Genomic DNA, 144,179 nt, shown 5'->3' with positions numbered 1-144,179 from the left:
GTTTCAAACCAAACAAACCATTTGCTCACCCCTAGTTAAAATACAAAAACCTCCCCTTAAGTTTCTGACAATCATAAAAACCTCCTCATTTCATTTTAAGAAATACCTCCCCTTAACCTATTGATCACAAAGACCTCTCTTCCCTCTATCTTCCCAGATCATGCACCAATTTTTTCCAAATACCCATTCTATCTTTCTATAAATTATTTTATATACAAAATTAATTAGATTCTCCAATTTTATTAAATTGTTCGAGTCTATTGCTCACCGGCCCAACAAACCGTTATTACGGCCCACCCATACCTTGTGCAGAAACTTATTTAATTATAATGAGGGTAAGAAGGACCAAACATTATACCACTTGGTCAAAATAACTCTCATACCATCTCAAAAAACCATTCAACTTAAAGGCTTAACCTGTCAGGTGAGATCCTTAAATATATTGATATTCTCTAACAATTTGAACGTCCGAGAAGATAGAAATAATAGATTTGGAAAGAGAACGGTCTTTTTGCCTGGATGTTCTTGGGAGATAGCTGGTGGGCAATGTGCCAATTTTCTTTCCCCACTTCTCTTCTGCTTGGAGGTGAAGAAATTTTGAAACTGATACGTGATGGAGCCCTTTGATTTTCATCATAAGACTTGATCACAAGTCAACTTGCAATGTGAAGATCTGGCGTCTCTACAGAGTATCTAAGAGCAATATTAAACGACTCAACATATATCACCGAAACCTTGTATAACACTCACTACAATATATACTACGATATATGATATGTTTTCCTTTCTTACATTCAATTCGAGCTTCAATTATTAATCCTAAACCTTCTTCAATTCCTATCTATCAGTTCACCCTAGGATATTGCTGCCCCTTATGGCTTCTATGATTCCTGTTGGGTTCCAACCCTCACAGGAGGAGATAGTTTCTTGCGAGCAATCTAGTTTGATAAAGTACTAGAAAAAATCATTGTTTGGACAGCAAATAAAGGTCAATCGGTGCGAGTAGGAATGGCAACGGGGCAGGTTTGGGGTGAGGCATCCTTTTCCCATCCTCGCCCCGTAGTTACTCCGTCTCCAATGGCAGAGCGGGGCATTCACTTCCTGTCGGGTATGAGGAATCTCTGAATTTTTTCACTTCAATGCAATTATTTAAAAATTATCTATTTTATATTTTATGGACAATTTATACATAGGATATAGGAATTTCGGGGTATTTTAGAAATTGAATTATAATATTTTAGGAGTAATTCAAAAATAGAATTATGGGATCCTAGGATTTTAAAAATTTAGGGAAAAACTTAAAGATATTTTAAATATCAATATTAAACCTAGTTTACTAATTTACCTTTGGATTTGGGACGGGTTCGAGAAATTATATACAAAATCTGTCCCTGCTCTATCCCTAGTTCGGGGGAAAAATTTCCTCATCCCTGTTTAGAGTTGGGAAAAACCCGCCTCATTCGAGGTGATGCGGGGCAGGGCCCCGAGATTTTACAAGAGAAATTACCATCCCTAGGTGTGGGGATTAGAATGGGCAAAGCCAAGTAATGGTGCTAATGCTACTTCTACAGTTCTGCTACCATGCTACTTCTACAGTTCTGCTACCATGCTCGACACCGGAAACTTCCTGTTAAGAAACAAATCCGGTATTGTATGGGGAAGATTTGACAATCCAACTGACCCCATTTTGCCTACCCAGGTACAAAGTCTAGGTAGCGTGCTTTCTTCTCGGCTAACTGAGGAAAACAGCTCTTACAAATGGCAACTTAGTTAAATTGAATTCTGTGGTTACGATTTCAACCTAGTTAAATTGAAGTCGTCAAGATTCCAGCGTCGTGTTGTGCGGGTGAAATCCCAACTGCTGTAATGGCGGTTTTTGGGGGCGGTGAGGAGGGAAGAGAAAGAGAAAGATGAAGAGTAAGCTCGAGGGGTTAATTAAAATTGGAGGGTTTTTTTTGAGTCCAGACTGCCGTTAAGTCTGGACTCCCGTTAAATTTGAACTTTAATAAAAAACACGTGGCTTCTTTGCATTCGTAGGGACAAATTTTTCTGTAGCATAAGGACAGAACTCGATAAAAAAGAGGTTTTTATTAAATTAAAATAGGGTTATTTCGATAATTTTATATGTAAAATAGTTATAAAAGGGTAGAATGGGTATTTGAAAAAAATTGATGCATCAGTTTAACATTTTTCATCCAAGAAGGTGATAGAAGGGGGTTTTTGTCAAGATTCTCAAAAGTTCAGTGAGATATTTGTTAAAATGAAACTATAAGGGATGTTTTTATGATTGTCAGAAACTTAAGGGTAGGTTTTGTATTTTACACTTATTAAAACTTGTCCTAAAATTTGTATAAAATACCCCAATCTGCAATCACTTTTTTTTTTTCTTTTGATAAAACAAGAAGAGGGGCTACACAAAACGGAGGGTATCGCATCCCCAAATGTCAACACAAGAAATAGCTTTTACAGAATTGGGAAGAGTAGGAAAAGATACAACAATGGAATGAGCAAGATTCAAAGACCTGCACCCTTTAATGATCATTCTTAGTCTCCATAGAGAGAGAGTCCACTTGTTTCTTCAAACTGTCAATAACCAATTTAAAATCTCCTTCAATGATATGATGGATTTTCCATTGAAGTTGAGGGCAAGATTGTGGGTTTCCCAACAACAAGATTAATAGTTGTACATCCAATTTCATATGTTTTGAAGTCCAAAATCTGACTCAAGTGATTTCTGGCCACACAAGCAATAAAGCATAGGTTGTTAATGCAAGAAGCATCAAAATTTATTTTGATTTCATTCCATTTTGGACTTATCCACTTGATTGGGATACATTGCTTACTACATTCATGCTTTGAAATACTACCAAAACCCGGGTTCTATTAATGATTATGAGAGGAGGCATGGTCTTGTTGAAAACTTTGTTATTTTGATTCTTCCAAATATGCCATAATAATGTAGCAATCTTTTCTTTTAATAGCAGCTCCTTAGCATTTCTAGTATTACGATCCAAAGAAATCCACCAACCAAGAACCGAGTTGTTTGTCTCATTACTAGTTGGAATATAATCTCTCGTGATGAGTCATATTTGTCTAGTAAAATAACACTTTATAAAGATGTGAGCAGCATCCTCCTCTTCACCATAATAACTACAGCTGCCATCAATGTCAAAACCTCTATTCCGAAGGGCCATCTTGGAGGGAAGTTTATTGTTCAGCAAAAGATACAAAAAGATTTTAATCTTGGGAGTAATTTTCAGTCTCCACACATTATTGATATCCTTTGCCACTCTAGTAGGACTCCCATGCATCAAACAGCCTCATTATAGGCGGATTTGATTGAGAAGTTCCCATCTCGGTTAGGCCCCCATATGAGTTTATCATCATGATCCCTAGAAGGAATAAACAAAGTTTTAATTTTCTCCCATGCACTTAGAGGCACTAAATTTTTAATTAAATCCTCCCTCCAAATTATACTATCTTGATTGATGACTTCACTAATTCGGAGGTCTAAATTATTAATTTCTGCATTATCAACCATGTTGATTAAGGGTTCCTCATCTAACCACTTATCAGTCCAAAATTTTGTGTCATTTCCATTGCCAATAATTCCGCCTAGACTTCTCTTAATCAATTCTCGAGAAGCTAGGATGCCTTTTGAGGCCCATGAATGATTCTTTTTTGGCTTTGCATCCCCAAAAATTTCTTTCCACAAATATTTATTATTTATAACTTGAACCCATAAGTTATCTTTTTTCATTCAGTAATTTCCATCCTAACTTTGCTATTCATCACTTTAATTGGCCTATGTTAGGAACTGTTTGTATTTTTATTTGGGAAGGGTTATACGAATAAAAAATGTGAAGGGACATGGGTCCAAATCTTTTTTATTTCAAAAATACCCCTAATAGCTTTCATATTAACCTTTTAGAAACAAAATCCATAGACAAAATCAACATTTTTTTTTATTTTCTTTAAAGTAATTTGGTCAATAAGATTAAAAAATGTCACTTGCTACTCCCTTGTCCCTTGTAAGAAAAAAATTGTAGCAAGATTTTGGATCAAATCCCACTGCCACCAAAATTGAAGGGTTATTGGACAGGAATAATCATTATTAAACTCATTAGCTCAGCTTCATAAGAGATGATGCAGCAAATAGGGGTTTCTGGTAGCAACAATATGATACACATTGTAAGACAAAGGAAAAAAACAAAGAAATACAAAGAAGAAATGAAGAGATGAGGGTTTGTTTCCCAAGGGATCTATTTTATACTTGGCGTGGCTTGGAGCGCTGGCTACATTTTGTCTTTGCGTGACTCATGGAGTTGTTAGTTCACCAAACAAATTTTATGATGATTGATAAGACTGTAGACATTCAAATTGGATGTAAGTGGATCCTGATTTAATTCGCTTATATTTAAACTTAAATTGGATCTTAGAATTTATATCGGATTTGAATCAAATTTGGATTGCAATTAGATATGGAATAGCATAAATAAATTAATAAAACTTGATCATATGACATTGTATTCCATAAACAAAATGAATTGATATATGAAACTTGAGCATATGACAATTTAGTTAATAACACAGCTTGAACTAACTTTACTGATAAATTCAATATAAATTTTAAGTATATGAAAAATGGGGAATGGGCTACCACAGTCGTTTAGCCCCATGAAGCAAAACTCACCACAAAATCCCTTTGGAATTTTCTAAATTTTTGAATTTCTGGAATTTTTAATTCGACCCGATACCCACACTTGATGTAATACCCAAGTGGCAGCCCTTTCTTCTTTACTAGAGTCTCACTCCAACTCTCTCTCTCCCTTTCTCTCTTTCTCTCTCTCTCTCTCATGTTCCGAATCACTTATCCAACCCCCTCCTACAATTTCTCCTAAACTCTCTCTCCCACCTAAAGTTTCTCCTAAAACACCTCTTACATGCCCAAAAAACCATTTAAAAACCAAAATTGTGGTTAAATTAATTAGCTAAATGAATTTGGGTAGTTATATTAATTTATGAAATCTATTTGATATTTTCAATAATTACTGATATTATTGAATATTATTCAGTAAATATCAACACCTAAACTATAATTTTGCATACTTTTGGTAAATTGGAAAATTTAATTACTAAAAATTACTTGCTTAAAATTACCAATTTTGGTAATTTAATTTCAATTTTTTTGAAAATTAATTATTGAAATCAATAATTACTTGATATTTAATAATTAATTAAATATTAATAAATACAAATTTAATAATTAAAATTATTAGTAATTTTTCATTGGAAATTTTATTTCAATAAATAAATTTTTATTTATTTTACATTTTCAGTAACTTTGATATTATCAGTAATTTTTTAGCAATAAGTAATTATTGATATTTTTAGTAATTTTGGTCAATGTATTAGTATTTAAAGATATTATCAGTTAATAATTAAAAATTTTCAGTGGAAAATTAATTTCAGTAAATATAGATTTAATTCTTATATTTTCAATGTTTTTTTATATTTACTATAATTTTTTAGTAATAATTAGTGATTTTGGTAATTTAATTACTAAAAATTACTCATTTTGGTAACTTAATTTAGTGAAAGTTAAATTATAAAACTTCCAATTACTCAAATAAATAATTGGAAAATTTTAATAATTTCCATAAGTATTGGATACTAAATTATTACCATAATTATTGGAACTATATTTATGGGGGTTTGGGGAATGACACCCCCCTAGGTAAGAATGGCAATGGAGGGTCCGGGGTCGGGATCATACTCCCCATCTTGATCCCGAGTATTAAATTAATCCCCATATCTTACCCTGGTCCCTGTTGGGAAAAAATTTAGCTAGCATCCCTAGTCCCCAATAGAGACAGGTTTCCCATTGGGGACCTAAAGGTCCTAAACCCTTGAACTTTTAAATTAAAAGTTTCTTTTCAGCAAGTATTTATTTAAAATAAAGGAAAAGTTAAAATACAAATAATATTTTAATATAAATATAAATTATATTATAATAAAATAAATTATATTATAAATATATATATATACTACTTTAAAAAGCACCAATAGCTAGGGGTGAGCAAAAAAAACTGAAAAACCGAACCGACCAAAACCAAACCAAAAAATCGGTTAATCGAATCGATCGGTTTGGTTTCGGTTCAATGTTTTCAAAAAAATGACAATTTTGGTTCGGTTTTGGTTAACCATTTATAGAATATTATATACTTTTTTAAATCTAATAAAAACGTTCGACAATCTAAGAGTGTTCAGACTGTCGAACTAAGAGTTTGAGACTTTTAGGTTTGCCAATCTGGCTAACTGGCAAACAACATATCTGACAGTCTGAGTCGTTTGACACCCACCATGCAGGGATCCATTTCTTTCCCTCTCTCTCTCTCGAACTCTCACTCCTTCATACTCCCTCTCTCTCTCTCTCAGTCTCTCTTTGAGCTCTCTCTCTCTCTCTCTCGCCTCTCAGCCTCTCTTTGAGCTCTCTCTCTCTTTCCTCTCGGACTCTCTCTCTCTCGCCTCTCGGACTCTCTCTCTGAGCTCTCTCCCTCACCTCTCTCTCTCTCTCTCTCTCTCAAACTCTCACTTTTTCAGACTCCCACTCTCCCAGTTTTGGGTTCTAGCCTTCGGCGCTCTGCCCTCTGACCGATTCACCGACGGACTTTGACACTGGTGATCCCTCCTGCTTGGGCGACACTGGAGGCTTGGCTACAGGTTAGAGGCTCTACTGCATCTCGACGACACTGGCGAAGTGGCGATCCCAGTTCTCTTCGCTTGTGTTTTTCCTTTTTTTTATTTTAAGGGCATAAAAACACCGAAAAACCAAACCGGGGTTAACCGATCAACCGGTTGCATCAGTCCAATTAAATATAAAAACCGGACATATCGGTTCGGTCCAAAAAATTACCCCACGATTCGGTTAACCAAACCGTGACCACCCCTACCAATGGCCTCAAGAATATTTATGGAATTTTCTAAGGACAAAATTTACCCCTCTATATTTAAATTTATTGATAAAAAATAAGGACAAATAAGGCAATTGGTTCTTGATATTAAATGAGTTTAAAAGAGGTAATTTTAAGACATTCAATGCATTCAATTCTTTCTCATCAAATCCAACATTTAAGTTATTAACTTGCATTCATGTTCATTGAATCGTATATTTAAGTCATTCTTGTAATTAAATTCACAATATTAATTTTAGTAGTATAAAAATGAATATTTTGAAAACAAAACCATTTTCTTCCCTCCCAGTGGTGGGAAAGCAATTCGACCACTTGGGGTTAAATGGATTAATAAATAATGCCATAATTAAATAATAAAAATTTAAATTAAATAACTATGAATTGTAAGGAGTATTTTTATTGATAATGAAAATGGAATGATAAATTTAAAATCTACCTAGAAATGAAATGATGTCATAGTCAAATAATAAAATTTTTAATAATAGAAAATACAAAGAATCACAAAAACTAAAAAAAAAAAGATAAAGAAATTTTCAGCACATGTCTAATGTTGTATATTTATAAAAAAATAAAGTATTGGGTAAATTTCTAATATTATGCATTCATTATATTGAAGAAGTTCAATAACTAAGTTTTATACATAAGAAATAATTTTGTCAATGATAGAAATGTAATACAAAATTTAATGTCAACGTAGGAATCAAACTATTTTTCTTTTTATATGGTAGGTTAGTGTACTGAGTCAAATGATACCACAAACAAACAAAAATTAAGTGCAATAAGTAAAAAATATTTTATATAATGTAAATGAAATATATAATTTAAAGGGAAAATTATAGTCAAAGTCAGTTGTACATTTAAAAGTAGGTTGCAGGTTGGTTCAGAAACCAATAGAACTGTAACAACCAATTATACATTTCAAATTATAAAAAACCCCCACCATGTCATTGGAGGCTTATGTGGTGTTGCCAACATGGGACTCTTAGTCCATGTTGGACACAACAAAAAGCTTATACCGAAAATATGTCCAGTTTCTCTCCCACTCTATCTATCTCTTGATCTCCCTCCCTTCTCTCTCACTCTCATACTCATCTTTCGATCTCCAGCTCCCTTTGTCTTTCCAACTCTTTCAACTTTGGTCTGTAGCCAAATCAAAACCTCTCTCTCTTTCTCTCTCTATCGTTCTCCCTAAATCTCTCATTTTCTTCTCCCTCACTCTCTCTCTTGATCAATATATCCTTCTCCCTTAATCTCTATCATTCTTCAATTAGTGTAAATTTCATAACCAAAAGTTTCTTGTGAATTTTTATCAAGTTGGTGTTATGATTTTTGAACCATACGAAGTTGGTCTCGTGTTTTTTTATACAATCCGATTAATACCATATAAGTGTATACCAAAAGTTCAAAAAAAAAGAATAAGAGAGGAAGCGGGAGAGAAACTGAGGGAGAATGATAGAAACTAAGGAAGAAAGAGAGATTGATTGAGAAAGAGAATGAGAGAAATTGAGGAGAACGATAGGTAGAGAGAGAATGAGAGAAATTGATATAAAAAACATAAATACAGAAACCAAAAACATTTTTATTTATTTTCAAATCACATAGTTGTTAAGCAGATAAAGATGACTATAGTGAGAGAGTGAGAGGGAAATTCAGTGAGAGAGAGAGAGAGAGAGTAAAAACCTTTTTCTATTATTTTTCCAATCACCCAACATTAAAGGGCAATTTTGGTATAAGATTTTTGTTGTGTCCAATATGGACTAAAAGTCCCATGTTGACAACAACCACATAAGCCTCCAATGACATGGAAGGGATTTTTATAATTTGAAATGTTGAGCCGGTTGTCAGAGTTTTGTTGGTTTATGAACCAACTTGTAGCCTAATTTAAATGTACAATTGACTCCGATTGTATTTTTCCTTAATTTAAAACTAATTCAAAAGCAAAGTTATTTTCTTATTTAGATGGTGGGTCAAAGATCTAACTTTTCAAAGAAACCCATGATATCATAATTGAATAATAAATATTTCAAAAATGATAAAATACCAAGAATTAAAATATAATAATAATAATAATAATAATAATAATAATTGTTATTTGCTATAAGCATTTAAGTTTATTTTTAATCATATTGTTACTTTTGTTAATTTTCAATTTCCATCTTAACTATGATATATCTAAAATTTAAATAATTAATATGAAGAAAAATTTTCTACATATAATACATGTAATTAATTACTAGTATAAATAAATAAATATATATATTCGGGGTTAGGGCGGAGTGTGGAGTTCGCTCTCCATTCCCATCCCTGCCTGATCGGGGAGGCAGAGTACTCTCGCCATCCCCACCCCCGGGTTAATTTGAGGCCTAAAATTTGATTCCATTGGATTACACTGCTCAAGTCAAAATCTGATTTGTCAAATCATGACTTGTTATAAAATTTCAAACAACTGTAGCTAATTTGTGGTAAACAACTGTAGCTAAATAAACAACTATTGTTGTATTGCTGAGGTTATGAGTGAAAAGAACAGGTAACAGATTGAGTATATTTATTATTCACATGGCCAATATAAGAGAACATGGCCTACTGGAAAAAACTTCTGAGATTTATTTCCTTATCAAGAAATCAATCATTATTTCTTTTCTTCTTGAACAATCAACATATGTTGTGCTGAGCTCATCTCTAAAATATATTCTCCAAAGCTATATTATATCATTCCAATCCGTAAGCCCTTAGCTTATGTTTTAACTTGGGGAAAGTTCCAATCCTTAGGAGGGATACAAGTCTGTTCTGGATTGGTCTGCAGATGGATTAGATCAATTGGATTTACCTATATCCAAATTTTATTTGTTAATATTAGGATTGAAATTGAATCTTATCTATCAAATATATATCATATTCAAATTAAATTTGGATTGCAATCAAATAAAACTAAAACAAAACAAGATATCTATTAGTTGTCCATATCAGCATCCCCTCTCAATTCCTTCTAAGTGTTTTTTTTTTCTATTTTATTATTATTATTATTTTTTTTTTTTGCATTTTGTAATATAATTATCAATCTCACTTCTAATTACCTAAAACGTCTTCTCCTAAACTTTCTCATATTTTCAATTACCTATAACTTCCTCTTACATTTTCAAGACAAATAAAAAATAAAACAAACTTCCTCTTATCTCTCTCTCGTGAAACTTCTCTTAAACCATTTCACATCGGAATCCGAATTTTTTTATGTTGTCATTCATGAAAGATGTTTCTAAGCTGTGATGTGCTGTAAGGTTGGTAAGGAGTTCTTTTGGAGGAGCAAATCCAGTTTCTTCACATTCCCAATGACATGAATTTTTCATAAAATGCTTTATGAGGAATCTCTCTCTCTCCACCTTCCAAATGCATGAATTTAAATTTTCAGAAAGCATATTAGAATATTAATGTTTAAGTTAACATTTAAATATTAAAGTTGAGTAAAAAAAGATATATAAAAAACTAATAAGATAAAAATAAGAGATAATAAAATCAGATAAGTAACAATAAAAATAAGAGATAATAAACAAAATGAATGGAAAATAAGATGTATGAATTTAATAAAAATAGGACATCCAAACTAGTTTTACTAATACACCAACCGAATGGAATCGAATCATCAGAACATATTGGAATATTCACAAGGGTGAATCCATGTCGGATCATATCCAACTATGAACTAATAGAGTTTGGATTACTCTTAATTCGATTAAATTCTAATTTGAACAATATATTAATTGCTTGCAGCTAGCCCTAGGTCTGGACGAGGAAATGTGAATTGACTAATTATTATTATTATTATTATTATTATTATTATTATTATTATTATTTTAATTTTAATTATGACTGTGTGGGGATTGCTATCTGTGGATCCAGAAGTGTATTTTAATGCAATCAATGACAACCCATGGAAAGCTTAGCATGTCAATCAAGTTACATGTATACGTGAAAATTGGGAATTCAAGCACCTCTCCCTCTCCCTCTCCCTCTCACTCACTCTCTTAGTACAAATAGAGATGACATCTTACCATCTTCTTCATCTCCTCTCTTCTAAGAACAATTTCTTCCTATCACATTCACCATTTCCACTCACAGGCATGGCTCTAACTCCAAATAATTTCGGTTTCCCTTTCTTTTTCCCGCCACCCTTCTCTTTTCCATCCCCTCCGCCACATTTGGCACCATCACCACCATCCTCTCCTTCTGCCACGCCACCTCCACCACGCCGTCCTTTCAACCCACCTCCATCTCCGGCAGCAAAACCACCTCCTCCATCTCCAGTAAAGCCACTACCACCTCCTCCTTCTCCAGTAAAGCCACTGCCACCTCCATCTCCAGTAAAGCCACTGCCACCTCCATCTCCGGCAGCAAAACCACCTCCTCCATCTCCAGTAAAGCCACTACCACCTCCTCCATCTCCAGTAAAGCCACTGCCACCTCCATCTCCAGTAAAACCACTGCCACCTCCATCTCCGGCAGCAAAACCACCTCCTCCATCTCCAGTAAAGCCACTACCACCTCCTCCTTCTCCAGTAAAGCCACTGCCACCTCCATCTCCAGTAAAGCCACTGCCACCTCCTCACTCAGTTCCGCCTCCATCACCAATAAGACCACCGCCACCTCATCCCTTAGCACCACCTCCTCCTCATGTTGTTCCGCCGCCACCACCATCAGGACACCATTCCACGGTTATAATTGTCGTGTTTGTCTCTCTCGGTGGTCTCTTCTTCCTTGCATTTCTCTCGGCCGCTCTCTGCTGCTTCCTCAAGAAGAAAAAGAAGAAGGTTCAGGAAACTGAGATCATAAACGTTGATGAACATCTCAAGATTCAGGAGGCCATAGTACCGGGGCCACATGGTACACAAACTGTGCTACTATCCATTGAGGATGATGTGCATATACAAGAAGAAATCAAGAAGAACGAGACGGTCGGAGAAGCTTCTCATGTTAAAACCATGAAGAGTCCTCCTCCTGCTCTTGAGCTTGGAGAAGGATCATCAGCCTACAACCATCACCGTCTTGAGCACAAAGCATGATTGAAATTTGATAAAGCTGGTTTTCAAGGATGAAAAAAGCCATATGTGCTTCTATTTCCATCCACAGTGTGACAGATTCTTAATCACTGTTTGTTTATTTGGAACGATTTTATGGAATAAAGACAAAAATTGTCGTATTAAATTCTTATTGTTAAATCTTCATAGTAATTAATACAAATAAAGACAAAAAAGATAATGTATCTTTTTAAGTATTGATAAGATTTTTATTTATCACAAAGTATTGATGAGATTTATATTGGTTTCATTCATCAGTTTTCAAGGTTTCCCAAATATATCACGGTTCACTCTTCATATCAACTATATGTATTTCTTATATACTTATTATTTATAGTCGTCTGAACCTATGCATTTGTGACATTTATATATATGAGTTTCCTTTGGATATTCATGCATATCCTAACACTTTCTCTGTATCTCTATGTGTTTCCTAAGTTTATTCCAACAAGTATTTTAAAATATCCTTTTAATACTCTTTGATACTGATACTTTGGTCCTTGCTCTTCTACACTTCAAGATAAAGGTAGGTGTTAGGGTTGCACAAAATCCAGCTTTGCAGCTTGACTCAGGTTTATGAACTAGTGCTTGAGCTCTAATATGAGACTGATGTCATGACAGAACAGGAGGAGAGGCTCAGGCTTCTTCTCTATTCAGGTATTTTCCAAGATCGAGCCTTTTTAAGCCCTTAAATCAAGCAAACAATTAATATTTAAAAGAAAATAAATAAAAATAAATCATGAGGTACAGTAATACTAAATGAAATAGAGATTAATTAAGACTAATCCCATGGTACAGAAAGCTGTTTTACATCATGATGTGCAGCATTTAAAATATGGCATCTGAAATAGCTGAGATTAAATTGGGCAGAGCTTGATTGCTGCTTGGTGAGGTTGTAATGTAATCAGTCTTTTCTTTTTCTCTTAATGATTTTAGAATCTAGTTTTAACAAGAAATGATTTTTTCCTTTTATTTCATACAATAAGATTCAGAGTTGGTCCCATTTTTATAAATGTTAAGAAACAGAACTGCCCTTTGCATTCATAAATTCTTCATGTAAACCTTTCTGGTCTGTATGCATCCTGCTTTAGCTTCCTTATTTACTTTGTTTCCATTGGGTTACTTCATTCCACATAGATCCTGATTTTGATTTTTAATTTGTATCCTAAGCAGACTAAACAGAATTTTTATTTTTTTTGGTAAAGTAACTTAATTAACAGAGTTGGAGAGGATTGGCTTCTCTAACATTCGGCACATTTAGTAAGAGTGCTAAAGAAACAGCTACTAGATAGACAGGTAACAATTATTTTTTGGGCATCATAGATTTAGGGGAATTAGGACACTGTTTGAACTGTTTAGTCTATTCTATTTGAGTCTCACCACTGGCTAATCTTGATTTACGGGGTGTTTCCATAACTCAAATTAATTATCGGTACTAAAAATTTTGTTTTTTGTTCTAAAAATCACAAAAAAAAAGAGTGTTTTTAAAACGTGAATTGTTTTTTTGTAACAAACTGACTAGCTTTTGCTTTTCAAAACAAAAACACAGTCCATGAACATGTTTTAAAAACAAATGAAAACAAAAACATTGATGTTGTGAAACACCCCTTAATTAGATGGTGTTTAGTAGGATGAATGGTTTACTCATGATTGCCTCAGGAATCACCAATTTTGAGGTATTTGGGGAATCATCAGTCTCTTAAAAAAATTGTCTAGAAATAACCAAATAATGCGGATATGGTGATTCTTTTTTTTTTTATGAAAAACGCGTCGATGTAATTTGTACGTTATTAGGATGGACATGTCAATACCATTCCAGGTATTACTTCAAAAATCATCCACTACCTATTCCGAAAATCTATCTCCATCAATTTTGGGAATTATCCCTAGACACGAAATTAAAGAGACATTGATCCCTTACTGATTTTTGAGCGAGGAATCAGCTTTAAAAGTTTGATTGTTCAATGGTGGGTTCCTGAATTATTAGATAATGTAGCAAGGTGAGAAACGGAACCATTGAATTGATTCTTCTTACCAAATACCACTTTGTTAATTTAATCTCAAGGTTATATATGATAAAATATAGCAACAATGTGAAAAACAGTATTACAGTCTTAAAATAAATGTCAATCGACCAAATTGTACTGTCGGAGACTAAGGGGAGTCTTTGGTAGCACGGTCATTTGAGGGGAAAAAAATGGTGCTACATTGGTGTCACATAGGTTTTAAGAATTCGGCAGTCAATTTTCTATTTGGTTGGAGAATGTTCTAGATCAAAACATTTATAAAACGCTTTTCAGTGAAATCCATCCCGGGGGCGTGTTTGAAGAAATATCAAATTGAAAGTTTCCTGCTCTGGAAGTTGGAGTTTTAATGCCTTCATCGATGTAGCACTGCTGTGGTGTTGATTCCCCAAATACTTGTGTAAGCGATGTTTCAACTCAAAACAATTCCAGTTGAAAAACCAATGGAAGGGCAAATTTGCAATCACCTCTCCTGTTCAGAAACAGTTGCACCTTGCATGTAGATCCTCTTTTTTAGAATCATCTAACAAGGGGCACGAAAATGTCCAAAATATCTATACAATTACTATTGAGGTTGTGTTTTACATAAAAAACAATACAAACTTTACGAACAATAACAAAAAAGAAGTTTAAAGTTGCAAATTTCCCTTTAAGCAATTCATATGAAGGGACAAACTTGAAAAATAAATCAATTTCAGAAAAGAGATTGGAAGGGTTTGAAATAGCAATTTATACAAAGAAAAAATTGAAAAATAAACAGTTTGGTCAAAAGCAATTGTATAGGTATTTTGGACATTTTCATGCCTCTTGTTAGAGGATTCTAACATAAGAGGTCTACTTGCAACTGTATTAAAAAGTTAATGAAAGATAATTGCAATTAACAAAGTTCAAAGGAGATTTCAACAATGATCAATAACTTCAGGGGAGAGGTTTCAGGAACTTACGTGTCTTTTTATACATGATGATCTGAGATCAAGGATGGATTGAGAAAAGGGAAGGAGACAAGAGGCCTTAACTTCAATCACTTGAGATAATCATCAAATCAAGGCTTAGAGTATTGATACATATTGGGTCAATAAATATCTGTTTTTGGTCTTAGTAGCAAAAGGCATGAGTGGAATAGCCTGATTTTGTTTTCAATCTGGTGCCATCCTACCGATATTACATAGTATCATCAGCCAATATCTACAGATAAAAATAATGGGCATATCCGATATATTCCTCATATTAAGGTATTAATCACCTCCCATTAACTCCTACATCCAAGACATTCAAATTCAAATGGCTTACTCTAATTAATTCACCCTAATTAACACTTTCATTAACTTCTCGTAATGGACTCCTATATTATTAATCAAAAAAAGAGAGAAAAAAAAATCCATCACTACAACATACTTGTTGCAGCATAAGTGCTGGATGTATTGCATGGAGAGTCCTGTTGACAGCCCTGGCTGTCGAACTTGAAAGGCCAAAGTTTTCTCATAAATCACACGTAAGTTTTAAATTTTGACCTTTGAACAATTTTCTCTTCTTATACAGTACCTATCAGCCAAAAATTATTAAAAAACAACTAATTAGTTATCAAAACTTATAATTTTTAAGTATCAATGACATTTATAAAGATTTTCTAATATATGCATATGCATATTTTAATTTTTCTACCATTTAACATGGTTTCTACTTGTATGATGCATCTCCATGGTTCACACTTTGTATAAATTACTAAAAATACACCTTTCTTATCCTCTAGAATTGGATTAGTGTCATTGATGTATTTCTGAGATTTATAAGCATATACCAATTCCCAACATGGACAGCAATCCATGGATCTTGGATTGGTTGACAACTCTCTATTATAGCAAAAGAAAGCTGGACAAATTACTATTTGGAAAAGGGTAAATTTATGGTATCGGAAGAGCTTTGACCAGTCAAAGCACCTCATGAATTATGATGAATACCACCTGATTGGTCGGTCACCTCTTTTATTCTTTTATGATATTGGTTGATTAGCTATTAGTTTTTCCGGTATGCGTCTTTCCATTATCATAGTTGAACCCTTAGGAAAAAGCCTGCTTTGTCATGTGGTACCTATATGGAAAAATAGAAATGAATAAGCTATATAGACCACTAGAGATTATCAATAAAGCATTGCAAAGCCTTGGGGACTATGCGGAGGCACAGGAGAGACTGGGCATATTAAAAAATAAAAATAAACTAATTATTTTGGTGAGTTGGACCCCACCAAAGCCAACGAAATTGAAACTTTGTTGCTTCAAAAACTCAAAGAGGATAGGTGCACCTATGGCTGCATCGCACTAGAAACCACAAGGGAGAGATAGGTATATGATAGGTTTGTCTACCATCACAGCAGGAGAAATGAGAGCCAGGCTGGAAGCCCACAAGTTGCCAAAGAATCAGGAAATGCCAACTATCCTGCTGGTAAAAGTCTCTAACTGATTGTAGTGGAGACCCAGGATCCCATCCCACCTTCACCAAGGTTAGGGCTCTGAGCCTCTGAGGATTTCCGGAGAGGGCTACTCCTTGTTTGTAGCCCCATCCAAACGAAAAAAAAAGGGAAAAAAAAGGAAGAGATGAACTGTGACCTCTCCCGCTGAATTGGCATGTGCCCCACTTTATGACTTCATCTAACCTCAGATATGACACAGTGAGAGGTTGAGGTTTCTCCCTTGTATGAAACATTGTTCATTTTACAGACTACGCTCAATAAAATAAAAACAATATAAGAAGAAAACATGAAATTAGCCTCATTATCCCCGAAAACAGTTACTAATGGAAGTGGAATGATTAAGTTTTGCCCCACACATTGAGGTATGGGGTGTTTAGAGAGAAGGAGAGGATCCATCAACATTGATCTTGATGCATTAACGAGGTAGGTTGTGCTTTGTGGTTTGCCTATCCCTATTCGTTAGATTTCAAGGAAAAACCTGGAATCTACCCTATGGAGGTTGGTTCCAGGCTTTTGGAGCTAAAACCTACCTTGTCAAGATTGGTTTCAAGGTTGGTTTTGGCCTTGGCAGTTCCAAGGTCGGTTTCAAGGTCTTTCATGGAATTTGTTCTTTCAAAAAATAGTAATATACTGTTTTTTATTCTTTTCCTTCCAAAGCTTTGATCTCAGACAATTTTATCATAAACATTTCACATTTCATCATAGTTATTCAATATCGGAGAAACTAAAACATAATTCATAAACAACCTAAATAATATTACATAAACATTACTAACTATAGGGCTGCAAATAAGTCAGATCAGATCCAATATGAATCCAGATCCAAATCCGATACATCCTTTGATCCTAGCAAATTGGACCGGACCAGAAAAATTGATCCGTTTAGTTAAAGATTGAATTCAGATATACCCCGATCCAATCCGCTGCGACCCAACTGATCTGTTAGTTAAGAAATATTATATATTATTTATATAATTATATATTATATATTATAATATATTATGATATTATATAAATAATATAATATATTATTTATATTAATATCATAGAATTTCTTTTATTACAATTCTAATTGAATCGGATATCCAATAAGATAATCAAATTCGAATTCAAATCATACTCTTAAAATCCAATGGACTCTTATCGGATTTGGATCAGTCAAATGTCTTTACCGGATCAGATCGGATATACCTTTTACCGAATCTGATCCGATCCATTTGCAGCCCTACTGACCTATAATCCAATTTCACACACATTTCACAATTAGGTTAAATACAATTTCAATACAAATGAAATATAATCCACAATCTGTCCAGATAAATATAATATAATTAATAAATAATTAATCATTCAAACTCATGCATTAAATCCAAATTATAAAGGCCAAATCAAGACGGGTTCTCTAAGTTGGTTTGGGTAGGATAAGTCCTCAAACCCTGGAACTAAACTGGGTGGGGGTTGATTTTAAAAATTTGGAACCTGACACTATCCAAAAACCAATTGGAACCGGCCTTATCAAGACAAGCTTGAGCTTAATTCTAAATGGTTCCAGGTAGAACTGACCCATTTGCGCATCTCTACCTATCCATAGCCTTGTTTTTTTCTTGCTTTTTTTACATATTCTCTTCCCTATTTTCCCTTTTTCAGCTACAAGAAAAGAAAGAAGGTGAGTCTATTGCAATTAAATTCTCAATAGTAAGAAATAATTTTATTGGCATGCATCTGATTGTTTTTATTTTCCAGACACAACCTTCCATGTTTGTCAAACCAGAATGCCTCTACAGTTCATAAGGCCTTCACTGAAATTTTCACTTTTTAAAGCAAAAACCAAGATCAGAGAAATATAGTAGGTTGGTGCTCAGCACAATATGATTCAATATACTTCTAATTAACATGACTAACATTTATAATTACAGAAGATTGTTTTCTTTCTCAGGGGCTTGACTGAGCAAGAATCCTTTCAAGAAAACACCAAGGGGAACACTGGTAAAGAATAAGTCACTTGCCTTGAAAGATCCTTACTTGAAAATATATAGGCAGTATTTACTGAGTCTGATGTAGGTGTGAATTTGTAAGAACCTGAAAGAGGAAAAATTTAGACATAATTGTTACCAGCTATATTATATGTCTAGGATTTATATTACAAGAGGAATATAGGCCCATCTAAAACATATCACACTAAAACTGCAGGAATGCACAGATACAGGAAATGCAGGAGAAATTGTTAAGTTTATGTATGATTGCTCCCTTGAAAACACATATTTATCTCTAAATAGACGTACCTAGCAAAGATATTAATTGTTCTTTATCCATACGAATAAATATTTATAAAATATCAAAAGAACAGTAACGTTGCAAGCAGCTCATCCTCCAAGAGGAGAGAAGGCAAATCTGCCAATTCTTCTACAAATAACAAGAAAATACTGTGGCTGCTATCCAGGAAATCTGCCTCCAACATAACACGCCAAAGCTTTCTCTAGCTAACCTACCTGTTATTTGCTAACCTTCGGATCCATCTGAACAAGATGTTCACTCTTAAAGGCAAGGGTCTAGACCCTCCCAAAAATATGTCAATCTCATACCATCTAATAGCACAAATGTCTCATCTCTAATCAAGTCTCCTGTCCAAACGGGACCAGAGAAAACCAAAGTAATTCCTCCATCATGTCTTCTGAAAGCTCCACCTATACCCCAAAGCCCAAGCTCCCAAGGAACAACCACCAAAGTTGAGGTTGATTTTTCTACAGGAAGAGAGGGGGGAATCAGATTCCTATACCAATGATTGGGCTACATAAAATCAGCCCCTCGCAACATCACATTAATGGTTAATGATCAGTAGGTATACTTGTTTTCTATATTCAAACAATAAACTGATGCATTTGGTGAAAAGAAATGAAAATAAACCGATGTTTAATAGTCTGGAGGTAGCCTACTTCCATTCCTTTTCCATACCATTCAATGATCTCTAGATGACGGATTGGCAAGAGAAGGGATTTTGAGGAGTGGACACTTTCACGGAATATGACTACCAAGGTATGAAATTTGTGTATATTTTGTATACAGGATTTGAATGAGCCATTAGATTGGCCAGTATTCAAATCCAGATAACATGGTCTTAAAATCAGTCTCAACATGTAAAATCCCATGGTAATTTCTCACAATAACCAATAGGAGGTTTCTGATGCCTAAGCCATTAAACATCCACTAATGAATGAGCCATTAGATTGGCCAATAATCAAATCCAGATAACATATCTTAAAATTAGTCTCATCATGTAAAATCCCATGGTATTTTTACTCACAATAACCAACAGGAGGTTTCTGACGACTAAGCCATTATACATCCACTAACATTAGATTTCTTAACTCTGAAAAAAAGTAAAGACTCACAACTTGTCCATTGTAGAGAGTAGAGCATAGAGAGTAGGAGTCAACAAACATTAACATGTGAATGCTGTGGAATGTTTTGTTATTTTTGGTTGATTGATTTTTATGTGACCCTCACAGGAATATTAAACAAAATATGTAATAATAAGCATTATAGCAATGTTATGTAAATGCAGCAAGCTATTTTGGTTTCTTAGTTTGTGTTTTTGTGTTAGTTGATGTCGTTCGGAATGTGACCAAAATTTCTAACTTAGTTAGTATGCCATTTCAATTTTCAACTACTTTTTTTGGTTTAAAGAATGCCTGATTTGGAAAAAATATTAGCTAAACTACTTCTGGTTGTCTTTTTCTTGGAGGGAAATTCAATTTACATTAAGATCACTTATTTTTCTTTCTTTGGTGTCTTGGGTTGAGCTGTTATTTGAGCTTAGTTGAGTTTGGAGATTTCCCTGAAGCCAACTCTAGCTATTTGTTAGTGGGATTGAGACAGTGGTGTCACCCAAGTGTCACTATCTTCTTGACTACCGTCTTAGTTGATATGAAGTCCAGTGGATTTTCTTGGTTGACATGTAATCATTGATTGGACTTGGATGTCTCATGGTGTTTGTGTCATTGTGTGAATGGATTTGAAGGTCAATGTCTAGAGGAACCAAACAAGTTCTGCCACGTAACAATGCTGCATAAGCACACCATTGAACCATGTTGTTTTGCTCCATTGTATCTTACATTCTTACCTCAAACAGAAATCATAAAAAAAATTACCCTGTTTTCACTTTAGTACCATCATATCCTTCCACATTTTACATACAAATTCTGCATTTGGACTTTGACTTTAATGCACTTGTGAGTTTTCAATTGGGGTCCTGATGGTACTACTTGCATTATGAACATTTGAGAACTACATCTGTTTTAGTAGAACACTGCAAGTTTGAAATGAATTATCTGCATTTACAACATCAAATTCTCAAAATATACGGGTTAAAAACTTAAGTTCTAACAATTTTGTTGATAAATCAAATAACAAATGCTTGAGTAAAAAAATCAACAAAACAAATCGGGAAAGAAAAATCGCAAAAGATGTAAAAATAGATTACAGGTCTCCAAAGAAGAATGGTGAGATGGCCAAATTAAATGTATTATGTACCAAGTATTGAAAGTGAAAGCAAAACCAGTTCTGTTAATTAAGGAATTACCAAAGGAGAACAAAGAAAAAGATTAATAGAGGAATGAATGCATGGGTAGAGGAAGGATATTTATATTTACCATATAAGAAAGTCAAATATCTAGGCTCCACATGGAGAAGTTAAATAGCATATTCTCATTTTGTGGGTGATCCAATGGTCTCAGTGGCTGTGGAATTCCTTGAGAACTTTCCTTCAACTTTCTATTTCTCTTATCAAAACCATAGCCTTTATGTGTATCTGCTACAATTTTACCCAAACATTTTAAAATGGATTCATTATCTGTATCATCACATCAATCTTTAGTGTAAATACCATATCCAACATGTCATGTTCTTGCCCATATCTAGGTAAATGGACATCAGTACATTATATGATTTGAATCCAAGTTCGAGACAATCTGATTGTGCTATTGGTGCAATAATTTGTTATTTTGCAGTATCATTCTTTCAAATTAACTAGTCATCTAACTCCAAATTTGTTAGTGTTGTAACTTCAAATGCCCAATGTGGTTCTTGAGAGCCCATCACAACCTCCTCTGATTCCTTAGACCTTTCTACCACTCCTCTGACATTCATTGATCAAGCTTTTAATGTCATGGACCCCAATCTATAAGACATTTGTTTTTGTCTTATACCAGAGCAGTTGTATTTAAAGAAACTTTACTCACTATTACTTTGGTGTAGGCTTTTGCCAGCCAACCTTGGTTCCCTACACCCACACCCAAAGGTAAGTCCAGGTGCTTGTGAAGGGATGGGAGATTCATCGTATGGACGCCTGAATCTTGTGGAACAGGTTGGGCGAATTTCAAAAATTTCTCCCATCTCCACTGGGAATTGAATTCCCTATTTTAGAAAAATCATATTTTTCAATGATCAATCTTGAACCAAGAACCGAACCAAATCTGAACAGAAGCAGTAGGAAAGGGATATACCTGATACGGAGAAATAATATCTCCCAATGGAGGTGTTCACGCCCAAAAAATGATCCAAAGACTACTCCCACTAAATATGGCACAGTACAGGATGGAGCAGAATCAACAGTATTCTTCCCAAGAACCTAATCCTTCGCAAGAATTAGCAGAACGGCACATGAGCACAGCTTCCAATCAGTCCCTTCACAAAGGACTAATATCAAGATCCGATCTTGATTTCTCCCACTGAAACAGAAGATCGAACTGGCAGGTATGGCGATGGCAGGAAGGAGGCGGCAAGAAAGAATTTCGCAGGGTTGCTGAATTCTTTCTTCTGTGATTTTAGCTCTGAAGAGAATGTGAATACTGTGTCTCTAAAGGTTGCCACCCCCTCCTTTTATAGGCTTAAAGGGATCAGAAGTCCCTTTAAGTGGTAAGGGTAAACCCTTATCTTATCTGCAGATTAGATCAGCATTTTCCTAATCCCATTAGGAAATTTCTAAATCAGCTAATCTAATCTCAGAATTTGCCCCTCTTTTAACTGATCAAATCAGCCTAGTTCGAAATAGGCTTTAAGCCCATTAAGGACATGTGCTCACTTAGCCTTCCAAACTACTGCCCAGTTAGGCTTCCTTGTATGGCGTGGGACCCAAACATTGATCTACACATTAGCCACATGGATTCAGCCCAGCCTTTGTTACAAGGCCTGGCCGAATACACTGTTGTAAACAGTACACCCCCTGAAGCCCATCATATGGGCTCCTAGTGGGCCCAACACTTACCCTAAGTGATCATTGGGCTAAACCACCTTGTAACACCTAGGGACTGTGGACATATGCAAGATTAGCCCATCAGGTATTACCCTTAATGGTCTTACACTTAACCTCTCAGCTTATAATGATCAAACACTGCCCGACAAGAGAGGACCTCTCCCTCGGCTGCAAGGAACAGTGTTGCACTCTTTACTCACATGGATCCCGGGAATTAAAACCCTTTTGCAAACATTTAGAAACCGTAATATATATATATATATATATATATATATATGTATATCAGTATATAAATATATTTTGCAAAACAAAATTTCAACGATCGAAATCAGTTGCCGGCAGTCTTGGTTTCCATCAGAGAGAGTGCATCCCCGATCATTACCTTTATCCGACAAAGGGGTTGATCCTGTCACTATGATCACTCACTCAGATGAATTCTCGGACTGTCCCAACATACCCAGGTTTTGACCCCCGCTAAGGATCTCACTGATTGGCATATCAAAGACAGTCCAATCCGACACCTAGTACAGTATCATAATCGAGTCTAGGGGTCAGGTGTAACTTTCCAGTTTTGTCCATCAATCTCCAAGGTCCAGGGCAATACTAGAAATCTGGTTCAGTTCAAAGATTCAATTAATGCTACACTGCATGTGCCTTGGGTCTCACCCTGGCGGCTTAGACAGACCACCCCAACATTTGGCAGCACACCAATGTCAGCCTTGACAGGAAAAATCTCACTAGACTTACCCAACGGCTGTGAGCGTTCTAAACTAACACGAGTCTCATAAGTGTCCAGTTTAAGGATATTACACAGAAACACACCACAGGAACATTAATCAAATATGTACTTTATTCATTTACAATAAATTCATAATGTACATCATTCTGATTGGAGCTAAGGGCATACAACTGTCTAATAACTTGTTCATGCAACTGAAAATATGAGGCATGCCTAACACAGTTAATAGCTATCCACAATGAAAGGGCAACATCATTGTCCTAATTATCCTTTCTAATGTTTCACATGTGATTTTCACCCATCTATGTGAAAGATCACCTTGGTAGAACCTGCGGACTCTACCTTCAATTGTAACCCAGCTGCACCCAGGTGATTTTGTCAAACCTAGTTCTCTCATCCTTGATCTAATTTTTAGAACATCATCCAGACGGCCAACAGAGTCATAGATACTGCACAATGCAATATAATTACTAGGATTCCTGGTCTCCAATTCAAATAGCTGGTAAGCTGCAATTTCACCAATCTCCACATTCTTATGCATCCTGCAAGCACCAAGAAGAGCACCCCAAGTGCTCCCTGATGCAGCTTCAGGCATCCTTTTTATCAAGTCTAGTGCTTCCTTGAGATACCCAAGACGGCCTAAAAGGTCCACCATGCAAGCATAATGCTCTACTGTGGGTTCAACCCCATAATCTGAACCCATTGAATAAAAAATCCTCCAGCCTTCACTAACAAGACCGGAGTGGCTACAACTAGCTAAAAGTGCAGTAAATGTGACACCGTTAGGTTCAAATCCATTAAGCAACATCTTCTCAAAAAGATCCAAAGAGTCTTCACCTTTCCCGTGAAGCCCATAAGAAGATATCATTGTTGTCCAGGTCACCAGATTCAAATTACGCATGCTCCTGAAAACCTTTAGTGAACCATCTAAACACCCACACTTTGCATACATGTCAATCAAAGAATTTCCAATTGCAATGTCTTCACTAAAAATCGGATTCTTAACAACTTGCGCATGGATTTCTTTCCCCTTCATTAGATTACCTTCCTTTCCATAGACATTTAAAATGCTAGGTACTGTCCTTGAATCCATCTTCACTCCTTTCGTCTGCATCTCCCTAAAATAGTTCAACGCTTCCACAAAAAGCCCAGCCCTTCCAAACCCTGAAATCATGCAATTCCAAACAACCACATCCCTTTGACACATATTCACAAACAATCTCTGTGCATCCATTAGATTCCCACATTTTACATACAAGTCCAATATTGAACTCCTTACAATAACATGATCTTCAAGCCCAACTCTGATTACCAACGCATGAAGTTTCCTTCCTGAATAGAAATCCCCAGTTCCTGCACACGCTTTAAAAGCAGACGGAAACGTGAAGTGATCTGGACGAAGACCCATCTTCAGAAACCCTTTAAAAATACTTAGAGCTTCATTGTAGAGACTGTTTTGAACATACGAAGAGATCAAAATGTTCCACGAATACATATTTCTTTCGACCATTCCATCGAAGATACATCGGGCATCTTCAAGGCGGCCAGACTTTGAGTAGACTAACAAGAGATCGGTTTGAAGAGTGACGTTGGGAAGGAAGCCATGGACAAGGACTTGGGCATGCGCTTGCTTAGCTTGGCGAATGACAGAGGGAGAAGCACAGTTCCTCAGAAGGGAAGACAAGCTACCGACATTGACTCGTAACATTAAAGAAGAATGGAAAAAAAGAAGACGACGAAAATAACCCGCAAAACGGTTGAAATAAAGAGATGGCGGGAATCTCTCTTTCTGTTTCCCCTTTTGTCAGCAGTTTTCTATTTCCTCCTGCCCCTTGATTCCCGAACTAATGTGCACACCACCAACGTCTCCGGTTTCAGGTTTCTGTAAAATCAGATGATCAACTCATCAAAGTGACAAAGTCGCCTATATTTTCTTCTTCAACGAGATCTACACCATCGCCGCTGGAGCGTCGTTTGAAAAACTATTACCTGTTTCAGCGTCTATTTGCTCCCTCTGTTTGCCTATGTGGCAGCATCAATGCCGAACATTAAGAGAAGAGCCATTTTCTCAGAATTTCTCAGAAAACGGTACTTTCTCAAAAAATGGCATCGATGCCAAACATCAGCCCAAAGCAGGCCAAGAGCTGCATATTTATTAATCATTGTATGTGTTCGGTTTCGTTTACTAATCGAAAAAGGTAATAATTATTACAATCATTTGTGATAATTAGGTGTCAATAAACATTACATCGACATAACCGTAAAAACATCTAACCATTGAAGGAAGTTTTAAAAATAATTTTAACGCGTTTGTTATTTAAACACTCACTATTCCAAACACTCTCATTATCTTTTCTACTTTATATAGGTTTAAGGCTTTATTAAGTGAAAAATAAATAATAATATATAATTATTTTATATTTATTTTTGAATAAAATTTAAAAACCTCCCAAGGGTTTTTGACAATTATAAAAACTTTTCCTAGCAAAAATTTCTCTTCAACTTTTAAAAAATTCAACAAAAACCTCCCATCAATCACTACATCCAATCGTAAACATATGAAGTTACAAAAATGCCTCTAATTAAGCCTCAAGGCGTCATTAAAAATACTTTAAAATGCCAAGAACAAGAGAGGGCTTCCGTCGAACCGAGGAGTCCACGTGCTTGATTGTTCAGGGGCATCTCATTATTCATCTTCATCCTCACAACCTACCCTGCAACAGCGGAAAGCAGATCCCACGCATTTTCTTTCCCATTCAATGGCATGAACGGTGGTGAAGAAACCTGTGAAAGGCCGTTGGGACTTTGACGGCTGGAACCTCCACTGTGACCCGACCAGCTTCCAACTACGCACAACATTGATTGTGGGGAACCAGTCATAGCCCACGTCGTATGTGATGAAGGAAGATTTGGCCTGACCTCGTAATCATTCAACACATGGCAAGGGCAACAGCTCGGCAAAACAGCGTGCCCAAAGCGCGAGCACCGAAGGGAGGAACCAGCAGCCCGAACTCCCTACAAGGGGTCCGAACTCCCTACAAGGGGCCCGAACTCCCGACGAGGGGCCCGAACTTCCTACAAAGAGCCCAAACTCCCTACAAGGAGCCCGAGCTCCTTACAAAGAGCCCGAACTCCCTACAAGGAGCCCGAACTCTCCCTTAGGCCCCAAGCCTCATACGAAGCAATGACCCGAACTGGCCCGCCCAATGGCAGTTCGGGACATGCCCCTATCCGAACTCAAGACTTCACCTCGCTCACCACAACAGCACTTCGCCTCTAGGATGCTAGACTGGACAAACGTACCATACCTGACACTGAGGATGTCCGTATCCGAGGGCGGTGCACCCGACTGACTTGGGATCTGACGCTTGACAGCCGCACTTCAACGGCCACCTGCCGCCGCCACCTACCACTGTCGTCACCAGCCACAGAGACGGCTCCGACAAAGAGAGCAGTGGCGGTTCTACCCAGCCAGAGGGGATCACATCCAAACTGGCAGGAGCTTAGGAATAATCATACCCGACCTGACAGAAGCTTAGAAGTGAGTGCGCGAGGTGATTATAAAAGGCTCCCTACCTCCCAAGAACAAGGTATGCGAACTTTGTGCCATGTGGTTTTATCTTGCCTTTGAAGAATTCTAACTTGAGCTTCGGAGCATCCATACCGGGTTCCCCCCGGAGCTTCCTCATCTTCTCCGTTTCAGGTTCCCTGTAGTTCCGTTCAGAGGCAAGGTCGTTGACAAGAAGGACCAGCCGGATTGCGCTCCATCAATTGGCGCCGTCTGTGGGAACGCTTCTAAAAGCCTCCCTCTAAAAAACTCTCACAACCTCTTCTTCCAAAAATCCCAACACTCATGGCTTCTTCCAGCAATCCTGGACGTGGCACAAAGACGAACACCACCGGGGAACAACTCCAAGCCCCCGTGGTATGCATCGGACAGTTCACCATCCCCCTTCCGGTGGATGGGATCCCCAGCTTGAATGTGCCTCAAACGGTGGCGCCCGTAAGCCTTCCTGCCATGAACATCCCTCTTCCACTCCCTATCGAAACAACTTTTGCTGAACCAACTGCTGCCCCCCTGGCGGCCCGCCAGAGCCAGTTTGACGACCTGATGCAATGCATGCGGGCAATGCAAGCCCAAATGCAACAATTCCAGCAGCATCAACTCCAGCAGCACCAAGTACTACACCACCTCTCTCAACAGCACTACCAGCAGTAGTTCCCCCAACTACCCCTGAACCAATCACTGCTTCCACCTCGGCACCCTGCTCCGAAGCCGGTTAAGGCCTCCCCTTAGGGTGGACGCCCCCACCAGGGAGAAGCCTCCCAGCCCCAGAACCCCACTAATAGCTAGGCCTCATCCCCAGGCCGAAGGGAAAGAAAAATCACCCCCACCTCGCAGCTTGTAGGCGGGTCAGGAACCTCGCCCGCAAGGTCAACACCTCAGTGCTCCAGGCCCGAGTTCCCGCTCACAGAGAACCGATTCAGCGCCCTGGCAGCAGACTACCAACATTCCGGGCCCATCGAGCTCAGCAACACAGAGGCCAGCAGCGCCAGTACCAGGCCCACTCAACAACGAAGGCACCAGCGAAGTCGCCAAACTACCACCCGTGTCCTACCCGAGCTCAGAGGTAAGGAAGAGACGAGCTCGGACGAGGTAAAAGCTGCCCCGATTCTCTCAGTTCCTTCCCCCCTCGTGTCAAAACTCCTAGCAGTCCCCATGCCCAGAGACTTCAAGCTTCCACCTTTGGACAAGTACGATGGGTCCTTTGACCCCAACGACCACGTCGATGCTTTCCAATCCCAAATGCACCTCGCTAGGGCCAGTGAATCATGCATGTACGTGGCCTTCACCACCACCTTCAGGGGGTGGCCCGCACCTGGTACAGGAACCTAGCCCCAGGGTCAATAAGAAGCTGAACCCAGTTCGTGCAGGTCTTCACAGCACACTTTGCTACCAGCAAGCGATGCCCCAGAACTGAGGAAAACATCTTCGGAGTAGTCCAGAGAGAAGGAGAATCCATCCGGAGCTACATCAAGCGGTTCAATGAAGCGTGCTTGCAGATACCGCGATTAGACCCCGCGGTACAACTCGCGGCGGCCAAGAGAGGAGTAACGCACAAGGAGTTTAAATGGCACATGGTAGCCAACCAGCCCGCGACCGTGGCCGAATTCCTCAAACTCGCGGACAAGTTCATGAGAACAGAGGAAGAGATAAACCAAAGGACCGAAGGCAGGGTAGAGAAAAGGAAAAGAGAAGGTGAGCCCTCCAACCTAGGTGACAGAAGAAACCTGGCCCGGGAGGCGAAGCCGAGCCAGCCGTCCTGAGCTCCCTTAGTAGTTTGGACGGATTACACGCCGTTAAACACGAGGTGGACCGAGATCTTGATGACGATCAAAGACGCCCCATACGTGAAGTGGCCACCTCGCCTGAAGGGGAATCCAAGCAAGAGAAATAAAAATATGTACTGTAGTTTTCATAGAGATCACGGTCATAGTACCGAGCAGTGTAATAATCTCCGGGACGAGATAGAGGGACTCATCCGTCACGGATACTTGAGAAATTTTGTACAGCATAATAATAATAATAACGATAAGGCTGGTCGGCAAGGGGAGCACAGAAAGGATGCCCCCAAGTCCAGTAGCAGACCGGCCGAAGCGTTGCAACAACAGCTTCCGAAAGAGAGGCCAATTCGGGGAACCATCCATGTAATAGTGGTAGGTTCAGTGGTAGCAGGGTGTGCTTCGGTAGCAGGGTGTACTTCGGCAGTAGCCCGGACGTCAGTTCGTGAGGCAGCCCGAGAAGGACAGAACCCTCCAAAGAGGCCGAAGACAAAAGAACCAATCTTCTTCACGGAAGACGATGCGTGAGGGGTCCACTACCCCCACAATGACGCGTCATAAAACTAAGGATCAGCGACTTCGAAGTCAGGCGCGTACTTGTGGATTCAAGTAGTTCGGCAGACATCCTCTTCAAGTCGGCATTTGACCAGCTACAGCTGCAGAGAAGCGAGCTGAAGCCCTCAAACACTCCCCTGGTAGGCTTCACCAGAGAGGAAGTTAGGCCCCTCGGAAAGATAACAGTACCTGTGGAAGTCGGCACATGGCCTTGTGCGGTCAGACTCAACCACGATTTCTTGGTGGTCGCGACCCCCTCCCAATATAATGCCAATAGGATGGCCATTTACACATATTCTGCGGGCAGTGGTCTCCACCTACTATCTGGCAATGAAGTTCCCTACAGACTTCGGTGTGGAGGTAGCGTGGGGCGACCAGCTTGAGTCCCACAAGTGTTATGTTGCCGCCCTAAAGGGAAAAACCAAGGCGACCAACGACCTCGAGCTGGAGCGGCCAACGGAGCAGGGCGAGGAACGAGCTTCACCCATAGAGGAAACAGTCGCAATTCCGACTTCGGCTACGGATCCAGCTCGGACAATACAGATCGGTGCTTCCGTCAAGGAGCCTCTACGAGCCGAACTGGTGAGTTTCTTACTTCAAAATTTAGATATTTTTGCATGGTCCGCGGCCGATATGCCCGCTATTGACCCTGGCCTTATAACTCACAAACTTAACACTAACCCTATAGTCAGACCCATTAGACAGAAGAAACGCAACTTAGCCCCAGAGCGCTGGAGGGCGATCGACGAGGAGGTCAAAAAGCTCCTCGCAGCAGATTTCATAAGGGAAGTTCATTACACGAGCGGGGTGGCCAACCCAGTGCTGGTGAAAAAGGCAAACGGCAAGTGGCGCATGTGCGTCGACTATACTGACCTGAACCGAGCTTGCCCAAAAGACTGCTTCCCCCTCCCCAGAATTGACCGCCTAGTGGACGCGACCTCGGGACATGAGCTGCTAAGCTTCTTGGACGCCTACTCAGGTTACAACCAAATCAGGATGGACCAGTCCGATGAGGAAAAAACCAGCTTCATAACCGAGTTTGGCCTGTACTGTTACAAGGTCATGCCCTTCGGACTGAAGAATGCTGAGGCGACCTTCCAAAGACTTGTAAATAAGCTATTTCGGCCCTTAATTGGCACGAAAATAGAGTGTTATGTAAACGACATGATCGTCAAGACGCAATTCTCACAGGAGTTAATACAAGACTTAGATTCCGTTTTCCAAATTCTACGTCGATTTAGCATGAAACTAAACCCTAACAAATGTGTCTTCGGTGTCACCTCGGGTAAGTTCCTAGGGTACATTGTCAACCGGCGCAGTATTGAGGCCAACCCGGACAAGATAAAGGCCATCCTAGATATGAGACCACCCCGAAATGTGAAAGAAGTTCAGTGGCTAAACGGCCGCATAGCCGCTCTGAGCCGCTTCATGTCCAAATCGGCAGACCGCTGTCTGCCTTTCTTTAAGGCAATCAAAGGCAAAGGGTTCGAATGGACCCGAGACTACCAGCTCGCGCTCGACGAACTAAAAGGCTACCTCGCTACCGTGCCAACCTTAGCCAGGCCTGAGGAAGGCGAGGTCTTAGAACTGTACCTCTCGGCAAGTGACGAGGTGGTCAGTTCGGTACTAATAAAAGAAGCAGATCGGGTCCAACGGCCCGTCTACTATGTTAGTAAAATTCTACAGGGAGCAGGGACGAGATACCCGCAGATAGAAAAGCTAGCGTATGCACTAGTAATTGCAGCTCGGAAACTCCGCCCGTATTTCCAGGCTCACACTGTCGTGGTCTTGACCAACAAACCTCTGATGCAAATCTTACTTAAGCCCAAAGTTTTCGGTCGGCTAACAAAGTGGGCCATTGAACTCAGCGAGTACGACCTCCAGTATAGGCCACGAACTGCTATTATGGCCCAAGCCTTAGCAGATTTTATCGCCGAGTGCATGTTCAGCCTCGAAGCCCCTGGGCGGGTTGAGCCCGAGATCCCCAGTTCAGGCGAGCCCAGAGCTCCCAAGCCAATAGAGTCTAAACCCCGTGAAGTAGCAGCCAGTGTGGCATCTCTCCTGGTTAGGCCAAACGCGAACTAGGATGAGGAGCCCTGGATCCTTCACGTAGATGGCTCCTCGAATCAGTAGGGCAGCGGGGCTGGAATAGTCCTATGTGGCCCGGGTGGCACGAAGTTGAAATACGCACTACGCTTTGAGTTCGTGGCATCCAACAACGAGGCGGAGTACGAGGCACTGATAGCCAGGCTGAACCTAAAGCAAAAGGTAAGAGCAAAGCACATAGTTATCTGCAGTGATTCTCAGCTCGTGGTCAACCAGATTACGGGCGAATACGAAGCACGCGAGCTCACTATGATCGCATACTTGGCCAAAGTAAAGGAGGTTCTGCTCAACTTTCAGTTACACTTCATCAAGCAAATCCCGAGGTCAAAGAACACTGAGGCCGACGCCCTGTCTCGGTTAGCCAGCACGAGTCACAACACCATGAGAACCATGTACATAGAGGACTTACCTCGGCCTAGCATTCTCGGTGGGGCAGAGGAGGTCGCTCCCGTCCTTGAAGCAGTGCCGAGCTGGATTGACCCACTCGCGAGCTTCTTGCTAGATGGATCCCTCCATGCGGACCACAATGCAGCCAAGAGGGTGCAATGCCAGGCAGCAAAATACGTCATAATAGATGAACGGTTGTACCGACGATCTTACACGCTCCCCTACCTGCGTTGCTTGCTACCTGCCAAAGCCGAACTTGTACTACGCGACACCCATGAAGGTCTGTGCAGCGGACACCTGGGGGGCAGAGCCCTCGCCCAAAAGGCACTTCGACAAGGATACTACTGGTCAACGATGAAGGCAGAGACGGTCGAGCTCGATAGGAAATGCGACAAGTGTCAGAAGCACGCCAATATCCACCATCAGCCTGCTGCCGACCTCAGGTACCTCACCAGTCCATGGCCCTTTGCGCAATGGGGCATCGACCTCCTGGGGCCTTTCTCGCCAGCAACAGGTGGGAGAGAGTTCCTAGTGGTGGTAGTAGATTACTTCACAAAGTGGATAGAGGCTGAACCTCTGGCAACGGTCACAGCCCGAAACATACAGAACTTCTTTTGGAGGAACATAGTATGTCGCTTCAGGCTACCTCGGATACTAATCTCCGACAACGGCAAACAGTTCGAGGATATCAAGTTCCAAGAATGGTGCCAAGATATGGAAATTCGTCAGAACTTCACATCGGTCGCACACCCGCAAGCAAACGGTCAGACAGAAGTAATGAACAGAGTCATCCTCCGCGAACTGAAAGCACGACTAGACCGAGCGAAAGGATTATGGGCGGACGAGCTACCAAGTGTTCTATGGGCTCACCGAACTACGGAAAAAACCGCCACGGGAGAGACCCCCTTTAACCTCACCTACGGCACCGAAGCGGTAATCCCAGCGGAAAACGAAATACCTATACTACGACTAGAAGCATATGATGATCAGACAAACGGAGACGAGTTACGCACCAACCTCGACCTACTAGATGAGGTAAGAGATCTCACGCACATCCGGACAGCGGCCTACCAGCAAAAAGTAGCTCGGTACTACAACGCCAAAGTAAAGAAGCGGAGCTTCCGCGTTGGCGACCTGGTTCTCCGTAAGATCATGGTACCCGAACCCGGCGTGGGCAAACTTGAAGCAAATTGGGAAGGGCCCTATAGAGTAAAGAAAGCACTCGGGGGGGCATACGAGCTCAAAACCTTAGAGGGTAAGCAAGTACCCCGAGCATGGAATATCGTCAACTTAAGGCGATACTACCTATAGACCACCAAGCGAAGTGGATAAAATCGCCACCAAAGCCTAAGGGCTAGGATGCCGAGCTAACGAAGGTACCTCGGCATAGGCAAGCAAAGAAAAGTCAGCCAAAAGCGAAGCGGAGACAACGAGCTAATAGGGACATCGGCATCTCAGAGTATTAAACACCAAAATAGGCCGCACGAGTGCGGTAACCCGGGCAGGAAACAGACCAGACGTATGGTCAGTTCAGCAAATACGTTCAGTTCGGGAGAAAGAACAATCAACACTTAACCAAAAGAAAAGTCATTCCATTTCAAAATAAGGGAGTACATTTCGAACAAAAAAAAATTACAGGCCCGGAGCTACTTCTTCATTATCGGAAGGCACTTCAACGATACCCAAAGGCCCTGCCTCGCCCTCGGAATCTGGCTCACCATCAGCAGCATTGGACATCTCCTGAGTTATGCGCGAGGTGCATATGGTACTGATGTCGAGCTCGGGGTACGTATTCTGGATCATCCACCGGCTTAGTTTAAAACCCCTTCTGTACGAGTCCACCATCAGGTCATCAAAGCGCGGCGAGGCGATGTACTCATCGACGGCCTTCTTCTTGGCATCTTCAATGCCTTGAGAAAAGATCTGTGTCCTCTCCCTAATGTCCTCCTGAAGGTACTCAACCTGATGTTGCAGATCCAGCCTCAGGTCTGCCATGTGCTTCACCACTACTCCCATGGCCTCGGCATCTCTCTGAGACATCGCCTGCCTGATCTGTGCAACGCGAGCAGCCTCCTCGGCAGCACGAGCAGTCGCTTCAGTAACTCGGGAAGCCGCCTCGGCAGCACGAGCAACCGCTTCAGTAGCTCGGGAAGCCGTCTCGGCAGCACGAAGAGCCTCTTCGGCAGCTTGCGCCTACCTCGAGCTCCTTTCCACCTGGGCCGCCAAGGCATGGATAGAAGAGTTCACCTACCAAAAAGAAAGAACAAGTGATCAGAAGAACCAATAGTTAGAAGAATAAAAGCAAAAGAACTCGATAAAAAAGTCTTGACTTACCACCATGGCATGAGTAACAGCACGACAGGCCACCTGGTGCAGAGGGAGATCAGTCCACGTCGCGACCTCCTCAGGGAAAATGGCATCCTTACTCTTCTGAAGAGCGTGGGTCGGCGACAGCACACTACTAAAATCCCCTGGGACCCCCGAGCCTGAGAGCCCAGCTCGTGTATGAGCAGACCCAGAGTAAGCAGGAGCACCAGAGTAGGTGGGAGCCCCCGTGTAAGTAGTCTCAGCATAAGGGCCCCCTGCCGCTTCTTGCATGGGAGGAGCCATCTCGGGCTCCCTAGGCAGATCCTCTGACGGGTAGTCCGGTACCTCGGGCTCCGCATCCCAGGGCAGCTCGGCGCGAGTTCGTTTGGCGACCCGCTTCCTCCTCTTCATGCCTTGAAACAAGTGCCCACCACGAGTCCTTTCTGAGTCCATCACACCAGCAAAAAAGAGTTCGGCATCAGAAAAAAGCAAGAGACAGCAAAACAGAACCTCCAAGTGAGGAACCTACCCGAACTCAGGCCGACCGCAATGAGCTTGGCCTCTGTTAGATACTGTTGGCACTTTATCCCAAGCCGCACCCATTGCCAGAGGCCCTTCACCGTCTCTTTGTCAAGCGTAACACCGGAGTCAGGGGCAGTCATCCCCCACCCGGTCTGAAATGGCCACCCCAGTACACTTCGCACCCCGAAGTAGTCCCGCTTCCACGTCGGGACCATGTTGGGAAGTTCATGTAAAAGCTTAAAACCCAGGCGAGGAGACAGGTAATACGCCCGCCTACGCCCGGGAAGGGGACCTGCTTGCTTCTTAAGCATTAAGATGGAAGAGAAAATCTCCAAGTCTAAAGGGAAGCCCTGTTCGCAAAATAAGGAGATTGTCCCCACCAAATTTCGAATGGAGTTCGGGTGAAGCTGGCCGACCGTCACGCCGAAGTGGTTCAAGGCTTCGACAAGGAGGGGATGGAAAGGCAGTCGCAGCCCCGCAGCGAGCTGCTCCTGGAATATCACGATCTCATCAAGACCATGTTCCCAAGGAAAGCTACCTGAAGGTATGAAATAAGCGTACTCCCCAGGCAAGTTATAATAGGTAATAAGGGATTGGAGCCCCTCAGGCGTCATGGTCGAGGGGCCAAACTTGTCTAACGTCCGACCCTGACGAGAGGTGGACGCCAAACTACCTGAGGCGACTCGGCCTACGGGTTCGAACTCCTCCTCGAGCTCTACCTCCGGCTCGCTAGAACTATCAGGGGATGCAACTCGGTTCATGGAACCTGCATCTGACCCACTTGAAGAACCGTCTGAGCTATCCGAGCTAGACATCGAGGAGAAAGGTGGGTTCTAGGAAGGTACTCACCAAGAAAAAGGCTAGAATAGACTATAGGAACTTGGACGAGCAAAAACCTTGAACGCGAACTGAAAGCCTGGACGCGAGCTGAACCTTGGACGCGAGCTCGAAAAGCAAAGCATGGAAGTGACAGCGACTGGGGTCCCCCACTATTTATACCCACAGTGACCAAAAAGCAACGGCTCAGATTAAAACCAATCCGACGGCCCGCAGTCGCGCTGACCACACGTCCACAAAGACCAAGACGTGATTGGCGCACGTCTTTCTGAAACTGACAGAACGTTGGCGCACGTCTTTCTGAAACTGACAGAACCAGCGCACGTCCCCTCGCATTAAAAGCGATAGTGGCACGTTTTTTAAAATTTGAAAAGACCCGCTGTCACGTCTCCCAGCGGTGCGCTTTTTTTTTAATTTGAGCTAAGCGCGCGCCGCCACGTCTGTTAGCATTTTTTAGATAGATTGGCGCGTTTTCCGTCTCTTTGGGCGCTCGAGAAAACTTGGGCAACTCCAGACGAACACCTCGTGCTATCAGTCAACTAGTTCAAAGTACGGGACAAATCCACCTGCCACCTCGCGAACTCCTCACGCCAAGGCAAGCCCCGTGGCAAGGGCAACTGCGTGCCCAAAGTGCGAGCACCGAAGGGAGGAACCAGCAGCCCGAACTCTCTACAAGGGGCCCGAACTCCCTACGAGGGGCCCGAACTCCCTACAAAGAGCCTGAACTCCCTACAAGGAGCCCGAGCTCCCTACAAAGAACCCGAACTTCCTACAAGGAGCCCGAACTCTCCCTTAGGCCCCAAGCCTCACACGAAGCAATGACCCGAACTGGCCCGCCCCATGGCAGTTCGGGACACTCCCCTATCCGAACTCAAGACTTCACCTCGCTCACCACTCTAGCACTTCGCCTCCAGGACGCTAGATTGGACAAACGTATCATACCTGACACCGAGGATGTCCGAATCCGAGGGCGGTGCACCCGACTGACTTGGGATCTTACGCTTGACAGCCGCACTTCAACGGCCACCTGCCGCCGCCACCCGCCACTGTCGTCACCAGCCGCAGAGACGGCTCCGACAAAGAGAGCAGTGGCGGTTCTGCCCAACCAGAGGGGATCACATCCGAACTGGCAGGAGCTTAGGAATAATCATACCCGACCTGACAAAAGCTTAGAAGTGAGTGCGCGAGGTGATTATAAAAGGCTCCCTACCTCCCAAGAACAAGTTATGCGAACTTTGCGCCATCTGGTTTTATCTTGCCTTTGAAGAATTTTAACTTGAGTTTCGGAGCATCCATACCGGGTTCCCCCCGGAGCTTCCTCATCTTCTCCGTTTCGGGTTTCCTGTAGTTCCGTTCAGAGGCAAGGTCGTTAACATCTAAGACCAGCCGGATTGCGCTCCATCAATATGGTTGTCGATAGCAAAAGTAGGGGCAGCAAATTTATCATCATCTCGCAACATGGAATGAGCCATCTGTCTAATTAACCCAGCCAAGTAGCCATCCTCATCACTCTCGATCTCAGTGGAACCCACGACCGACTCAACTGGGGAGCTGAGAGCCGAAGGAGATCCATAACATGCAAAGGCGTGGAGGAACTCGAAAGGAAAGAAAGGCCCAGCTTGGTCTCAAAGGCAAAGCCCCTATTACCGTTATTGTAGTTGATCTTCTCCATGAGTATGTCATCATCAATGAGAAGCTAAGAAGGAAGCTAGAACTCGCCGTCGTCCATGGTGTCTACCATTACAGAAGGCTCAAAAGGGAGAAGATAAAAGCTGAAAATCACAAAAAAGTCGGGATAGGTTTTGAAGGCATAAGTGACGGTGGTTGCTGCGTCGTGAAGATTTAATAATAACCCAGTGAAACAGGATTCAGTTAGAGCAAATTCTATTTGAAAAATCATCATAACCTTGCATTGGGAATATCTCCCTATAAAATAAAGTATAGAAGTATAGAGATATTTTTAATGTAAGGCTATAAAAGCTGTGTTCGAACGGATTTTGCTCTTGACTGGCCCCGCTTCAAATGAGAGGGAAAATACAAATAAAAGGAAAAAACAAGAGAGAGAGAGGAGGGGAGGGGAGGGGGGAAGAGTAGGCCAAGCCACCACACTCACCGGAGACTGGAGCGGATAGTTTGGAGTTTGGGTTTCAAAAAAAAGTTGAGACTTGAAAGAGAGGGGAGGACATGGAGTTAATTATGTTTTAACTGAGGTTTTCGCTTTTCCTTTACAGGTGCTTTAGTTTAAAACAATTTAGCTCTAAAACTAATCGTGGCATTTTAAAATATTTTTAAGGGTAAAATACAAAGACCCCTGTACTATGGGGTAAAATACAAAGACCCCCTTGGCTGTTAAATCAGATGATGGAAAGTGTTAAATTATCAAAATATTCCACTAAACTTTTTCTATTTTCTTTTTCTTGCCCTTTTTCTCTTAAAATCTATTTAATCTAAGAAATGAATATCTGGTCCTGCAGAAGAAATTGCTTCTAAAAAAACAGAAGTGCATTGCAAAGATAATTATAGAAGAAAATGGATCTATAGTATAGAAAAATAATAAAACAGTAAGGTAAGTCGTTTTGCCCAGCCTTTTTGAAGAAATTGTTCAGTTCATCCCATCTAGACATGGGTAGTGTGAAGCCAAACAGCTCGGAACTGTTCTTAACGAATTGAGTGCAGGGTTGTGGAGGGCTTCCTGTGTCATATATGACCTTATCTTGCAAGGTGCCTCCTAACCTAAGCTTCAAAGGTGAAAAGGCTGCAGAAAGATTGGAAGAGTTCTATATTTCAGATTTTCATAAAGAACGAGGAACAAAATTAATAAATTCAATCATCAGAAAGTGTTTCTTAAGTACTATCAGGATTCTGTACCTTTCACTGCATTTAACAAAACAGTGTTGTTAAGATCCTGTAAAGAGCAGAAGAAATATGCAGATTTCATAAAACCATCAAACTCGGAATTCATTTAATAACTTATATCAACTTTTTTTCTTACTTTCACAAAAGGAAAAAGAGAAAACCAAACCCAAGTCAAATATTATGTATTCTGTGACATCCTGATCCATAATATCCCCTCAAACAGAAAAATGAGGTAGAAAAGAACAATCTTAGCAGGAATAAAAACCAAAGAGGGAAGAGAAAAACGGATTGAGAAACCCATATGGGATTTGATAACAGGAACTATAGATTAATAAAATTTCTAGCCCATTTCCAGTTAAACGATATCATAATGTGTACTTAAATTTACATGGAAAATGAAATCGATAGCCAGTAGATAGAACTTACCAGGTTGAGCATAGAAGCATGACCCCAACTGCAAGTCCCGTAGTCACATTTCTCTGGTGGCCACCAATCCATAGTACAGGGGTCTTTCTAATTTACCCTATTTTTAATGATGTCCTAAGAGTTAATTAGAGTAATTTTGTAATTTTATAAGTTTACCTGTTTGGGTAAGTAACAGAAGGGAGGTTTTCATTGAATTCTTTAAATTTTTAGGGGAGATTTTTGCTAAAATGAAACTAAAGGGGAAGTTTTTATTTGTCAGAAACTTTAGGGGTGGATTTTGTATTTTACCCTTTATTTTTTATATAATTAGATAATTGGAAAAATTCTCATTAGTATCATGTACTTTGGGTTTAATACCACTTTAATCCCTGAACTTTCAAAACATGTCAATTTGCATCTGCGTTAATCTAACCTGCGATCAGTTATATGTATCACATGACATCATTTGCAACTTAAAATTTTTAAAAATGTCAAAATTACCCTTACAAAAAAACATTGTTCTATCATCTTCCTTGAGAAGATGAAACAAAGGTGTAATTCCATCTAATTTCTTTGTTGAAAAATCCCAAGGACAACTTTCATTCACCTATAAAATTTTGGTTTACAGTGAAACTCTGGAAGATAAATCAGAATTAAGCAGAAGAGAAATATGACAGGGAGTGTCACCCACCCAAAAGTAATGACCATTAACATCAATTTTAGTAAATTTATGAGCAACACGGTTGAAATTGCTCTTGACATAATAAACCAAGACTGAATCAAAACAGAGGAGAAGCCGCCTGTAGTCCATAATATGAGTGTGTATGTACCAAGGTGTGAGAGCGGGAAGATTCCTCCAAAGAAATACAAGCCGTTAGGCTAGCCAGCCATATGATTACCAAAGGAATCATGGCAAACAACACCAATTCCAGAGGAAAAATGAGGAATTACAGCATCCACATTCACTTTCACCACACTATGAAGGGAGGTTCCCAGAATCTGATATCAATAGAGGAGGTGGAGGTCAAATGGATCGAATTTGGGATAAACTCCCTATACTCTTTAATTTCAACATAGACATGGCTGCAGAAATTATTGGCGTGAGCTGTCAAAGTAGGAGGATATTCCTTAATTCAAGGGACAACTCCTATCCGGAGTCAGTGATCACTAATCCTTATCATAGGAGTAGTTTGTATTGGACAAAGAAAGATGGAAAAAAGGCCTATATCTATATATGTTCATTCCCTGTAAAGGAAAAATGGACGGGAACCAAAGAATAATATCTTTCGTTCTTCACGAATTGTCATGGTATTAGAGCATCGATCCTACAGGGAGGGCATTCGAGCAGTGATCCTACAGTGATTGGGCACCCGTGTCGAGCCCAGAACGGTCGGCGAGCCCAACCTTACCTCCTCCTCTGTTAGTGGTAGCAGCATTGATCTTGGCGGCAATCTCCTTGGCCGCATGCTTCTTAGGCTTCGTCCTTCCAGTCATGGTTGGTTCTCTCTCCGCCTGATGATCAACGACAAATCACCTGAAAACTAGGAGAGATAAATAGAAGTTCGGAGCAGCGATAAAGTCATCGGAAGTCGGACACAGCCGGATAGGCGATCACCTCTTCCTCCGCCCTGCGAACGCAGCCGGATCGTGTCGTCTATCTCTGACGTCGGAAGTCGGACGCAGCCGGATAGGCGATCACATCTTCTTCTGCTCTACAGATGCAGCTGGATAGGCGATCTCCAAAGGACCTCTACACGTTCGATCTGCTGGGAAAATTTATCGGTTATGTGGAGCATCTACGGAGATCAGCATCAAGACCACGTTCTTGAGGTAATTCGTCATCGTACTAGAATATTACTATTTTTTAGAGCTTTGGTTTTTTATCTCGGAGATCTGCGAAGTGCAAACGGTGTTTTCGACCAACAAGAGGAGCTTGGATTCCTTCGTCGAGATTGCAAACTCGGTGTTTGATTTCCGAGATTTCTCACTTCTTCCTCCGCCCTGTGGCACTAAGCTCTTCTGCTCCGAGACGCCATTAGCAGGGACACCCTTCAGGAGATACAACCATGTCTGATTCAGAAACCTCAGATCCGGTTGGGGAACAATGATCCGATCCTACCCTCACCGAATTGACCACCAGAATGGCTGAAATCCTGCACAGACCAACCTCGACTACAGAGACTCATGTTACACAGATTGGCATCAAGTTGGATGGCACCAACTATGCTCTTTGGTCCCAAGTTGTTGAGATGTATATCTCCGGCAAAGACAAATTGGGATATATTAATGGCGAGCTTCCTCAGCCTCCTCAGACTGACCCAACATTTCGAAGGTGGCGCACGGACAACGCTATTGTCAAGGGCTGGTTAATTAACTCCATGGACGTATCCTTGATCGGTAACTTTATTCGATTCCCTACGGCAAAGATGTTGTGGGATTTTGTTGCTACTACCTACTTTGATGGCAGTGATACCTCGCAAGTATATGATCTCCGACGCCGTGTGACCCGCTTGCACCAGTCTGGAGGATCTCTTGAAAAATATTAAAATGATCTCCAAGGTTTGTGGCGTGAAATTGATTTTCGCCGTCCAAATCCAATGGAGTGTGCTGCAGATATTCAACGGTATAATAATCTTCTTCAAGAAGAGAGAGTGTATATTTTCTTAGATGGCCCTGACGACAAACTTGACAAGATTCGAGCAGATGTACTCCAAATGCACCCGTTTCCCACTATTTAACAGGCATACGCACATGTTCGTAGGGAAGTTATCCGGCAAAAGGTCATGATCACCAGTAACAATATTGAAACTCCAGGAGCTGTTTTGGCCTCCAAAAGTGTTAAAACGGAACAACATACTTCATCCTCAACAGGCTCTCTTTCTTTGAGCAATGGAAAAGCTGGTATGTCCTCTAAATCTCGAACATCTTTTGATAAAACTAAGTGTTCTCATTGTGATAACTCGAAGCATACCCGGGAGAATTGCTTCAAACTACATGGCTACCCCGACTGGTGGCATGAACTCCAAGCCCGAAAACGTCAAGACAAGGCTGAAACTGGTGGTAAGGCTGCAATGGTTACAACAGAACCCCAACTGTCATTCACACCGCCTGTTGAACTACCACAAGGAGACGTACACCTCTCAGATTCAAGTAACAATCTTCCCCACAACATTGCTGATAGCAATGCATGGATACTTGACTCAGGGGCTACCAACCACATGACCTATGATGCCACTGATTTTTCAAAAACTTCACCACCAAGACGAACTACAATTGCTAATGCCAGTGGGGCTATATCTCCAGTCATAGGAGCAAGCACTGTGACCTTGCCACCTACAATATCCTTAAAGAACACTTTGCTTGTTCCCTCTCTCTCCCATAAATTACTATCTATTAGCCAAATTTCCATTGATCTAAATTGTGTTGTGTTCATCTATCCTATTTTTTGTCTTCTTCAGGATATTCTCACCAAGGAGATAATTGGGCGTGGTACTAGGAGGGGGGGCTCTACTACATGGATGATCTTAGTATGGGTCGAGCACATCATGCACACCATCAAAGTAATACCAAAGAACAACAGATTTGGATCTGGCTTCGCCGGTTGGGACATCCATCATTTGGTTACATGAAGCATTTATTTTTGGATTTATTTACAGATATGCAGCATCGTGATTTTCAATGTGAAACTTGCATCTTAGCTGAGTCATAGAACTATCTATCCTTTAAGTATGAATAAAAGTAAAGTTCCATTTGCTTTAATTCATCTTATGTGTGGGGGCCATCCCCTGTAACTACAGTGCTTGGGTTTCGCTGGTTTGTAATATTTGTTGATGATTGCACTCGCATGACATGGTTATATCTGATGAAACATAAAGATGAAGTGTTGACTGTATTTCAATCCTTTCATATGATGGTGAAGACTTAGTTCTCAACTAAAATTCAAGTTCTCAGGTCTGATAATGGCGGGGAATACATAAATCAACGGTTCCAAGATTATTTCCGGATTCATGGACTACTTCATGAGACTTCATGTCCACAGACTCCGTAGAAAAATGGCATTGCTGAGAGAAAGAATCGGCACATACTCGAAACTGCTCGTGCTTTGCTACTTGGAGCACATGTACCTAACCGACATTGGGTTGATGTTGTTGCTACTGTTGTACACCTCCTTAATCAAATGCTATCACGCGTCTTACATTTTAAGACACCATTACAAGATCTTTCATCACATGTCTCTCTGCCATCCGTGTTGATGATTCCACCTCGAGTTTTTTGCTGTGTGGCATTCGTACATCTGCATAAAAATCAACGCACAAAACTTGATCCACGAGCCACTCAGTGCATATTTTTGTGGTATGTGTTACATCAGAAGGGATACCAATGTTACTTTTTTGGAATCTGAAACATTCTACTCTCCTTCCAAAACCAATTCTTCTCTTCAGGGGGAGAGTCAGAGTGCAGAACAGAACTGATTTCTACCCGATTGGCTGAATAATAGTGATTCAACAGAAAAGATGGTCAATGAAGAACCTTCTACAACTGGTGTAGTTTAAAGAGAGACATCTACAACACCGGAAACGTCTACATCGCCATCGCCACTTCTAGCAGAAGAAATAGAGACCCCAACCTCCACAGTACCTGAAGACCCATCTCTTGAGAATATTCCTAAAGCGAATGACCCTGAGGTAAACTCTCCAACTACACCTTCAAGCTCTAATGATATGAATACTTCTGCTAGTTACACTTTACCTTTCAGGCAAAATCGTGGCAAACCGCCAAATAGATATTCTCCAGATATTGAGGACCGGAGGTCAAATTATCTAATTGCCAATTATGTATCAACAAAGAGACTCTCCAAACCTCTCAAAACATTTGTGCAAGAATTGTCCTCACATCATATTCCCACTAGTGTTCAAGAAGCTTTGACAAACTCAAAATGGACACAGGCCATACAAGAAGAAATGGAGGCACTATTGAAGAACAAAACCTGGACTCTTGTTACCTTGCCCGAAGGGAAGAAACCTGTAGGGTGTAAGTGGGTATTTTCCATTAAATACAAAGCAGATGGGTTGATCGAGAGATACAAAGCGAGGCTGGTCGCGAAAGGTTATACTCAGATACATGGCATTGATTATCAAGAGACCTTCTCACCAGTGGAAAAATTGAATACGGTTAGAGTTTTATTATCTCTTGCAGCAAACCTTGATTGGCTGCTACACCAGTTCGACGTAAAGAACACTTTCCTCCATGGTGACCTTGAAGAGGAGGTGTACATGGACATCCCACTTGGTTATACAGCAAATTCCAAGACCAAAGTTGTGTGTAAACTACAATGAGCACTATATGGACTGAAACAATCACCGCGGGCATGGTTTGGGCGGTTTAGTCTTGCGATGAAGAAATATGGCTTTCAACAAAGCAATTCAGACCATACACTATTTCTAAAGCACCAACGAGGGAAGGTAATAGCCTTAATAATATATGTAGATGACATGATTATCACCGGAAATGATTCAGGAGAAATAGCAACTCTTCAAAAGCAATTGGCAACTGAGTTCGAAATGAAGAACTTGGGAGGGCTCAAATATTTTCTAGGAATTGAAGTTGCTAGATCAAGGAGAGGTATATTTCTGTCTCAACAGAAATACACTTTAGATTTACTATCTGAAGTAGGACAGTTGGAGTGCAAGCCGGCAGACACACCAATCATTCAAAACCATAAACTTGGAGAATACCCAGACCAAGTACCTACCAATAAGGAGAGATATCAAAGGCTGGTTGGTAAACTTATTTACCTCTCACATACTTGTCCAGACATCACTTACGCTGTCAGCGTGGTGAGTCAATTCATGCATTGTCCAAGCGAAGATCACATGAATGCTATAATGTGAATTCTTCGATACTTGAAGTCCTCACCCGGAAGAGGACTTATGTTCTCAAAGAATAATCATCTAAAGATTGAAGGCTATACTGACGCAAATTGGGCTGGAAATATCTCGGACAGAAGATCCACCTCGGGGTACTTTACATTTGTCGGTGGAAATCTTGTCACATGGAAGAGTAAAAAACAAAAGGTGGTGGCATTATCAAGTGCTGAAGTTGAGCTTCGGGGAATGGCTAAAGGGCTTTGCGAGCTTCTCAGGCTTAGAAGATTAATGACTGAAATCGGTTTCTCTCCAACCTCTGAGATGGACCTATTCTGTGATAACAAGGCTGCCATAGATATCTCTCAGAATCCCGTTCAACATGATCGAACAAAGCACGTGGAGGTGGACCGGCATTTCATCAAACAAAATATCGAAGACAAAATCATCTGATTTCCTTTTGTCAAGTCTGAAGACCAGTTGGCGGATATACTTACAAAAGTTGTATCCAGTAAAAACTTCTACAACTCACTTGGCAAATTGGGCATCCAAGATTTGTACGCACCAACGTGAGGGGGAGTATTGGCGTGAGCTGTCAAAGTAAGAGGATATTCCTTAATTCAAGGGACAACTCCTATCCGGAGTCAATGATCACTAATCCTTATCATAGGAGTAGTTTGTATTGGACAAGGAAAGATGGAAGAAGGCCTGTATCTGTATATATTCATTCCCTGTAAAGGAAAAATGGACGGGAACCAAAGAATAATATCTTTCGTTCTTCACGAATTCGTTTTACACGAATTGTCAGAAATAATAGAGGAGGGGTGTTGTTCATAGTGAACAAATTTCGACTGCCTTGATCTGAGCGACTCTATTTCCTGATGATGGTATCGGGCCTGAAATTGCTGATTCCGTAAAGAATGTCAGTTTGGTGAACTCCTGGATCATACTTCATTGATTGCCTGCTGACTTTTCTTTTTTTATGAAGCATGTGTTCCGATGCTATGAACTAAAATGAAATGATTTCATGAGTTCCCTGTAAAATCTACCTACACGAGGATAAATCCTGATTAAATTTATTTCTAGGAGTATTTTTTTCTTGATCAATAATAATTTCATTAATTCACCAAAGAGGTTATATAAGGAAGACAAATGCACTTATCTTCCAAGTACAATCAAGAAAACAAAAGAATAGGTAGAGAGAAAAAAATACAACTTAGCCCAAAACATTGAATTCCTTTCTGCCCCTTGTTTAGCTAAACCATCAACTAGAGAATTGACTGATCTTTTGACCCAGCAAATTTTAACTTCCATCTCCCGCACCAGCCACTTAAATTTCCTCCTCTGACTACTATACCTTCATAAACCATTGTTGTCTGCACTTAGCCACTCTATCACCACCTCCGAATCCCCTTCAATTAAAAGTTTTCTGATATTCATCTCCTTTCTGACCTCCTTCCATAACTGTAAAGATCTCAGCTCTAAGAGAGCCACCCACTCCAATTGGTCTTGAACAAAGCAAAAATGACTCCATTCTCATCCCTAAAGAATGACCAACTGCAATGAAGTGAGATTGAGACGCTAACTTCTATACAATGTATATGATTCTCTTCACTTAATTGATCTCTTTGTTCCTTATGGTTTAATTTGGAACCAGGAATTTGCCATGGAATAAGGAATTGAACTGGGTAAAAATAGAGAGAGAGCACTGCTGAATTCTGAAACACAATGCTCTATAATCTATTATTGTTATTGCCAACAACTGTATTATGGTTATTCTCGAGCAGCATATGCTTGCTCTCCGGACATCTCTTACCGGTTTTTATTCATCTCCATCACTTATTCTTTTTGCTTTTATACTTTTTTTATCTCTATGACAGAATACTCTATTAAGTTTGATGTCAAAGATGGTTGATAAAGAAAATTAGATGACATTCATAGGACATTTGTGTCTTTTCAAATGCCACTTAACGGCAAGTACTGAATTGGCATGTTTTGAAAGTTTAGGTACTAAGCCTGCGTTTGGAAACAATGCAAATAAGTGTGAATGTAAATATGTAGTGTGTAAAACAGTTCACATAAATTAAGTTGGGTTAGTTTTGCACTAACGAATTTACCTTCTTACCAAACAGACTTTTAGTTGTAATGGATGCATGCAAACATGAATTTTAATAAAGCAAATGCTTTATTTATCAAAAGCCCACTTTAATGTAAATTTACTTCTTTTTTATTGATGTACTTTACATCTTGTTATCAATATAAATATGCATTGGTTGTCATTTGTCAATGTATAAATGTAATATTGCCAAGCACAAACAAAAGTGAACCAGAGAGCAAATTTACCCTGAACCGGGATTTACACTCCATTTGCATCGTTTCCAAACATAGTCTAAATTGCCACATTTAAAAGTTATGGGACGAAAGTGGCACTAGACCCAAAGTACAAGGTACTAACATTACATATAGATATAGATTTATGTATATAATTTTTTAAAACGTAAAGTTGGAAATTCCCATATTTCTCATTCCAAAATATTTTATATCATAAATTTATTTTTTTAATAATGCCACTATAATTTTATAAATTTAAATTTAATTTTTTAAGTTTAAATTTTTTGAACTGATTGACCCAAACCAATATAACCCGAGTAGGCCAGTTTTCACTAATGGTCAATCACTTCGGGTGACAAACTCCCCAACTTGACCATGTTGATTTGATTGGTCAAACAGATTGCAATTGAACCGAACCAACCCGTAAATAATCCTAATTTCAGCTAAATTAATAGTTAATCTCAAATAAATAACAATATTTTAATCTCCAATAATTATTAAAATTTAAAGCAAAAACACAATTATTAAAAATAAATTTATAATGAAAAAACAATAAATAACTAATAGAAATACAATAATTACATAAATGTAATAAATACTAAAATAAATATTAATCAATAAATTATAACAAAAATACATAATTACTAATAGTAAATTTATGGAAAATACAATAAGTATAATAAATGAAATTTAAAAAGTTAACTAATAGTATCTCAATCTCTAATAATTATTGAAAATGTTTTGTTAAATAACAAAAAAAAATAGATTTATACATAATTATTGAAAATATATTTATCACACAAACACAAGAATTACTGAAAATACAATAAATATTAATTTCAGTATATATAAATATATAATAAATATTGACTAAATGATTTTAAATTATTATTAATAAATATTATTTTTTTGAAAGTAATTTTCCAGAATTATTAATTGTTATAAGTGAAAAGTGTTATTTACAATATTATTTAGTTATTTAAACAATATCTTTATTTAAATTTTAATAATTATTTGTTGAATTCAATAATCCATAAAATTATAATTTACACTATTATTACATGATTTCATTATTAATTTTTTAAATATTAAATTATTATTTTCTTGAATTTTATAGAATAAATTATAATTATTTTTCTACTTTTAGGATTTTTAAAATTTATTACATAATTTGGTTATCTTAACTATTTAAAATTTAATTATGTTAAATATTTTGTTATTTAAAATATTTATTTGTTTAAATATTTATATAATTTTAAAGTTATTACATAATATTAAATGTTTTGTTGTATAACTATTTAGCTATTTTTAATATTTGTTATTTAAGATATTTAGTTAGTGAAATATTTAAATAATATTTTGTGTTTAATGTTAAATTTTTATTATTTTAATAACATCTAAATTGAATAATCCTTAAAATTAAATTTTATATTGTTAGTACAAAATTTAGTGATGAATTTGTAAAAATATAAAATTATTAATAATATGTTATTATATAATTTTGTTATAATATTTAAATAATTCATAATTTTTTAATTTAAACTTTCTTTAAATAGATATAGATAAAAAAAAAATTAGGGGAGAGGATGAATAAGAATTAGAGATAATTTAGGAGATAAATATGAATTAGAGATAATTTAGGAGATAAATATGAATTAGAGATAATTTAGGAGAAAAGCAAATCCCTCTTTCTTTATCTATTGGTTGTTAGAGATAATTTAGCCTATGTTGTTCCCTTATTGGTTCAATGGGCAACTATGTGTAATTAAAAAATAAAAGAAAACAGAAAATTAGGAAGAGGGGTTTGGAGAAATGAGAGGCATGGTGAGGTAAACACCCTTGCTTTATATATATAGAACAGATTTAATAATATAATTTTTTAGACACAAAAGACATGTTCATTCTAAGATCTGATCCGCTCCTCACAGAGTGTACCTCACACTGACCTCACAGCACGTGTTGGCCATACATCTGGAACATCTTCGTGCTTTTAAATATTTATTCATAGAGAGATGTTCCATATACATGACTGAAACATGTTTTGAGGTCGGTGTGAGTTGCGCTCTATGAGGAGTAGATCTGAATTCATTCATTCTACCCAACTGCTCAATATACAATTAAAATCAATGTTTTAAAAAATGACCCAGAACTAGAATCGTTCTGGTCACCGGTTTCCGGGTTGATGATTCGATCGTCCAGTATGAACAGATAACCCATTTTGACAAAAAAACTAAAAATAAAAAATAATTAAAATAAAAAACAACAAAAAACCGTTGAATGGGTTAACAGTTCAACTACCCAAATCAACGAATCATTAACAGATTCAACAGTTTTTGGCAAGGGAACAAGTTTAGATAAAACGAACCAGTTGCCTGAACAATTCCTGGGATAAACGATCCGACCATCCGGATCAACGACAGTTCGAAAACGTTGACCAAAATTCTAAGCATGCACAAAAATGACTTACGTGTTTGACATTCATTATCCCATCTCAACTAATTATGAAATGAAGGATCACTATTCATCTATTTTTTCCTTTTTTTTTTTCAAATAGACAACTATGAGTTTTGAGTGGCATACTTTTATGTTATAGGCCCAAAGTCTGTCCCGGCCCAACCCATAATCACCCTTACCCCTAAACCAGAACTTTACGCCTACCATATTTATGAAAATGGACATTCAAGATTCAATTGACTGAGAGGAAGGCTATCAAAATGATAAAAATGGGCATTTAATCTGTAAAGCATTATATCTCCTTTAGGCTTAGATTAATTACTATGTTTCTAAACCCTTGACAATGTATTTTATTTCATTTTTTAATATAAAAAAAAGCACTGTCAAAGTTGAATCCGCGTTCTGTGAACCCGTGGATTTACCGGACGTGTGAACCCGCCAATGAAAGACAACCACGGGCAGGCAGACATTAATTGGGCTAACATTAACGGGAAGGCAGTCGTTAATTGGAGTGTGCAGTTGAACCGGCACAAAACAATAAAATCTAAATTGAAACCCCTCTTCAGTCTCAATTCAAACTTCAAACCTTGCCTCCATCGGCAGCGACACTTCAGCACCTGTACGTTGCCTGGCCTCCTCCTCCTCCTCTTCTTCTTCTTCTTCTTAAAGAGGTGTTCATCGAAGATGACCCAAACCTTATCTCACACTGGTGGCCATTCTTCAGGCGAATGAAGGTGAGTGAACCCGTCTCATTTTTGTAGTTTCTTCAGGCCATTCTCCAGTCCTCTGCTCCCAAACTTCCAGATAACTGGGACGAGCATTGCATAAGGGTGCTATCATATGTTGTTAATCTAGAGTTGGGCAGTGCAATTAGAAAATCACATAAGTCAATAGCTATGATGGTGCGTGATCTGGTAGCTCTCACTTGGCAGGTGATTCGGATCTCGAGTTGGAGGTTTTCCTTGTCAATGGCCAAGCTAAGTTTGGTCGAACTAAGTCTGGCCGAACGGAGTAATTCTACAAGAGAATAATGTTAAGAGTGCCCGGGTTGCTTTTATCTGAGGTGGGCACTCCGATGCTTAAGCTAGCGAAGAATTCTTTAGAATCCTATGAAGTTTAGAGAATGCGAGAGCTTAGTCGTGCGTACCTTCTTTGAGGAGAATGGTGCCTTTATATAGATGTAAGGGATAGGACCTTCTATAGCAGGTCCTAGATTCCCAAATAGTCGTTTCCGCTAAGTTGGGAGTGAGTATCTCCGTTGGTTATATAATCTGTGTAAAAAGCTGAGGCCTGTTCGATCGATTCTGGTGCGGGTGGTGTGGGTAGGCCGGCCTAACTGTCAAGCATTATCACTCCGAAGAACTCAGTCTGGTAACGAATCCATGTAATAGGTTAATGAGCACACCTTGTAGGTCACCACTTATACCCTACTTAGCTCAGCCTGTCTTTGAGGAAGGTCGCTCCTTGCACGGGAGTCCTTTGGGTCGGCCTTAGGTGAAGTGCTACTAGCCGACCTACCGAGGTGGTCTACTCACTTAGCACTGAGGTATCACTTGGATGCCATGTGTAGTGATGTTACTTAGAGGGACAAATTACTCCTCATCAAGTTACACAAACAATCTAGGAAATCAAAAGACTGATATCAATTTATCTTCTTTCTCATAATTTCTGTATTATATCATAAAAATTCAAGTAACCTTAACATTGAATCTGTAACAACATCAATAGTTTCCCAGTAATTTCTAGTAAATATCTAAATCTCACAGAGTGGCCTCTAAATATTTTTCCTCTTCATTTTGATAATAAATTGAATCCAAGAACCAATAGGAACTCCTTTATATTTATAGAAACTTTAGCAAGTCCACAATTTTCTGAACTGTATATAGTTTATGTTAGAGAATAAAACTTATTCAAGGACCTCCCTTAATAGTTTAAACTTTTAGGTTGAATGATTCTATGAGATGGTAGCAGAGTCACTTTAACCAAGTGATCTAGTGTTCAATTCTTGTCACCCCTATTATAATTAATTAAATTTTAGCACAAGATATGGGTGAGCCTGTGCTGTCCACACTGCAAGCCCAACAGGCTTTCATGTAAGGGGGCATGTTAGAGAACACCTTTATAAGAAGAAGAAGAAGAAGAAGAGAGGAGAAAGAGGATGCTAAACAAAGTAGAGGTGCCAAAGTCTCACCGCCGATGAATGATGGCCGGTGTGATGTGCTCGCCGATGTATTGGAATAGGAGGGTTCGGCGGAGGAGAAAAGAGAAAATGAGAGGCATGATCAAAGTTCATACTAAGACTGGGAGGGGTTTCAATTTAGATTTTGTCATTTTGTGTCAGTTCAACCGCACACTCCAATTAACGGCCTCCTGCCAGTTAACATTAGCCCGTTTTTGCACAGACGACGTGGTCGTTTCTCATTGGCGGGTTTACGCGTTCCGTGAATAAACCGATGGATTCACAGAACGCGAACTCATCAAAGCCAGGGTAGTGCCACCCCAAAGATTTTCTGGTGTTCGCCTATTTATTGCGTTCAAATGCATGGGGAGAGATGTCGTCCATCCAACACATAGCCAATATCAGCCAACTAATCCACAATTGCTTACCTGTCAGTGTATTTGACATGTATTTTATTTCTTCTTTGGGAAGGATTTGGAAGCATAAGGAGTTATGCATTTAGAAGGATTATTTTTGTCCTTTTTATAGTTTTTTTTTTCTTTCAGTGTACCAAATCTCAAATGAGTAATTTAGTAATTTTATCTTTACTATCAACCCATTGATGGAGTCGGGGGCCAAGTGTTAAAATCCATAGTTTAGACTCAGTTTGGAAAGAGTACAAATAAATAGAAAACAATATGGAATGCAAGGCTTTTCATTCTAGTTATTAGGGCTGTTCACGGGTCGGGTTGGGTCAGTTTACTGGCGTTTTTCCAACTGATCTGACCTGGTCGGTTTATCTAGAAATGAAACCGAAACCGATTCAGTACTAAGTAAAACCGACCTGGTCGGTTTGAATCAGTTTGGGTCGGTTTGGGTCAGTTTTGTGAATGATTATCTCGGTGTGAGCGATAAAGGATTCAAGTTTAACAAAGCAAAGGTTGGATGCCTGAAAATTAAAAATGATTTGATAGATTAAAACTAACATTTTATATATCAGAAATTTTATATATAATATGTATATTTCTGAAATAAAGTTGAAATATATATATTTTCACAAATATATATCTAAAATATATATTAAAACTGAAATATATCAGATATATATATATATATATCTAAGTTGGTTCGGGTCAGTTCGGTTTCGATTTTCATACATGAAAACTGAAACCGAATCGAACTATCGATTTATGTTTTTTGTAACCCGAAACCGACCGATACTAAAGAAAAACCAACCAACTCGGATTGGAACAGACCTGGTTGGTCAGTTTAGGTCTTGTTATGAACAGCCCTACTACTTATTTCTACTCCTTCCAAATTGAGCCTTCAATTTTACCTTGCCAAACAAAAGTTTTAGGGCTAAGTGTCACTACCCAAGTTTTAGGGCTAAGTGTCACTCCTTCCAAAGCAGCAATGTGTTATTTACCCTTTCTTTTATACCAACGTTGTTTTCTCCTAAACTGCCCCAACCATGGTGAAGGTGGGATTTAAACTAAGTCTCTACTACAACCAAGCAAAGGCTTTATCAACAACATGATATACATTTGATATAGGGCATATCATATTTGTATCTAAAAGGACCAATAAGAGACACAAGTGTAGTAGATAGTGCCTTGGCAACACAAGACTGGTTGAAGCTCTTTCCTAACACTATCTTACACAATTTACCCATGATCCAATTCAATGGTCCAATAAAATTATACATATATATATGTATTGGTATCACCCAATACATGTGTATGTATTGGATATATTGGTCAGTATTTGATTTACAAAAGCCAATTTTTTTCAAATCCAAATTCAAATATCCATTAGTTACACCATTAATTATGTCATTATAGTGTTACTTGTGGTTTCTTAAAATTTCAAATATCAAATAAAGCCCGTTAATTACCATCATTAATGTCATCAATGCCTCAATGGTTTTCAAATAAATAAGTACAAATAACATATACTTTTCCAACTTGAGGGCTACATGTAATCCAAATAAACAATATTATATATGAATGTTCAACTGAAAAAAAATAAAAAGAGTAGTTATTGAAGTCAATATTTTATAATTTTTAATTAAATGAATGATATATCAAAATACTAAAAACATAATAATTATTTTAGAAATTAAAACTATGAATTTGCATATGATATGTATATTATAAATTCTAATGGATCTATAAATTAATAATTAATTTTTTAATTTACAATAAATTTACTATTTATAAAAATAAAAATATTATTTAAAACATATTTAAGATTAAGTTGACTTTTTTGTTAATATACAGAAGTAAAAATAATAAGGAATTGATTTGGTAATGAAGATATGTGATAATTGCATATGATTTGTCTTGGAACTGTATTCTCATAAATATAATATGTATTTAGATTAATTATATATTTATATAATTATTAATTCAACTTATATAAATAATAAAATAAGTAATTTATCTATAAGTACAAATAAGGTCTAAGATTTCTGGAATTTTTTTGGACTACAATACCCCTTTTTTTGAAATAGGGTCCTTATCTATTATGAGAGCAGAAAATGTATTTTGAATACTATTATTCATTGCATTCAATTATCTCTCATTAAATTCCATTCAAGGTATTAACTCTCATTCACCCTCATTTAACCATACATTTAAGGCATTTTTGTTTCTTTTAATTACTAAATATCACTAATTAAATTCATACATAAACAATTCTAATAACATAAAAACTTGTACTTTTGAAATTGACTTTGAAAAGCAGTATTTTTATGTAGTGGTATGAAATTTAAGAGATTGGGGTCAAATAGGTCAACCTATGTTGCATTGTTGCCACAATTAAATAATAAAAATTAAAAACTTGATAAAATGCAAAAATATAGAAATGGAAATGGAATATAAAATCTAAAACCAATTGGAAATAAAATCATTTTCCTATTCTCTCTCATTAAGTCTCATATCTAAGGTATATATTCTCTCATTAAATCTTGTATTCAAGATATATTTTTCTCATCATTAAATTCTATTAATTAAATCCACAAAATTAATTTTAATAGTATAAAAATAAATATTTTAAAAAATAATTTGAAGATAAAACCATTTTCTTCCCTCTTGGTGGTGGGTAAGCAATTCAACCATTTGGGTCAAATGGGTTAACTAATAATGTCATAATCAAATAATAAAAATCAAAATAAATAATATATAGAAATACAAAAAAGGAATTGAGCATATCTCTAATATTATATATTCATTATACTAAATAAAATTAAGTATGGAATGTAAGAAATATTTTTATTAACGATGAAAATGGAATTACAAATCTAAAATAAACCTTGAAATTAAATCAAATGATATCATAGTCAAATAATAAAAATTTTAAAATAAAAAAAATCACAAAATAAAGAAAAAGTTAGAGAACAATTTGGGCACATATTTGATGTTATATATTTATAAATAAAATAAAATATTGGGACCATCTATAATATTATGCTTTCATTATATTGAACAAAAATAAGTATTATACATAATTTTATCAATAATGGAAATGCAATAATAATTGGTTTGGGAGGTGGCCTAGTGGTTTGGGTCAAATGAATTAACTAATGATGTTATATTAAAATAATAATTTTTTAAAAAATAAAAAAGGTACAAAGAATCAAAAATATAAAAATTATAAAAAATTTGGACGCGTATCTAATATTATATATTAATTATATCAAATAAAAATTAAGTATGAAAACAAACATTATTTATATAATGTAGATGAAATATATAATTTAAAATCGATCTGAAAGCAAGACTATTTTCCTATCTAAATGGTGGATCAATGATCAAACTTTTCAAATAAACTCATGGTGATGTCATAATTGAATAATAAATATTTAAAAAAGATAGAACACAAAAAAGAAAAGTATACAATTTTGTCGAAAACATTTGGAGATATTTCTAATGTTATATATTCATCATATTAAATAAAAAAGTGTTAAAATAAAAATTATTTTATTTATGATGAAAATGGAATACAAAATTATTATTTAAAATAATAATAATAATAATAATAATTGTCATTGTAATTTAAAATTTCAACGTGCAATGCAGATATACTCGATCAAGTATTTCAAAAGATTATTCTGAGACCCATGAAATGCTATCAAGTATCGAATGGTAGGTTTATCTAAGAACTGGCAAAACCATTACCATGAAACTTTTTGAATGCGACCCATAGCTGAGGCTACTGAACAATAAATCAATGGATCAATAAACAGACGAACTCTATATTGCAATTTCTAAATATCCATGTCAAGTAGTATTTCTTTTGTTTTCGCAAACATTTACAGAATTACATAATGATTCACATTAGCATAAAAACCACGAGAACTGATCTCATGCAGATTAAGCTATGGAATATGAATTAACACAAAAAATACATTGTTGAAAGCTACAGTACAACTAATCAATTGCCATGGGAGTGATACGCCTTTTTGCAGGCTTATTTGATGCAGATATACTCGTAGAGTTTGGTGAGGCTTGTTTTCCAGCATTTTCTTCTGTATCTGTTTTTCTTCCAACTGTGGCCACAAAATCATGGGCTGTTGTGGTGTTCATGGTATTCTCTAACTTCTGAGCCATGGGTTTCTTGTTTTCTTCTATGTCATTCTTAGCTTCAGGGATAGATTTGGAGACACTGTTGTTCAAAGAATCTGTAGAATTAAATTGTAAGAAAAATGTGAGTTGGATAAAAAGGATAATACATAATATCATTTAATTAACTTTATAACATAGTCTGAACTTTGAGCATAGAAAGTGCAAAAATTTATGCACAAATAGAGAAGGTAATGTTACAATTAAACTATAAAGCAACTATTTCAAAAATGCCAGTTCAAGATCTAGAGTTCTAATTTACAGAGACTATGAAAAAAGAAGACGAGTTCTAATTTCAGGGTTCAGTACGGGAGAACAGGCTGGTATGGCAATAGTCGTATCCTCAAAAGACGACGTGGAAAAGGAAGGTTTCCCACCTTTGGACCGGAACGAGGCAATGCTGATACCTGAACCGCTTGCAGTTGAAGAGAATGAAATTTCCAATTGGGTTCTTTCCAATTTTTGAGATTTGAGGAATTTTTGGGGGTGTAGGAAGCGAAAGCACTTCTAGTTGCAATTGAAAACAGGTTCCTAGTGGAAAAAGGAAATAAGAATAGGAGACAGACAAAGGAATTGCTGAGGCTGGCCTGGGGATTAAACGATAGTGCAGGGAGTGCAAGAAGAAACAACAAAAACTCAAAAAATTAATAAATGGAAAGGATCAGAGTTTTATCTTGGAATGTTAGAGGTCTCTGCTCCGGCAGAAGAAGACTGGTAATCGGTGGTTTCTTAAAAGACAAAAAACCTGATTTTCTATTAAAACAAGAGACTAAACTGCAAAAATTGACTGCTAGAGTGGTGAGAAGAATTTGGGGTTTTGAATGCTTTCATTGGCTTGAAATTCCAGCGGTAAATACTGCTGGAGGTGTAGCCCTATTGTGGAATAATGAGGTCTTTAAGCTCTTAGATAAGAGGATTGGAATGTTTTCTATCTCAGCAAAGTTTTTGTAAGAAGAAAACAACCAACAGATAGTGGTAACTGGAGTGTATGGGCCAGTGGACTCGAGCCTGAAAGATGTTTTTCGGGAAGAATTAAATTGTGTTAGAAGAGATTGGATAGGACCCTGGGTGATTGGGGGGGACTTCAACGCCATTATCAATCCAGAAGACAAGAAAGGATGTACAAGGGTTAATAGAGGCATGAAGGTGTTTAAGGAGTTTATCCAAAGGTAGGATTTAATTAATCTGCCACTGTCCGGAGCAAAATAAACTTGGACCAATAATCAAGAAATTCCCTCTCTTGTAAGGTTAGATAGGTTCTTGATTTCTCCGGAGTGGGAAGACACTTTCCCCAACTCAAAAGCAGGAAGCTCTTCCAAGGGCTGTCTTGGATCATATTCCAATTCTGTTAGAAACAAGTGGTTTAAGGAAAACCCCGTCTCCTTTCAGGCTTGAACATTGTTGGCTGGACTCAGAGGAAATGCGGTCAAATATTCATCAGTGGTGGACTGAAGCCTCCTTTGAAGGCACAGCCAGTCATGTTTCTTCAAAAAACTGCAATGGCTGAAGGCCAAATTAAAACTCTGGCAGAAGGAAAGATAAAAGTTGGATGAGGAAAAAAGGAAAAAAATATTTGGAATTGATTGCAGATCTAGAGGTCCAGGAGGAAGCAGGTCCTCTGGACAAAGCTAATAGGAGGAAAAGGGCAGGGGCAAAAAAAGAATGACTCCTTAACCTACCAAAATGAAATCAAATGGAGGCAAAGGGCAAGGGCATTGTAGCTTAAGTGTTCATGTCAGCCATGAATTGGATCCCAAATTCCATTGATTTATTGAGGAAATCTTCTATATAATTTCTTGCCAACTTGACATAAGTAAATGGCAATGTATATGATGAATACAATTTTACTATAGAACATAAGTAAACAATGAAGATAAACTTTTAGACCTTGTTCTGTAGGAATAACATGACAGCATTCAAAATATAAAATGGCTTAATAATATACTTTTCCTAGACATCCTCAAGTTCATGCCTTTTCATCTTGATCCAAGTACCAAACACATCAGACTGATTTCCCATATTGATGGCATACAGGTAGGGATGGCAAATTTATCCACAAAACCGGGTCCCCAATCCAACCCGCCCCAAACGGGGCAGATTTTCCCCGATCATACATGGGGACGGGTCGGGTTCGGGGATTTTTTTTGCCCCGGACTGGGGACAGGGCGGGGATGGGGTCTGCATATAAATCCCCGACCCCAGTTGTAAATTACAGATATACCTTTATATATATACCCTATAAGGTACTACGTAGGTTATTAGGTTAGGAGTCTAAGAGTCTCGAATACAAAGTTGCTGCCTGTTTCCCTATTCCCTAAGCCCTACTGTTTTGTCTTCTTCAACCTTCGCACATACAGAGATTCAGACTGAGTCTTCATTCAACCTTCTCACTTTCTCTCATTCTCTGTTTCTCAGTCTGGCACTGGCAGTCTTTCTCTCATTCTCTGTTTCTTCCTTTCTTGCTCTCCGTTCGTCCGCCGACCACTGGGTGCCACCACCACTGTAGCAGCAGACTTCCCAGTCTTCCGTCATTCTTTATTGTGTTTCTCAATACTCTCTAACCTGAAGTGCAGGAATATCAGGAGCCGATAGTGTGAGCTCCACATCCGATGTCATTTTCTGGCATTTTTGGGCATTTGGCATCAGAAGCACCAGGATAACCAATCAAACGCATCACCCAAAATGGATCTCCAGCTTTATCACCCTCAAATTCATTTGCTGATCCACCTAATGCTAGGGCTATTCCTCACATTCATTCACAGGGCGGGTACATGTCAGGGATTCCCCATCCCTGATGGGGACGGGGATGGGGATTGAATCTTTACCCCGATACTAGGGACAGGGCGGGGACGGGTGCGGGGATTTTAGCCACGGGGCGGGGATGGAGAGGGGGTTCCCCGCCCCATACCCGCCCCGTTGCCATCCCTACATACAGACTGCACGTAGCACTTTCTATGTTCTGCTCCTATGCTATGGGTAGCCTAGTCAGGAATCGTCTGGTTAAGCTGGATTTTCACAAGGCCCCATAGCTGTCCATGTAGTAGGTTTTACTTTCCTATTTTTGATGTGTAGGCTTTGGGTTCATGTTGTCTTTTGTCTTGTATTTCTTTTCCTAAAGCTTCCGGTTCAAATTGAACTTGAAGACTAAAAGCTGGAATTTTTCAAAAATTAAACAAGGAGAAGTTGATGGGGATGATTTTTTTTATCCAACCTTTTGAAAAGGACTAACAAGGGTCTTGTCAGGTAAACTAGAATTAGTGCAAGTGGATAAAAATCAAAGAGGCTTGTTTTAGGCAGAAAGAATAATCTGGCATCAGGAACTAATTATTAGATTGAATTAGGATAAGGAACTATGCATAATGGAAAGATGGAAAGGACTTGCCTCTCAACAGATTGTTGCGTTTCCCTATTTTATGAAGGCACATTATCAATGAACGAATAAATACTTCAAGACAATGACATGAAAGCTAAGTGCAAGTTATTCAGGCATATTTTCCTTTAATAAAACTCAAGAAAAGTGAAGACAAAGCATTATAGGATTATATTACATGGCTATGATCAGGGATGATGCAGAGTCAAATCAGATAGATGGTATTTGGAGAAATCCAGTTCCCCAAGGGTTGAAGCATTTGCTTGGCTTGTGGCAATGGACAGTATTTTGACTGTGGATCATCTGAAATCCAGAGGAATCAGCAATCAGCATGGCTAACATGTGCTTTCTTTGCAAAGAAAAGGAAGAAACTGTTGTTCACCTTCCCCTCTCATGCAAGGTTGCTGGATTTCTGTGGAAGACTTTCACCTCTCTATTTGGATTCCCAAATTTTCAGCCTGCATCCACTGCAGAAATTTTTTCTTCCTGCCAGCTAAGAGGAAGTAAGAAAGCAAGGTTGTTGTGGAGTTGTATTCTGTTTCAAAATTTGCTGGAGTATTTGGACCGAAAGGAAAAGAAGAATTTTTGAGAACAAATATTGGAACCTAGATAAGATTGTGGCATCTGTCAGCAACTCGGTTGCAGACTGAGCTTTAGTCTCTCCAGAATTTAAACAAGTTTCTAGAGAAGATCTGGGTGATAATCTAGAAAATACTTTGGGGATGCAATTATGTAATTTGGATGATTCTTTGAGTAGTGTTCCCTAGAAGGTTGTTTTGGTCTTTGTATGCGGGTGATGCCTTATTACCTTCTACTTTGTAATCTTTTTTCTTTTCTTTTAATGAAATTTCATTTTTATCTTAAAAAAAAAGGTGCAGAAACTTCTATTATTCTAGTCCTTCCCTTATCAAACTCAAATTCACAGGTGTTAGTCTTCTTAAACAAACCTATATAACATAATGCTAGAGAGCAACAAACAAAACAAGTCTTAAGAAAAATGATTGCATTCATGAACCTATCTAAGCAGGATATATTCTCTTAGAAATCCATATTGCAGGTGGATTGTGGACCAAACATCCAAAGAGCAGCCTGTAGCCTTGTGGACCCATGCACTGGATTAAGACCCAGCTGGAACCATACATAAATAGCTATTAGATTATATTATACAACCAGTTAAAAATCTGAACTTGTGTATAATTCTGTGTTTTTTCCGGTAAGAAATTTAGACTGAATTTTATTTTTTGCATTTCTCATCTCCTAATCTGATTCACAAATACAAATAGAAACCAAAGTTTGTTGCCAGATATGTACAGTTGGACCTTACATTGGTTATGCAAAACAAGAACAAAACGAACCTGGTAGAACTGGAATTCCCAATTCATCGTTTTCAAATTCTATAAGGGTACAATAACCATCTTGAGAGGACAATGCTAGATATTTGGCATTAGAAGACCTTGCAACAGCAGATAAAGATATCCAATCAGAACTAAGAAGGAAAATGTCGTAAAAAGGAAGGTGTGCGTTAGAAGCAAGCAGTGGAAACTTCAATTTGACCTTACCATGCAATATCTGTTATGGCTGCATAGTGAAGGCCAGCCAATATTGCTATTGGAGGAACACTCTCTGTATCATAGATGTATAGAGAGTTTAAAGTGGCCACCGCAAAAATCAATCGATATGGAAGCTTGAAGAACCCAGCTGCTCGAGTAACCAGATTGTTTAATAACAAAGTAAATCATGGAGCAATTACAATGATGGAGGAATGGAGTTCAGACAGCAAAGCTACCTGAGTTGGACCCCCGCAGGCGAAAAACAACAGGGCAAAATCTTACTGCCACAATAGGTTTGCTGGCACCAGGGAGTTGTAGAGCAGGCCTGCACAAGGGAGAGATGTGAAAGCATTTAATTAATAGGATACAAAGAACTTAATCCTGGCTTTACATATTCTCTTCCCTGTTTTCCTTTTTCCAGCTACAAGAAAGGAAACAAGATGAATCTATTGCAATTAAATTCTCAATGGTTAGGAAATAATTTTATTGGTATGCACTGATTGTTTTTATTTTCCAGACACAACCTGTCATGTTTATCAAACCAGAATGCCTCTAAGTTCATAAGGCCTTCACTAAAATCTTCACTTTTTTAAGCAAAAACCAAGGTCAGAGATATATAGTAGGTTGGCATTCAGCACAACATGATTCAATATACCTCTAATTAACATAACAAACATTTATGCTTATAGTGGATTGTTTTCTTTCTCAGGGGTTTGACTGAGCAAGGATCCTTTCAAGAAAACATCAAGGGGCAACACTAGTAAAGGATATGTCACTTGCCTTGAAAGATCCTTCCTTGAAAATATATAGGCAGTATTTACCGAGTCTGATGTAGGTGTGAATTTGTAAGATCCTGAAAGAGGAAATATGTAGACATAATTGTTACCAGCTACATTATATGTCTAGGATTTATATTACAAGAGGAATATAGGCCCATCTAAAACATAGCACACTAAAACTGCAGGAATGCACAGATAGAGGAAATACAGGAGAAATCGTTAAGTTTACGTATGATTGCTCCCTTGAGAAACACATATTTATCTCTAAATAGACATACCTAGCAAAGATATTAATTGGTTTTAATCCATATGAATAAATATTTATAAAATATCAAAGGAACAGTAACCATGCAAGCAGCTCATCCTCCAAAAGGATAGAAGCAAAGCTGTCAATTATTCTACAAATAACAAGAAAAAAAATACTGTGGCTGCTATCCAGGAAATCTGCCTCCAACATAACATGCTCAAACCTACTCTAGCTACTGATCCATCTGAACAAGATGTTCACTCTTAAAGGCAAGGATCTAAAGCCTCCGAAAAATATATCAATCGCATACCATCTAATAGCACAAATATCTCTTCTCTAATCAAGATCCCTGTCTGAACAGGAACAGAGAAAACCAAAGTAGTTCCTCCATCATCTCCTCTGAAAGCTCCATGTATATCCCAAGGAACAGCCACCAAAATTGAGGTTGATTTTTCCACAGGAAGAGAGGGGGAATCAGATTCCTAAAACAATGATTGGGCTACATAAAAGCAGCTTCTCACAACATCACATTAGTAGTTAATGGTTAGCAGGTAATTGTCAGTTTACTTTTTTTTAATTCAAACGATAAACTGATGTGTTTGGTAAAAAGAAATGATAAATAAACTGATGTTTAACAGTCTGGACATAGCCTAATTCCATTGCTTTTCCATATCACTCAATGATCTCTAGATGATGGATTGGCAATGGCAGGGATTTTGAGTGGACACTTTCAAGGAACATGACTACCAAGGTATGAAATTTTTGTATATTTTATATACAGGATCTGAATGAGCCATTATATTGGCCAATATTGGAATCCAGATAACATGTCTTAAAACCAGTCTCAACATGTAAAATCCCATGGTATTTTTACTCACAATGACCAACAGGAGGTTTCTGAGCCTAAGCCATTAAACATCCACCAACATTAGATTCTTAACTCTGAAACAAGTAAAGACTCACAACTTGTCCATCATGAATTATATCATTGCAACCAACAAATACCCATTGTCTAAGAGAATGGTCAAGGAAAATCAACATATTAATACATGAACATAAGAGAAAACTACTGATCAATAAAAACATAAGACAAAACAGAAAATGCTGTAAAACATTATCATGAAGCAGGCAAAGAAGAAAACACAAATCCAACTCAAGGGGCCATCGCTTGGTGCTATGGTAAAATACAGGCTGCAAACATGAGAACACCAATCAGAGTCTGAGAGTGGCCACTACATGCAAGAAATTTCAGAAAGTAAGGTCCATATCCAGTCCACCCCCCTCTAGACACTTGATAGCAAGGACTAAATTGGGCAATGGCCCTTTTTTCTTATATATTTCACCTCAGGAAACTATAGAGCTTATACTTAAAAATTCTGAATATCTATATTTATATACAGTAAAGAACAATAGCTACGTAGTTAAGTCCACACCTGCTGGTACCAGTAGAAAAGATCCATCAGGCGACCAGGCCAATCGTCGGAAGAAAGATGGTAATGTCTCATCATGAAATAGATGGTTTTTGGTCAACTGTATCTCAAGACAAATGTAGATTTTATTATTTCAAAGATCTATTTTTATTGTATGCAATTCAAAGATTATAAAACAATTTTCTAACCTTGGAATCATCTGGAAGTTGCTGTTCTGCTTTGGCAATTACATGCTGACAAACGAAATTCATCTTGTCAAAGGCTTTTGTTTTATTCTGAGGCTTATTCATATAAATCCGACAGGTTCTGTCTGAACTAAGTGAAGCAGCATAGTGGCCCAATGGATCCCAAGCAACACCTTGAACATAATGCAAATGAGCATCCAAAATTTGATGAACAGAACCTGGAATTTAGAAAAATAACACAAAACTGTATAAATATTTAACTTTTACTGAATAAAAGGTTACAGCCACGTATTTTCTACCTTTATTTGTATCCCATATGATGCAGGAATTATCAACAGACCCAGAAATTAGGAATGCACCATCAGTAGACCACTGCAGGTCCAGGACATCCTTGCGGTGAAATCTGACCCAAAAAATTCCAATAAAGCATAAGAACTAGTCCAGGATAAAATTTGAAGCTTAATGAGAATCCAGATGGAACTCTTACGATAAAGTCTTGTACATTTTCCATGTTTGACCAGCTTCAGTGGAGTGTAATTTCCATATCATCAACTCACCTCCTACAATTAGGGAAACCCATTAGCAACAGCTAAAACATATTAACAAAAAATTTCTGCTCAAGTCATGCATTTAATAATAATGGCAACTATTTGAGAGGGATAACACTTAAATTGGGAAAAACACTTGGTGTTCTCTTGCATGAAGGAGGAAAGAATCATACCATCAGACCCAGATGCAAGTTGTTCTCCTGCATAACGTGAAGGATAGAAATGATTCAGTGCCAAAAAATTAGAATACGAAATAGAAATCATCTGAGTATCAAAATAATCTTCAAATCTGCCCTTTCAATTGTTACCAGACAACAAACTAATGAAAGTAAACAGCCTGATCTTAAGCCCAAGATCCAATGTGCATTGCATATTAATTATCAAACCCTGAGGCAAGCATAATAATCCAAATCCCTGTGAGCATTTAAGCATTATGTCCATGCTAAAGCCCAATAACCCTATTGATATTGTTAATTTAGCATAAAACGTTGATAACTGCTGTACTTTGTTTTCTTTGTTTGAGGCTAAGCTGGAATAGCAGCATGATCACTCTACATAGTACAGAAAAAAATTCTGTATACATTACAAAAAACATTTCACAGCCACCAGGGGTTTTCTTCCAATCAATTAAAAGTTAAAATTAAAAAGAAGAATGCTAACATCTTGCCAAATTAAAGCACACATTTTCTGTAAACAGTGCCACTGGATCAGCTAGCTGCACCCAATAGCCTTCAGCCATGTAATTTTCTCTTTCAGAATTTTGTTAGAGTCCATCAAAATACCAAGACAAATAAACAATACAAGTTCTATACATAATGTCAGTGACTCGGTGACAGTGACCAAAGCACGTCCATGCAATCACTGGCATAAGAATGATGAAGAGCAACACCTGACAACTTCATCAGGTGAGAAGAATCATGCAGCAAAAAGTTGTAGGTATAAGATGTGATCTCTGAAAGTAAAATTGGAAAATATTGGATTTGGGCTAGAATGCGCAGTCACCATTGTGGTGCCTTGGGTTGCTTTTTGCATGAACCCAAGAATGAAACAAAATCTAATGAGATGGACAAGCAATGATGGTAAGACATTGGAAGAAGGGTGGACAGTGGACTGGAGATGGAAATTGAACAAAAAAAAGACAGATAAAAAAGGGGAAAAGGATAGATCAGAATTCCTATTCTGTCCATTATGTATTTCTTGTGAGCATGTATAAGGCCTGACTTGTTCTTAGTCCATTATCCATTTATAGTTTGTGTTCAGAATATCCCCTTGATTTTTTATGTATATTCTTGCTTCTATTGAATTTTGGTGATTACTTAGCAAAAAGGAAAAAAAGATGAAAAACATTATGCAATTAATCCAAGGGCAAACAGAAACAAAGGGTAGGAAAATTTTGAATCATTACATGATTTCATGATTTAATAGCAGATGCTTACAAAACTCATTATATATAAGGGCACAGATATGTCTTTTTGTCTTAATAGTGCTTCCACACTAAGAGCATAGTTTTCAAGGTGTCAAGGCAAGGCCAGGCAATAGGAGGTGCCTTGTCACTTAGTTTCCTAGGAAAGTGCCAAGGTGTCACCTAGGTGATGAGAATTTTTTGAATAAAAACCATGTACCCTAGAGTAATTCCCTAAGGTTCCATAACAAGCAACAACCATCTTTCACCATTAATTGCCCATAATCTTCAGAAAAAATGTATAAACTTCATTCAAAACATAGAAGATCAACATATTCATGAAAAAATGGAAGAAAGAAAAGAAATTTCAGAAAATCAATATGTGTTGATTGGACAAAATATCGAGTTCTTCCAATGCCTATTAGTTCAGGTTTTGATTCAACCCTAACAAATAAGAAAAATAATAAAAAGAAAGCAGTATTTTAACTCAAACTGAATAATCTAGTTTAATAATGTCTGTTTTATTTATTATAATCACAGAAAATTAATAATATGAGTATCCAAAAGCACTGTATAAAAAATATCTTGGTAGCAAGTCAACCACCTATCAAAAAAAATAAGCAAGTCAACCCTCTATGAACACCTCACCTAGGTGTAATTCTACATGTTAAGCTACTTTGGTATTACCTGATTGTCATAGTTAGGTGGTATATCCTAGAGGTAGCCTCTATTTTATATAATAGTAGGTTGTTCTTGTATTATTTGGTGTAGCAATAGCAGACATGTCTTCATTGGGTAATTTGGCATTTCATTGATGGAGAGCAGAATGCTTGTGTCTTATTGGATGGTTGCAAGAAATTGTTGCGGCTATGTGAACTTGTGAATACCAAATAACCCAGGCATGCCTCACTGAGTGATTTGGTTTATCCTTTGACCTATAGCATGCCTGGGTTTTTTAGAGGCCACAAGAAAGTTTTATAATTATGTGAACTCATCACTCTACATATTAGGCTACCTTCACATTTCTTGATAGTCCTAGCAAGCTAGTGGATCCTAGAGATCTAGAGGTAATCTCTATTTTAATCACATGAAAGTGAGTAGTTCATGTATCTCTTAGGATAGCATTAACATGCATGCACTCACTGGGTAATTTTGTCTTTCATTTAGTTGATAAAATGGCTATATTTTATTGGAGGATAGCAAAAGAGAGTTGTAACCATATTGACTAATCGAAACCAAATCACCTAGGTATGCACTTACAAGGTGATTTGGTTTTAAATTTGATGATAAGCATGTTCATGACTTGTTAGACAGTCACAAGAAAGTATTATGACCACATGAACTCATCGAAATCAAATCACCTAGACATGCACTCACTGGGTGATTTGGTTTTTCTTTTGATTGATAGCATCTTAATGTTTTATTAGAAAGTCACAAGAAAGTATTGTGACCATGTGGACACATCACAACACATATTAGACTACATCGGCATTTCTTGATTGTCACAGTAAGGTAGTAGACCTTAGAGGTAGTCTCTATTTTTTCATATGTTAGTGGGTTATTTTTTGTACCATTTGGGGTAGGAAAAAGGCATGCACTCATTCAGTGATTTGGTTTTTCATTTTATTGATAACATGCTTGTGTCATTGGAGGGTCGCATGAAAGTGTTGTGGTTGTGTGAACTCGTTGTTCAACATGTTAGGTTGAGTATCTCAAACTTTTTCATGATTTGATAAAATTATCATTTATCAAAAAACATGTTAGGTTAATAGCATGTCGTGTTTTATTGGAGGATCAAAAGAAAGCGTTGTGACCATGCTAACTTATTGCTCCACATGTAAAGCTATCGTTGTTTCTGATTATCAAAGTAAGGAGTGGACCCTAGAGGCATAGTTTTCAAGGCATCGAGGCGAGGCTTGTTGATGGGTTTTGTTTGAATAAAACCCCTTTCACTATTAATTGTCGCCTAGTCACCTAGGTGATGGGTTTTTTGAATAAAAGCCATGAATCCTAGGGTAATTCCTTAGGTTCTATAGCAAGCAGCAATCATCTTTCACTACTAATTGTCTATCTTCATAAAAAAGTAAAAGCTTCATTTGAAACATAGGAAATCAGTATATTCATGAAAAAAAAAATGAAAGAAAGAAAGAAATTCAGAAAATAGAGGGGCCGAGCCTCTATTTTGTCCTAGGAAAAGAAGATAAAAAAAAGAAATGTGAGAAAAGAAGAAGAAGAAGAAGAAGAAGAAGAAGAAGAAGAATTAATGTGTATTTTTTTTAATAATTAATGTGTTGATTGGATAAAATTTCGAGTTCTTCCATGCTTATCAGTTCATGTTTTGAAGTCTTCGTGGATTCAAGACAATATACATATTGATTGAACCATAACTATTGAGAAAAATAATGAAAAGAAACTAATATTTTAACTTAAACTGAATAATTTAGTTTAACAATATCTACTTTATTATTATAGTTTCAAAAAGTTAAGAACATAAAAGTATCCAAATCCAAGAGCACCATGTAAAAAATATCTTGGCAATTAGTGAGGCAACCCTCCATGAGGGCCTTATCGCCTAGGCATCACCTTGACAACCATGACTAAGAGGATGATATCATGAATTTAAATTTTAAAATAAAAAGCACTGTAGACTTCTTTTTGATAAGAAAAGAAAACACACACAGATTTGTCTCTCTATCTTAGACTCTTATTGCCCTAATCCATGTAAACAGTGTAGTGCTCCAAACTAGGAGTATAATACCTTGAACTTGAAATAAGAATGCTTCAGCTAACTATCTAGCTGTTGTAAATCTGTGATGCCTAAAACTAGGGTGCACAATTTAATATGATTTCCTTAAAAAAAGCACACCCTACATGGCTTTACTTTAACTGTGTTAGCTAAGTCCCCATCATGATTCCTCCCCCAAGATTTAGGTTTCATAATTTCTAAACTATCTAAAACTCAATAATTTATCCACTAATGTTTCACTTATAAATAATTTCTTAAATATGCATCCCATAATCCACCAAAAATTTCCCTACTATTAATTACTTAACTTAAATCTCTTTCAATAAAAGATATTTTTTAGCTATCATTTTACAACTTAGTTTCACTATGTATTATTTATTTAAATCTATAAGTACATACTCAAATAAATACATATAGCTCTAGCACAAACAAATAAACAACAGACATCCACACTGTGCCTCCAAAGTTTTATGTTTGACAGTCTGGCGTTTCTTCTCTTGATCTCGCTCAGTGATCAGGTAGCAAGTAGCATTTACTCAATAGGATCCCATAGACATGACAAAAATGCATGTAAGATAATATTCATAAAACTAACCCTCTAGTGCAATTATGGTTAAAGATACAAGAAACCTTCCTTCTGTTTGTTCCTTAATTATTACATTAAACCAATCAGATGGAGACACATTCCAAACTTCCCATGAAAACAAAAAAAGAAGTAAAACTACAGAACTTGAAAATAATTGTTATGATGCATGCTTGATAAAAGATGCACAAAAAGAGAATATGAGGAGCATTAAGTATGTGTACACCAGATGCAGTATGGCATATCAATTTTAAGTTAATAAAATGTTCCTAACAAGAACAACTCTTTTCAAGGGACATAAACACGTCCTTACCAGATGGAGAGAATCGGAGAACATTTACAGCTGAGGTATGGTAAGAAAGGCTATTTTGATAGGAAGCTGTTGGAGCTTTCTTCTGTTCCTGCTCTGAAGTCACTTGCCAAAGCTGAAGGATTATATGTAAAATGCGTTTATAGTTAGTTCAGGAAACTACTTTTAAGTGCTATGGGAAACAAAAATTGGCTGACATTTCCAGTTCAGTAGAAACATAGTGAAGCACCAAAATACCAATTTCAATTTCCGACAAACAATACCGTGAATTTAAAGAAAAAGAAAGAGAAGTGCATCATAGAAAGTCGCATGGATACTATAACCAAGATCCTTGTTCATTTTGTAAAGAACAGATGTCTATTGTCCAGGAAGCACATTGCATAAAAAGCATGGCACCAGTATCCATTCACCGAAACACCAATCAGAGCCCCATTCCGAAAACAAAATGAAAACTTTAGCGGAAATTATTGGAAAGACCTACTTGAAAGTTGCAATGAACAATGCAACTAAGAAATAATCACAGAACAAATTATAATTTGATTGAATCTCTTCTTCCAGAAACCAAGCAGAACCCATTGTGGTGCTGCAGACCACCCATTACCCGAAATAGATCAAACTAAGCTTCACCAAAGAAGGAAAAGAAAATGAACAGAGAATGATTCAGCAAACAATCGATAATACCTTGATATCATAGTCAGCGCCTCCGGTTGCGAGAATTCCGGACTGGGGATGGAAATCTAGGGTTAGAACAGGTTTGGTATCATGCCAATTAATCTGAACGGTCCCTCCCTTCATCTCTGTAGGATTTGCAGATCAAAGAAATTAGGGTTTCCGAGGAAAAAGAAGGACCGGAGGGAGGAGAACAAAGGAGGAGGATTTTGGCGCCCTGATCTTGGCGGGAAAAGAAATGCCCAGATGCCAAATTGTTGATTTGTTAACTGTCAGTATATATGAGTGTAAAAAAATGTAATTATAAATGCCACCTCACTGTGAAGCAAAGCCCCCAAAGGAGGTTCTATTCGAACGATCATGCATAGCGCGTCAATCCAACGCGCGCTAAACGACAAGAATATTTGAGACATCCTCCCTTTAGAGGTATAAATCGGGCCGGGCCATGGCCCGGCATGGCATGAAGGCTCATAGGGTGTGTCAAGCCCAGCACGAAGGTCCGTGTCATGCTAGGCCAGGGGTTTGAGGTCCATGGGCCAGTATACCTCCCCCCAACAGTATAAACAGGCATATTAGGGGGTATTGTGTATTTTGCTTATGGGGGTTGAGAAAATAACATAAATGCCCCCCTATAGCTATATAAAAACTAGTTTATGGGTTTTTGGGTAAAGTTGTAAATAACTTTACAATGACCAAAATACCCCTTCCAACAACTAAAAAATAGTTAGTTTTTAGGGTATTTTGGGCAATTGAATTATTTTCAATTCCTATAAATAGCCTTATCCTCCATTCTTCTCATTACACCAATTCAACAATTATCTTAATCTCTTCAATCTTCCCTCTCTCAGTCTCTCAGTCTCCCTCAATCTCTCATACATGTAATTTGACTATCTGAGTGAACTCTGATAGTCTCATAGTCTAATTGGCTGATTATTTGATTCTCCAAGTTAACAAATTGGGAGGTAGAGGCTTGGAGCCTTGGACATTGTTATGTTGAAAGGTTTTAACCGTTGAAATCAAGTTGGGATTCTGAACCAACAATCTGGGACCAGGGTAAGTCCAATTAAATTAATTTTATTTATTTTTAATTTGAAAAAAAAATGGCAAACTCTACCCAAAACCCCAAGTTTAGTAGTCCAATTTAAAAAAAATATTTAAAATAAAAGATGTAGAGGGAAAGGGAAAAATAGCAGTTTGTCAAAAATGTAAAAAAGACTTTAGCTATTGTAGTTAATATGGTATTGGTCATTTGACCAGACATTTTCTCATACATGAGAAGGAAGAAGAAATAATTCACAATTTAAATGAATTATTGAAATAATGGAAAATAAATTTTAAAAATATTAGAAGAAATCGGAGAACATTTATCACCGCCAATCCCACAATGTCACATAATCCGTGATCTACTAACCCCTCCGATGTCTACAGGCTACAATTCCATTGGAGTTTTGTTTAGTTATTTTAGTGCAAGACCTATAGGTACCATTGTACCAGGGTTGGCTAGATGCAGTCATGAATCATGATGTAGAATATAGATTACAACTTTATAATTACAAGATAAAGGAGGGCATGATACTACTACATACACCGGATATTTCATTTTCAACTAAAGCAAATGATGAAAGCATGTGTGAATGCTTTCATCATAATGTATATATAAATTTTGTTTAAATTGTAAATTTTAACAAATAACCCATAATTTTTTATTTTTTTCAAATTATTGTAAAATTTGTTTTAATTTTATTTAATTTATTTGCTATTAATATAATTTTGTATTTTCAGTTTATAATTATATTGTATTTTTTATATTTTATTAATTTATTCCAATTTCATATTTCATTCATCCGAGTATGAAGTATGAAATATCCAACCATTGTATATTTCATAATTTCAATATTTGTATCATTATTCATTCAAATTTAAATAAAATAAAATTCCTATTTAAATTGTTTTATACTTTTATTTATTTATTTTTTGAATAATCGATAATAATAAATTCGTTATTCGTATATTGATATGAGATATCCATTCAGTCTAGCCCGGTTCAGCCCAAACCCAAGGCCCGCCCTGTGGCCCAACCTGGCACAGCCTGCAGCCTGGCTCGGCCCAAGGCCACAGCACGACACGGCACGGACCTGAGCCGTAGGTCATGCTGTGTCGACCCAAAATTTTCACTGGAGAGGGAGGCATGGCTTGTGACGGCCCGCACTTTGCACGGGTTGGCACGGCTCACTTTACACCTCTACTCCTCTTGCTCTGCACCTTCTTCCCTGTGTCAACTTGATCGGATATATGAGCTCCGGCGTCAGCTTGAACGCGTTGTGATTTGTGATATGAATCGGGATAATCTGCAGCGGCCCTCCCATTCAATGATGCGGTGTGAGTATACTTGTCCGTGTATATTGCCGTTGCCGAAGGGATGAGTGGAGGACCCTCTTCTGTGCTGGGCTAGAGCCTACAAGAAGGAAGAAATTAAACGAGACCATGCCATTTTTTTTTTTCTAAAATTTTAAACAGTAACAAACACACTACTGATTACTAGGCGTTCATTCCCTATTATTTGTAAGCGTATCGAATAATTAGTGCGATATAAAGTAATTAGAGAAGAAAGTTGGATCTGTTGATGCTTAACAAATACAGTTGAACTGGTAGAAATTACGATCAGATTAAATCGATTTGCATGAAGAAATAAGATGTTGTTGGGGTAAAGATAAAAGTTTGATACTCGGGATGGCCTGCGTTTGGTTGCATTGCAAATCTTGACGGGATGAAAAATTTTGTACCCAGTTTAATTGTCTTCATTTGTCTGTAATTATGATTTGCATTTTTACTTGACACAAAATTAACGAGCCTCCAATCTTTTTACTGAGGGGTAGCTCAGTTGGATGATTTGTCCGAGTGAAGATGCAATTTGGAGTCTCGCTATTGTCTTTGAAATAAAAGAATGATGCGTAAACTCGTGAAGTGAGAATATCTCCATTCTTACATTGTGTGCTTTGATGCCCTTGCTTTCAACATGTGTATGGACTATGGAGTCGTTTATTTAAGGGGATCTCGACTCAAAATTTGTACTTTGTCTCTTACAAGCAATTACAAATTTTTTGACAACCCAAAATTTAACACGAAATTTGCACCTCAATTCATTCGATATAAAGCAGTTCATGACAGAATTGAATGGCTAGATGATTTCCTCCAAAATAATTGAATAGTAAAATATTTAAAATAATAATAATCAATCCAGTTTCTAACTTAATTCAGCCAGAGCAGAGCACATAGCCATGAATAACTTATCTATTATAATTTATTTATGATCGATCATTTGGGGCTTTCAATTCAGTATTATTAACATGTTTATATAATTCACATGGATTTTCGTAATAGACCGAAAAAAAAAACTTCCTTTGTAGATATGGAGATGGGTTCTCCATTCAACCATATATCTGTTTAATGATACAACCGTGAGCTTGTTCTAACTTCTAATTTCCAACAGCATTGCTTGCTATAGCATTCCACGCATTTTATTAGTTTACATTACCTCTTCCCAAACAGGAAGTCTTGTACAGTTTGTACTAAACAAGATGCTTTATATGTTTCAACTGCCAAACGCCATAAAACTGCTATACTCCATTAACTCTGAAATCAAAACCAAACCAAGACTAATGGTACACAACTGCTGCTTAGGAAACCAGGTTTTCTAGAGAATGCAAGTCTGAAACCTCGTTTGGCCTGGTTCTATGCGCCCATGCGAATGATGCATCGAAGGCTATCTCCTTGTAGCATGTACTCAAAGGCCTTGTTGATCTCTGCAAATGGGACTTCGTGAGTTATGAACTTCTCCAACTCAAGTTCCTGCAAAGCAAGAAAAAAAGGTTAAATATTAACTAAAAACAAAGTTTTCCAATCACTGTTTGATCTGAAATGAAAATGACTACTCACCTTGTTCATGTATTTTTCGACAACTGAGGGTATGTCAGAACGGGGCTTGTAGTTGCCAAAGAAGGTTCCTTTGAGAGTTCTCTCATTCAAAATGTTCATGGGGTGGGTCTTGAATTGGTCATCTCTGCTCGGAACGCCTACCAGTACTGCAACACCCCAACCCTGCAAGCAAACAACCCCAAAATTCAGTTCCTCTCTCTCACTGTTCTAGTAATATAGATCAGAGGGGATTCACGATTTGGTAAGAATATAAATTACGTCGTGAACACATTCGAATGCAGATATCATGGCATTGATGTTGCCGGTACACTCGATACTTCTGTCTACTCCTCCGTTTGTCATCCCCGCAATCACCTAGTGAATCAAATTCAGAATGAAAAAATTAGTCTATCAAATTGAAACTAAGAACTTCGTTATGTTCAAATGCTTAGGAACTAACCTCTTGAATTGGTTTGTCATAGTCCTTCGGGTTCAAAAACTCCGTCACTCCAAACTTCTTGGCTGTAAGCAACAATCAATCAGTTTTGATAATAACCCTGCAACTACACTATTAGAGAGTACTAATTGTACAAATGGGAACTCAATAGAAGTACCTTCATTGAATCTCCTGGGGTTCAAGTCAACACCTATGATTCTTGAAGCCCCTGCAATTCTTGCCCCTTCGGCAGCCTAATCATGCAAAACAAAGCTTTCAGTAAGAAGAGAGAGCAGAACCCAGAAGAGTTTAGAATGAGAAACTCACAGCAAGACCGACAGCCCCTAATCCAAAAACAGCAACTGTTGAACCCCTTTTGGGTTTTGCAACATTCAAGGCAGCACCAAGACCTTAAAATCCGAACAACCGATCAATATATGAAAGAGGAAACTAGCAACATACAGAGGGAATTGAAAACTGATTTAATTTTTCACCCAACCTGTAGAGATCCCACAACTAAGGAGGCAGACTTTATCAAGGGGAGCAGAAGGGTTGATCTTGGCGAGGCAGCCAACATGGATCACTGTATACTCGCTGAAGGTGGAGGTGCCAACGAAGTGGTATATAGGTTTCCCCTTGATAGAGAACCTCGACTTTCCATCACTGAGCATTACACCTCTCTCAGTGTTGATCCTGAGGAGATCACACATGTTACTCTCCTCTGATTTGCAATGGGCACACTCCTTGCACTCCCCAGTGAATATAGGGAGGACATGGTCTCCTGGTTTGAGATCCGTCACCCCTTCTCCTACGCTCTCCACGATTCTAAATTTTCAGAAAATATACAGTAAGAATGCAGATTCTTGGGTATTTCTTTAACTTCTTTTCACTTAATTTGAAAATATACATACCCTCCTGCCTCGTGGCCAAATATTCGAGGAAAGACGGGTGTTTGTCCCTGAGAAGTCAGAAACCAATCTCAGTCTCAAGCTAAAAGATGAGAAAGATAAGAATAACCGACAAACAAATCTGTTTCTCATTCATTTGTGTTATTCACTACTGTGCCCTTGTGCAGAGAAAATTAAGTTTCCTCCGGAAATAATTACCTTGGCCTCCCAGAAATAAACGTCAGTGTGGCAGAGGGAAGTGAAGAGGATCTTCACTCGGACCTCCTTTGCCTGTGGTGGAGCCACCTCGACTTCTTCGATCACCACTGGCTTCCCTGCTTCCCAAGCCACCGCAGCTACATACCCATACACAACAGAGGACTAGTTAAGTAAAGTTGATCGAGAAGTTATATGCATCCAATTAAAATACCCATCAGACACTTCATGCATTACTAAACTATTTATTTTCTTGCACTAATCTTAGATCAACCGTCAGAAATCAACCAAACACCATACTCCATACAAATAGCCAATTTCACAAAAATATCAGATAGAAGCTAGAGTTGGCAGAAACCATCAAAAGCAAACAGAACGATGGCCAATGAAACCCTGAAATCCTAATTGACACAATCTAATAGAAAATTAAATGGGCTGATCTTCTAAAAGTATTGGGAAATGCGATCGGCACTAGTGGTCGAGCATCGATCACAAACGAAACAACCCATTTATCAAACAAAACCCAACTCATAAACAAAAAAATGATCACTCCAAAGAGGTACTGTAGGAACCCCACTAACAAGAAATCAACAGGTTGGTGTTGTGAAAATTTCTCTCTAAAAATCTAAAATCGAAGAAGAAAAAACAGAGCAAAAACCCACCAAGAAACTGAACCAAAGAACCGAAATATAAGACCAAAACAAACGAAGAAAAAAAAAACCTCCAAATGCCGCAGCAAATAAGAAAAGGAAAACATCAACGGGCAGTACCTTTGCATCGTATGACCTGACCAGATGTGCTCGACATCTCTTTTCTGTTTTCTTCCTTCACGAAATCCTTCTTGTGTTGTACTAAAGAACTTGTAGTGATCACAGAGATGGCCTTGCGCGTGAGGATATTTATAGTACTAACTCAGTGTAAGTGGAGCCCTCCAACGGCGGCTCTCTTTTGCAGCTTCCGCTTTCGCTCCACGCCGACTGTTGAGCTCCGACATTTTCAGATTCTATTGAAGAAATTAGTCCAAACGAGGAAAATACATGTCCATCCCTCGCCACCTTCCCAGTTCCGTCAATAGAAGCTATCGATAGTTCATTGTTTATATCACTGCGTTTCAGTTTGCGAGGAGTAAACACGTGGCTAATCCAAAGGTCACATGCCGAATGGATGGTCTGATCGGCCACGGGCTGTCTAGCAGGCTTTCCTACTAGACCCGACTAGCAAACCCGCTAATCAAGGGACGTGAGTGTAAAAGCTAACGCACGACTTGAAGCTTCCAGTAGCGCCTCCTCATGGAGGAAGGCCACGTGGCAATTTGAATAAAGTTGTAAAATTTTGGTGGTCGTGCAATCTGTGATGGAGGGGCCGTGCATGGTGTGACTAAAAGAAAGCCTTCCACGTGTCTTGGCACCTGTCTCGTACTTGTCTTCGTAACATCCAAAATTGGACGGTTTTCGTTGTTTGTTCGTCAATGTCATATGGGATAAATGGGACTCAGGAGTTAGATAGAGATGACACCGACCGAGAATGTGGGCCCGTCTATCATGTGTACGAAAACTTGGAAACAGATGGAAAGGAGACTAGGAGAGTGGATCAAACTTTGAATAGCTTAATGTGCTTGACCTTACCCCAGACTCCACCTTTACTTGTGGGCTGGGCCCCATGCTCCTCGCTCCCTCTAGAAAATTTGGATGTGGACGAGTCTCCCTCACCCCACTTCCGGTTCCACGTAGCATCTTTTGTTAGTCTTATTAATAGACCTCTCTTGGGCCAAAATGGCTCCACGAATTGCTTGTTGGGGCAAGCTTGAGATAGCCTTGGCCTACCCTAGACTTTGCTTCCATATAAAACTTATAATGGTGCTAACCAAGTGTATGAGAAATGTGAATTCCCTGTCCTCTCTAGTCTCTATTTGTTGTGGTTTCAATCTTAATTATGGTTGCTTACTTATAAGAACTGAGCTTGTACCATTCATCCAACATTGTTAGTTTGGGTATTTACAACTGAATTGCCTTACTTCTTTTTAAATTGGGCATTGGTAATTCGAATGGTTGTTTGTCAGTTTTTTGTTCATATTTCATGTTAATATTATCTTTTATGTTTTGGAGAAAGAATTCGAAAGGGAATTGAATCTTATTTATATATACACGCCAGGGGTACTCTCTCCTTTCGCCAAACGCCAGTAATTTAATTTAATTATTGATGGAGGGGTTGGTAATAGCAACCGCCCCATCAGATTGTAATTATAAATAATTAATAATTATTGTTATTATAAATAATTAATTATATAATTAATGGTTATAATTAATAATTACTGTTATTATAAATATTGTTAATAAATAGATATTTACTTTAATTTTACTTTAAATTAAACTTGTAAATACTGTTATTAATAAATACTGCTAATAAATTTAGTCGTTATTGTTAAAAGTATTTATTAATACTTTTAACAATATTTATAATAATGGTAATTATTAATTTAATGAATATTGTTAATAAATCCTATTCATAAATGTAATAAGTACTGTTATATTAAAATAACTAAATAATATTATTAAAACTATCATTATTGATTATTTAATAAAATATTATAATTACTTACTATTATTGATAAATATTGTTAAAAATTAAATATTTAATAAATAATGTTAACAAAAATCAGCAAAAATAATGTTTGTTTTTCTACTTATTGAATTTATTTGATTTGAATTTTTGGGTTTTGTGATTTGAAGATTGTTACATAATAATAGTTAAAAATGCTATTTGAGTTTAGCTTAATGAATTGCTTCAGGGTTCTAAATATCGACACGGCCCGATATGCCCAGTATCGGTGCTTTTTTTTATGTTTTACTTTTTTTTTCCAAAATCAGTTCAGAGGGGTCGGTTTTAGGCCTAACTACCGTGGCTTACTTGATACAACCCCTGTAAGGGCGTATAGGGAAGCCACCAGCATGATATGTGTCGGATGATACGGGCCAATATGTGCCAATACTTTGAACCTTGGATTGCCTTGGTTTACATTCATAGACTTTGTGCTTTGAAGATTGTTGCATGTTGTAAGTTAAAAATATTGCTATTTCATTTTTTATGTAGCACAATCCGGTCACTCCTATCTGGCACTCGCGTGGCTCCTGGAAGGTACTTGAGAAGCAGAAGAATCCCGGAGGGAGTTACCTAGCGGGAACACTCCGATGATTAAGTTAGTACTCGATAAGAGAAGCAAGGAGAAAATGAAGGCTACGAGTGAAGATAGCGCGCATATAGAAGATCAAGATGATACCTCTCCTCCCTGATACTAAGCTCCTTATAGCAGAAATCCGTTACCTCTGGCCCATTGGCCTCTGACAGGGCGGGTATAACCGTCACTGCCAACCGGTCGCAGCCGTTATTGGCAGGGCTGAGCTGGCACGTGCGGGGCCGTCACTGTTGGGTACGTGCCTGTCAGGTGTAAGACACCTTCTAAATGTGACAGGTACGATGCTGCCTGACAAGGGACATGGCTACTGTCTCCAGGCTTGTCGGGTATGGCAGTCAGGCAGGAGATCCCCTTGATCTCCTTCATGCAGCTTGCCGAGCTGCCACATACCGGGCTGCATCGAGGCAGATCGGTCCCTGTCTCGAAGCATCGAGGTGCTCCCTCCCAAGGGGGGGGGGAGCTTGGGGTTCCTTAGGGGGGAGCCCGGGCTCTTCGAGCTAGACGGGAGACTGACTCACTAAGGTGTTAGTCCTCGGCGAGTTGTCAGTCTTCAACCCGGCGCTTCCTTCCCGTCGAGTCGAGATCGTGCTGTCAGGCTGAACTGTTCACCAAGCCAGGTCATGCACACGTGTTCTCAGGCCACGAAGCTGGGCCAAACCGTCCTCCATCAATTGGCCCCCACTCCCTGTGCTGGGGACGGGGCCCCAGTGCGAGGAGTTCACGGTTCGTTGGGCGGGTTTGACTCAGAACTCACACTGTCACGTTAGACGGCTTAACGGCCGGACCGGTTGGGTACTCAGTTTTTTATGGGAAAAAACCCATGTCGCGTGCAACTCATGCGCGGACGTCACGCACTTTATGCTGCGCGGATGCCAAAAAATGCGCTAAATCAAATTCGCATTGAGAGTCCCGCAGCTGGTTTCTTTGAGGTCCGTTGGATTGATCCAATCTTGATCGTTGGTCGCCAGGCCCCGCGTCTATAAATAGCGGGGTTCTGGCATTTTCTTCGCTGCTAAGTATTTTTCGCCTTGAGCTCGCGTCTAAGGTCTCCAGCTCGGGTCTTTCAGCTCGGTTTCGCCTATTTCCAATGAGTCCCTGAGTCTTTCCTTCTTTCTTTTTTCTTTCTTCTTTTCTCAGCCCGTTCTCCTTTATGTCTAGCGAGAGTAGCTTTTCGGATGAGCCCGAGGTAGGCACCTCGGGTCGTGGTGACCCTTCCCCGACCCGGCCTTCCCGCGAGGCACGGGCAGCCTCGGGTAAGTTGGCTTCCACCTCTCATCGAGGTCGGATGCCGGACCAGTTCGGTTCCTCTACCCTGATGCCAGAGAGGCTTCAAGACCTCGTCCAGCAGTTCAACCTTCCTTCTGAATACTTCTACAGCCTTCCCACCGGCAATTTTCCCTGGGAGCACGATCCGGATGAGGTCGTGATCTTCAGGGAACAGCTCGTCAACAGGCTTCGTCTCCCTCTTCACCCCCTTATCCCCGAGGTGTTGGGGCGTTTCAATATCACGCTGGATCAGCTCCACCCCAACTCCATTCGGAATTTGGTGGGAACCATTTCCCTCTGCCACGAAAAGCAGTTCTCTTTGGACGCAGACATACTCTGCTCCATATTGTTGATTAAAAAGAGCACCTCTAGTCCTCCCCCTGAGCATGGGTAGGTCTACTACTTGTCTCCTCGCCCAGGCTTCAAGCTATTGCACAAGTTTCCGAGTAAGGTCCCGGCTTTGAAGTGGGACTACTTTGTGGTCCGGGCCAGCACAGGGTAGCCCTTCCTCACCAGCTGGAGGGTGGCTACTTAGACGACTAGCATCGCCCTCAACCAGCAGACTTGGGAGACCTTCCATTCGTGGGCTCAGGCTGAGCTCGATCATCAGGAATACATCACCGAAGAGAAGATCGTTCAGGCCGGTTTGAGCTCGGGTAGGTTTATTTCTGTCTTTTGGCGCTTTGCTTTTATCTGCTTATCATTTTTTGGGGTTTACTGACGCCAACTTTGTTGTAGGTCCCATGGACGAGGAAGAGAGAATCACAACTACCAGGCTCTTCAACCAAATGAAGAGGAGGAAGAAGTGGATTGCCAAGAAGACTACCAAAAAGGCTCGTATGGGGTCACCGGAGCTCCCTCCCCCGAACCTGATCATTCCCGGGTTTATGCCCCTGAGACTGAGCTCAACAATGCCCCTCCGGTGATAGATCTAGAGGGTGATGTTCCACCCCAAAGACCTGAGGCTGCTGGGGGGCTGGAGAACGAGCCAGCCGGGGCTGCTGCTGAGGCTCCGAACTCTGCTGGGGCGGCTGCTGAGGCTATAGAGGGGTTGGCTCAGCATACTGCAGACGTGGCGGCGTCTAGCTTAGGGACCGAAGAGGAGGAGTCCATCTGGGATCCCGAGGTCAGCCTCGACCGAAGTAAGAGGGGCGTCATCAATGCAGAAGTTGTGAGTTGGGCCGAATTCTCCCCAGTCAGCTCGGGGGTCGCGCTGCAACCCACCTCATGGTGGTAAGTTCGTTTTCCGTGAGCCAACACTCTATCCCACCCACCCCCTTCTCTCTCCCTCTTTCTCTCTTTTTTTTTTTGTTGACTAGTTTCCTTCTGCTAGGCGAACACTGTCGTGCACGCCTTAACTTTTCAATCTGACAAACACCTGAGGCGCGCTTTGGCTGTTGAGGAGTCATCCCGCGTGGCTGATGCCGAGCTGAAGGCAACACAAGACAAGGTCCATCAGTTGGACAGTGCTGGCGCCTCCCAGAAAGGTCTGAATGACACCTTGGCACTAGAGAGGGAGGAGCTGGCCCAAGAACAAGATAGACTGAAGGCCGTAGTGAACGGGCTCCGAGTTGGTCAGGAAGCCCTAAAACTCGAGGTGGAAAGCCTCAAAATGGCCCAGAAGGCTTCACAACTCGAGATGCAGGCCCTCAAGGAAACCAAGGAGGCCCTAGAGCGCGAGGTGGAGTCTCTCAAGGCCGATATCGAGGAGAAGACGGAGATCTTTCATGACGCTCTGGAACAGACCAAGGTTCTGTCCGCCATCGACTACGTCAAGTCCTCGAGGTTCGACAACGTAATGTCAAAGGCCTACCGTAGGGGGTTCAAGCTCAATCGATGGTGGATAAGGCATACCTACCCCAACCTGGATATAAGTGCCTTCACTTCTTTCAACATCACGGATGACATGGCACGCCAGGCCGCGGATGACCCAGACTCTGAAGATGATGGCGGCAACGGGGAGGCTGACGCCACCGATCTGACTGATTCTACCCTGAAGAAACCCCGAGTAAGGCCGATGAGCCTCCCAAGTAGTCAGGCGCTCCTTGTATTCTGGGCCTGCAAGCTCGATTTCCCTCTCTTTTGTACTGAACGTATTTATGTAATGGAGCTTATATAATGAAGAACATTCTTTGCCAAACACTTGTGCAATTCTATTTTACTTGCCGAAGTGGTCGTCTTACTCTGAACTGTTAGGCTACTAGGCCGATTACCCGAAGTGTGGGTTCCTCAACTATCATGGTCCCGAACTGTATTCCAACACTTAGCAGTCGTAGCCTTGTGTACACCGAGGTGAGTGACATAGCTGGGTACATGCCCGACCTGTTTGCACCCGGGTCAAGTTGGCATTGGTTGTCCCTTACGGGTTTAACTTGTTGCATGCCAGGGCGGGCTATCTGTCACAGGGTTCTCGGCCGAAATGCCCGTGCCTTAGGCATTGCAAGCACTTAGCCTATGTTGATGAGGCAACTAGGTCTTGTATGCTGCCGAGGTCTTTTCATTAACTCGGCATTCTAGACCTTAGGCTGGAGGAGTGGCTCGTTGCCCACTCTCGGAGTCTGCCCATGCCATAGAGGCGATTGGGTCTTGTTGTGCCGAGGTCACGTTAGCTCGGCATTCTGTCCCTTAGGCTTTGGGAGTGGCTCGTGGCCTACTCGGTTCTTACAGATAGTATTGTCTTAAGTTGACAATATTCCATGCCCGAGGCACTTGTTTCCCTTCGAGGGTCTCGAGCTTGTATGTTCCTTCCTCGAGTACTCGTTTCACTCGGTAAGGACCTTTCTAGTTGGACCCGAGCTTGCTAGCGCCGGGCTCAGGTACCATAACTTTACGAAGGACCAGGTCACCAATGCAGAGGTTCCACTTCTTGACCCTGGCGTTATAGTACCGAGCTACTCTCTGCTGGTAGGCTGCGGTCCTAATGTACGTGAGGTCCCTTACTTCGTCGAGTAGGTCGAGGTTAGTACGTAGCTCATTTTTGTTTGTCTGATCACTGTATGCTTCTAGTCGTAGTGTGAGGACTTCGATCTCTATGGGGATGATCGCTTCAGTGCCATAGGTGAGGTTGAAGGGTGTTTATCCCGTGGCGGTCTTCTCCATGGTCCGGTAGGCCCATAGAACACTGGGTAGCTCATCTGCCCACAACCCTTTAGCCTGGTCCAGCCGCACCTTCAATCCGCGGAGGATGGCTCTATTCGTGACTTCTGCCTGACCGTTTGCTTGAGGGTGTGCGACTGAAATAAAATTTTGTCAGATTCCCATGTCTTGGCACCAGTCTTGGAATTTGATTTCCTCGAATTGCTTGCCGTTGTCAGAAATCAATACCCGAGGTAACCCAAAGCGGCACACGATGTTCTTCCAAAAGAAATTCTTGACGTTCCGGGTTGTGATCGTTACAAGAGGCTCAGCTTCTACCCACTTAGTGAAGTAGTCCACTGCTACTACTAAGAACTTCCTCCCACCCGTTGCTGGCGGGAATGGCCCGAGTAGATCAATGCCCCACTACGCGGAGGGCCACGGGCTGGTGAGATACTTGAGATCAGCAGTGGGTTGGTGGTGAATATTGGCGTGCCTCTGGCATTTGTCACATTTTCTAATGAGCTCAATAGCATTTGCCTTCATTGTTGGCCAATAATACCTCTGTCGAAGTGCCTTTTGGGCGAGGGCCTTGCCCCCCAAGTGTCCACCGCATAGACCCTCATGAGTGTCGCGGAGTATGAACTCGGCCTCGGAAGGTCGCAAGCAACGCAGGTAGGAGAGCGTGTAAGATCTTTGGTATAGCCGTTCATCTATTATGACGCATTTGGCTGCTTGGCGCTGCACCCTTCTTGCTGCATTGCGATCTGCAAGGAGGGTCCCGTGTAGCAAGAAGCTCGCGAGCGGGTTAATCCAGCTCGGCTCTGCTTGAATGACGGGAGCGACCTCCTCTGCCCCCATGAGAATGCTAGGCCGAGGCAGGTCCTCTATGTATACGGTTCTCATGGTGATGTCGCTGGTGCTGGCTAACCTGGACAGGGCGTCGGCCTCAGCGTTCTCCGACCTAGGGATTTGTTTGATGAAGTGTGACTGGAAGTTGAGCAGGGCCTCTTTGACTTTGGCCAAGTAGGCGACCATGGTTGGCTCGCGAGCATCGTACTCGCCAGTGACCTGATTGATCATGAGCTGGGAGTCGCTGCAGATAATGATGTGCTTGGCTTTTACTTCTCTGGCTAGAGCTAGTCCGGCTATCAATGCCTCGTACTCTGCTTCATTGTTAGATGTCGTGAACTCGAAGCGTAGCGCGTACGCCAATTTCGTGCCACTTGGTCCATGTAGAACTATTCCAGCTCCACTGCCCTGTTGATTCGAGGAGCCATCTACGTGAAGGATCCAGGTCTCCTCATCCCAGTTCACGCTTGGCCGAACTAGGAGAGATGTCACGTTGGCTGCTACCTCACGGGACTCGGACTGAACCGGCCTGGGAGCTTTGGGCTTGCCCGAGCTGGGAGCCTCATGCTCAACCGGCCTGGGGATTCGGAGCTGAATGTGCACTCGGTGATGAAATCTGCTAAGGCTTGGGCCTTAATGGCAGTTCACGGCTTGTATTGGAGGTCATACTCGCTGAGCTCAACGGCCCATTTCATCAACCGACCAGAGACCTCAGGCTTAAGTAAGACTTGCCTTAGAGGTTTATCAGTGAGGACGATAACAGTGTGAGCCTGGAAGTACGGGCGGAGCTTCCGAGCTGAAATTACCAGTGCGTACGCTAGCTTTTCTATCTCTGGATATCTCGTCTCTGCTCCCTGTAATACTTTACTATCATAATAGATGGGTCATTGAACCCAATCTACTTCCTTTATTAGTACCGAATTGACCACTTCGCCGCTTGCCGAGAGGTACATTTCTAAAACATCGCCCTCCTCGGGCCGGGTTAAGATCGACACACTAGTGAGGTATGTCTTGAGCTCGTCGAAGGCGAGCTGACAATCTTGGGTCCACTCAAACCCTTTGCTCTTGATTGCCTTAAAGAACGGCAGACAACGGTTCGCCAATTTGGACATGAAGCGGCTCAGGGCGGCTATGCGGCCATTCAACCTCTGAACCTCCTCTAACTTTCGGGGTGGTCTCATATTTAAGATGCCTTAATGTTATTCGGGTTGGCCTCAATGCCCCGCTGGTTAACGATGTATCCTAGGAACTTGCCCGAGGTTGCACCGAATACACACTTGTTTGGTTCAATCTCATATTAAACTTATGCAAAATTTCAAAATAAAATGCAAGTCATGTATTAGTTCATGCGAAAATTGAGTTTTGACGACCATGTCGTCTACATAGCATTCTACTTTTCTGCCAATTAATGGCGCAAACAACTTATTTACAAGTCTTTGAAAGGTTGCCCCTGCGTTTTTCAACCCGAAGGGCATAACCTTGTAACAGTACAGACCGAACTCTGTGATGAAGGTAGTCTTTTCTTCGTCCGCCGGGTCCATCTTTATTTGGTTATAGCCCGAATAGGCATCTAAGAAACTCAGCAACTCGTGCCCTGAGGTCGCATCCACCAAACGGTCATTTCTGGGGAGCGGGAAGCAGTCTTTCGGGCAGGTTCGGTTTAGGTCAGTGTAGTCGACGCACATGCGCCACTTGCCGTTAGCCTTCTTTACCAGAACGGGGTTGGCTACCCAGCTCGGGTAATGGACTGCTCTTATGAAGTCAGCTGTGAGGAGCTTCTTGACCTCCTCATCGACCGCTTCCACCGCTCTGGGGCTAGGTTGCGTTTCTTCTGTCTAACGGACCTAACTACAGGATCAGTATTCAACTTGTGAGTTATAAGGTCGGGGTCTATACCGGGCATCTCTACCGCGGACCATGCAAAAATATCTAAATTTTGAAGTAAGAAACTTACCAGTTCAGATCGTTGAGGTTCTTGGACGGAAGCACCAATCTGAAGAGTCCGGGTTGGGTCTACTGCTGAGGTTAGGACTGCGACTGTTTCTTCCGTGGGCGTGACTCGTTCTTCGCCTTGTTCAGTAGGGCGCTCTAGTTCGAGGTCGTCGGCGACCTTGGTCTTTCCCTTCAGGGCGGCGACATAACACTTGCGGGACTCGAGCTAGTCACCCCGCGCTACTCCCACATCGAAGTCTGTAGGGAACTTCATAGCCAAATGATAGGTGGAGACCACCGCCCGTAGAAAATGGGTGATCGGCCGACCTATTATGGCATTGTATGGGGAGGGGGTCGCGACCACTAGAAAGTTGTGGTTGAATCTGATCACGCAGGGCCATGTGCCAACTTCCACAGGTACTGTTATTTTCCCAAGGGGTCGGACTTCTTCTCCGCTGAAGCGCACCAAAGGAGTGTCCGCGGGCTTCAAATCACTTTTCTGCAATTGAAGCTGGTCGAATGCGGCTTTGAAGAGAATATCCGCCGAGCTACTCGAGTCAACGAGTACGCGCCTGACCTCGAAGTCGTTGATCCTCAGCTTTATCACAAGTGCGTCATCGTGGGGGTAGTGGACCCCTCGTGCATCATCTTTTGTGAAGAAAATTGGCTCTTCTGTCTTCGGCCGCTTTGGAGGATTCTGTTCTTCCCAGGCAGCTTCACGAACTGACGTCTGATCTGCTGCTGAAGTACAACCCGCGACGTTGAACCTCCCACTATCACGTGGATCGTGCCCCGAACCGGCCTCTCTTCCGGAGGCCGCCTCTGTGACTGTTCGGCCGGCCTGCTGCTGGACTCGAGAGCATCCTTACCGTGCTCCCCTTGCCGACCTGTTTTATTATTATTATTATAATTGTACAAAATTTCTTAAATATCCGCGACGAATGAGCTCCTCGATCTCGTCGCGGAGGTTTTTACAATTTTCGGTACTATGACCGTGATCTCTGTGAAAACTGCAGTACAAGTTCTTATTTCTTTCATTCGGATTCCCCCTCAAACAGGGTGGCCACTTCACATACGGGGCATCCTTAATCGCCATCAGGATTTCGGCCCGCTTCGCGTTCAGTGGGGTGTAGTCAGTTCGGTCCGCTATTGGAGCTCGGAATGACTGATCCGGCTTTGTTCCCCGAGCTGCATCTTTTTTCTTTCGGCTATCCCCTTGGTTGGGAGGCTCTCCTTCCCTTTTCCTCTTCTCGGGTGCGCCCTCGCCCTTTTGGTTGATCTCTTCCTCCGTGGCTATAAACCTGTCCGCAAGCTTAAGAAATTCAGTTATGGTCACCGGTTGGTTGACGACTATGTGCCATTTGAACTCTTTATGCGTCACGCCTTTCTTGGCTGCTGCGAGGCACACGACGGGGTCCAAGCGCGGTATCTGCATACACGCATCATTGAACCACTTGATATAGCTTCGGATGGACTCTCCCTCTCTCTGCACTATGCTGAGGAGACTTTCTTCAGTTCGCAGGCACCGCTTGCTGGTGACGAAGTGGGACGTGAAGGCTTGCGCGAACTGCGCCCAACTTCTTATCGATCTAGGTGCCAGGTTCCGGTACCATGTACGAGCTGCTCCTCTAAAAGTGGTGGAGAAGGCAACACACATGCACGACTCACTAGCTCTCGCCAGGTGCATCTGCGATTGGAAAGCATCCATGTGATCATTTGGGTCGAACGACCACTCGTACTTGTCAAGAGGGGGGAGCTTGAAGTCTTAAGGCATTGGGACTGCCAGGAGCTCGGGAGATAGGGGAGACTGGACTGAAAGGAGGGGAGCCTTGGCATTGCCTGAGCTTACCTCTTCTTTGCCTCCGAGCTCGGGCAGGTCGTGGGTGGCAGATCGGCGAGCTCGGCGGCGGCGTTTCTGCTTCTTGGAGGGCTCGACGTTGGTGCTGCTCACCTCCGTGCTGTCAGGAATGGTGTGCACAGGAAGTAGCTCAGGCCGCTGTTGATGGCTGCGGACAGAGGGATCCTGTTTGGAGCCTGCAGCCATGATCTCAAACCGGTTCTCTAGGAACGGGGTATCGGGCTTCGAGGGCTGAGGAGATGTGGACCTGGCGAGCTGGGGTCCTCCTGATCTGACTGCCCGTGGTGAGGCCGGAGTGGCTGGTCTTCCTTGTTTGCTGCGGGAGGAGGCCTGTCTCCTAGGAGGGTTCTGGGGGGGCCTCTCCTTGGCGAGAAAGGTGCTCCTCCTGACGGCGAGACCTGGCTCGCTGCGAGGCTGGGCGCCGAGGAGGGAGCTGTGACTGTTGAAGCTGAGGTTGGGGCAGCTGAGGGAATTGCTGCAGATACTGGTACTGGGAGACCTGGTGTAGTACCTGTTGCTGATAGATCTGGAACTGTTGAAACTGTTGCATTTGAGCCTGCATGGTCCGCATGCACTGCACCAAGTCCTCCAGTTGGTTCGAGTTGGCCGCTGGGGGCACAACTGAGGGTCCGGTGAAGGTTGTTCCGACTATGGTAGGGAGTGGAGCAACGACGGGTGCCCCTGTAAGAGGCACGTTCAAACTAGGGATCCCGTCCGCTGAGAGGGAGATGGTGAACTGTCCGTTATAGACAGTAGGAAGCTGGGGCTGTTCCCTGGAGTTATCCATCTCCATGCTTCATCTGATGTTGCTTGAGGAAGCCATGAGTGTTGAGTTTTCAAGGAAGAAAGAGCTGTGAAAGTTTAGAGAAAGGCTTTTCGAAGCGTTTCCCACAAACGACGCCAAATGATGTAGCGCAATCCGGTCACTCCTAGCTGGCACTCGCGTGGCTCCTGGAAGGTACCTGAGAAGAAGAAGAATCCCGGAGGGAGTTACCCGGCGGGAACACTCCGATGATTAAGTTAGTACTCGATAGGAGAAGCAAGGAGAAAATGAAGGCTAAGATCAAGATGATACCTCTCCTCCTTGATACTAAGCTCCATATAGCAGAAATCCATTACCTCTAGCCCATTGGCCTCTGATAGGGCGGGTATAACCGCCACTGCCAACCTACCATAGTTGTTATTGGCAGGGCTGAGCTGGCACATGCAGGGCCGTCACTGCTGGGTACGTGCCTGTCAGGTGTAAGACACCTTCTAAATGTGACAGGTACGATGCTGCTTGACGAGGGACATGGCTACTGTCTCTAGGCTTGTCGGGTACGGCGGTCGGGCAGGAGATCTCCTTGATCTCCTTCATGCAGCTTGCCGAGTTGCCACATACCGGGCTGCATTGAGGCAGATCGATCCCTGCCTCGAAGCACCGAGGTGCTCCCTCCCAAGGGGGGGGGGGCTTGGGGTTCCTTAGGGGGAGCCCAGGCTCTTCGAGCTAGACGGGAGACTAACTCACTGAGGTGTTAGTCCTCGGCGAGTTGTCAGTCTTTGACCCGACGCTTCCTTCCCGTCAAGTCGAGATCGTGCTGTCAGGCTGAACTGTTCACCAAGCCAGGTCATGCGCACATGTTCTCAGGCCACGGGGCTGGGCCAAACCGTCCTCCATCAATTTTCTTTTTGTTTTTTGGAATTTGATAACTATTATACTTAAAATTGTCAAATAATGTAACAATAACAATTGCCAAATAATTATAAAAATTATCAAATGTAAGTTAAAAGAAATTACCATTATTAGACATAAATTACCAATATTTATAAAAAATTACTAAAAATAAATCAAATGAAATTATCACAAATTAGTAGACTTTAGGATGATAATTACTTGAAATTATCAAATAATATAATCCTAAATACATTAAACTAATTTGCCAAAAATTATCATAAATTAGTAGAAATGTCCAAAAATAGCCACTAAATTCCATAAAATTGATAAATTACTAAAATTTACCAATAAACTATGATATAATAAATATAATACATTAGTATATATTTACCAAGAAATTAGTTTATAATAGAAATTACCAGAAATTAGTAGAAATTATATAATAGAACTAATTTCCACTAATTGACCAATAAACTATTATATAATAAGTATATATTGACCAAGAATTCTCATAAATTAATATAATGAGAATTACCAGAAATTAGTAAAAAATAACCACTAATTTCCATAAAATATTATATTTACCAAGAATTATCATAAATTTTTATATAATAGAAATTACCATAAATTAGTAGAACTTAGGGAAAGTAACCACTAATTTCCATAAAATATGATAAAATAGATGAAATTAGTATAACTTTGTAAAAATAACCATTAAATTCCAAAAATTAGTAGAACTTAGATGATAATTACTTCAAATTATCAAATAATATGAACTTAAATAAATTACAATAAATTGTCAAAAATTGTATTTCATTTTCCCATTCATCGCACGGGTCCCTACTGGTAAAGAATTAAACAAAGAACTTCTGTCTTGGATCTTCTCTCCATCAAATACATATTTTTCATGGATATCACTTTCTTGAGTGCACCCCGACCCCAAGGTGGCAATTTCAGCACATTCCTCTTTAGACAAGGTCTACAAGATGATAATATTCGGCTCGGGTGGTTGTCCAGACTTAAAAAAACCATTTTCAAGTCTGATGAAAATGATTTAGACTTGTGGATTCTTTCTTTTTCTAGTGTTGCAAAATTTTCATTAATTGATTTTTATTTTGAAAATTAGAAGAATAGTAGAGGGTAAATTCAACATTTCATTTCTTTTCGTAAACACTTAGAGGTGATGTCAATGCTCAGAAATAGTTGGAATACTTTAAGATAATATATAAACAATAAGGGTTGAGTTAGTTAATTAGCTAAACCATAAAAAAATACTCAAAAATAGTGACAAATAACAAACAAAATTAAGTAGCTGGTGTGTATGACTTTTTTTTCTCCTTTGGGCCAAGATGTACAACCTGTTCTAACCAAGATGGAGGCTGAACCTACCAGAAAGGCAGAAGCCAACGTCAAGCAAACATTTTTCCTTTGGGCCAAGACATGGGCCGCTTTGCTATTCCCAATCTATACCATATATACCACCCCTTGAATCTTCTTGACTGAAAATAGTTTAGGCCCATGTTAGGTTTGATCCGAAACAAACTTGATCTAATATTAAGAATTTTGGTTATTACACCGGCTGGAAATGTTTGAAAAAATAAATAGAGAATGCCTATATATCTTGTTAGGCTTACATATATTTATTTCATTTAATCTGCTAACTAATGAGAAATCATAGTAGTTCAAGATCCGATATAATCTTTAAAGCATTGCCATTAAAATTTTTGCATCATATCAAGGTATATGGGCCTACCAAGGCGCCTAAGCCTTGTTTTTTGAATTTATTTTCGCTCCTTGAATTAACATCCCCCTTAGTTACAATAAAAAAAAAGGAATTAACACCCCATTGAATGCACATGTAACAAGGGACTTTGAAAACTAAAAATAAAAGTTAGTAGTCGCCCTATAAACCACATCCTGTTTGTGAATTTGGCATCAATCGACGGGCAGAATTCAGTCCGCCCCTAGGTGGAGTTAGGATTTCCTAGGGGTAGACTGAATCTTGCCCAATTCACAGGCTTGATTAAGAAATGAGTCAAGATTGAGTTTATGAGTTTTTGACTCGAGCCGAGTTTGAGTCTTATACTATTCAACTTGGCTTGATTCGAATCCACCCCTAAGAGAAAGGCCAGGCTTATTAACTCTCAAGCATTTGTTATTGGTGATGCTACTCGAGCCAATTTTGGGCTTTTTATGAGCTAGATCTAGCACTAGATTAAGAAAAAGGGTAAATTACAAAGACCCCCTCATACTATGGGGTCTGTGATAAAGACCCCCCTGTATTTCGTTTTGCGACAAAACCCCCTTTATACTATGATTACGAGACAAACACCCCCTTCTGTTAGCTTTCCGTCCAAAAAGACTGTTATAATATTTTTTAATCCCCATACTACCCTTTTAAATAGAAATTTTAACTAGATCTCTAGTTCAACAGTTCGCTTGAACAAGAAGTTCGCTTGTGTGATGTTGAAAAGTTCAAGCACACGACTCTTGAGTCCATTTCAACAGAGATCTCTGTTCAAATATCTCTGTTTGAGTCCAGTTCAACAGATATCTCTGTTGAACAGTTCGCTTGGCAGAGATCTCTGGGATGATAAGCCCATTTCAACAGCCAGAGATCTCTGGAACGATGTTGAACAGTTCGCTTGGCAGAGATCTCTGAGTCGAAAGTCGTAAGAATGGGCAGTACTGGCTTTCACGGCCAATGCTGCCATGTCGGAAGCCGTCATGCGGTAGTGCTGCCATTTCAAGAGCCAGAGATCTCTGAGTTGGAAGCCGTAGGAATGGGCGGTACTGGGTTTCACGGCCAATGCTGCCATGTCGGAAGCCGTCAGGCGATAGTGCATCCGGGTGAGGGGGAGCTGTCCATACTGGAGTTGCTGGGCGGAGTGCAAGGGTGGAATGAGGGAGTCGTAGAAAAACTTGTCGGAGTTGTAGATGAAGCACGACGACGTCTCCATTTCGAGGGCCTGGGATAGTGGGATACCGTAACGGGGGATGTGTACTCGCGGAGCTTGCCGTCGGCGGAGATGACTTTGACTGTTGGGGAAGCAGAGGATTGCACCAGATCAGTTTGGATAGTAAGTGTTTGGGAAAATTCCTGTGAACGCCAAAAGACAGAGAGAGGGAGAGGGTGAACGTGACCAAGCTCGTGGATTGCACCAGATCAGTTTGGATAATTGATTAAGATCTAGAGGGAGAGAACCGCGGAGAGATTTCTTGGGAAGTTGATGCCAGTGACTCGATTGGCATTGTCACAGGTAATGCCGGTCTATATGCAGGGATTGTTGCCTGACCAGTCTGAAGGGCACCTACAAAGCGAGGCCGCGACCTTTTAAGACGTGAAATTGCAGAAGTGCAAATTCAGAGAAAAGACTTCACTATGTTTTTTATTATTTTAATTAAGTTTCTTATTCTTCATATGTTTCTTTCAGGCACGATTCTGTTCTCTCCATTAACACTTAAATGAGTTTCTAAATCTGAAAGAAAAAACAGCGAAAGCAACTTCTCATCATCAACATCAATGATATGGTACGCAATTCGGCCGGTCCTAGCCGTCAACAATCTTGCCTCTGGCTGGAGCAGAAGGTGCCTGAAACGGGGAAGAAAGCGAGTATCTCCGGGGAGGGACCCGGGTGAGAGTGCTCCGAAGCTCAAGTTAGTATCCTCAAAGGCAAGATAATAAACTAGATGGCGCAAAGTTTACATACCTCATTCTTAGGGGGGAAAGAGCCTTTTATAACCACTTCGCGCACTCATTCCCAAGCTCCTGTCAAGTCGGGCATCATTACCTCTGCGCTTCTGCCAGTTCGGGTGTCGTCACCTCTGCTGGGGCAGACAACCGCCATTGCTCTTTGTCGGAGCCGTCTCTATGACTGGAGGTGGCGGTGGCAGGTGGCTGTTGAAGTGCGGCTGTGAAGCGTAAGATCCTAAGTCAGTCAGGTGCGCCGCCTCAAGATACGGATTCCTTTGGTGTCAGGTACGATTGTTCAGTTCGGCGGCCTGGAGCCGAAATGCTGGAGTGGTGTGCGAGGTGGTCTTGAGTTCGGGTAGAGGTGTGGCCCGAACTGCCCTGGGGCGGGCCAGTTCGGGTTTTTGCCCCTTGCGCTCCTCATAAGGATCGGGGTCAAAGGGGGAGTTCGGGCTCCTTTTGGGGAGCTCGGACTGCTGATTCTTCCTCTCGGAGCTCGCGCCTCGAGCGTACTGCCGTGTCGAGTTGTTGCTTTTGCCACGTGTTGGGTGGTCAAGAGGTCGGGCCAAATCTTCCTTCATTAGTAATCATGTTAATATAAGGTAAGAATGAATTGAGTCCACGAAACTCGATTAATTCGGTCACAGAGTAATTCCTTGTTAACTCAAAATCCCACTTTTTTTTTGTTACCTTTTTTTTATTTTTATAAATCATCACTGAATCAGACATTTATGACCATGAATCGAACTGATTAGTAGCTAATTGGTTGCCCTTCTGAGTTTGCCTAGCAGCCGACCAGTCTGAAGAACACGCGGCGAGTTTTCCCATGATCACGACATCATCGGCGACAATTATAGATACGAGATTGAAGACGGAGAAGAAAAAAAAGGGAAGATAAGAAATGAGTTTCCTCTCTTTCTTTCATTTCGGAGAGTTGGGAGAGAGAAAATGAGAGAAGACGGTGAGGAAGGGGAGAAGAAGAAAAGAAAGGAAAACAATAGGTTAAATAGGTTTTAAGAAAAAAAGGGCAAAAAAAAAAAGAAAATAGAAAAAGTTTAATGGGATATTTTGATAATTTAGTGCATTTCGTCATCTGACTTAACGGTCAAGGGGAGGGGGTCTTTGTCTCATGGGCCATAATAAGGGGGGTTTGTAATTTACCCCCAAAAAAAGACAGAAGTTCAGCCTATCTGTATACTACCTTCTTGATGAAAGTATCTGCCATTAGGATTCTTGATCATGAGCATTAGGGATTATAAGCTTCTTCGACTCTAAAATCCAAACACAAGATAAGGGGATAAAGAAAGAAATGATTGAATTTCTTAAGTTGATTTTGAGCAATTTGCTTTTGAGCCAACATGGGTCTTCATAGGGGCTAAAATTTACCGTGTTAGACCGGGCTTGAGTTTGTTGATCAGGGGCTTAAGCCTTTTGATTAAGAAAGGACAAAAAGAAAAAAAGAAAGAAAACATTTTCTTTTTCAAGATATTACGGGGGTTGTATTTCTTAATGCATGCCAAAATACATACTAAAAGTAACCTAAATACAACTTTATTTATTTATTTGTCTCTCTATTCAACTAAAAGAAACTTATGATATAAAACAAGAACTTGGTAGTATTTTCTTCGCCAATTCCTACTGAGAAGAAGAGGAGCAATGACACCCCAAAAGCCCAACACATAAGATATTGCCAAACATGAATAGAAGAACAGGTTCTCATCCATCAACTTTGACCATAAACCTTTTTGCTCTTCTTCATAGCCATTGTTGGTTTGTGATGATGGGCCAGGAACCAATAAACAGTTCACTTTTAATGGAGGCCCACAAAGTCCTGAGTTCCTAATGTAACTGCTTTCAGTGAAAGTGATGAAATTTTCCTCGAATGGGATCTTTCCAGACAGATGATTGAAGGCAACATTGAAAGTAGATAGAGAATGGAGCTGAATTAATTGAGGAGGGATTATTCCTTCTAACGTATTATAAGAAAGATTCAAACTTTCCAATTGTTCTAACCCTTGAAATGATTCAGGAATGTGGCCCGTTAAAAAATTACTTGATAAATTTAATGAGTGCAGAGCTTTCAAATCACCCATTTCAATTGGAATATGCCCTGATAGTTGGTTCACTGACAGGTCCATTCCAGTCATGAAGAAAAGAGGATAACCTTCGTAGGAGTATTCATTGCCCTTTGTGGCAAAAGGGATTTTGACTTCATTATAACTGAAATCTATGTTTGAAGATGTAAATGCAAATCTTGGAGGAATTTCCAGAACATAATTTTTTTTCCATGCTGTAATGTTGTTGATACAGGAAGGTATGATCCCTGTCAGCTGGTTATTTGACATGTCCAAGGTGTGTAATTTTTTCATCTGGCATAATGAATTCGGAATTGACCCTACAAAATTGTTTGCTTTGAGAAGGAGTGAACCCAAATTAGGAAGGATGGGCAACCAATCTGAAAAATAGCCAGATAAATTGTTCATTCTTAAGTCTAGGACATTTAGAAATGGGACACTTGATACATTGATAAGGACGGTTTTATGAAGAAATTTCCATCAAGACGCAAAATGCCTAAGTTTGGCATTTGGGAAAGTCTTGGCATAGTATGCAACTTGTTGTTTAATAAAGCCAGTTGTAATAAAAGGGTGTTATTTTAGGATAATTTCTTGGGTACTTTACCTGTCAAGGCTAAAGGGATGAGAGATCTATTGTATGGATGCCCAAATCTTGCGGAATAAGGCGAGCGAATTTCAAAAAAAAAATTTCTCTCCCTTCAACTGGGAATCACATTCCCTATTTAGAAAATCATATTTTCAAAGATCAATCTTGAACCATAAACTGAACCAGATCTGAACCAAAAGGAGTAGGAGAGGATTATACCTGATATGGAGAAATAATATCTCCCAACGAAGGTGTTCACGCCCAAGGAAGGATCCAAAGACTGCTCCCACTGAAGATGGCGTAGTGTAGGATGGAGCAGAATCTGCAGTGTTATTCTCCAAGAACTCTGTCATTCGCAAGAAATAGTAGGATGGCACGTGAGCACAGATTCCTATCAATTCTTTCTCAAAGAACTGATGTCAAGATCGAATATTGACTTCTCCCACAACTGGAGATCGAACTAGCAAATTGGGTAGCAAGAACAAGGAGGCGGCAAGAAAGAATTTTGCAGGGTTGCTTAATTCTTCCTTCTGTGTTTTTTCAGCTTTAAAGAGGATGTGAGTATGTCTCTTCTAAAGGCTGCCGCCTCCTCCTTCTTTTGTAACCCTAAAAGATCAACTCCTAATCCAATTAGGAGCTACTGATCCAATTTGCATCAGACATTTCTTTAGGTGATAAGGATAAACCCTTATTTTATTTGTAGATTAGATCAGTCTTCTCCTAATTTCATTAGAAGGTTTCTAGATCTGAATCATATTCAGATCTGGACTCTCTGAGTGGATGGGGTTAAGACCCTATCCTATTTGCTGATCCATCTCAGAATTCGCCCATATTTAACTTATTAAATTAGTCCAGTTCGAAATGGGCTTTAGGCTCATTAAGCTTATGTGCTCACTTAGTCTTCCTAACTGCTATCCAGTTGGGCTTCCTTGTATGGCGTGGGACCCAAGCATTGATCTACACATCATCCACATGGGTTTGGCCCAGCCTTTGTTACAAGGCCTGGCCGAATACACTGCTATGGACAGTGCACCCCCTGAAACCCATCAAATGGACTCTATGGGCCCAAAACTTACCCTAAGTGGTCCCAGGGCCAAGCCACCTTGTAACACCCAGAGACTGTAGGCAGATGCAAGATTAGCTCATCAGGTATTACCCTCAATGATCTTACACTTAACCTCTCAGCCCATAATGATCAAACACTGCCCGACAAGAGAGGACCTCTCCCTCGGCTGCAAGGAACAGTGTTACCCTCTCTGCTTATATGGATCCTGGGAATTGAAACCTTTGCAAACATTTTAGAAACCATAATATATATATATATATATATATATATATGTATATATATACTTTTATATTTCATATAAAATATATTTTGCAAAACAAATCTCAACGATTGAAATCGGCTGTCGGCAGTCTTGGTTTCCATCAGTGAGAGTGCATCCCCGATCATTACCTTTGTCTGACAAAGGGGCTGATCCTGTCACTATGATCACCCACTCAGATGAATTCTCAGACTGTCCCAACATACCCAGGTTTTGACCCCCGCTAAGGATATCACTGATTGGTACATCAAAGACAGCCCAATCCGACACCTAGTACAGTATCATAATCGAGTCTAGGGGTCGGGTGTAACTTTCAAGTTTTGCCCATTAATCTCCAAGGTCCAGGGCAATACTGAAAATCTGGTCCAATTAAAGGATTCAATTAATCCTACACTGTATGTGCCTAGGGTCTCACCCTGGTAGCTGAGATAGGCCACCCCAACTGACTTGGTGGCACAACAGTGTCAGTTTTATCAGGATAGGTCTCCCAGACAGACCCACTGGCTGTGAACATTCTAAACTAACACGAGTATCATTAAGTGTCCAGTTTAAGGGTATTACACAGAAACATACCAAGGGAACATGAATCAAATATGCACTTTTATTCATTTACAATAAACTCATAAAGTACATCATTCTGATTGAAGCTAAGGGTATACAAAACTGTCAAACAAAGGCATTGTTTGACAAATCTAATACTCTTAATCTCCACATCTTACCAAATGAAGGAGGAATCTTGCCTTTGAGTTTATTTTTTGACACATTGAAGCAAATTACAGATGGAACCCAAGTTGAGTGAAAAGGAAGTTGGGAATGACATTGCGACTATGTCTGTTCAGGACGCAATTGTCTAGACGTAAAGAACTTAGCTGGCGAGATGGAACCCAAGTTGGTGACTCGGTTTCAACTTCTAGATGGGCATTGTTTGAAAGATCGACTAATGTTAGTTCAGAGTGATTAGCGAGTACAACAAAGGAGAGATCTCCATGCAGTTGGTTATTTTAAAGATCAAAAGCCTTTAATGAAGTTAAGTTGCCAAGAATCCTTGAAAGCATATCACTTTTGATCAAGTTACTTTCAAGATATAATTTTTGTAAGTTCTTTGCTTCACAAAGCCCTGCAAGTTAACATAGATATGCATGAGGACTATATCAAATTATATTATATGCTAATGGAATGAGTTAGTTAACCAATAAAAAATAAAACAAGATGTTTTTCATAGGATATGACAGGCTGCAGCTTGCAAGTTACTTGAGCCCAATCATTGTTTTCTATCTGTTGTTGACCTAGGCGGTCTGACCGTGCAGCCTGAAAACCATCCAAGCAGCAGATTCTATTTCACCCCTGACCTGCTCTTTTGCCAAAACCCATTGATTTGGTCAGCAACCTGCTGATTTGGGTGCTTGAACCATCAACCCATTTGACCCAAATAATGGTTTTTAGCCTTTTTATTTTTCTTTTTTAATTTTTGATATATATATATGACTTAACTTTTCTTTCGATGTTCGTTAATTAATAATTTCATGGTGGCCGTCCCTCCACTGGGGGTTAAAAAACATGCATGTACATACACATAAAATTCATATTTGTAGATTTATTTATGTCACTTAGCTTATGCATTTTTTCTTTTTATCTATTCAACCTACTCAAATCTGGCTTTGAAAGGTAGTTGTTCAGAAAACATTATAGAAACCTTTAAGCCCAACTAACCTTCCCAGGCCTCAATTCAGCTCGAATTGTCATTTGGTTGGGCAGATTGGAATTTGATTCTCACTCTTGGTTGAACGACATTCCCTCATTTGAGGGAATGGCCATTCACCCCCCCCCCCCTCTTCTCCGATTGAAAATCAGATAATCCCTTTGAAAGGGGCCAAAAAGTAATAAACATTAATAAGGGGGCAAAAAATTAATAAATATAGGTAGTTGGAACCTCATGTTGGAACCTCATGGATAAGGGGGCAAAAAATTAAAAATGGATATTGATGAGGGCGGATTTGGCCCTCTAGTGAAATTATGACACCTGGCACCTCATGCCAATTAAGTGCAACCTCTTGACAATTAAGTAGCTCGACACCTGGTTAGTTTAGGACCTATTTAGCTTGGCACTCACAGGTAGCTCGACACTTATAGACAACCTGGCGTCTTACGAAGAGCTTGCCACTTAGGGGCAGCTCGGCATAGGTAGCTCGCCACTTAGGGGCAGCTCGGCACCTACAGGCAGTTCCCCACTTACAGGCAGCTCGCCACAGGCAATTGGCCACTCCACAGGCAACCTGGCATCTTACGAAGAGCTCGCCACTTAGGGCCAGCTCGACACTTACAGGCAGCTCGACATAGGTAGCTCGCCACTTTGGGGCAGCTCAGTGTATCGCAAGAAGATTTCCTACCTGACAACCGTACCTACCAGATCTAGAGACTGCACCCACGTCTCTGGCCAGGCGGCGTCGTGCCTGTCAACTCTGACAATGCCTCATGTCTGACAGGGCCGTACCCTGCAACGGTTACCTGCGCCCACCAGCTCAGCCCTGGAAAGTAACAGCTGCGGTAGAGAGTTAGAGGCGGTTACGCCAGATCTGTTAGGACACTGCTATATAAGAGCTCCGACCCCCCAAAGGGGAAAGAGGATGAAAAATGGAGGTAACCCCTGCTCTCTAGCTCTCTCATTTCTCTAATATCATCTTCAAGCTCTCTACTATCAGAGTGCTAACTTAGATATCGGAGCGGCCCTGCCAGGTAAACACCCCCGGGTTCTCTAATTCAGTTCTCGCATGTTCATCGGCTCCTGCCGATAGAAGGAGGAGTAGATAATCTCATGCAAAGGGCAGTCGGGTTGCACTACACTAGGAGGCTCGCCAACAAGGCAGCGCACCCAACAGCTCATCCAAGTAGCCCACCACTAGAGAACTCGTCACCAAGTAGCTCACCACCAGGGAGCTCGTCACCAGGCAGCTCACCACCAGGGAGCTCGTCACCAAGTAGCTCACCACCAGGGAGCTCGTCACTAAGTAGCTTACCACCAGGGAACTCATCACCAAGTAGCTCACCACTAGGGAGCTCTTCACTAAGTAGCTCACCACCAGGGAGCTCGTCATCAGGTAGCTCACCACCAGGGAGTTCGCCACTAAGTCACTCCCCCCAACCAAAGGGCTAAAACGCCGAGCTAACCAAGGGCCTTGGCACCACAGTGCATAGTATGCCAAGGACACAAGCTGCTCAGGTATGGACCCTACGACGCTTAGCCCACCTCGGCATACAACGGGTTGGACCCACTAGGGACAATCAGCAAGTCAAGTATTGGAAGACAGTTCGGGCATATGCCTTACTATGTCGCTACTTCGGAAAACCCTACTTTGAACACTTAACAGTTTGGATAAAGAAGTCACTCTGGCAAAAGTATAAAGTGTGCAGTACTTAGAAAAAAAGCAAAATTCATTGATCGAAAGTTCCATACAACGAGCTCGGTAAAAAAAAGAAGAAAAAAGAGAAAAAGAAACTAAAACTGAGCTCACAAGCTCAAGGTATAAGGACTACACAAACTATTTGGGGGACTCGTCATCTTTACTCGGGACCTCCTCAGGAGCTTCTACTAGGTCGGTGGCATCTGCCTCTTCGTCGCCGCTCTCCTCTTCAGAATCCGGGTCCTCTATGGCCTAGCGGGCTATCTTGTCTGTGATCCGCGAAGTGGTGATGGCGCTCGTGTCGAGCTCGGGGTATGTGTGCCTTATCAACCACCTACTAAGCTTGAAGCCCTAACAATAGGCCTCCGTCAGCACGGCGTCAAAATTGTCCGATCTGACATAGTCTAGGGCAGCCTTAACCTTGGTCTCCTCTATGTCCTAGTTGAAGATCTCAGTTTTCTCCTCAATATCGGCCTTGAGGAACTCCACCTCGTGCTTCAGGACCCCTTTATCCTCCTTAAGGCCTTTCACCTCGAGCTCTAAAGCCCCCTTGTCTGCCTAGAGGGCGTTCACCTCGCTCTTCAGCTCATCCCTCCCGCGTGCCAGCTCCTCCTTCTCCGCCATCAGCGCCTCGATGACATTTTTCTGAGCTGAAGCATCACTCTCCAGCCGATAGATTTGGTCGCGAGCTGCCCTCAGATCGGTGTGGGCTGTGCGAGCCGAGTCCTCGGCAGGTAGAGCCTGCTTCAGATACCTCTTAGACTGAAGGGACAAGGCGTGCACGACGGAGTTCACCTGACCAGAGAGGATTGGTTAGCGCCGAAGATATGTTCAAAAAAAGGGGGGATAAAAGAGAAGAGAGAAAAGGGTCTTTATAACTTACCACCATTGTGTGGGTGGCAGCTCGGGCTCCGAGCTAAGCACGAGTGAGGTTGGCCCAAAGGGAGACCTCTTCGGTGTAGACAACCCCCTTGCTCTTTCGAAGGCTACATTGAGGAATCAGGATGCTTCGGTCTCTCTCTTGACTCCCCGAGCTGGAAATGGTCATCTCGGCTGTGTGAATGGGCTCAGCGGACGCTTCAGCCACTGCATCAGCGGCCTCGGTGGCGACCTCGGGCTCCATAGCTGCCTGTGGAGCAGACTCTGCCGATGTCTCAGGCTCCCGAGGTGGTAGGATTTCCTCCAAGTTGATGATTGGAGGTACGTCAGGGAGCTCAGGCTCAGAGGTAGGAGCCTATGGAAGCTCGGGTTCGGAAGAGGGGGCCTGCGGAGACTCGACGCGAGCTCACTTCTTCCTCCCTTTCATTTGGCGGAAAAGCCTCTCCCGCTTAAGCTTCTCTTCTTCCATGGGCCCTACAACATAGCTCGACATTAGTAAACTCGAAAGTACTAACTATTTAAGCAAGGTACTAAGTAAGACAACCTACCCGGGCTCAAGCCGGCCTGTATGAGCTTGCTCTCGGTGATATAATCCTTGTAATTAAAACCGAGCTCATCCCATGATTAGAGCGTCTCCCTTGTCTTCTTGTCTAGGATAATGCCGGGGTCTTGAATAGCCGCCCTCCAATGAGTGGGGAAGGGCCACCCCGCGGTGTTCTGGACTACAAAGTAGTCCTGCTTCCAGGTCGGGACTTTGCTAGGAAGCTTGTGCAATAACTTAAAACTCGGGCGAGGGGACAGGTAGTAGGCCCGCCTGTGCTCGGGGAGAATGCTTGAAGCACTCTTCTTTATAGGGAGGATCGAGCAAAAAATATCTAAGTTCAAAGAAAGGACATACTCGAAGCAAAGGGATATGGTCCCGACCACGTTACGAACAGAGTTCGGGTGAAGTTGGTCTATTGTGACGTTGAAGTGGTTCAGGACCTCTACGATAAGAGGGTGGAAAGGAAGACGGAGCCCGGCTATAAGCTGTTCCCGGAAGATCACAATCTCGTTAGGACCGTGCTCCCATGGTAAGCTACCTGTAGGAAAACTGTAGGTATACTCCCTAGGTAGATTATATTGCCGGATGAGGTATCGGAGCCTTTCCAAGGTCATAATGGAGGGACCGAACCTATCCGGCATCCGACCTCGGTGAGAGGTGGATGCTAGATTACCCGAGTCCTCCCGCGCCCCGTGAGACTGGACTTCGGTGGGGTCACCCTGAGCCGAGGTACCCACCTCGGGCTCATCCTGTTGACTATCGAAACTAGACATAGTGAAGGAAAAGAAATGAAGTGGAAGAAGTAAGGAAACTGAAAGAAAAGCTAAGGGGACTCACCAAGGAAAGCAACCGAACTAGGGAGAATTGACCTGAGCTGGAGACCTTAGACGCGAGCTCATGATGAGTGTTGAAGACTTATGGTGAGGGAAAATGACCAGGACCCCTGCTATTTATAGCCACTGTACTCGGGCATCAATGGTCAAGATCAAGATGATCTGACGGATCTCAAGAAAACCGGCTACGCGACCCCCGAGGTGAAATCGGTTTTGCACGTTTTTTGACGTTCGTGGAGTTCATAGATCGCGTGACATCCGCGCGTAGACTGTACGCGACCCGTGTTGCCCTTGATCGGGCCGAGCAGTGAACTGGTCTGACCAATAAGCCGCCTGACCAGGAGGCCAGAGCTCCGAGCCAAATCCACCCGACACACCGCGGACTCCCCGCACTGGGTCAGAACCCCCAACACAGGGAGTGGGGGGCAATTTATGGAGGGTGATTTGGCCCGACCTCGTAGCACGGGGACACGTGGGTACAACCTGGCATAAGTGACAGCTCAACGTGGCAGTCTGGCCATAACTTGGCGTACTGAACTCGTCAGAGCCCAGCAATACAACTCGGCGGACGTAGCCACTCGCCAGGAAGTAACATCCAACTCACCCCGAATTCTCTCTAAGGGAGGAGGGCCCCGAGCTTCCTCCATAGACCCGAGCTCCTCCTAGTGAGCCCCGAACTCTCCCTGAGAAGGGAACACCCCGATCCGCGACTAAGTATCCCGAAGTGTAAGCACTTCGGATCAGCACCATTAACACTTCTGTCCATACTTGTTTAAGGCTCGCCTCAAGCATAAGCACCTCGGTGTTGGGTAGCTCAGTGCAAAGTAGCTCGGAAACCTGCAGGAAAGATCCGCCTGACAAGCCGTACCTGCCGAATCTGGAGGTTGCGCCCACGTCCCTTGTCAGGCGGCGTCGTGCCTGCCATTTCTACAAGATGTGGCACGCCTAACAGGTCTGTACCCTGCAATGGCTGCCTGCATCCGCCACCTCGGCTCTGGCAGTAACGACTGTGGCAGAGGCGGTTACACCTGGCTTGACAGATCTCCAGTATAAAAGGATCCCAAACCCCAAGGAGAAAAGGTATTGAGTTTGCGCCATCTGCACTCTCAGCTCTTTATTTGTATCCTTTAGCTTTCTTAGAGTTCTAACTTAAGTATCAGAGTGTTCCCGTTGGGCGAGATCCCTAGGAATTCTTCACCTTCCTCATCATCTCAGGTACTGTCCATCACCAGCTAGGAGGTAGGCTTCCGCCAACTAAGAGTGCCCGGATCGTGCAACATCATTTGGCGCCGTCTGTGGGAACACACGACAAAAAGCTAAATTCTCATCCTACAAAAGCTAAGTTCTCATTATACAAAGGCCAAGTTCTCATCCTACAACAAGCTAAGTCCTCTCCTCCCAAAAAGCTAAGTCCTCACTTTTTAGAAACCGAAGCTCTCGCTTTATAGTTTCCATTTTGTATGAACTCAAAGACTATGCAGGGAGCTAACAGGCTAAGTAGCTCTACCAACTTTACTTTCAATTCAGATAAAACCTCGTCAGTCCTCTTCGTGAGGTCCCCCCTACAAAGATGAGCTCTTCGTGGCTTCCGTGGGAGTTGGTGACCAACAGACTGCATGGGCGCCCTTGCTGGTCGAGCCTTCCAAGGCTCCCGTGTGAGCCGACGACCTAAAGTTAGTAGTGCCGCCCCCGAAGGTCGAGCTCCTAGTAGCTTCTTGTAAGAGTAGGCGATCGGCATTACGAGGCTGACACAGCGCAATCATAGCTCTAAGGCACCCACCTGGTTAGCTTGACACCTGGTTAGTTTGGCACCTCACAGGTAGCTCGGCACTTGGTTAGTTCGGCACCTCACAGGTAGCTCGACACCCGGTTAGCACGGCACCTCACAGGCAGCTCGGCACCCGGTCAGTCCGACACCTCACAGGTAGCTCGACACCTGGTCAGCTCGGCACCTCACAAGCAGCTCGACACCTGGTTAGCCCGATAACACATAATTCCCAGTCGCCTCTTCGGCATGTGCAAAGTCAAGAAGAGTGGATTACAAGTCACTCCCAAAGCCTATGGGCAACATTACTACTAAAAAACCCAGTCGCCTCTACGGCATGGGCAAGACAACTGCTTAAGACCCAGTCACCTCTTTGGCATGGGCAAAGTCAAGAAGAGTGGACTACGAGTCGCTCCCAAAGCCTATGAGCCACATTACTGCTTAAGACTCAGTCGCTTCTTCAGCATGGGCAAAATCAACAAAAGTGGACTATAAGTTGCTCCCAGAGCCTAAGAAATTGAATCAGCGCTTACTAGCTCGTCAACTTACTGGCCAAAAGGAGAAATCTACTCCCTTCGCCGAGTTACTCTCAGCTCAGGAGTGGGGGGCAAATGATGAGGGAAAATTTGGCCCTCTAGTGAATTTATGACACCTGACACCTCATGCCAAATAAGTGCAGCCTCTTGACAACCAGGTAGCTCGGCAACTGGTTAGTTCGACACCTGGTTAGCTCGGCACTTACAGGCAGCTTGGCGTCTTACGAAGAGCTTGCCACTTAGTGGCAGCTCGGCATAGGTAGCTCGCCACCTAGGGGCAGCTCGGCACCTACAGGCAACTCGCCACTTACAGACAGCTCGCCACTTACAGGCAGCTCGACATTGGTAGCTGGCCACTCCACAGGCAGCCTGGCGTCTTACGAAGAGCTCGCCACTTAGGGGCAGCTCGGCATATCGCAAGAAGATTTCCTACCTGACAATTGTACTTACCAGATCTAGAGACTGCACCCACGTCTCTGGCCAGGTGGCGTCGTGCCTGTCAACTTTGACAACGCCTCATGTCTGACAGGGCCGTACCCTGCAATGATTACCTGCACCCACCAGCTCAGCCCTAGCAAGTAACGGCTGCGGCAGAGAGTTAGAGGCGGTTACGCCAAATCTGTCAGGACACCACTATATAAGAGCTCTGACCCCCCAGAGGGGAAAGAGGATGAAAAATGGAGGTAACCCCTGCTCTCTAGCTCTCTCATTTCTCTAATATCATCTTCAAGCTCAGAGTGCTAACTTAGCCATTGGAGTGGCCCCGCCGGGTAAACACCCCTGGGTCCTCTGATTTAGTTCTCGCAGGTTCATCGGCTCCCACCAACTACAAGGAGGAGTAGATAATCTCATGCAGAGGGCAGTTGGGTTGCACTACACTGTGAGGCTCGCCAACAAGGCAGCACACCTAGCAGCTCATCGAAGTAGCTCACCACCAGGGAGCTCATCACCAAGTAGCTCACCACCAGGGAGCTCGTCACCAGGCAGCTCACCACCAGGGAGCTCGTCACCAAATAGCTCACCACCAGGGAACTCATCATCAGGTAGCTCACCACCAAGGAGCTCATCACCAAGTAGCTCACCACCAGGGAGCTCGTCACCAAGTAGCTTACCACCAGGGAGTTCGCCACCAAATAGCTCACCACCAGGCAGTTCGCCACCAGGGAGCTCCATCATCATCTGAGTCACAGGACTCCTGAAAGCAGGTCAAATGACGAAGTACTTAGCCAAAAATTGATACATCACGAAAAAAAAATGGTACGTGACCAGAAACGGTTACATCAGATATTGTAGGGATTTTCAAGGCATAAGGGGGGCCATGATCCCCATCTGCCATCCCCTGTCTCTACCCCTATCTATCGGCATCTCCTCCTATGGCTGACCCTGCAAACTCCAACGGGGTAAGTCACTGCTGGTGCTCGCCAGAAATTAGGATTTGTTTTGATTCCAAATATGAATCAAACGGACCCTTAGAGCTTTTCTAAATAAAATGATTGAACCAACTTGCTTTGAAGCTGACTTCAATTAATTGCAAAGTACTGGTTCCTTTATAATCAAGAAAGTTTCAGATATTGAAGAAACTTGGAATGGCTTAAATAACAAAGTAGAGGTGGCATTGGGTACCTGTTGGAAAATGTTTGAAGTTATTGAATAATAAGTCGAGTGAAACCAGCGAAGACAGGTTTTGCAATAGGCCCGATGGTAGAGTTTCATCGGTGAGACTGTTACTCCCTAGATGAGGTTCCTCTGTTCAACCATTTTTGCAAAGCAAACGAACAACTCTGTTCGAACGATCCGACCGTTTGATCCAAAAGGCTGGTCCGTTTGACAAAAAAATTAAAAAATTTGAAAAACAGTCAAAACCGTTTGAATGGTTAATTAGTTGATTCAGCGGTTTATTGATCAAAATCAACGGTTTTGAAAAAAAAAACATAACCAGTCAAATGATTGATTCTCGGTTTTTTCGGTCCAACCGTCCAGTCCGATCCAGTTTTGAAAACCTTAATCTACACAATGGTCTGACTAAATATAAAATAAATAGCTGGTATAGCTGGGGTTAATTTTGTTCATACCCTTTGCAATGAAGGGTAAGGCTGTGAGATTATTGTCTGAGAAATCCAGTAATTCCAATGAAGAGAGATTATGAAGCAGGCACCCTGGTAGCTTTCCATCACCCAGATTGTTTCCTTCTAGGTATAATTCTTTGAGATTCCTCATTCTGCATATTACCGTAAAACCAGTAAATTAAGTAAATAGAGTGAATACTTCTCCAAAATTTAAGTTATATTATGACTTCATGGATAAATATCTATTCTTCTTACCCTCTAGGAAAGCTGATGAGCCTAATCGAATGCTTTCCAATGAAGTGAGATCACGTAGGCATAAGAATGCTTGACTCGTATCATTGCCAATATTGTTTCCTTCTAACTCCAATGCTTTGAGATTCCTTGCTTTGCATAATGCTGTAATATATGAAAAGAAACATGGCTGTCTGTATTGGACAGCCTGTGCAATCCACTGGGCTTCTGTCTGTGTTACATGTTAGTGTATATCAATTTCATACAATAGTAACAGCGCTGAAAGCATGGCTGTATAAACTAACATAATATGTGGAGAGCGCTTGTGGAAGCACAGGTTGTCAAATGTGGACAGCCAAAACATCATATTATATATATTATTATATATGTTATTAGATGTGGGGATATTATAAATTTATAGATTGGGAACCATGATATCAAACCTACATTTAATTAGGGATGAAATCTGGACAGGGCCAGCCTAAGCCTGAACTAATTCAGTCTGCAATTTTATATTGGCTGAGGCTTGAATCCGACCTAGCCTGACTATGTGCATTTATATATGCATATAAAGACACACGTTTACATGCATAAATCCATTTTTTAGTAAATATACACATATATATCAAATTTTAGTTTGGGCTTATTGACCAGCCCAAGCCCGGAATGGGCCCAAACCCAACCTATGTATATCGATCTTCAGTGGAGGTTGGGCCCGAAATAGACAGATCAAGCTCAGTCCAGGTTCAAGCTTTATGCTCAATTCTTAGGATAGGGCCTGGGTTGAACTTATATCCAATGTTTTAAAAACCAATACGGAACTAGAACTGTTTAATCACTGGTTTTTGGGTCAGTGGTTTGATCATCCAGTCCAAACGAATTATCTGCAAAAAGAAAAAAATAATTAAAAAAAAAACAGTCAAAATCATTGTTTGAGTCGAAGGAGAAAGACTTGTCTGGCTGCTTGCAGTCCACTATCTTTACCTGTTAATAGGGCAGACGAGATATTACGTCCATTGCTTGATAAGCCTACTTCTTCCAACATGAAGAGAGATCTTCCTAGACACTCAGGGAGTCCATCATCCCCAAGATTGTTCTCACTCAGATAAATCCCCCTTAGATTTTTCAGTTCACAAAATGCTGCAAATTAAAGACATATATAAAATAACATATAAGAATAATGAAATATAAACTATAAAGAAGGATCAAATGTTACCTTGGGGCATAATCCAACCGCCAATATAGTTGGATCTCAAATCTAGGTACTGCAGCTGTTTGAATGGTTGAGTGAGTCCTTGAGTTGTAAAAGAGCTCTTCTCTCCTCCTCCATACACCCTTCGCACCCGTGAAAGCAGAAACAGAACAGCACCAGGCTTACATACAACAACAACCTTACCTCCATTACCGTGGTGTCTCCATATTTTGTTGTGAGATATCAGATGTGCAACGAAGAGATGACAACAATTGACAAAGGATCTGTCCCTTTTTATAGTTGGGCTTTCTAGTTTTTCAGTAAATGATAGTCATTTATCTCCCCTTGATAAATACATTTATTGGGATAAATATTTTTCATTAAGAAACATTTGTTTGAATAAATCAGTTTTTTATTAGTGTTCTTTCGTTTTTTAAATAAAATTATATAATAATCGTTTTATCTATAAAAGTATTATTATTGAAGAAATAATTAATATTGTCGAATCATGTGTTTCCATGGGAGAAAGTGATTGACTGATTAATGATTTATAAGTCTCTTAGAGCGTTTACTTATCCAGCTAAATGAACTACTTCACTCATCGTTTCGTTTTTTGGGTAAATTACAAAGACCCCTTGTACTATGGGGTCAGTGACAAAGACCCCTTGCACTTTTTGTTTTTGCAACAAGGCCCCTGAACTATGGCCATTAGACAAAGACCCCTTCGTTAGTATTGGTTAGTTAATTTCGAAAAAGATTCTCATTTAATTGTTTAAAGTTTTCTAAATACCCAAATTATCATTTTTTAACACTTTGTACTGTTCATACTGCTTGTCCCACTGGTTATGATTCTTGTATGTGTGCATAGGTGATATGAAACAAGATTTAAAGAATACAAAGGAGAGGAGCCTCTACAAACTTCCATAGTCAAACATATGCAAGAACTCAAAATTGAAGGTTTGAATCTCGAACGACTGGTTGTGAAAGCGGAGAAAATCATGTTGTCAAACACCAGTCTCGTAGGAGTATTGTCGCCAAGTTTAACCGGCTTGAAATCTCTAAGGATAATATCGGTGTACGGGATTCAGTTTACGACAATATTCCGCTGCAATATTCAGAGGTTACGACTTTGTGGAAACTCAACTTGAGCAATAATGTGTTATCCGGATTGATTCTAGAGTATATTAGCGATTTTTAGAATCTTCTCTTGCTAGATTTGTCGAGGAATGATTTTACTGATGAAATTCCTTGGACTCTGTTCAAGCCCTTGTCTATAGCAAACTGTACGAGCCTTGCCTATTTTGACTTTTCTTTCAACAATCTCGGTGGGAGTTTTCTTGCACATATTTATGTCCTCCTAGCATGGCTTATGTATCTGTAAGAAGCACTTTTTTGTCTAGGAACGTGGCTAAGAAGATTATAGCTTGCCAAAGTTTGGAACTTTTGGATCTTGGTAGCAATTCATTCACTGGGTCAATCTCTTTTGATGTCCTTGGGTTGAAGAATGTTACTTATCTCAATGCATTTTTTAACCAATTTTAGGAGAAGATCCCAAAGATCAGAGCATGTAGTGATCAATTGAATTATTTTTTTTTTTTTTTGTTTCGGGAAATGAATTAAACTGGGTAAATACCTTCTAGCATTACCAAGTACAGAAGCTTAAGGATTTTAGATGTAGGATTTAACATGATGAACATGAGAACTCCGGTGAAAATTGGGTAATAATACCATTGACGAAACTTATATTGCACGATCTAGCTGCTCCCTCGTGTCAGGTGATTTAGACCCTGATTTGGAAGGTTCCTTATCAGGGCTGAGCTGATGTGTTTCTGCAAGAGAGAATGTTAGAATGCCCGGTTGTCTCTACCCTGGGAGGGCACTCCAATGCTTAAGTAAAAAAAAAAAAATGTGTTTGAGAGTTCTTGAGAGAACGAGAGAGCTTGAGAGTGTATTATTGTGCGTACCTTCTCAAGTAGAAGTGAGTTAATATGGGTTTTGATGGTCAAAGCCATTTGCAACGGGCCTCACCTTCTTGCAGAGCCATTTTCACTTAGTTGGGCACATTAATATGTTGGTTGCGAGATCTGCATGGAGGTTACATTATGCCCGAGTAACTCTGAGGCATGTGATGCTGTAGGCCGGTCTAACGGTCAAGGTATTAATGTCCCGGAGATCTCGAGTTGGTAATGTGTTATCGGTTCAAGTCAGCGGGTTTTCCTCACAGGTCGTTGTGGATTCCTACAGCTCAACAAGTCTCTAAGACAAGTCACTGCTAGTTAGGGAGCCTGTCAGTTCGGCCTAGCCGAGGTGGAGGTTGGACTAAGCGAGGTGCTCTTGGCTAACTTGCCAAGCTAATTTGCTTACTCAGCGCTGAGGTGTTACTCAAAGGCCATGTGTTGCGAGGTGATTAGGACGATCGAATTACCCCTCATCAATAGCCCCCACTTCTGAGCCGACGTCAACTCGACAAAGGGAGTAGCTCTCGATAAGATAATTAGTTCAACTGGTTCGTATGTTGCCCGACTTACTTTCTTGGTCCGGTCTAAGGTCGGGTGGGACTACGATGGTTTTTTAAGTTTGAAATTCAAAAAGGAGGCACGCACAGCGGGAGCACCAAATTCAAATTCGAAAGAAGGCAAACCAATTTCAATTTTGAATTTGGGCATGCTCCATGGGTGTGCAAGTTTGAATTCAAAGTTGTTCGTGTGCATTGCCAGCTGTCGATTTGCTATTGGTGCATCTCCGCTATTCGTTCTTTTGTCTGGTGGGTTATAAGTATGGGGTCCCCACTGAGGTCCCACTTACACTGTTTTTGGAGCTTTCTAGAGGAGATTGTTCGAGTACTACTCTTTGTCCATTCTATCGAGGTTGCATTAGCTGATATCTGGTCTCCTTTACTCTTTCCAGTGAGTTTCTTGCCTCTTCTGATGTCTCATAGCCCTTTTGGTAGTAGGTTGCCCGATCAGAGGTCAGACAGTGAAGCGAGTTCCTCGAGGGAGGACTCCTTTGGGGAGTACTGTGCTAGTTCCTTAGTAGGGAAGAGGAGTGAGGTCGAGTAGGCTATAGCTGTCTTTGGCCCAACCAAGCTATCTGGAGAGTGAATTGTAGAGTTGTGCCATACCTATCAAATCGCTAATGAATACAACTGCATTGAGCTGCTTGCTGATCAGTACCCTTGGGAGCATGATTGAGATGATATCTACATCTATAAGGAGGCATTGGTTGATAGTCTTAGATTCGCTTTGCACCCTTTCATACTTTTGGTGCTGAGGTACTATGGTGTCTCTCTAGGCCAGCTCGCCCCCAACGCAATTTAGACCTTGGTGGGGCTGATCAGTATGTATCACCACCGTAACTTTCCTATGAACCTAGACATCTTCTCTTTCTTGTGTAATATGAAGAGATCACTATTCTTTTTTGCTTCTATCTCCCTTTTTGTAGTGGTTATAGAGTGTTGACCAATTTTTCTAATAAAGTCAAAGAGGAATAGTAGGTTTTTCTTCCTTTCTATGGACGGTGGCTAGGGCACGAGCACTATTTGGTATAACGATTGTCAAAGCTTCAATGAGTGTTAGGATGAAGAGCTGCGTGCTGTGGTTCAAGAATTTGTCCACCAGAGAGTCAAGGTAGAGAGCATTCTGGCCGAGCCCATGCTTATAAAGGCTGGCCTGAGTCACGTAGGTAGGATGGCCATTGAGTTTTCTGCATTTTCATTTGGTATTTTATTGATTTTAGTTCGGCTTTCTCTTTCTTTTCTCTAGATATGGCGAGCATGGCTTCGATGTTGGTAGTTTCCGGGGAAAAGAAGGCTTCAAGGAAGAAGCAAAGGGCAGATCTCCACTCCCTGATGGAGGGGACCTCGACTAGTGCTGAAGTGAGGTTGCCACACCCCGCTCCTCTTGTCGTCAACCTTGAGGGAGGCAGCGAGCCTATAAACACTTATCTGTACTCAATAGTTCCTGTTGCCTTCTAACCTCAAGTCAGCCAGGAGGGGCGTGAGGCCAGACCTTACGTCTCAGAATTCCTTACTTTGTTCCTAATGACAACGTCTTTATACTAGATCACGTATATGATCCTCGGGTAGCTATTTGGATGGCTAGGGGTATGTTGCTTATTAAAGATGTTCGTTATTACCGTCACCTGGACCCAATCGATGCCGAAGCTCGGATGGCCCACCACATCATTCAGGTTCGTCTCCTTGTAGGATTTCTCTCTTTTTTGTTTCTAGGATGTCTATTCTAATCATGCTTTCCTTCTTTTGGTAGGCGAACACCATTGGGCTGGTTTTGCTGGACCATGTTCATGTGAGACAGAAGGAGAGAGGTGAGATGTAGGCAAACATCACCGCACTACAGGCTAAGATGTAGAAGGTCCAGCTCGACTTGGAGGAGGATTGCCAATGCTTTTATGAGTTGAACCAGAAAATGCAACGTGAGTTGACCGAGGCTCAAGACACTATTGCTGCCCATACACGCCAACTGGAGGAACTGTGATCGAAGTATACCCAGGACATTCGTTAGGCTGAGGAGGCAGTCGTTGCTCACTTCTTGGAGTCCCTTGAGTATGAAAAGAAGAAAGTGGAGGATGCTCTTCCTTCAATAAAGAAGGGTTTCAAACTTTGTCGCCACTATTTGAAGATGATGCATCCTATTTTCGATTTTGGCTCTTTCTCTGTGGACAATGTACTGGGCGAGCTCGCCACTTAGGTTGATGAGGAGCCTTTGACTCCCAACGGGGATGAGTAGGAAGACGGAGAGGTGGGGAATGGTGTCGACAACGAGCTGTAGGGCATCCATGAAGAATAGTTTGACTTGTTCGATGGGTTCTATTTCTCTGATGATTCTGGGGGCGTATGCGCTCTTATAAGTTGTTTTTGGGCCAGCGTGCTCATTATCTCTGAACTTATAACACTTAGTCTTTTTTACATGTACGATCATTGGCCTTTCTTTTCTTAGAGTATAATGAAATTTAGACTTTTACATTTGGTGTTTTTCTTTTGGATGGAATTCTTCTTGTTTCTGTTGTTTAGCTTGGTCAAATTGTCGCCAAGTTGATCGGGTGCCTTGGTGCAAAAATTTTATTCTTGTCGAGTTGTCGTGAGGTAGGCCTTAATGCCTTAGCTTCTTTTCGTAGTTGTTGTTCAGAACTTATCTTCTATGTTCTTTTTGGTTGAGTTGTTGGTAGGTTGGCCTGAATGCCTTGATATTGCGTGGGGGGATGATGGTTGGGTGTAGGGGGCCATCTATTTGTCCAATGGTCACAATGGGGATTTGGTTGTTGTTGGCCAGCTAGTTGCTTCAGGAAGCCATTGCTTTCTTAGTTCTTAAAAAGAGGTAAAGAGAGTACTAGCTTTTTGTTACAATTTCCCACAGATGGTGCCAATTGATATTGTGTGATCTGGCTTCTCCCTTGTGTCAAGTGATTCGGACTTTGATTTGGAAGGCTCCTTATCAGGGCCAAGTTGTGTCACGCCGAGCTAGATGTGGCCAAGCTGATGTGTTTCTAAAAGAGAGAATGTTAGAGTGCCCAGTTTGTCTCTACCTGGGAAGGGCAATCCGATGCTTAAGTCAGAAGATGTGTTAGAGTGTTCTTGAGAGAATGAGGGAGCTCGATAGTGTATTATCACGCGTACCTTCTCAGGTAGAAGTGAGTACTTTATATAGGTTTCGATGGTCATAGCCTTTTGTAACGGGTCTCACCTTCTCGTGGAGTTGTTTCCACTTAGTTGGGCGCATTAATATGTCGATTGCGAGATCTACGTCGAGGTTATGTTATGTTCGAGTAACTTTGAGGCGTGCGATGTGGTAGGCCGGTCTAATGGTCGAGGTATTAACATCTCTGAGATCTCGGGCTAGTAAAGTGTTATCGGTCCAAGTTAGTGGGTTCTCCTCGCAAGTCGTGGATTCCTACAACTTGGCAAGTCTTTGAGATAGTTGTCGCTAGTTAGGGTGCTTGTTAGTTCGGCCCAGCCGAGGTGGAGGTCGGCTTAAGCGAGGTGCTCCTGGCTAACTTGTCGAGCTAATTTGCTTACTCAGTGCTGAGGTGTTACTCGAAGGGCATGTGCCGCGAGGTGATTAGGAGAACCAAGTTACTGCTCATCAGGAACGATTCCAGCTGAGCTTGGAATCATTGAGTTGCTTCAAGTGCTGGACTTGAAGAACCTTCACCTTGTTGGTGAGATCCCCAACGATTTAAGCAATTTCAAGTTTTTACTAGAGCTGTGAATTCTACACATCTTTGATAAACAAATCCGTGTATCCCATATTTCTTTGAATTGACATTGAGATTTCGAGTTCTTAATTGTAGGGACGTTTCAAATAATGTCTTACAGTTAGAAATTCCTTAGACCCTCTACAACTTGACATACCTGAAAATCCTTGACCCACATAGGAACCAATTGAACGGAAGCATTCCAATGATCTTGGGGAAGAAAGTTGTAGAAATAGAAGAATGCTTTCGAAGATTTTAAATCATTGAATTTTGAGAGTTTTATAAAAAACTAAAGAGAGAATGCACTTAAGATCATCAAAACGGGGAAAGATAGTAGTAATGAAAACAATTTTCATATCTAGAGATTTTTTTGGCAAGAATTGACAAGAAATTCAAAGAAATTAGAGCAAAGAGCGAGGAGATTGATTACAAACGGACAAATAAAGTCGATGGAATTCAAATTTCTCACTATTGGAGATTTTTAACCAAAGAAAGTTAGCCCTGGTTTCCTTTTCCGATGACGATTAAAGGTATTTTTGGGTCAATTAATTTTAAGGTAAAATAGAAAAACCTCCCTTAAAGTTTCTGACAATCATAAAAACCTCCATTATAGTTTTACTTTAGCAAAAGCCTCCCCTAAATTTTTAAAGAATGAGATAAAAACCACCCATTCCGTCAATGATCAAGACGAAAAATGTCAATAGTTACAAAAATTACCCCTAGGTGTCATTAATGATTTTATCCTAATCGAGTGACAAAATCCTCCCTTTCCCGTCGTGGCATTGTCCCTCTTTGTTTCAACCTTCTTCCTTCTTCCTTTCCTCGAGAGAAGAAATGTTTTTTTTTTCCCTTCTATTCTATTCTTTTCCTACTTCCCACCTAAGCGATGCGGAAAAACAAAAAAAGTGGGCTGGGTTCTTTGCTACTCCATCTCGTCCAATGTTTTTTCTAGTTGGCTAGTCATTTCAGTCAACCTCAACCAACCAATTCAGTTAAAAATCCATGTTTGGAAGAACCTAGTGCTCTCTTAACCGGAGTTGCCTTTGTCTCCAACGTCGCTTGAGAAGTATCAATCGGTGCAATGGTTTGAGATTAAGAATGCTTAATCAAGTTTAAGAATGAAAAGGGCAATTTTCATGGATACCCTATGTTGCCATCTAGAGATTTAATCCGGAAAAGTAATCCGAAGGGTTATCCTACCCGATGTGTGGTTGTCTGTCTTGTTTGATTTAGAGAGGTGATTGATATGCTCAATCTATATATCAAACAAGGGGACTTGTCGAACTAACCATGTGTTAATTTCCTAGGATAGATTAGCTCTATGCTATCATGATCATGTCTACCACCTAATTTCTTCTGGATTCATTGATGCAAGTCAATAGAAGAACTCTTTTTTATATCTGAATTCCTATTAAAGTATTTTGCTTAGCTAAGACATGTTTCTTTTTCCTCCGAAGCTTGATAAAGAGCGATGCATAAAACATGTGTTAATTATTCTAATATCTTGTTCCGTGAATAATAACAAAGAAAGCATGGGAGGAGGAAGTTGTTTCTAATATCTTTGTGGTTGTTGATGAGGACTATCTGAGTTGGAAGATGTTGGATGCAGTGAGATTGTTAGCCTTGAGGGGCTTCAAACAAGTTTTTTTTACCAAAGTTTTGGAGTTTCATTTAAACAAAAGAAGGTTAGGGTGAGTTTAGCATAGGAAAGGGAAGATATCTCTTTGGGGAGGAGAGCTTCTTCACAGCAAGGCAGGACGATAATGTTGCAGCCTATGCTGATGAAGAGAGCTGAATTTCAAGCAAGTGCTATGGGAAACTAGGGGACGAAGTTAGCATGGGAAATTATATCATTGTGTTTCGTGTTTCCATCGGAGGGGATGTCCTTCTGAGGTCGTTGACCGACCTGAGATGCTTGTAATCACCCCGTGATCGACCATTCTTGTTACAGGTGAGAGTGTTTTAGTTGTTGGTTTAATTTAAATTCTTTTGGTCTTGGGTTGTCGATAGAGGTCTGGTGATAGTCGTGGAGATTAATAGGTGCATGTTGTGTCCCTCCTTGAATCAATAGAGTTTGGATGAGAGATTGAGTGTTGAGTTCCTCCTCTTCAAACTCAAAAAACTGGGATGGGAAAAGAGGGTAGAGAGGTCAGCGGGAGAGAGGATAACATGTCGATAAGGGTATTTCAGTGAAAATAGATGCAAATTAATTTACAAAAGGGTAAAATAGATAATTGGGAAAAATTGATTCACCGCTTTAACATTTTTCGTTTTGATCATTAACCAAAGAGAAGTTTTTGTTGCATTCTTTAAAAATCTAGGGAAGGCTTTTGCTAAATTGAAACTGTAGGGGAGGTTTTTATGATTGTCAGAAATTTTAAGGGAATTTTTGAATTTTACCCTTAATTTTAAGAATGAAGGATGATGAAGGGAAATTTGGCCCAGCCTTGTAACAGGGAGACACGTGGATGTGACTTGGCATAAGTGACCTCAGCATGATCAGTTCGGTGCGTGGACGTTACTAGACACAAATGACAACCCAGCATGATCAGTTCGCTACAAAGCAACCTCGGGTACCTTGTTACCCCAAACTAGAGTTACTTCAAGCTAAGATCATCCCGAACTAAGATCACCTCAGTACCAAGTCCGCAATAGATCGAGCTCGAACAGCTGGGCCCACCTCGAAAAGCGTTCACCTCGGTTCAAGCCTACTTCGGTGCAAGATCATCTCAGTACTAAGGCACTTCGGCATTCAAAGTAGGTTGGGTCTGAAGAACCCGAGCTCAGGCAGCTCGCCACCAAATAGCCCAACACTTCACAGGCAACTTGCTACATAGTCAGGCCGAGCTCCGCGTGACAACATCGAGGATCTCACCACCGTACCCCACATCTTACAGGATCGTACCTTAACGGCTATATTAGCTCACCCATTCCTCGATCCAGGCGGAGATGGGCAACCTTACCGGTTTGTGGCATTATCCCCACCTACTACAAAAGCAGATCCCATCACAGCGAGGATCCAAGAACTGCTCCACCAAACCCGCAGGAACTCCAGTATATAAATACCTCACCCCCCAGGGGCGAAGGTATGATGTGTAATCTTTGCTCTCTAGCTCTCTAATTCTTTGATATCATCTTCAAGCTCTCTATTACGTGCTAACTTAGCCATCAGAGTGTCCCCACCAGGTAAGCCCCCCCGGGATCTCTGATTCATCTCTCGCAGGTTACTCAGTCCCCGTCGTTGCTAGCAGCCAGATCGTCTCCAGTAGGGAGCAGCCGGATTACGCCACATCAAAATCCAATTAAAAAATTTGATGTCAGACGGATATTGAAAATCTATATTTGAATTTGAATTCGATTAAATATTCAAATATTTGATTTGATTTAAATTTAATCAATTAATTATTTTAAGTAATTAATAAATATAAAAAATAAATATTTTATTGATAAAAAAAAGTATATAAATATATAAATTATTTATATAATTTAGTTATTATATAAAATACTTAAATATTATATATATTATATATAAAAATAAAATAATCTATTGAATTTGAATATTTATCGAATTGAATCAAATTATATCTAAATTCAATTCAATTATGTCGAATTTTGAATTCGAAATTGGATTTTCTAATACCATTGACACTCCCTTGTTATATTCCAAGAGTCTAATGCTTTTAGATTCCTCATTTTGTATATTAGATGAGGGAGATCAAGATTAGTATAAAATTTATAGCTAACAGCTTGTTAGGTAGATGGGTATTGGCAATGAATATATGAATATAGAGGTTTCAAATAATTTATACATTCACATATCTACAAAGAAGGAAATTAAGCTGAAAAGTGGTTAGCCAACTCAGGCCAAACAAGTAAACTAGGTAATTAATGAAAAGAAACTAAATTACATATCTACCAAAGAATAGATGATGATGATGAGCCACACTAATATTGTTATTATGGAGTCTTTTTTTTTATATTTGGTGCCACACACCACTAATAACCCCTTATATGTATATGCGGCACTCTACAAGTAGGCTTTCACAGTTACCGAGATAGTTATTGAAACCTAGGTCCAATTCCTTGAGATTGGTTGTATTTTAAAGAGCTGCATGACAAATAATCTATATGTTTGGTTCTTCTTCCTTGAGATTGGTTGTATTTGCACTCTGTCAGCAAATGCCTCATTAACTGCATTTCTATGTATTGAAATTTGCAAAAGTAAACTTTAGTTTCTATGTGCCTCTTTCGTTTCAGGAAGTTTCATTTTGGAGCTTCCTGAAACAGGTATGCATTTATTGGCATTTTGCGCCTATATGTCATAAACACCCTCATTAATTGCTTTTCTCGAATTTGCAGTCACACAAGTACAAACGTATATTGAATAAACATAAACGGAACCAAACACCCTAAATATATATAGGAAAGATAGAGTATTAATTAGAAATAGTTATATATGCATATATCGAATATGGATTATTAGAATTTTAATTTTATTGATATTATTTATTTATTTTTTTTAAGCAAAAGCCATTGGCTAATTCATTGAGAAGCATCTTTCAGGAGAACAGGTACAAGGAATTCTAGGGATATAGTCCAAGTGGAACTTATGGTCAAAGAACAAATCTTTTTTGCAATTAGAAGAGCAACCATATTACTTGTACGATGAACGAAGGAGATACAATGAAAAAGTAAAGCTCCGCAAAAATCTCTTGCATTCGGCTATTACATAATGTAACTTTTGTTGGTAAATTTTGATCATTAATATTAATAATTTAATATAATACTTAATATTGTGTAAGTCGAGGAATTAGAGAGATTATTGTCATGAAGGTATGTAAGCAGCTGTCATCACTTGGGTGGCATTTGATAATATTGTTCAGACCTATGAAGTCTGAAAATGTTGCTTTTTAGGCATCATAGGTGTTTGGGAAGTGTATTTGAATTTGGGTCCAAAAATTATTTTCAAATCTGAAATAATAAGACATGGATCAGGCGTTAAACACGTTCAAATGTGTTTCAGACTTGATCAAAAGTCCAAAATACCCTTAAACTCTCGTCTCTCGTCTCTCTCTCTTTCTCGTCTCTCGTCTCTCTCTCTCTCTCTCTCTCTCTCCTTTCTTATTCTTCTTCTTCTCCTGCCACTACAACTCCTTTGACAAACTAGCGGTGTCAAGTTCCGGCCTTCTCCCTCTCTCTCTCTCTCTCTCCTTTATTCTTCTTCTTCTCTCGCCATTGCAACAATGAAACTGAATAGTCTAATATAAAGTAAAATAGTAAAATTAGTGAATTTTAGATGTTGAAGGTTTGATTCAACACAAACAACTTTCTTTATTTAGAGCTTCTAAAAAGTCAAAAAATAATTATGTTTCTTTTCAGATTTCAAACACTTTTAATATTTTTTTTAACTTTTCAGATTTCAGACAATTTTAATATCTTTTTAACTTTTCAGATTTATCAAACGCCACATTAGATTGTTATCAGGCAGCCATAACCAAGAAAGACCAGTGGATCCATATAATGCTACAAACACATTAATACCACAAATTAATTAATTAATACAAGAGTGAGCAATCAACACTCAACAGAGCAGTATATAAATGGTAATCTCCTCGTTGTCATGATCATCAAACACAGACTTGTTGCCTTTGCTAATGTAATCCCCTTGGCTTATTCATTTTTTAACCTGTTAATAGTGAAGATGAGATATCACGCTTATTAAGCACTAGTGAATAGTGATAAAGAATAGAGAGATATAATGGAAATTGATTCTTTAATATTGTATAGGTTTACTTGCCTTTCCCTTTCTTTTTCCCACATTTTCTTTTAAAACAAACACAGAAAGAAACTACATGTCAAAGTGATAATTCGACACCCAATGCAGGATTTCTGATTCATCATTCACTCACTCATCATCATGTCTAGGTGATAGTGCTGATATCATCGCCAAATTCACCCTAGATGTTGAAGAAAATAATCGCTACAGATGTTGCCATTTCCAACAATCACAATCACCCATATCCAGATGATGAAAGAACAAAATCTCAGAACCAGAACTAATGTAATCCGTTCAATTAGGTTCGGTTGATCGAGTAAAACTGACCTATTGACGGCCCTAGCCCCAAATTCCCGGATGCTTGGCCAAGGATTATGGTATGATGCGATTACTATTTCAATCAAGTTTGGTAGCCCAAGCTGGCCCATTGGACGCAGGCAAGATCGGTTGTTCATCAATTCATTAACTGTATCTTGCCACCAACAATAATTTGATACATGTTTTCATACAAAATTATTTTGGCTTTTGCTTCAACCTAACGGGATATGGCCCATCCCATATACTTGGACTAATGGGCATTTGTCATAATTGTATAGGAAAGCAAACTCTTCCATCAGTAAAAGGAAAATCTTCTTCTCAACTTAGAAAATAATGAATCTTTTTTATTGAATAATTGGGTCTTCTGGGGTGCTTAAACTTTTCCCATCTTTTCCATAGTCTTTTAAGTCATCGAATTTTTTCCATACCGTTTCTCCACAGCCCTAAATCCTTCCTGTAAAGGACAAAAGAAAAAATTGTCTCCTGTCTGTGGAATCTCTACTTTTAGTCCCATTAACTTGGGTGAATAAAGGCAAAGAGTGGATAGTCAAGGGCCTTCTCCCTTCATTTACTAGAATTCCAAGCCAAGCAATAAGATTAAATCCACTGAAAAGGAGGAAACAAGAACTAGTGTGCGATGATTGTTTGGAAATCAAAAACAGATAGAAATTTTAAGAGGGTGGGCAGTGAAATAATTTTCCCTTCCCTGAGTCAAACTAACATGAACAACTACTTTAATTTAACAATATATATTTTACTTCCACCATCCACCACTCCCCACAAAGAAAACAATATTCTCCTATCCTAATCATAAGTCATGATCATACTCCATTTCCTTTCGGCTACCACTAACGTACATGCTCATCCCAAAGCTAGAAACTCTACCACATTGATTCCTCATCAAGTTCTTATTAACCCTGGTTTTTTCTGCATTTTGAGCAAGAGACAAAGAGAAGAAAGAAAACCCAACTTTCTCTAAGAAACTAATACATTCCCTCCATGACTTAGCTCATGCTTCCAACACATTTTTTTTTTCTAGTCAAGAGGCTCCGAAAGCGGAGCTGGTTTACATGAACATGTGGCAAATCTGGTAAACCCCACATACATGTAGTTTAACATCATCGTCGATCGGCGGTTGGCAGCAGTCGCAGGGAAAGACAGATGCTCCACATGCTTTATTCAGTGGCAACCTTCCCCTTTCATAGGCCTAGCAATATGTAGTAGAGGAGGGTGACAGGCAAGGAAACTAACATGCCAAAGATGACCCTGCAACAATGAAGGAGACAATGCTGAGTTGAAGATGAAGAACAAGAAAAGGAGCTAGTGTGTGATGATTGCTGAATGTAGAATCATGTTCAATGACTCTCTATTTGCTAAAGTGGCATTTCTTTTGTGGGGGATGGGAGGATTTAAAAGCCATTCATGATGTGGAGCCACATAGCTAGATGTTAGAATGCAATCAATACAAAACTCCTACCCACATTTTTAAGGACAAGGCTACACTCATTATTGCTGTCCAGCGAAAAAAACAAGAAAAAACTCTAATCACCAGTTTTATGTGCTCATCAAATCCTAAGGCAAGCTATACTTGGAAATGGGATCTAAAATATGGAGTAAGCTGCTCTTGATTGTGTTTCCATATAATTAAACAGAAATTCTGACCTTTAGGTTTTTGTCTGTGAAAACCCAAAAAAAACCCGTCAACTAAATGACTGTAGCTCTGTGGAGAGAGAGAGAGAAAGAGAGGTTTTTTTGTTGTTGGGGAGTATGGGGGAGGGCTGGGGTTGGAGGGTTATCATGCAAAGAGACAAAAATATTCATGTAGCCTCCAGGCACACAAGAATTCTAGTGGGATCCAATGGAATAAAGGGCCGAATGACAGCCAACAACTTTGTCTTTTTTCAGAGGATATAGAAGAGGCAGAGGAAATTATACTACCACTTCCCTCCCTCGTTATAAAGGTGTTGACTTCTCACTGACTCAAAGTTCAGAAAGACATAAAGTGAAAACTGCCTCCTCATGAGAAATAGCTAACGAATTTCAACAACAAAGATAATTTAAACAAGCAAAGGCGCTTTTGAAATTTCTGTCAAAAAGAAAACTCATGGCATGCAGATGCAGTAGGGAGACAACTATGTAACAATGCACACACACACATATGATATAGTGGTAAACTTGCCGAGTACAGAACATAAAAAGCAGTAAATGAAATGTGAAACCCATACCCTGTGCTAAGTATGTCAGGGTGCAGTCCATATTCCCTAGCAAAGACGAATGGTACAATTCCTTGTGGAAGAGCAGCCTGTGAGATTCATAGTAAATCAACAATTTGAAACATTTAAAACCCTAACATAACAACCTTGAATGTGCTTCTTTTTTGTTATTATGTTTAAAACATATATAATACCGATTCGTGGATGTATGTAGATGCTCTTGTACCTGTACAATGGCGGTATGTAACCGAACTCCTCTTAATCCAACCGCGAGAGATGCTGCTGACATTACTGTAGGTCCGGTGATAAAACGAATCACCATACCTAGTGTTGCCATTTTCATTCCACAGGCTATGATCCTGGGCTGAAGAGCCATGAACAGCCCTGTTGATTGTTCATTGTGGTCATTAGGAAGTTAATTTTTAGAAAAGATAGAATAAAAAATGAAGTCAATGATAACTCCAATAGATGGTAAAATGACAAGAGACAGGGCTAGACAATTTATTTGTTGCAAGTTGCGAGGACTATATACAAGAGACAGGGGTAGACGGAAATGGACACTAGTTGAAATAACAGAAAATGATTTAAGCATTCATAAATTAACAATGGATATGACAATAAATGGAACATTATGGCAAAATAACCCCATATAGTTGGGATAAGGCTTAGATGATAATACTGATGTATTTGTGTGATTGGTGAAGGAACTTAGGTTTGATTGCCAAAAAAATTTAAGAAAAAGAAGAAGATAGCTTGTATATACCTAGACTGAACATGGCCATCCCAAGTCCTGCATCCGAAATTATCTTTATTGAATGTTTCACCAAACTAGGCATGCCAACACCCCACCTGCTCAGTTCACAAAACCCTGTTACAATTTTAATTCCATTTCAATTGATTATTTCCATCCCCATACCCTACTAGCTAGGTCAGTGGCCGGGTGACAACCTCACCCAAGTCTAGTTATGTGGTAGAACCGGATATACAGCTGACTAGTTAGACCAACCAAATTGATAATTAATTTTAATCCGGTCCAAGCCTGATTCATTCTAACACTACTTCCCTGCCCCACGCAATAAAAAAAAAAAAAAAAAAAATCAAGTGACCATCATAGTCTTATTAGTAGCTAGGAACTTACTTGAATGAAATTAGAGACCAGAGGAGGCCTAATACGCTGGAGTAAGCGTTAGGATTGCGAGATAGTTTTCGACCAACCATGATAAGTATGAGTCTCAACATCACAAGGGTGCGCGGCATTTCCTGATTCCCGGCCGCTGCGGGCTTCGATTCTGTTTCCTCATTTTCTGTAATTTTTGTGTCATTTCTGAAGCTAAGATCTTTCTCTGCACAATAAAATAAGACTAAAAAGTGAGATTTAATGCAATTCTAAATATTTAACTTTTCTAAATGCTGTTACTGTTATTAACTTATTATTATTATTATTATACACGTGGCAATATGTATTGGGTAAAAGTTTTGAGCTCCGAAAAAATTTGCCACGTGTAAGAATCTTGGTTCGTTCAAAGAAGCTCACTAACGACCCACTTAGCAAACCTAATAATAAGTTAAACGACTGGGTTGATACTGATTAGTGTGTCACCTCAGTCATTCATATAGGAGGCAAAAAAAGTACAAATCTGAAAAGCTGAGTAGGTTCCTGGCCTGAATTGTTTATATTCTCTTTCTTCTTTAACTTATGCTCTCTCTTGACAAAAACAAGGCCCTGGAAGCTACGACAGCGAGACATACGACAGAGCAGAGCTGCCTATTCTACCACGTACCTCCGAGTCCAACATCTTTGCACCCTTGTTTGTCCCCCCCAGCTTGACCCTTCCCCGGTGACTCCCACACCATCTTCACGCCGGAGAATGCTGGTGACGTCTGCCGGAAAACCCTCCCACCTGCCGGAGATCTGATCCACGTCGGTGTATTTGATGTTGTCACCGTCGTTGTATCCAATTCATTAAAATTTGATGCGCGTGGCGTTGGCTGGAGGGAGTAGGCGTCGGATGATGCATACCCGGATAGCCGGGGGCTGGCTGCCGACCGGTAGCCGAATGCCAAATCGGCATTGCAGAAACCTATATCTGTGTTCCCGTGGTTGAACTCGCGAGGTGGGGCTGGAGTGTTTACTGAATAGATTTCGGCTCCTGATAGGTTTGATGCACGTGGGGTAATTCCAATGGAGGATGATAATGCTGAATCCGGGGCGGACGACGTAGACCGTCGGATACGAACTCGAATGCGGCCGTTGCCGTCAACTTCCGACTCGGTACGTAGTGGGTCCCGGCCGTCGAGGGAAATTACATCACCGTCGATCTCGAATTTTTCTATGGAAGCAGCTGCGGAGCCCGGGAACTGGTCCTGGATTAGTAGGGTTGCAGCTCTATATTCAAACAAGAACAGTAGAAGCGTATACCTGCATCATAACCCATATCCAGATTAAGCTTTTATATAGACCCAATAACAAAACATTCATTATTCTTGTCTAATCTTTCTCTTCCTTCACTACTTTTTACCATCTTTTCACAGCACAGACACAAACACAGAGAGAGAGAGAGAGAGAGAGTTGCGGTGTGACTGAAGAAAGAGAACCCAGAAAGAAAACCAAATCAAATAAAGAAATGGTGTAGCACAGAACTGGGTTATGGAGTAAGATAATATCAGTACCAGATTATACATTGTAAAACGACCAGTTGCACCATGAGGCTCTGAGTGAAGTCTCCATACATGGACTTGAGCAATGGAATGCCCATGACTAGTGTGTTTGGCAGTGTTGCAACAGAGAAGAGAGTAATTAACCAATCTAGTCCTCCATGGAAGATCATGGCCCAGAGGGAGAGCAAAACAAGCACCAAGATCTTAGAAACAGTATCAGCCAGTATGAACTTGGTGTCCATCTGGTATGGGTTGTTCTGAGATATGAAGTGGAATGACAACACAGGAACAGCAAACACAGCAACGAACCGATTGATGCCGGAGCATTGCTCCGGCGTAAATATCTTCCACCATTTCACCGAACCATACGCCACCAACATGGCAAAGTAGAGTGGAACCATCGCGCACATAACCTTGTAGAAGTCATCTGCACTTATCATCCTTCTCTCTCTCTTTCTCTCTCAACTCCGAAGGCCTGCGGGCTAACCAACGGATGAAATTAATAATAGTGGAGGAAGAACAGGGAAGCTAAAAGCATATATATATAGGATCTTGTTTACGAAAATGCCCCCTTGAAAAATGTCATTCACAGAGAAGTCCCTTGATTTGCAGAAATTATGGGAAAATAGGAAATCATCAGATTCATGGGAGAAAATTGAGAAGTTCCCTAGACAGGTCACCTATCTAGATTAACAAATTACCAATTGGGCCTAGTGGGCCGATTGAAATGATGCCTTTTGAAGAAGGATGCATCCTAAAGCAATAGAAGTTTTGCCTCAATATAATTTTCCACGTGTCATCCAATAAGAACGGATTTGATTACTAATGGCTTTTAGGATTATTCAATTTTATTTGACTGTTCGTGTTTGGCTCCCTACTCATTAGAACATGGGGATTTGCTTTTTACAAGTCAAAGGGGGCTTGATTGCGGCTTAAAGTGGGAAATAGAACAAGGAGATGAAAACAGGGATTAAATTGGGCCCACATGTCTGTTATATAACTTAAAAAGGAGGAATAGGAATAGGAACTCGATGTAACTGAATGGCCAGAAGCCCACTTTCTAGTATGTGGGCTAAGGCCCAATTAATGAAAACCAACAATGGGTTATGGGTATCAGTTAAAAGTTAAAACTAGGTTTGAATTTGATGCATAATCAATGTCTGGGGTACACAGACATCCCTACACGAAGGGCTGGGGCCCATTCCAATGGCATCCACATAGGATGATTCAGTCTCACACATGACACACCCAAAAGCAGATGGATCAGATGATGATTGCAACCATTCGATCAGATTGTGTTGTTTGTTAGAGTGTGAGAAGGGATTGTGAATCTCGAAAAGCAATGACTAGATCCAAGGGTAATGATCAACCAAGTGGTCCCACCCTCGTGCATTTGGGTGGTCGTACCTGGGCCACATGTTCCCCTACTGTGACACAGTGGTAGAAAAGGAGAAAATGCAGGGTAACTTTCTTGTAAATAAAGTAAAAGATGACGTATGGACATTCCTTGCTTTTCAACTTGATAGATAGGGTATAAATGCAGGTTAAATTCTCAGGCAAAGGTGAATTGGCCATGGCCTTCTACCATCATCTCATCTGACATCAACCCCTTGGACTCTCCTCTCTCCACCTCCAAATTTACCTTATTCAGTGGTTCTCTGCGTCTGGAATCTGCTTAACGGTTGGGTCCCCATTTGTAAAGAAGCTTGGTTGATTTCTCAAAAAGAAAAAAAAATCTTTTTTTTATCGCATAAGTAGCATTTTGTTTTCAAAAAATATCCTTAATTTACTAATTTTATTAAAAATGAAGGATGAAGACTCTGTTTGGTTATACTTAGATTAAGGGAGATTAAAGATTTCTACCAAAAAAAAAAAAAATTAATGCTATTTACCATATTGTTTGTAAAAAATAGATGTCTTCCAATATGAAAGATAACATTGCATAAAAATACTATTCTTTATATCTGTGCGCACAAATGCTATACACATATTATAGATAAGACACTACAGCCATACATCCAGAACATCTCTCCTACTTGTATACTGTCTATAGCATATATATACAGCATTTTGCATGCAATTACAATCCTCCAACACTCATATATTTCTCAATAGCATTTTAGTAACTTTTTTTTGATGGATAAATAAAATTGCAATATTAAAGCATAAGAGATGAACAATCATGAGCTACAACTCAATTTAAGTTTTTGAGCTACAAAATGGAAGGCTGTATTACCTACTCTAAATATAAATACAAAATCCTACATGTTTTTTTGGATAATAATAAAATAAGAAAGACATACAAAAACAACCCCTAAATGGCAAGGTTTTCCTCTTGAGTGATGAGTCTAATCCCTCCTTCAGCGAACCCCTTGCTTCCTCTTATCGGGGAGTCCCCTCCCTCCCTTCCTCTTTTCACTCTCATCTGCTTCTTTATTCTGCCCCCTCCCCTTTTTTCAATCTTCTTTTCATCTCTTTGCTTTTCCTCCTTTCCTTTATTCATCTTCTTTTGATATAGGTGAATCTCTTTATCTGGGTTTTTTTTTGGGGCAATTGTTGAGTCTCTTTGTCACTGCCACATATTTTGAGTTTTTTCAACTATGGTTTGTTTTTACTGATGATCGGGTTTCTCCGTCTATCTATATATCCTATTGACAAATTGGTCATAGTTGTGTGTTAATGGCAGTCCAATTATCACTTGAGCCGAGTTGGAGTATTTAGCAAATTAACCCGGAATAACTCGGCTTACTTACACCCCTAACCGTATTCCTCTTGTATATATGCTGATTGTAGAAGGCTAGAAGCTTTATATTGTTATCTCTACTATTGCCAGTTTTATTGTTTCTATGAATTTGTACTGATCTCTTTGCTTGATATTTTTCTTGCCACTTTTGTATTTATACATGTTCTTGGTTAAATGAAACTTTTCTTTTGGGCCTCAAACTGACAAATACCCCCAAAATAATATATTACTATTAATGCAATAAATACCCCCTAAAATTTTCTTTAAGCAGCTAACATATGTATCATCTACTTTTTTTGTCACTAGGAAAGGTTTTCTTCTTGCTAGAAGATCGTTAAGATCATTGAAAATAATAGAATGGAGGAATTATAATTTACAAATGACAAACCACAGCTGAACTTTTAACATTCTTAATTGTAAGTTCATCTTGTTAAACGTGAAAATATACTGTATAAAACATGAAACAATGAAAAACAAGTAAATCATGTGACATCTTTAAGTATTGATTTAATATAAAACAAAATATTAGTGAATGCATAATAGTTGAATTCTTTATAAATAATCAAAACAATAAATAAGAATGTTGCATGTAAAATCAATCTTAAACAGTTACACCCATCAAAGGGATAATTCTCCATTCATGAACCACTGCACCTATATTTTTGGATTCAATGGTTTCAGTGAAATTCCATAGATAGTGCTTTGACCAAATATAAAACTACTTGGAATGGTTTTGAATTGTGATGTTTCTATTTTTTAGGATATCCTCTACATTAGCTGCATGTAGGGGTGTAAATGGATCAAACTCGAATCAGATCAAGTAATATCCGAATTCGAATTCGATTAAAAAAACCTGATATCCGAATTTAATTCGATATCCGATGGATACTGAAAATTAACATCCGAATTCAAACCCAACTCAATTCGAATTCGATTAATTAATTATTTTAGATAATTAATAAATATTTTATTGATAAAAAGTATATACATATATAAATTATTTATATAACTTAATTATTATATATAAATTATATAAAATATTTTATATTATATATAAGAATTAAATATTCGGTCGAATTCGAACATTTATCGAATCGAATCAGGTCATATCCGAATTTGAATCCGATTAACTATTCGGTAAGAATAGGATATCCAAATTCAACCGATTAGATATACGAATTATCCGAATTCGATTCGATTATATTGAATATCGAATTCGAAATCGGATTTTTGAATACCGTTGACACCCCTAACTGCATATTTGCATTATTGCAAGCATTTTATATGAATTATGTGTTGTTGGAAGAGAAATGCTTCATCAATTTAACAAGTTAACAAATATATCAATTTGGGCCATGCTCGATCCACTTTTAGAATTTCCTTGTTGAAATACAAGGAAAGATTTTTTTTTTCTACTGTTACAATGAGAATCCAAAGTTGTATGAAGTATTCAATAGAAAGATAAAAAAATGGGAAGAAATTGATTTCATGATAAGGATCATTCAGCAATTTCCCAATTTGAGTAACTTGTAAATTAATACATCCTCCTGACATTGAATTAAATTCCAAGGCTTTAGTATCAGATGTAAATTTTGAAAAAAAAAATAACAAAAGAATTTGAAAGCAAATTTCAAGTTGTAAATACTTATTTTATGAGCAACAGTAATTTATATGCCTGGTCATAACTCATAACAAACCCTAGAATGGCTCAAGCTAGTTAGAGAATCCAAAGATTGTTTGTATACTTATGAACCTTTTTAAAATGCAGTTCGAATCACCTGCCAATTCCAAACTTTTATTAACATAATCTCACACCGTACATCTCATATATGACAGGTCCCATTTTGTCCCGGTCTCATGGTGAGACCTAAGGTCTGAATTATTTTCTGGTTTGGTAAAGGAGGCCTGAACTTTGATGCAATGAAATAAAGTCACGTGTTCCAAAATTCATATTTCTTGCTTAGTTGGTGAGATCACATCTGCTGTAACCGTGGTCACAGCACTCCCTTTGGATCTTCCAATGAAATATAAGCAGGTCAGCACCTGAGCTTTTTTTAATTTCCATAGCTGATATGTCCATGTTTCATTGGAGGGTGTATGGTAGTACTGTGACTGTGGTCGCAGCTCATGTCTTTTCGATTTCGTTTCCAATACGTTCATGCTGTCATTTCTGAGGATTTTTTGTGTACTAATAACCTTCATTCTTATAATGTAAGGACAAATAATTTTCTATCATAGAGATTTTATTTGTAAAGTTTTAAAGAGAGATCTTTCCTTTATGTTGCATTGTACTAATTTCCACTGCTCAATGTGATAGTTTAGAAAATTCTTCAAACTTCAAGGGATTTTTGAACTGCAATCCCCCTCAAAATTTATCTTCAAACCCCGTAAATCGCATTCTGCCTGTGAATTTATCTTCAATCCACGGTCAGAAATAGCCCACCCCTAGAGTGGAGCTCTAGATTTGTAAGAGTGGACTAGTCCAAAAAGAAATGTCACTATTTTCACCTATTTAAGATATCAAATACCAATAAGCTAAGCTAGAGAAATAGACTTCAGCGCGTCATGCATACCTCAAACTTATGGTGGACTCTTTTGTTTTTTTCCTGCTATCATACATTAAGGCTGTGTTTGGTTGCAATGCAAATAAATTTGCACCGATACAAATCCGACAATACAAATGTTTTAAGTGTAAATTTTGATCTATTTTTGTTTCAAATTTTATTTTATTTTATTCTATTTGACTGTAATATAAATGAAATAAATCAAAATATGAAACAAAATAAAGTAAAACCCAAAACAAAATTAAAGAAGAATTTACATTTTTTTTTTTATTTTCACGCCCAAACATTTATACTAGTGCAAATAAAATTGCACTGCAACCAAACACAGCCTAAAGGATTAAAGGGTGGGGGACAGAATAAAGGTGTAAGCGAGTTGAGCTACTCAGAAGCTATTCAAGTCAAGTTTGAACTTCATAACACTTGGTTCGAATAGTTAACGAAGCTAATCAAGCTTAATATAAAATATTAATTTTTAATATACATTTATATATAATATAATTAAATAAAATTATCAATTTTTTTATATATATTTTTATTTATAATATGAATTTATTTATAATTAACTTGAGTCAAGTTTGAGTGGGGAAACATGAAACCCGATCAAGTTCAAATCAAGTTTCAAGCTCTGAGCTTTTAGATGAAGTCAAGCTAGAGTAGCCCTAGGGTTGTTCACGGGTCAGGTTGGATCGGTTTACTGCGGTTTTTCCAACCGACCCGACCTGGTCGGGTTACTTGACATAGAAACTAAAATCGACCCAGTGTTAAGCAAAACCGACCCGATCGGTTTGAGTCGGGTTGGGTTGGTTTTGGTTATAAGTTCATCTCTGTGATAAAATCTTGCTAATTTTAAGAACAGTCATAAATTGAACATCATTTCAGACATCTCCTATGATAAAATTTAAATGAAAAGTTAATCACAAAAGTTGTTCATTAATCACTATTCACTAATCCAAAGTTTCTTGCAACCATTCAAAAACTAGGTGCCTAATGGGCTTTGGAACTTCATGTTTGAACTAGGAACTAAGTCGGTTCAGTTCGGTTTTCTTATGTGAAAATTGAAACCGACCCGAATCATCGGTTTAGGAATTTGCACAACCCGAAACTAACCCGAATCATCGGTTTTAGGAATTTGCACAACCCGAAATCGACCCGTGCTGGTGAAAACCCGACCGACTCGGGTTGGGTCGGTCCGATTTGGTCGGGTTGGGCCTTCTTATGAACAGCCCTAAGTAGCCCAATACTTGAATCGACTCGGCTTGGTTATAATCCTAAGACAAATCAAGTTGCACATGAGATCCACCAACGAGCTTGAATTCACATGAGTTTGATATATATATATATATATATATATATATATATATATATATATATATATAAACAACTCTCATAGCCCACAATCACCATTTAGACAAGTGGTCTTCTCATTTTCTATAAAGCTAAACATATGACAATTTCTGAGAAATTTCTTAAATCTCCCAACCCACTACCATTATACAGCTCCCCACCATTCATACACATGGCTTTTTCATTTTTTTACAAAGCTAGACACATGGCATTTTCTGAGAAGTTGTTGCTAAAGCCCACAACTCACTACTACCATTTTCAATCAATTCTTAAAAAAATACAGAAAATGTAAAAGTGGTTATCCACAACCACTTCTGCCAACATTCTATCATTCTCAATTAACCATTAACCCTCTACCATAACAAAAGAAAACTATCCATATTCTAATAATTATTGAAATGCTACTTTTTGAAATAAATATTTCTTGAAATTTCAATATTTAATTAAAATATTAATAAATATAAATTTAACAGTATTAATTCTATAATATAAATTTAACATTACCGATTCCCTGTACTTAATACCGAGTCTTTCACTAGTTCAGATAAACAATAAGTAACCACATTAATTAGACTTATTCATAGCTTTTAAGTTTGACTTTATGCTATTGGGCTCAATATCAAGTTGAACCATTCAAATTTTGGCAAAAGCTAAACTCAAGCCCGACTCATGAATAATTCTAATCTCAACTATTGGATTATTCTACAGGAGTATGTATTAATGGATTGGATATACTAGACCTGTTCATGGCCCGGGTGGCCCGACAGGCCGGCCGGTCCCCGGACGGACTTGAACAGGTTTTTTGGCCTGCGGACTTAACCTCGGGCCAAAAAGCCCGGCCCGCATAAAATTTGAGTCGGGCTCGGGCTTTGCCAAAATAGCTCGGCCCGAGCCTGACCCGGCCTGACCTATAGTTAAACCTAAATAAAACCCTATGTGATGTCCATTTGAATAATTTTTTTGATTTAAGAAGGTTGTTCATTCACTTGTTGGCCCATTGTTCATTTAAATAGGGGAAAAATCATCTGAATTAAAATAGATAATGTCCATTTGAATAGGAAAAAATTCAAATTTCTTTTATTAGGTCAGACTTCGGGCTTTTTATCAAGACTGGGCTCGGACTCGGACCTAACATTTTTCTGTTAATAAAGAGTAAAAGCCCGACCCGAACCCGAACCATTAATAGGTCTAGATATACCTAATACACAACCGAATAATGGAGAATTTGGGTCTGCAATATATGTCCCCAATTATAATTGGATTGAGATCAGTTTTGATTGTTCCGAACTCATTAACATATTATATTAGCATATTATAAGCGTACCCTTAGTCAAATTTCCAATATATTTTCATGGTATATTCAAAAACATCATTACATCATATGTCAAATGTGTCAATTTAACAAATAAGTGGATATTTATGTTGTTTTGGAGAAAAAGCCGATTTTTTTACATGTAGTTAGTTAATAATTCATCTATCAAGTAAACTGAATTAATTTTTGGCATCATAACGTATCAAATAATAATAGTTGTGATAGAATAAATTAGGGAGAATGATGATTCAGGCCAGCGTCAAAAATTTTAGGCCTAAAGTAGAGTTGGAGTGGGTGCCACTTCGGAATTGATGCTAATTTACGGATGGGCATTGATGGATAGAATACGAGTTTTTGACATTTTGAATGTAACTCTAGTAAAAATTAAAAATTTGCATTGGGCCTTGTTATACTTTTTCCTATAAATTATTATTATTATTATTATTATTATTATTATTATTATTATTATTATTTATGATGATAATTAAAATTGAATAAAAAAGAGTTAATTTAAATCATGACTTACTGACCAGGTCAAACAATTTAAAATACTTTATATTTATAGCTCTGTAATAAAAATCAGAAATCTGCATTGAGCCTTGCTATACTTTTCCGTATAAATTATTATTATTATTATTATTATTATTATTATTATTATTTATGATGATAATTAAAATTGAATAAAAAAGAGTAATTTAAATCATGACTTGCTGACCAGGTCAAACAATTTAAAATACTTTATATTTATAGCTCTGTAATAAAAATCAGAAATCTGCATTGAGCCTTACTATACTTTTCCGTATAAATTATTATTATTATTATTATTATTATTATTATTATTATTATTATTATTATTATTATTATTATTATTATCGTTGTTGTTGTTATTATTAATGATGATAATACAAATTGAATAAAAAATAATTAATTCAAACCCTGACTTGCTGACCAGGTCAAACAATTTAAAATACTTTATGTTTTGTCGGATAATATCCAAAAGATAATAACAAGTCACATCCGTGTTCTTTCTTCTTATTACAACTTATTTTCTATTTTTTCTAAAAATATGAAAAAACAAGTGTAAATATGGAAATTGTGAATTGAAGACAGTATTGGTCAAAGCCATCCACAGTCGTAGAATATGGATCGAGGGAGCAACAGGAGGATGACCAAAACCCTGTCGGTAATTTTCCGGCAATTCTTGTCCGTTTGTTAGAAGCCTTGAAAGCGATTTGACATCTGTCACGCTGTGGGCCCACACTCTGACACGATGGCACGCATGCCTTCTCTCTGCAGGGCCCCACACAAACATAAATCTCAGTTATCAGTTATCAGCAATTTCTCTGTTTCCTTGCAGTTGCAGAGTTGCGTTCGGCATTTATTTACAACTGCACGTGCTTACGTCATTCTGGACGCGGGAGGGAGCCCTCGAGCCTGGAGGAATGAATAATCAAGCTGACCGTCCTTTGAATCGTGTGGGCTGGACATGGTCCTGATCTCGACCGTCTCGGGACTCAGACAGTTAATCTGGGCCTATCCGAGAGATATCGATGGGTAGGATTCAGACCAGGCCCACTAATTTTTCGGGAGCAAATTTGCCATATCTTAGCCCATTAAAGGCCCAACATAAAAGTTGGCCTCGAGCCGGGACAACTAGACAAGGTCACAAGAACCCGGTGCATGGACCAGGATACGTCACAATTTCTCGGCCAACCTCTTGACTTGTGAAAAATTTTATGATTTTTCAAAAATTTTAAAACATAAAAATATCAAATTCAGGGCTATCTAAACTCACCTCAGGTGCTCAACCAATACGGGGATCTTTTAACGCTAATCCGTGTATCGTACGGGTTTCTTCTAAGGGGTCGTTTGATAATAGTTGAAATTGCTGAGCTGAATAACTTAATGTTTTGTATTCTGGTGGATACAATAATTAACTAAGGGCCCATTTAATTTTCAGGAATAGGGTTTGGAATCAGAGTTGGAATGGGCTATTCTGATTCCAACTGTTTGGTTGGGCAGAATCAGAACTCCATTCCCATTTCTGATAGAATGGCGTTTCCCCATTTGAGAGAATGGTTTTTTGCTCCCCCTCCATTGAAAATAAAATCTTGTTCCAGCTGATTCCAATTTCTATTCCTATTCCTGCCTGAACTAAACAGACTATAGGAATAGACCATTTCGGTTCTGGTTCCAAAGTATTTCAATTCCAATTTCGACTATGAATCAAATGGATCCAAAAATATTATAGGATATAATTCTCTAATCAATTCCTGCTTCAACCATTAAGGAGTCCATAATCTCCTTAAAACCTTATTCACTAAGGCTGTGTTTGGTTGTGGTGTAAATCTAAATTTACATCAAGGAGTTTTACATTGATTGAATTTTGAGAGTGTACAAGCCGGTATTTACATTCACCGTGTTTGGCTGATAGATGTAAAATATACGTTGGACTTTTGCAAGTCCAAATGTTTGGACAATACCCATCGATGTAAGTCTCTACTCTTGTTTAAAGAACGGTCATTGGGTTTGTAGGATCTATACAGAAGATACAATGGGAAAATACTCTGCATTAGAAACTCTCATGTCTTCATACAACCTGCAATAATTAATTTTGCAGATACCAGATCAAAACCCCACCTGGGAATTTCATTGAGAAGCCGACTAGCGTCGTCAATGCAACTATAGGCAACATAGTTTTCTATCAGAGAGGATATAATGGATGGATAGAATTGGAACCCGGATTTCATAACGCTAGTGTGGATACAACTTCTACTTTCGAAATTCAATGATATCTTGTAGATTCAAGAATAGAGAGAAGTGTTTATTGATGGAATTGGGTGACCCTGCAGAGAATTGTTTTGTAGTCTAGAAGGGCCTTTTATGGGGAACCCTTTTCAATGGAGGCTCAGATGATAGAACTGTAGTGAGATGGTTGATGCTTGTGCTGTGAGGCATTTCGTCAAACAGTTACGAAGTGATTGAAGGTTCCAAAACCATCCAAGTGACAATGGTGCACTATTACATATTTTTAAGAATATATTTGCAGTTTAAGAGCTGAGAGAATATACCATACCTTGCATCGAATCGCTTTATAGCGTATTCAACAGCTAGAGACAGAAAAGAAACACTGATGAAAACTTTGATCCTCTGATAAGTGCTGAGAAATTGTAATTAGCGTTTCAGGTTGGAGACATACACCAAAACTCAACCATCAAAAAGCAAATGGGTTGTAGAATGGAGGAAACTTTGATCATGTCTCCCATTACCCTATTCAGTGACATTTCCTCCATCTCCCATTTTGGTTCCTGCAGTAATAATCAAGTGGCTACAGGTTTTAGAGGCAGGTATAAATATGCCATTGTAGTCTTTATGATTTAAATCTGAAGGCACTCCACCATAGACCAAGACCTCGGCATATGGTAGACTCTTATTAGTGGCCATCTTCAATGAGAAAAGCACCGAGGAACTTGTGCTTGGGTAATTCCTAGAGAGCAGGGATGAAACGACGAAGTAGCGATGGAGAAGTAACGACACTGGCGAAGCAGCTTCAACGACGAGCTTCGATGCACGACAGAGAAGTAGTGATGCCAACGAAGGAGGGATGAAACAAAGCACGAAGGAGATGGAGAAGAGAGATATTATTACGAGTAGGAGTATTTTTACTTCAATGGGAGAAGCGAAAAAATTTGACATTGATTTTTTTGAAGTATTTTTCACATCGAATATTATTGTAAAAAACTCTTAAAATGAAATCTTACATCGATGTTTGTTGTTCTTTTACATTTCATCCAAGCATCCGCAAAATCAAACCGGAGTATAATATTACAGTGGCCCAACATTTACACGGTAAACTAACGGAGCCTAAATGGCAAAGTAATATGCTCTTTAGTTCAACCATTTCAACCGTTATCAAATGGCCCCTAAGTGCAAACATAAACCTATATTTATAAATTTCAAATTAGATCCATCTACCTATAGCTTTATTTGGTATAAGCTCAGGCCTGTATGTTTCGCTACACAGCCAGTGCTCAGGACTGTTGAACCATGAAGCCAGCTATGCCCTTTTACAATATTAATTCTCTAATCTCTATCTCCACTTCTTTCCTGTTTTGTTTTTAAAAATAATAAATTACAATTATTAAAATTAATAATTTTTATTTTATTACTATCAAAATTAACTTCTGTTAATTAACTATCAAGCTGCCTTGTTTGGTTGTTCCTTTCTTTTTACCCATTGAATTTATCACTCATTATGCCATGCAAAATGTCACATAAATCATTTGACTTTTCACTCAAAAATTATTTGGGCACACCTGAGGCCATTTAATTTGATATAAACACTCATAAATAATTTAATTTGATATGGCCATGCCACATTTTGCATACTGTTATTGTACATGGGGTATTGATGTAAACATGATGCAGACTTTATTATTTGGGTAGAGCTGTAAAAGGATTATTGGTTGACCCAAATTTGATTAGTTGATATTGGAAATTAAATAGGATCTTATCTATCCAGTATATAATATATTCAACTAAATTTTGGTTTGCAACCAGATATTGAATAGTATAAAGAAGTAAAACTTAAACTGATTAAAATATTATATATTATTAATAAAATGAACAAAAAATGATTTTTAATATTGTATTTCGTGAACAAAACAAATTAAAAATTACTTGTATAAAACTTAAATATAACATCCACATCAACTTTACTAATATATAAAATATAAATTTTAAACAGAACCCAATCGAATTGTATCAAATTAGATAAGAATGAATCCATGTTTGATTTAATTATAAATAAAATGGAATATTATATGAACATATAACTTTGATCACTAATAATATAAATATTAATTGCATTTTAACTGAAAACAGGGCAGCATGGACAACCTTGGAAAACACTTTTTGGGAAAAATTAGAATCTGAATTCATTCCTTACAAAATTTGTCCTCACACCGTCCTCACAACACCTGCAGCCCTGCGTTGAAAACATATCCCATGAATGAAAGATGCATGGTTGTAAACGTTATAACGACAGTGTGAGGACAAATTGTTGAATACTGAATTCGGTCTCCAAAAATTGCCTCATGTGAGGAGGGTATAGAAGCAAACTTTTAAGTCCTTTTGGGCCGCCAACTGTGCTTCAACATAGAATTTTCTCGAATGGAGACAACCTAATTAGCCAGCCCGTGTTGATTTATAGGCTATGGGCTTGGATTGTTGCTTTATACCCAAGCCCAGTACAATAAAGCCCATACTTGGTGTCCTTAACCAATCAAGCCTAATCTCATCATCTTATGTCTGTCATGAGATCAAGCTCAAGTGCTCAACGGATAGTTCATTAACCCGACCCAAGTTGGGTTAAACGTTGGCGGATTGAGCACCTTGATAGCTATATTTGCTCTATTTTCAACTAGTAAAGCATAAGAGAGAGAGAGAGAAACGTTGATGAACTGAGCACTTTGATAGGCTCGTTTTTTCTAAATCTTATTCATAATTTATCTTGAGATATCGTGCTTTATTTTCATTTTTTGTATGAATATTTACAGTTTTATGTTATATGGGAAGAGTTTGCATCGCTTAGTCTGGAAAGAGTAAAAATGCAAATATGTACAGATTAGGTGTAAAAATATAAAATACAAGGTTTTGCATCATATATATTTGTATTTGTATTCTTTTGAAACTGAGCCTAAGAATATAGTATCTTTTAGGTACTCCTTTATTCCTTGAGCAAATAAACTGTTTGGTCAGGGGTAATTCAGTTTGAGGGCCTAAACTTGGGCCCAATTAATTCATTTGTAAGCAATACAAGCCCGATGCAAGTCCACTTTAATTTTTTTCCGCCTTTTTCTAAGCACGCAATCCAGTCCAATATAAGTCCATTGTAGATGGACCAGGTCCATTCCAATCCGATGAATACTTTGGACCTTTCTGGACTGGTTCATTTCAATGTTTGGATTGTCTAAACTGTTCAAATTAGTTTTAATTTAGATTGGATCCATCTGAAATCTAGTCCATTGACACATGTACTCTTATCTTATGTTAATGGACTGGATATTGGTTCAATCCGACCCAGTCTAATATAAATCCATTGCAAATGGACCGGGTTCAATCCAATCCAAAAATACTTTGGACCACTAATTCTGCATTGGTCAAATTCAATATGTTTTATTGGTCCATTGGCACCCCTACTAACGTGTCATGTACAAAAAGCTTCAAAACAATCCAGTCTATTTTCTCCAAACAGACAAACTTTCCACCAGGACCCATTGACCCAAACCCGGTCTATTTTTCAGCAGTTGGAGCCGTGGAGCTCATTCGGCTGCACCTTCCAACTAATCCTCCGAACACAAAATCTGGGCCTCTACACCTAGGACTTTCACATTTATGCTTAATATAAAATCTGGGGAAAGCTTAGCCATTTAACCATTGGTTTCTAAGGTCTTAATTAAACCGAGGCCAGTTAATTAAGTTCATTGTGTGCATTGTTGCAAATAGTTACATCGAGTCCTAAAATGAAATAAACACAAGTTGGAAGCATTTGGAGCTTAATGCCTTGTTACTTCTCTTCTTCTTCCTAGTGACCTTTCTTGGATAGTAATCAGTTCATTAAAGATTAAACAACTATCTACTTTGGATTTTGAATCATTAGAATTCTTTACAAGAATTTATCAACATTTTAGTTCATCAACTAATAGTCATTTGGCACTACACACTTGAGTTCAGTTAAATATAACACTCTTAATAAGTTTGTTATCATCAAAACACATATGATCAACAATATGTGCATATAAGAGAAATGCTAGAAATCTTTTGACAAAAAAAATTTAAATATGATGAAAATGTTGGCTAAGTCCTTCCTATATATATATGCACTTATATTTATAGATACTAATAAATGTGCATGTGTCTTCCATGTGACAAGCTGATGATTAAAACTTCAATGTCTTATCAAAATCTATGTAACAAATATAAGTAATTGAATTTCAAATCTTATTGTGGATTATATCAATGTTTTCAACTCGTAAGTTGAAGTGGGTACTTTTAATTAATTGAATTGTCATTAGGGCAATTTTTTTAGCAAGTTTTAACTCAAACCACTTTCAACCAACCATGGATAAGATAGTAATTTTCTTTTCTTTTTTCTTGTATTTTATCCATTTCCATCATTAATAACAAAAGTTCTTAATTTTCACATGTGTTTAAAGGGCAACCCTGTGCACGAGGCTCCCACTAATGCATGTGTATATATATATATATATATATATCAAAAACAAGCTCAAATTATCCATAATTTTATAATATTTTTATATTTTATACTTATTATTTAATTTATGACATCACAAGTTGTATTGTTTGACTAAGAGGGAAATGCAGTTGTAATTAATTTTTAAAACATTTATTTTTATCCCATGACCAAATCAACTAATCAACTGGTTAGATTGGTTCATTAATTGCGAATCCAGATTTGCTCCTCACACCAACTTCAAAACCCATCACAATTGTGCATTGGAAAATCTTCCATGAATGACAAAATTCAAGTACAAGAGATGTTGTCAATACACAACTTAAAATGTAGTGAGGTTGGAGTACTTTGCAAGTAGCAAATCTGGTTTCATTAATTACTACCAAATTTATAGCCTATAAAAAGCAATTAACAAAGTCAACAACATGGTAACCTAGCTAATTGAACCATTTGACATAGTTAGTGGGGTTATGGGTTGGACATTAGCTCTCTTTTTCTTCTATTTTTTTTTTGTTTTTTGTATTCCATTTCCATTGTTAGTAAAAAATATTTATTGTATCTATTTTCAATTTAAAAATTTATAATATTGAAGATGTACCCATATTTTTCTATAATATTTTTTATCTTTTTACAATTTATCTATTTCTATCTGATGATGTGCAATCTGGTGTTCCCTACTGGTAGATAGCTCAGACGTCAGGCTGGTGAGGTCACCTGGTCTAGCTGTAAGAAAATAATATTAGAGTGTCCATGTTGCTTTACCCAAGGTGGGCACTCCGATGCTTAAGTCAGCAAAGAGTGTTTTGGAGAGCTTGAGAGTTGTGAGAGCTAACTCGTGCTTACCTTTCTTGAAGAATGGGACACCTTTATATAGGTGCAACTTGTCATGGGATTCATGTAGTCCGTTCAATATCACAAGCCTGTCTGGTTCAGAGGTGGTTTCTTGCCCGGAAGCGAACTTTGCGTAAAACGATAATGCTTATTTGGTTGTCGACTTGCCTCCGAAGCAGGCGGGACAGGGGTCTATTCCGTTGACATGGCGACATGAGACCGGAAGAGTTGAAGACAATAGCCCACTCGTGAAGTAGTTCGCTAATAGGGCCATCGGTCGGGTCAGTGGAGGTAGGTCACCTCTTACGCCCACCTGATACTCTTCAGGGCGTCCATAAGTCGGCCTACCGAGGTGGGGTCAAGGAAACTATGGAGACAATGTGTCTGAGGTGCTCCTGCGGTTGATGCTTACAAGACACTGATGTGTCATTTGACAGTTTTGTGGTTCCTCGTGTTACTATGTCATTAGAGGGCCAAATCATCCGTTAGCAATTGCCCCCCATTCCCAAGTCGAAGTTGGCATGGCGAAGAGAGTAGCTCGTCGTGGATCTTTGGCCTGAAATCACTATTTCAACTAGTTTGCTATCAACCCAGTCTATTTGCTTGGTTTGGTCTAAAGGGCACTCTAGCGCACACGACAGATTTGAAATTCGAATTGAGAGCGTGACTTCAAATTTTGAATTTGCTTTCGAAAACTAAAATGGCGCACTCCCCTGTGGTCTATCGAATGCAATGTACCTCATCCATCTGTTGCCCATGCCCCTTCTCTATAAATAGGGGGCCCCTTGACTTGCACTGTGTTGGAGTCTTTTGAAGGGATGTGGAACGAGAGGTGAAGGAGCTCGAGAGGAAATGGGTGAGGTCAATTCTCCTTAAGTGAGGTTATTGATTCTTGAGGCGAGGTCGTTGTTCCTTTTCCCGTCACCTGGTGAGTCCTTCCCCTTGTCTTTATGTCCAATGGGTCAGAAAGGGAGTATTACTAGGCCACTCAAGACGAGGTGGGGACCTCGACTCAAGAGCGACGAGGGTCCCAGAGAGGGACCTCGACCTCTCAATTCCCTAGAACTAGGTCAGAGTTTGTTCCCAACGAACTAAGTGGAGAGGAAATTGTCACTTTGGTGATGACCTTCCAAATCCCCAACACTTACGGCTTTATCCAACCCGGAGAAGGTCACCATCCTTGGAGTCATGTGCCAACTAAGGTCTATTTCTTCAAAGAGGCATTAATTGTCAGACTTCGCTTCCTACTTCACCCTTTCATCATTGAAATTCTTCTGTATTATGACATCTCCTTAAGGTAGCTTCACCCAAACTCTATCTGAACCATTATGTGGACAATCTCGGTCTGTTACCACCTCAGTTTTGAGCTGAACATCGATATTTTTGCGGGGCTCTACCAAATAAAGAAAATGCCCTAAGAACCATAATACTTTTACTTGAGCTACCAGTCTAGTTACAAGCTCCTAGGCGGATTCCCCTCTAAGGTGGCAAACTAGAAGTTGAGGTACTTTTTCTTGTCCCAGGAGAATGGATGGCTAATGGACACCACCTAGAGAACTGAGCCGAGGAAGGTTCTAGAGGTCGAATTTGACAAGGCACTAGCAGACAAGGTCAAATTCCTCGTACCTCAGCAATCCCTGACTGATGAGTTTTTGGCCGAACTGATGCTCGTTCAGGCCGGTTTGAGTCCCTTAGGTTGGTTGCCCTTTAACACACTTTATTTTGTTGATCTACTTTGTTTAATTGATCTGACTGAATCTTCTCCTTACTTCTTGACAGACATGGGTACAACGTCCATTCTGACTGCTGTGAGGTAAGCTCTGAGAAAGAAGAGGAGAGCTGTTGAGTCTATGCATGCATCGGAGATGGAGCAGGAAACAATGGAGAGGAGGCTACTAATGAGGGAGCCCAACGTGGTGGACATCGACGATGAGAGAACCGATCCAACATCTATCGACCCCGTTACCATGCCAGACCAGTTCGCTCCACTAGGGAAATCTTACATACCCTCGGTTCCATCCCTGAAGGGTCTACTTTACACGAACCTGTCTACCTCTCAAACTAGAATATTATCATTGCTAATCGGATTTGGGAACCTTGTGTCGCTTTCAAAGTTAGCGCCATTGTCCTTCTTCCTAAAGACGTGAGGTAGTACAATCAACAGAGTACCACCAACCTTGGTGCAATGATGATTCGGGATGCAATGTCGGTAAGTGTTTCAATACTTCAGGAGCTTGCTTGTGTATACATCTCTTGCTAATTGTTCTTTCTTGTAGGCGAACTCCATGGACCGGGTTTTATATGATCGCACCATCACCTTGGAGTAGAATGTCACAAGAATGACGACTGAAGTTGAGTCCCTTCAATCTTAATTGGAGAGGGCTTGGCATGACGCTCAAGAGGATCGTCGACGATTCCTTAACCCGTTCACCAACTTGATGTGCCAACTGGATGAGCCGAA

General features: G+C 39.9%; 4 protein-coding genes and 2 pseudogenes across 5 annotated transcripts; 1 reads left to right on the top strand and 5 right to left on the bottom strand.

The window, feature by feature from the left end:
- The first annotated feature begins 11,036 nt into the window (after positions 1 to 11,036).
- Positions 11,037 to 12,291, top strand: TED7 (tracheary element differentiation-related 7). Its single transcript, XM_010245733.3, has one exon. The coding sequence runs from the start codon at positions 11,090 to 11,092 to the stop codon at positions 12,026 to 12,028; it is 939 nt and encodes a 312-aa protein (XP_010244035.2). The 5' UTR covers positions 11,037 to 11,089; the 3' UTR covers positions 12,029 to 12,291.
- An 11,351-nt stretch (positions 12,292 to 23,642) lies between these two features.
- LOC104587966 (pentatricopeptide repeat-containing protein At3g57430, chloroplastic pseudogene) lies at positions 23,643 to 25,640 on the bottom strand (annotated as a pseudogene).
- Positions 25,641 to 55,879: 30,239 nt separating this feature from the next.
- FAS2 (Transducin/WD40 repeat-like superfamily protein) lies at positions 55,880 to 70,350 on the bottom strand. Of its 2 annotated transcripts, none has more exons than XM_010245735.3 (12): positions 70,102 to 70,350; positions 69,424 to 69,535; positions 64,553 to 64,579; positions 64,319 to 64,391; positions 64,131 to 64,234; positions 63,835 to 64,049; positions 63,650 to 63,746; positions 61,971 to 62,043; positions 61,427 to 61,515; positions 61,200 to 61,338; positions 60,996 to 61,093; positions 55,880 to 56,329 (listed from the first exon to the last, which is right to left on the bottom strand). In XM_010245735.3, the coding sequence occupies exons 1-12, from the start codon at positions 70,213 to 70,215 to the stop codon at positions 56,079 to 56,081; spliced, it is 1,392 nt and encodes a 463-aa protein (XP_010244037.1). In that variant the 5' UTR covers positions 70,216 to 70,350; the 3' UTR covers positions 55,880 to 56,078. The 2 variants fall into 2 exon arrangements, with proteins under 2 accessions (XP_010244037.1, XP_010244038.1); XM_010245736.3 differs by having other exon boundaries at positions 63,835 to 64,004.
- Positions 70,351 to 73,563: 3,213 nt separating this feature from the next.
- Positions 73,564 to 76,613, bottom strand: LOC104587947 (alcohol dehydrogenase-like). The gene is made up of 10 exons (XM_010245737.3): positions 76,314 to 76,613; positions 75,547 to 75,683; positions 75,352 to 75,398; positions 74,940 to 75,265; positions 74,768 to 74,850; positions 74,619 to 74,694; positions 74,465 to 74,526; positions 74,284 to 74,379; positions 74,026 to 74,187; positions 73,564 to 73,938 (listed from the first exon to the last, which is right to left on the bottom strand). Exons 1-10 carry the CDS (start codon positions 76,348 to 76,350, stop codon positions 73,822 to 73,824), a joined length of 1,143 nt encoding a protein of 380 aa, XP_010244039.1. The 5' UTR covers positions 76,351 to 76,613; the 3' UTR covers positions 73,564 to 73,821.
- Positions 76,614 to 94,635: 18,022 nt separating this feature from the next.
- On the bottom strand, positions 94,636 to 108,704 carry LOC148803534 (uncharacterized; annotated as a pseudogene).
- Positions 108,705 to 121,505: 12,801 nt separating this feature from the next.
- PIN6 (Auxin efflux carrier family protein) lies at positions 121,506 to 126,171 on the bottom strand. Its single transcript, XM_010245738.3, has 7 exons — positions 125,682 to 126,171; positions 124,793 to 125,430; positions 124,150 to 124,354; positions 123,775 to 123,860; positions 123,238 to 123,395; positions 123,024 to 123,100; positions 121,506 to 122,064 (listed from the first exon to the last, which is right to left on the bottom strand). The coding sequence occupies exons 1-7, from the start codon at positions 126,107 to 126,109 to the stop codon at positions 121,998 to 122,000; spliced, it is 1,659 nt and encodes a 552-aa protein (XP_010244040.1). The 5' UTR covers positions 126,110 to 126,171; the 3' UTR covers positions 121,506 to 121,997.
- Positions 126,172 to 144,179: the final 18,008 nt, after the last annotated feature.

The sequence above is a fragment of the Nelumbo nucifera genome, chromosome 1 (assembly GCF_055504915.1).
Source record: "Nelumbo nucifera cultivar China Antique chromosome 1, China Antique-T2T, whole genome shotgun sequence".
NCBI lineage: Eukaryota > Viridiplantae > Streptophyta > Magnoliopsida > Proteales > Nelumbonaceae > Nelumbo > Nelumbo nucifera.
The sequence above is the reverse complement of the archived record's forward strand: the minus strand, read 5'-3'. Positions and strand labels throughout refer to the sequence as shown.

Bases quoted from the DNA above. Each gene is read 5' to 3' on its own strand.
- FAS2 (XM_010245735.3), bottom strand. From the start codon at position 70,215: ATGAAGGGAGGGACCGTTCAGATTAATTGGCATGATACCAAACCTGTT. The intron at 63,747-63,834 runs GTTAGAAAATTG...CTTGAGATACAG, and splicing joins AACTTCCAGATGATTCCAAG to TTGACCAAAAACCATCTATT. The intron at 61,094-61,199 runs GTAAGGTCAAAT...TGCTGTTGCAAG, and splicing joins GCCATAACAGATATTGCATG to GTCTTCTAATGCCAAATATC.
- LOC104587947 (XM_010245737.3), bottom strand. From the start codon at position 76,350: ATGTCGAGCACATCTGGTCAGGTCATACGATGCAAAG. The intron at 75,684-76,313 runs GTACTGCCCGTT...ATGGGTATGTAG, and splicing joins TCAGGTCATACGATGCAAAG to CTGCGGTGGCTTGGGAAGCA. The intron at 74,380-74,464 runs GTTAGTTCCTAA...TTGATTCACTAG, and splicing joins ATGACAAACCAATTCAAGAG to GTGATTGCGGGGATGACAAA.
- TED7 (XM_010245733.3), top strand. From the start codon at position 11,090: ATGGCTCTAACTCCAAATAATTTCGGTTTCCCTTTCTTTTTCCCGCCA.
- PIN6 (XM_010245738.3), bottom strand. From the start codon at position 126,109: ATGATAAGTGCAGATGACTTCTACAAGGTTATGTGCGCGATGGTTCCA. The intron at 125,431-125,681 runs GTACTGATATTA...GTTATGATGCAG, and splicing joins GTTTTACAATGTATAATCTG to GTATACGCTTCTACTGTTCT. The intron at 123,861-124,149 runs GTAAGTTCCTAG...TGAACTGAGCAG, and splicing joins TGGTCTCTAATTTCATTCAA to GTGGGGTGTTGGCATGCCTA.